Source organism: Barbus barbus, assembly GCF_936440315.1.
Source record: "Barbus barbus genome assembly, chromosome: 4".
In the NCBI taxonomy this organism is placed as follows: Eukaryota; Metazoa; Chordata; class Actinopteri; order Cypriniformes; family Cyprinidae; genus Barbus; species Barbus barbus.
In genome coordinates this window covers 13,170,985-13,315,163 of record NC_136732.1, presented here as the reverse complement: position 1 = coordinate 13,315,163, position 144,179 = coordinate 13,170,985, and the positions used below count along the sequence as shown (strand labels likewise).

The 144,179-nt window shown below is 38.2% G+C and overlaps 1 protein-coding gene across 1 annotated transcript; it reads right to left on the bottom strand.

Annotated features, from left to right (window-relative positions):
- Window positions 1-29,876: 29,876 nt before the first annotated feature.
- usp43b (ubiquitin specific peptidase 43b) lies at window positions 29,877-136,545 on the bottom strand. The gene is made up of 15 exons (XM_079407861.1): window positions 135,676-136,545; window positions 130,336-130,488; window positions 65,110-65,219; window positions 59,123-59,215; window positions 56,257-56,392; window positions 55,705-55,849; window positions 53,213-53,381; window positions 46,663-46,774; window positions 45,572-45,675; window positions 41,461-41,538; window positions 41,192-41,321; window positions 39,203-39,548; window positions 36,871-37,029; window positions 33,116-33,274; window positions 29,877-31,421 (listed from the first exon to the last, which is right to left on the bottom strand). Exons 1-15 carry the CDS (start codon window positions 136,261-136,263, stop codon window positions 30,376-30,378), a joined length of 3,528 nt encoding a protein of 1,175 aa, XP_079263987.1. The 5' UTR covers window positions 136,264-136,545; the 3' UTR covers window positions 29,877-30,375.
- Between the last annotated feature and the right edge of the window lie 7,634 nt (window positions 136,546-144,179).

The window sequence follows — 144,179 nt, the reverse complement described above, 5'->3', positions numbered from 1 at the left end:
CTTTGCGACGAGACATGCTCCTTCACACTAGAATTTACGGTACGTTAAATACAGGTGAGCTTCGCATTCAATCACATGAACTAAAAAAAACTAACAAAAAAACAAAAACAAAGCACAGATCGCTTGACGGAGAATGAAGCTCTGAAGCGCTCAGTCATAGTGTTCGGTGAGTTAAAATATATCTGTGCTAAACTTATATACTTAGCCTCCAACTAAATGAGAATTTATTAGCCAATGGCTAATATTAGTCATCATTTAGGGTGCTTTCTCACCTGCCTCATTTAGTTCGGTTGAATCGCACTAGAGTTCGTTTTCCCTCTTGGTGCGGTTTGGTGAGAATGCAGCAATCGCACTCGGGTGCGCACCAAACAAGCGTGCCGAGACCTCCTTGAAGAGGTGGTCTCGGCACGCTTTCAAACGAACCCTGGAGTGGTTCGTTTGTGGTGAGATCCAACCTCAAACAGACCCAACTGCAGAAATTTGTAATAATAATGTAATAGCAGTGTGCTGTCTGCTGCTTTTTACTCCCGTCTTTGTTTACTTCCGGGAGCACCGCTGGAATTTTCCCACACGCTCTTTCTGATCAATTGAAAAGTAGTTTAGGGAATGCGTTCAAAGACACATCTAGCCAACAAGTGAAGTGGATGTTGTCACATGACTGCATTTTGGTTTGTTTCAGCTGGTTCGGACCAGAGCAAACAGTGTGGTGTGAAAAGGAACCAAAACGGCTAAAACTAGCTACAATGTATAATTTTTTGCCTTTGGTCCGGACCAAATGAACCGAACTACAGATGTGAAAGCACCCTCGCCCAGAGTGAAGATTTAATAGCATATGCGAGTGATTTACTTGCAATGTAGAGAGTTGTCAGAGGATGGTATTGATTTTATTATTCTGGAAAACTTTAATGTAGGCTGACCAGCCCATAAGTAAGAGAACGATCTCATATCCCGAAAACTATTTAAATGCCTCTCTAGCCGCTTCACTCTCATGTCCTCTGAATGCAGTCATTTAAAATGAGAATGGGAATCATGTCAGTATGACTCTCAATGCAACTTTATTGATTATATGTCACAAACCAAGTCTGTAAAAAGAATGACTTTTACCTGTGCCTCAGGTAGCTCTTTCTGATGAATGTGGATGAATATTTCATGAATTCTTCTGTGGTTTGGAAGGACACCAAAGGAGGCAAGGGTGCCAGAGGTAAATCTCATGGGATGCTCTTGCTGATTTTTTGAGAGCACCAGTGCATTCTTCCCTTCTTCAAATCATGAGCACAATACCCAGGAGAAGCACTGTGTTTCTTACTGGATCATGATTGCTGCACTGCAAGCAATTTCCTATCAGTTGTCTTGGAGATTTGCAGACCTATATTCCCACCAGAACAAAAAACAGCACACTGAAGTGCTTTGCCATACTCACTGGTACAAACTGGAGGTTTTAGTTGTGGAAGTAACCTCGGTTTTTATGTGTGGCAAAGTTTCCATTGCAGGTCTGGAGATGACAGATGACAGTCTCACCATCTTGAAATAGACGGGTGCATAACAACAGCATTCCATTAGAAAATGGGGCCATGGAGATGGAAGAGATCTATAAATCACACAGGCAGAAAGAACACGCATGCAAGGAATGCTTTCAGAAACGATTAAATCAGATGTGAAAATATTAAAGCACTGAGTAATTGGAAATCTACGTCATCCTTGTTGACTATGGCTAAAAGTTTAATTAATCTACTGCCACACTCTTAAAAATTAAAGGTGCTTCACGATGCAATAGAAGAACCTTTTTGTCTAAATGGTTCCATAGAGAACCTTTAACATCTGAAGAACCTTTCTGTTTCACAAAAGGTTCTTTTTGGTGAAAAAAGGTTCTTCATATTATAACAAGGTAAGAAAGAGATGGTTCTTTAAAGAACCTTTGACTGAATGGTTCTTTGTGGAACTAAAAATTGTTCTTCTATGGCATCCCTGTGAAGAACCTTTTAAGCTCTTTATTTTTATGAGTGCAGTATTGTGTGCCAGGAGGAACTATTTTTGGAATTGGAAAGACTAACAGCTCATTTACACACATTCACTGCACATCACATTTCAATCACGCACTCTTTTAGGGTTTCATCAGTTGTGATGGCAGTTGAATAGGAAGGAAGCAAGGGAAGAAGTTTGAGAAATTAAAAATCATCAAAACATGGTTGGTACATCTTAAAGAAACAACCTGAGCTTAAATACCAAATGATATGGGGTTTCATGACAACTACCATTTCTCTCTAAAAATCCAAAAAGTCAATTATTTTCCTGTTAATCTCTTTGAAGCTGCTTTGACAATCTGTGTTGTATAAAGCACTTTAGAAATACAGGTGACTGGAAAATTTAAATATAGAAAACATGGAAAGAGAAACACCAGGAAAATTATTTTTGAAATAAGAATTGCACTTGATCGATTTTCATATCTTAGCTCATTTCCATAAATAAAAATAAAAAATAAAAAATTCTACACTGTAAAAAGTAAAAAAAAAAAAAATGTCAAAAAACAACATGCATGGATGTGTGGATAACATTTTGACACGTTGTGTAGATTTGTTTTAAGCAAAAAAGAAAAAATGCAACAGTGTGTCCAACACAATATGTGTTAAATATCATCCAATCACACTGCAGATTGAGTCACTCCACAAGCAGCATTACCAGTTTTTCTCTGATCGCTGCAACTATGTGCTTATTTTGTACATTTAAAGCAGCAGGAATAACCATGAGAGAAATATGATCAGATAATCATGATAGTTTTGATCAACTCAGCAAGTGTTTAATATCTTATTCTATAGTGATTTTTTTATTACTGTGATTCTACAGCACAAGATTAGCAATGCTGTTATAATCTGTAGATTTTGTAAAAAACAGTGCGCACAGGATGTTATGGTCTACAGCAGTGGTCGGCAACAAGTGGCCAGCCAGCAATAATATCTGGCCTGGGCCCGCAGGCAGATTATTTTGATAGCGGCTGGTTCTGAAATAGATCTGTCATGACAGCAACAGTTAGGCCTACTCGCAATCAGAGTATGTGAGCGGAGCGCGAGTGGAGCGGTGTGATTGTGAATGGAGCGGAGCAGATTTTATAAAAGTAGGAGCGGCGTGGTTTTCACTCGCTCCAAGAGCACTCCACCACTCCATCACGAGAACAATTCATGCCAACGACCTGGCGTAATATAACTTCATATTTAGCAAGAATTCACAAGTTTAAAATATTTAGCTAGCTTGATAGAGAAGGGTCACTCAAATCAGAAAGAATGTGAATGACGGCAATGGACATGAGCGGGAAGGTAGTTCTCAAGGAATTAGTTTGTTCCTTCTAGATACTGAATATTTTGAGCTGAAAGCATGATTTAAACAGCTACTACAACACTTATTCACACGCAATCGCTCTCTCAATAATGCATTCAAGCATCTGTAATCTTTCATCTGTATCCGATTTCGAATGAGCAGAAATCTGTAAGAAATGCATCGATCCGTGGGTAAAACAACTGACGAAAACGTACTGATATTTTCATCAAAAAATAATTTTTTTAAATTGCACTGCAAAAAGCAGCAATTATGCCTTTTAATGCTGACAACCATGTAATTAGTGTCACGTGGTAGGAAAAACGTTTGCACACTAGTGTTCCAATAAGCCACGTTGAAATAATCTTTTATTTATTTTATTTTTTAATATAGAACAGAACTGAGATACTGAAATACTTTAGCGGTGTTTCTGATTTCAGTGAGCGCGGAGTGGAGCGGGAGCGGAGTTATTAAATGCCCGGAGCGCAGAGGGGAAATTGTTGACTCTCCACTCCGCTCACATAGCCTACTCTGCCGGTCACCACCACACAAATTTGACTTTTTGTTAATGACTGTCCTACCACAGGATTTAACACAGAGTAGCAGCTCACAGTTACAAAAGACACTGTAACAGTATGGCACAGGCAATTCTAGTTGCATTTCTCATCAATTAATATCTTAAATTATCCTTTGACTATGTTCTGGCCTTCCTCCAAAATATTTTTTTTTTGGTCCGATGCCAAACTTACTTGACCCCTGGGGCCTGTACCATGATGGTAGATGAACAAATTCAGAGTTATAGGATAAGTTTTGAGTTGACAAATCCAAACCACTCCAATCTGGCTTTGTCGGTACCATGAAGCTGATCATCAACTTTCTCTGTCAACTCAGGCTTAATCCTGAGTTAATGGAGCGCGTGCACATGAATGTGTGACATCAGCGGCGAACAGCCAATCACACCACAGCGCAAGTGTGATTTACTTCTCGCGAGAGCCAGCGAGATTCAGAACTATTTTGTTAAAGGTTAAGAGATTAAAGAATATGAGGAATTTAAACGCATTTCCACTGAAGTACTTGTCCATGAAAGAGGACAAAAAAAGGAAATTATCTTGCTCTATAAGTGCAGTCACAAGTTAAACTTGTGAAGTTAGTTTATATAGTTGATAATATATAGTGATAGAGACTCAAACATGTAAGGTCACATTTTAAAGCATTATCTATTGATTCTACCACTTATTTATATTACATATGATCTGTATATATTAATATTTATTTAAAATGAATGCTTTATAATAATTGTTAAACTAAAGGTGCTTGTGTGTAATGGAGTAATAATAATATAAATCTTATAATAATTGTATAAATCATACGTAAATTGTAATTATCAGTGAAGCCAGACAATTTTGTTGTATCTTTTTTACGGTACTTCATAGTGACCTTTAATTTGTAGAAAGAGAAACTGGGGGAGTGACTTTTTTTGTGTCATACATGTGTCACTTTGCTCACATCTGATTGGTCCAATTTCAGTTTGCAATCTCTAACTCAGAACATAACCTGCCCCAGAGCAGGTTAGCCGTGGAGTGTAAGTTACTATGGCAATGAACTCAGCTAAAAGCCAAGCCACTTTCATGGTATCTAAAACCCAGGATTGGTGCAAACTAAACTGAAACTTACCTGGCTAGCCAGCTAATCCGGCTTCATGGTACAGGCCCCTGGTCTACAGTATGAAACAAACACACAAAAACATCAAGAATCAGCATTCCGCAATGCATGCATTTCGCTGGTAAAGCAGTTAAAGTGACTTACAAATGAGGACAATGGAGGCAATCAAATCCAAAAAAGAGCAATAATATGTAAGTGCTGTGACAAGCCTTGGTACACAGTAGCAAGGTTTATTTTTATTTTTATAATAAATAAAAATAAAAGTGGATAGGATAGAAAAAGAACAGAGAATGCTAGTGTTAGAGGGTCATATTTTTTATAAAAAATAATTGAATCCTGTTTAATCCTCCTTTGCTGGGATCTTCAGAGATTAAATGTCTTTTTTCTTTAGTTGATATTTTTGTACAGTGTGTCATTTATTCCAACTAAAATTTAATGTCTAACCGATCCAAGTTCTGTTCAGATTATTTAAAAATAGCATATAACACATATCTGACACATTGTAACTACAGTGGCATGCGAAAGTTTGGGAACCCCTTGCAGAATCTGTGAAAATGTGGATAATTTTACCAAAATAAGAGAGATCATACAAAATGCATGTTATTTTTTATTTAGTGCTGTCCTGAGTAAGATATTTTCCATAAAAGATGTTTACATATAGTCCACAAGACAAAAAAATAGCTGAAATGATTAAAATAACCACATTCAAAAGTTTGGGAACCCTTGGTTCTTACTACTGTGTGTGGTTACCTGGATGATCTACGACTGTTTTTTTGTTTTGTGATGGTTGTTCATGAGTCCCTTGTTTGTTCTGAACAGTTAAACTGAGCACTGTTCTTCAGAAAAATCCTCCAGGTCCTGCAGAATCTTCAGTTTTCCAGCATCTTTTGCATATTTGAACCCTTTCCAGCAGTAACTGTATGATTTTGAGATCCACCTTTTCACGCTGAGGATGATTGAGGGACTCAAACACAACAATTAAAAAAGGTTCAAACATTCACTGATGCTCCAGAAGGAAACACGATGCATTAAGAGCCGGGGGGTGAAAACTTTTGAACAGAATGAAGATGTCCAAATTTTTCTTATTTTGTTGAAATATCATATTTTTCCATTTAGTACTGCCCTTCTGACGCGACAGAAGATACTTGCATGTTTCCTGGAAGACAAATGAAGTACAATTTACCTTGATCTTCAAATTCAAAAAGTTTTCACCCCCGGCTCTAAAAAAAAGAAGAAGAAAAAAAAAAAGACGATTTCCACAAAACAATATTAAGCAGCACAACTGTTTTCAACAGTGATAATAATCAGAAATGTTTCTTGAGAATCAAATCAGAATATTAGAATGATTTCTGAAGGATCATATGACATTGAAGACTGGAGTAATGATACTGAAAATTCAGCTTCCCTGAATTGTTTTTATTTTTTATTTGTATTTTTGACCAAATAAATGCAGCCTAGCCTAAGAGACTAGTGTATATACTGTATTCAAAAGAATTTAAGTTCCAAAAAGGTTTTTTCTGCATCCAAGCAGGATATAAATGTGATGCAGAGATCAAATAGGGTTTCCTATTACAGCTAGGGAAAAATGTGCATTATACAGCTCACTTCTGTCACAGTTATTTTTACCTATAAACAGTCTTTGTATTTTGATCACAGTTTAGTAATGAGTTTTTACAGTCCTCAGTGGACTAAACACAGCAGCTGGGTGCACAGAACCGATGGTTCAATCTTCAAAATGTTCCGCAAGATTTGTCCTCCTATGGCTTCCAGTTGCATAATTCATTTCTTTCATTGTACTTTCTACGACGGGGAGCTTAAAATAATCTGATTTGAAACTATTTTGAGTTCCCTGTGGAATAAAGCAGGAGCGGAGGAACAGTTTGAAGTATACTGAAGGGAACTTTGAAAAACGATGATTGTCCTAGGGAGAGATGTGATAGAAATTTCATAAAGCGGCATGCCGGAGGGTTGGTGGTCATGTTCCCATGTGTTATAAAGATTATTACAAACCTTCAAGAGCACAGAGTCCTGCCATGAAATAAGTACAGTCTGCATTCTTAATCATAACATCTCATTAAGTACAACAAGCACAAAGCTTTTGAAAGCATATTAAAATGATTAAAATCTCACATGTGCACTGGCTTTGTTATCCGGCAAAACCTCATTAAATATGTCTGCAAACGCCTATAGACTGTGTTCAGCTTGACTGCTTCTCTTCCTTTGAGGAATCAATAAGTGTTTTTCATGTTGAGTCGCACTCGATCATGAGACCATGTGATGTGAACATTCAGGATCGATCGTGTTTTGGGTCCTCAGATTACCCCAGCTGTAGGTCTTGATCTTAAAAAGAGTCAAATACGAGTCAGTGACCATATTTAAGGCAGCATTCCTGTTTTCTTAGGGCTGTTTTTATCAAAGTCCTTATTGGAGCAGATGTGCTTGAATGAGGAGAGGCAGAAATCTGCAAAATTGTTTGCCATTCAATGTCAATTCACCTGTCTGACAACAATGGGATGAAAAATGTTCTTCTTGACAGGTTTTTGATTTTCAAACAGGTTCAGCTAATGCATTCAGGATTGAAAACAACAGATCTTTACCAGTAAAGCAGCTGTCTTCTTTAACAAGTAATGGAAGAAATGGAATCACATCTTTTGATCAATTTAATCTGTCCTTGCTGAATAAAGGTATCAATTTCTTCTCCAATTTAGATACAGTTCTGAGTTTAATTTTTTTTTCAATCTGTTTACAAGTGGTTTGTTTACAAGTTGCCCATAGACCACACAAAATCTCAACACTTTTGATAAACACCTTTGCTATTTTATTTGACATGAACTATCAAAACAGTTTTGAGGTTAATTGATCCAATTTTATGTCTCTGGAAAGTAGTGATGTATGACATTGTATGTTGATTATCAAAGTTTTTATTTATTTATGTTTGTGTGTATTCTTTAGATTTGTGTAAATATTGTATTTTTTAAAATTTGTACCAAAAAGATACAATTAGATCCTTGGGGTAAAATGAGCCCATCAGAATTGGCACAGAAAGCCCCAAGCTGCATGTTTTTATAGTGTTAATATATATATATTTCTTTTTTGTAAATAATTGGGATATTATTCAGTTTTTCCATGAATCAGACATCTTTGCTTTTAATTAAAACCCATAGGCTAACAAAAATCATTTAATTTGAATTCATAGTGTTGCTATTGTGACATATCTTCAGTTAAAATATGAACAATTCAATATTTGAATATTCATACACCTGTATATAAGTCATAATAAATATCCCTTTCAGATCAATCTCTCTTACTGCGATTCTGCTTTGTCTGTCAGTGGTGCTTCAATTGTTCAGCTAAACTGTCAAAATAGTTTTAAATAGCAGTTGATTCAGTTTTTTACATTAATGACATTTAAAAAAAAAATGTATAAATATCAATAAGAATCATATCAAAAGTCATTTATACATTCTTTTGAAGTTCAGCCAGGGGGAGATGGCTTCTGAATAATTTCTCAGTTTCCTGAAATTGAGATTTATACATCATCTGAAAACTGAATAAATAAGCTTTTGTTTGTTAGACAATATTTGGCTGAGATACAGCTATTTGAAAATCTGAAATCTGAGGGTGCAAAAAAATCTAAATATTGAGAAAATCGCCTTTAAAGTTGTCCAAATGAAGTCCTCAGCAATGCATATAACTATTCAAAAATGAAGTTTTGTTATATTTATGGTAGGAAATTGTCTTCATGGAACATGATCTTTACTTAATATCCTAAGGATTTTTGGCATAAAAGAAAAATGGATAATTTTGACATATACGATGTATTGTTGACTATTGCTACAAATATAACCGTGCTACTTATGACTGGTTTTGTGGTCCAAATTCACAATTTTCCATCTTTTTGATTTCAATCCAAAAATAGTGCGTTTCCCCCACATACACTCCCTGCAACCGAATATTCATCCTTCCCTATACAAACCAGTATGATAAATGAATAGGAGGTCAGAATCTGCGTTAGTAATGATACAGTCAGCAATGATAAAGAACACCTGGATGAATTACTGCATTTGCTAAAGCAATTTGTTTATTCTTCTGGATTTAAAGGGGTTTTTCTGGAGTATAATCTGGAGACTGGATTTAATCAGACTAAACAGTCACCAAGGTCATATTTTGGATTCTCTATTCTTTTCCCATTCTGCCCTAGAGCGATGCACTGAGCACCAGCGGATTCCTGCTGGAATTACGTGTAGGTTTTATCCATTGGAAAATTGAAAAATCAGCTCATTAAACAAATCCTAGAAGAAGAAGGTCAACTGAGAATTAATAAGAGATCTATAATGTTATATAATATTTTTATATAATGACTCCCTGCGCAGCTTCTCTTTGGGTCCCGCTGTGCTCACCAGCTGTCTTGTGCTGTTTTCGGTGTCCTCTATGACAGAGTGTGTCCTGACATCTGTACAACTCTTGTCAATCACCCATACATCTTTTTAAAGAATATTGCAGCTCATTCAGAGCAGAAGAACTGTACAGGTCCTGTAGCATGTTGAATAATCTTTAAATGCTGTTTGTATACTCTATATAATTTATTCATCTCCAAAATGTGGTTACTCCCATAGGAAAGAAAAATCAATAGTGAGATCTCTTTAACATTCTCCTAGGCAGAAATGAGGTTATTTTAAGATTCAATGGAGATTTTTGCTTGAGTCTCCTGCTTCTCAAACTTAACAAAAACTCTAACACTTTCACAATGATATCTTTTAAAGCTTTAGAAGAGATCTCAACATCATCACACGCTGTGCTCAGATTTTTCTCCATAGCGAGAGACTCTGGATCTCTCACATTTGTCTCCTCAAAAGTTTAGATTAGAGATCTCAACAGCATCACACACCGTGCTCAGATTTTTCTCCTTATAGAGACAAAGCTGATATCTAAATGAGACATAAGAGAATCAGCCCTTAGTATCCTAGGCATAGAGTAATCTCTGTCAGAGCCATAGCCTTGTGGACAGCCCATCAGCATGAAGTCACAACCTGCACCTCAGACAGCATGAGTTCACATCCCAGCTAAAGGTGCTTTCTTGCTCCTGTTCAATTCTCACCTGTACAATTGTTTACTGTCTGTCCTCCTACTGTTCTGACCACTAAAGGTGACAAACCCATTGCAATAAAAAAAGCAAAAGCTGAGCAGTAAAACATTTTTATAATGGAGTCTTGCAGGACAATAAAGAGATCTCCCTGGTTTCTCTCCCATTGTCATTTCGGATTCCGTTCTTTCAGAACTTTCTCATGTCTCAGTTGTGTCTACTTTAATTTCTCCTAAGCATTTTTAGGAGAAACATCTGAGACATCGTTGAGACTAAAATGAGAAATACATGAGAATCACAACTAAGTCTCCTGAGATTAGAAAGAGCAACAACTGAGCACTAAAATATTTCAATATTGATAGAGATTGCAGCAAGACAATAAAGAGATATTCTATGCTTTTTTTCTGCACCACATTCTCAGTTTTGACTCTTTTGTTCTCAAATATTTCTCATGTCTCATTTGTGTCTACTTCTATTTCTCCTAAGGAATTTTAGGAGAAACATATGAAATGCTGTTGATAATAAAATGAGAGTTATATGAAAATCTCATCTAAGTCTCCTGAACTTAGGAAAAGCAACCACTGAGCAATACATTTTTCCTATGGGCTTATATATAGCAGCACTAAAATGACTTATGTCACACTTAAAAATGTTTGACGATCAATACCTAAAATAATAATAATCTTTTACATACATAATTAAACAGTTAATTCTAAAAATATATACAAAACACACTTTGAACTAAAAAAATAATAATTCACAAACAGGGGCTTATGTTAATTTGTTGAAATGATAAAACATTGATATACACACTACCATTCAAATGTTTGGGGACAGTGAGATTTTTAATGTTTTTGTGACTTATGCTCAACAAGGCCGCATGTATTTGATTAAAAATAAATAAACCTGTTTATGCATGAACCAAAGATCCTACGGTGTGGATAATAAATGTAATATCTCTGTTACTTACTTACTTGAGAAGAGGAGAGAGCTGCTCACACTTACATGTTCTCTTAAACTAACAAAAGAAAGAAGACATTAGTAGGAAGTTAAAAACATTAAAAATGTATAAACGTTGTATAATATCAAAGAAATGCAATTACCCTGCCTATTTGGTTATTTAAGATGTTTTTAAACACTTTTGGAGAGTATATTAAATATAATGCATTGCTCACAATGTGTTATTTATTTTTATTTCCAAGAAATACCTTATAATGTATGGGCAGAGGTGTACAATAACTAATAGTTGTGTATGTGTTTGCTACCCATAAGAAAGAGGGTCGAATGCTACCAGTACACAGAAGTATGTGTGTTTACTAGAGTTCAATGAGAAGGCTATGCTTTCAAATAAGAGGATCTTGGAAATGTTGGGAAAATTCCAACTTATATAAAGAAGATAACCTTACTTCTGAGGTAAACAACTGGAGTATAAAAGACTGATGAGTTGATTACTGCTTCAGATTCTAATAACATAAGTACCCTGATGCCTAGAAGCCCATTATTTATTTTTATACTTCAGTGGTTGAGTATTATGTCTTCACATTTTTATAGACTCCCTCCATCTGAGCCGCTGAGGACACTGTGGTTAAGTTTCATTGTCTAAGGATATGTCCTGGAAATAGTCCCCAATACGTGTAGGGATCAATACCAACGCTTCGTGTGCGAACGTCCAGAGAAAGTATCAAGCGTTTGTTTTCCAAATTGCCCTTCTGAAAGAGCTTCTTCGCACTCTGTAAAGGCCATTGCACACAGAGTCCGAAACTTAAAAAAAAATAAATGATCTCACGCTATGTCAATCACATTTACACATTGCCTCTGAAATTTTTGTCCGTCATAAAATGTTTTGGATCGGTTTCGATTTTTTCCGTTTTTCACATCCGTAGCAAGCATTTTGAGAGGTTTTTTGACAGATCAAAAGTGAACGCCTAAAATCCAGAATAGCGATTGTAAAGTTCATCCACTTCGTCTCGCAGCACAAAGTACTGTATATAGATCTTTGCACACTGAGTTCACAGACATTTTCTTTTTAATATGTGGCTCTAGTGTTTGGAGACTCCATTTAGTAGGCTACTGTTTTGCAAACGGATTAATTAATACGCATCGGCCTCAGTGTGCAAGGTTTCTGTGCGTGACAAATTTTTAGGATTATGAATACGAAAAAACGCATTCGAAAATTTCGGACTCAGTGTGCAGAGACCTTAAGGCTAATGATGTTAAAGCTACCATTGTCTCTATCTGTTTTCAATGGTGCTGCCTTCATGAATGATCGTGAATAGGAATGTGGTGGTTGAAAGTTGCATATGAAAGCAATGTGAGTCGATTGCTTGAGTTTGTTGAACTCATAATCACGAGTAGGACTTATAAAATTTGTGATAGCATGCCATGCACCATGAGACCAGCTATGTTGTTATTTTTATCCCGCCGTACTCCCTGACTGTGTAATTCATAGACGCAAATTTATTATGCACAGTACAATCAGATGACTAACTTTTAAACAGAGTACGTTTTCTGTAAAGATAACAGGCTTGTACTAATAGTTAAATGTTTATTTGCAAAGACTAGCACCGCTAATGCCCTCTTCTCTGGGAGCAACAGCTCATTTGCATTAAAGCAACATACTCAGAGCGTTTTGGTTCACACCCTAAAAGTGGCAATTTTAACAAGCTATAAAAAATGATCTTTCGGGTATTTTGAGCTAAAACTTCACATACCATACACACTGAGGATATCAGAGACTTATTTTACATCTTGTAAAAAGGAGCATAATAGGTCCCCTTTAAGATTTTGAACAAGAACATAACCACAAAGACGTCCTCTGAGCAAGATGTAACTAATTTGAAATGCTTATAATTAAGGCCAGACTTACTTGACCAAATCTGAGAATAATAAATAATAATGTTGAAGGTGATAAGATCTAAGTACACACTGCAAAACAACATTTTAAAAATGAAATCATTTACCTGTTGAGAGTGTGCTGACAGTCTGTATAGCTGGATGGTTGAGCTCCAGATATTCAGTAATGAGGTTGATTTGACAGTTGCAGATTTAAAAACAAAAAGGCAGGAATAAAGAACTCTACACTCTTACACAAAGAAGCATTTCAGGGGAGAAAAAAGTTCTTGAGGCTAATATGGTTCTAAATAGAACTGTTACATGTAAAGAACCTTTTAAAGAACCATCTTTTTTCAGAGTGTGGAAACAACAATGTTTTCAGATTTGTGGAGTAAAAATTATATTTTTTACATAACTAAATATATATAAATATAAATATGGAGTGTGGAAACAACGTTTTTAGATTTGTGGAGTAAAAATTATATTTTTTATTTACATAACTAAAAAGACAAAATTATTTACATTTAATCAAAAATTCTGAAAAAACAGTAATATTGTAAAATATTATTAAAATTTACAATAACTGTTTTCTATTTGAATATATTTTAAAATAATTTATTCCTGTGATGCAAAGCTTCAGTGTCACATGATCCTTCAGAAATCATTCTAATTTGCTGTCGAGATGCTTAAGAAACATTTCTGATTATTATCAATGTTGAAAGCAGATGTGCCTCTTAAAATTCTTGCAGAAAATACCTTTTTCTCGGGATTCTTTGATGATAGTTCATAGTTCAGCATTCATTTTATAACATTATAAGTGTCTTTAATGTCACTTTTGACCAATTTAATGCATATTTGCTAAAAAAAAGTTCGTTATCATTATGATTAGATAAAAGTCATTGCACAAACAGCTAAAAAAGTAAAGTTAGTTTTGATATTTTGTGATCTGATTAAATAAACAGCAATATAATTCAGATACATTTATGTGTGCAAATACTTGTTCTGGGTGTATAAGTATGTAAGGGAGAAAGACAGTAATTGGAACAGTTCTCTGACCTGTCACGGATGAACTCAATTCCCTGGAACAAATGCCCTGAGTGCTAGGAATATTTCCTACTATATTATACAGCAACACAACAATTTCATGTTCTCATATGCACAATCCACTCTCAGACAGGAATTTGGTTCAAAACATGTTCCCTCTATCATCACTTCCATCGTTTTTCACATGCTTTGTGTAATACACATTTAATAAAAACTTTGTAATAGAAAAAAAAAAAAAGTTTGTAATAAAACCTTGATGCAGCGTGAAAAACTTCTACTCGAGGGCTTTACAAGAAGACAGGAGGATTATAATAATCTCTTATGGAATAGTTCCTTTTGTCTAAAAAAGAGCTGTGGATGTCTGTAATATTTTGAACACTTCAGTGGTTTGATATAATAGCTTGTAAAAAATAGCTACGTTGGGTCACGCTGAGCATTTGCTCTTGAATAATGCGAGAGGAAAATTACAACAGTTAAGGCATACGGGTGATAATGAAAGGTACCATGTGCTGTTCTACCACATCATCACTTTAATTGCTTTGATTTGCACTTTGATGAAAATGAATGGTTGTCATCAAAAGGGGGTCTGTACTTCTCCCTTTTGCTTAAAAATTATGGTGGAAGCCTACTCAATACTCATTTTATTTAAAGAATTTATAAGGCCATGTATTACTGAACAACCCTGAAATTAAAGAAAAGCCAGTAAGCTGTTTTTCAAACCATGCCTGGCCGTTTTTGGAGCAAAATAGGCTTAAGGCAAAACAAGGCTGCTTTTATCTCTGCCATAAGTTTAATTAACCAATAGATCTGGGAGCAAATGAAAGGAATAGCTCACCCGAAAAGGTTTTTTATTTTTTCTGGTGCATGGTGCTATAGCTAATAAATATAAACCGTACAAACACAGTATCAACAATGAGTAATATATCTAACCTGATTATTCCTGTGAAGTATCATTAATCACATAAACAGCAAGTCACATTTTCCTGGCAAAGTGTAAAATTAGCTTAGGTACATAAACATTAATATTTTTAAAGTCTATGTATCAGTGAATGATTCAAACTGTGTTAATGAAGAAGTCTGTTTGTAAGGGGAACATGAGGGAAGCAATGAACAGAAGTGCCAATTTAGCCTGATTCATTATCAAGATGGATTTTATAGTTATTGTGACTGATACAGCCAGTGACACTCACAAAACAATAGCATAACACTTAAAATTAATATTAGATTTACAACTTAAGTGTCTGGTTCAAGCACACTTATGCGTTGTCTTTCTGAACAGTCATTGGCTATTAATAAAAGTGTTCGGCACATGCACTCCACACCTGTTTGAAAGCTCGTATAAAAATGTGGATACCTGGAGAGCTGCTGTGTTCTGCAAATGATTTATTTTATTTCATATTTTATTTTATTTCCTAAATAATAGACATAATCAAACTGATACATTTTTGTACCAATACACAAATTAAATTAAACAGATTAAATCTGTTATCTGTCTTATAATGTTTTGGAGTAAGGAAAACCCTGTTCTTTTTGAACTAGTCATGTGGTTTTAAGGTGAGCGAAGGCGTTTCCGATGAATCAAGGTCCGATACAGTGCTTTGATATGAAATATGTTGTATTTTGGCATACGCTTCGGAGCTTCAGTGTCGAATGTCATTCATTCATTCATTGTTTATTTATAAAGCACATTTAAACACAACCCAAGGTTGACCAAAGTGCTGTACAGATCAGTAAGCTCAAATAAAAAACAGGATCTATAACAATTTATAAGACAGCATACATGAAATTTGAGTAATACATTAAAAACCCACGATCAGAAGATGTGTTTTAAGTTTAGATTTGAAAGAGGAGAGTGATGACGCCATTCGGATTGATACCGGGAGACTATTCCAGAGTTTAGGGCCCGCTATTGCAAAAGCACGGTCTCCACGATGTTTTAACCTCGATCGACGAACAGAAAGCACTCCAAGGTTGCCGGATCTAAGTACCCTGGACGAATTATGACAACGTAAAAGATCTGATAAATAAGTTGGAGCGAGGCCGCGTAATGCTTTAAAAACAAAAACTAAAATTTTAAATTGTATTCTCTGTTTAACTGGTAGCCAGTGCAGAGAAGTTAAAATGGGAGAAATTCGATCGAATTTGCGACTACCAGTCAGCAGCCTGGCTGCAGCATTTTGAACCATTTGAAGGCGTCTAATCGAAGATTGGTTAGCTCCATAATAGAGTGAATTGCAGTAGTCAAGGCGTGAAGTAATAAATGCATGGATAACCATTTCAAAATTCTTTAGAGAAAGAAAAGGTTTAACTTTTGTGAGATGTCGTAAATGATAAAAACATGACTTAACAACAGAATTAATCTGTTTATTGAACTTGAGACCAGAATCAAACAACACACCTAGATTTTTCACACATGGGGAGACATAAGAACTTAAGTCGCCAAGGTCAAGGTCACCTAAATCATAGAAATCACTTGGACCAAACAGTACTATTTCGGTTTTATTCTCATGTAGGGCCAGAAATTTTTGTGTAAGCCATAATTTCACTTCCTGTAAACAGGCCAGCAGGACCTCTATGGAGCTTGAATCATTGTGTTTAAAGGGCAGGTACAATTGGGTGTCATCAGCGTATAAGTGAAAAGATACGCCATATTTTAAAAAGATGGAGCCCAATGGCAGAAGGTATAAAGAGAACAATGTTGGAGCAAGAATAGATCCCTGCGGAACACCACAGGAGAGATGTGCTGCTGAGGAAGTGTGTTTCCCAATGCATACAGAAAACTTCCTGTTATTAAAAAGGACTGAAACCATTTTAAAACTGTGTCCTGCATGCCTACAAGATTTTCCAGTCGGGAAATAAGAATTGTATGATCAACCATATTGAAAGCTGAGCTGAGATCTAAAAGGACCAGAGCAACAGCACTCCCATTATCTGTAGCCAGCATAATGTCATTAGTAACTTTCAATAGTTACTATTTTCAACAGTTTTCTGAATCCTGACTGAAAAGTCTCATATAGTGAATTAGATTCCAGAAAATAATGTAGTTGAGTAAACACAACCTTTTCCAAAATTTTTGAAAAGAAATGGAGATTCGAAATTGGTCTGAAATTACCTAAATCAGACACATCCAGATTTGGTTTCTTCAAAAGAGGGGTGACTGAAGCATGTTTTAGGCAGTCAGGGGCCGTACCAGTACTCAAACACATGTTAATTAAAAACAGGAGATCAGGCCCTATGGTATCAACAATTTGCTTAAAAAAGTGTGATGGAATACTATCATAAGGACAAAAAGTTGGTTTCAGATGATCAATAATATCTTTGCAGGTCTGATGGCTAATTAAATCAAACATGCTCCAAATAGAAGAGCACCTAATTGTTTCAGGAAGAGCATGAGAAGTCACAAGTGATTGTGGTCTTAACCTTGTCGTCTTCTCAACAAAAAACGACAGAAAGTTTTCACATAGGAGATCAGACACATCAGGGAAAACATCAACAGCAGGATTTAAAACAGCGTCTATAGTTGAAAATAAAACTCTTGGTCTATGGTGATTTTTTGAGACAATTTCAGAAAGAAATTTAAATTTAGCAGACTTAACTGCTTTCTGGAAAACAGAGAGAGACTCCCTTAAAATGTCATAGGACACCTGCAACCTGTCCTTATGCCATTTGCGTTCTGCTTGTCTACAATTCTGTCGAAGTGAACGAAGAGAGTCATTAAACCAAGGAGCAGATTTTTTAGTAGAACGCATCATCTTCAAAGGGGCAATGTTGTTAATGATGCTCAGGCAGGTGTTACTAAACAACTTACAATATGCATCAGCGTCAAAGCTTTCTGAGAACCGGTTTATGATTGACAATTCATCAGTTGCCTTGTAGGCAGTAGCAAAGTCCTCGCAGGCTGTAGGAGAAAAGTAGCGAACCCAGCGGGCCTGAGCAGATGTAGTGACGTAACTTGATCGACGAGGAAAGGCAGTAGTAAAAGTCACAAAATTGTGATCAGAGAAACCAGTGTTTCCAATCTCCATGTCCATAATGGGAAAACCATGGGAAAATACCAGGTCCAAAATATGACAATGAATGTGCGTAGAACTATGCACCCATTGAGAAAAACTAAAGGAATCCATAAGATTACAAAAATCCTTAGATAGCGGCTTACCAGGACAACAGATGTGGATATTAAAATCACCAAGCAATAAAATTTGATCATACATTGTTACTACATTCCCCAAAAAGTCTGCAAATTCCCTCACAAAAGCATTATTAAACTGTGGGGGTCGGTAAACAACAGCACACAAAACTGGATTAGCCATATCAATTAGAGACAGTTGAACCTCAAAACTCTTATAAGCATCAGTCGACATAATGCTGCCACAGAAAGAGTTTTTAAAAACAATGGTCAGACCTCCACAACGACCAGAGGATCGTGAAGAGTTAAAAAATAAGCAGTTTTGAGGAACTAGTTCGGAAAAAGGACTCAAGTCCCCATCTTTAATCCATGTTTCCGTCATAAACAGAAAATCCAGTTTCCACAAAATAAAAAAGCGAATGTGACATTACTAGATTTGTTTATTTCAAATGGGACTTTTAAGCACATTTCCGGCTTTATCAAACACCACTCATTAACTTGAGGCTTTTCACAATGTACCTACATGCTGAGCTGTGGTGCCATAGGCTACCTCTATCTCTCTTCACAGTGTTTTGTTCCATAGCCTTTGTTCAGTAAAAAAAATTATAATAATTTTAAAAAGGAACAGGACAGAGTAATACATATTCAAATTTAAAACTGAAACATGCAGTCATGTTTAAAAAAACAACAATCATTTCTGAATACTGGTTTTGTTGGGTAACCATAGGCCATTAGTAGCGTGATTTAAGTGCTTTTTCAACAGCGGGACATAATCTGTTCATTACACAGGAGGTCTATTGAACAGATCAACATTCGGCTGCTTCCAGTGTGGAGAGGCTGGAGAAGCTGATGAGCTGCTGGGATATGTCGGATATGATTCTGACTCTCCTGACTCCAGAGTGAAATCATACCCGGCACTGTAGGGAGGCTTCCTCCTAATGATGTGGTCTTATGATGCTCTGTTTACTATCCCTTCATGATAAATGTCATGCATTATTAATGCACCAGACCTAGTTCCATAGAGTCATAAACAACAGCATGAAATCAATGGTTTGGGAATGAGACCGCAACAGTGCTTTGAGTATATATATATATATATATATAAAAAAAATCAAAACAGTAATCAGATCAAGGAATCGAGTGCTTCAGTAATGTATAGGCCAACCCAGAAGTTTGCATCACCTTGCTTCCCTGACAAAATCCCAATAGGATTTTTCAATTGACTTTTTGGATTATAGCAGAAAATAAGATCTGTGACCAAGCAAAAGTGTGTGATGGTGTAATGATGTTAAATGTCCCTGACAACCTATGTAGTCCCATTTAGCCACTTGTTAGCAACTGCCTTTTTCAAGACCAAAAAAAGGAGGCATTAAGGAGGATGTGAAAATATCTTGATCTTGTTTTCACTACAGGCATTAACACAAAAAACTCATTTAAAGACCCATTAAAGAACCCTTGGTTCTATCATTCTGAAGTCAATGGGTTTTTAAAATGCTTGAAACAAGGTCTGCTAAAAAAAAAAATTTGTTTTGGTCTACAAAAATACATCATCCCTGCAGAACTCTGGTCTATTCTAAAATGCTTAATCTACCATTATGTTATTCTCTCAAACGACGTATTGGTAACTGCAGGACATCAATGACATCAAATATCATTTGTTCATGTGCGAGCAAACATCACTGACCTCAGACCTGATGCACGTCTAACAGCGCCATATTTCATTGGAGTGCTTCAGTGGAGGAAATAGGATACAGTGCATTGGCTGTGTGTTGTATAATCATATGCAATATGCAATACCAAGGAAACATCTATGAAACATCTCAAGCAAGCTCATAATCAGCTATCAAATGACGGGAGGAGGAATTAAATGGGACACATTGAAATAAAACGGTCCAAAAGCTTGGTGTTAATCCTGTGTCTGGGCTAAATGACTCATACTGAGAGGAGGAGGAAACGTCTGAATCAATATCTTATTATAAAAGCCCAAAAACAAGGGATTATGCGAACATTTGTTTCTGAGAGCACACCTATAATTCACCTGTGAGAAACTGCTCAAGTTCTCAGAACCATCAAGACGAATGGAATAATTTAAAAGAAGAATAAAAGAAAAGAAAGAATTAGGTCTATGGCAATTTTCATGATTGGAGAAAAGGAATTTAAGGAGATTAAACTAATTTATTCCACTCAGTCATGCAATTCAATATACAGGACAATAGTGCATAATCAAATCCAAATCACGCTGTCCTTAAATTTCTTTAAATTCTTAAACTGCTCTTGTCTTATCATCATGCAAGTGCTTGCAGTCTCTAGTGATGGTAACATTTATTATTAGCACATTGTTATGTATATCTTGTATACAATGAAATTCAATAGGTAAACTTTTTTTGTCATGGTGGACAAATAAAATGTTTTATATCATATGTGTGTTATATATTTACTGTTTGCATATCTTCACTTTCAAATTAAAATGTTCTGGTAACACTTTACAACAAGGTTCCATTTGTGCACATTACTTAACTTGGTTAGTTAACATGAACTATGAACAATATTTATGCAGCATTTATTTGTCTTAATTTCAACATTTACTAATACATTTTTAAATTTAAAGTTGTATTCGTTAACATTAATGTTAACTGTGTACTAACATGAATAAACAATATTAACTAATATTGACATTGATTATTAAATGTTGTAAAAACATTGCTGTTAGTTTTCTTAAAACAAAGAAATAGTTCACCCAAAAATGAAAATTTGCTAGATTTGGAGAAATTAAGCATTAAATCACTTGCTCACCAATGGTTCCTCTGCAGTGAATGGGTGCTGTCAGAAGGAGAGTCCAAACAGCTGAAAAAAACATCACAATAATCCACACAACTTCAATCCATCAGTTAATGTCGTGTGAAGCAAAAAGCTGCAGAAACAAATCCAAGTCGTTTTTAACTTCAATGGATCAAGCACCGTTTACAAGCAAAAAAAAAATAAAAAAATAAAAAACCTACACAAATATATGGAATTTGTGTATGGTGGAATTTAATACAAGGTGATGGACTTTTTCCACTGGAGGAGGCATTATTATGGATTATGAACTTGGATTATGATTATTATTGGATTATTATGGATTATGACTGTTTAAACACTGTAATGATCTGTTGCTGACAGCACCCATTCACTGCATAACATTTATTGGTGAGCAACAGATCTAAATGTTAAAAAATGTCTCCAAATCTTCAGCAAATTATTCAGTAATTAACTGATGTTAACACATGGGAATTTAATAAAACGTTAAAAAACATAAAACAAAAGTATAATACTCATCTGTGTGTTATTGCAGTAGCACAAATGTGACAAACAGAAAATGTTGTCAGGGCAAACTGTGAGAAAACAGCCACTCTGAGTTTTGCAATCATCTAAAGCACAATAATGCTGCTCACAATAGCACCTACATAGGCCACAATGCTTTATTTGCATCTGCATATAGCTGCCATCTCTGTAACAACAAGAATCAATCAATGTCATATTCACAGCATACAGTGGTATTGACATTTACACTATATTGCGTCATATCAAAGCCATGACATGTTAGAAATGACAATCTCAGAGGCAGTGAAAAGACTTATTGTGGTGCAAATGTGTCTGTTTTAAAGCGGAACAAGCAACTCGTTAAAAACGTGTTTAGAAAAGTTGTGCCTAAGAATAAAACCAGTTGCAATGTGTTAGCACAAAGTTTTGAATGAATTGCTTAATCTCTTGCTACCTAACAAGCATCTCAGCATACATTTAATTACTCATAATACATCCAATTAAAAATGTGCAATACAAAAACTTAAATCTCTCAGGAGCAGATGAGAATAAATGTCCTCAGTAATCATCTTAATACATTGCTTTTTAAGTATTACACAAGCACGGCTCTTCAGGTTTAGTGCGCATTAGAGATAACACGGGGAGTCTAATTTCAGGTGAACGGTTCACATAAAGCATTATCATATTCAGATTGAGCAGTGATATGAGAGCACACCACTCCAGAAATCAGGAAAGTGCACTGGGATTATAATTTAATGAATTTTTTAATTTGTGAGTGGTGTAACAGAGTTAAGAAATATTACACGTCTTCTTTGCCAATTAGATGGCAGTGGCTTCTGTTACAGTGATTGAGTGATATTCATATTTAAACTTACAAAAAATAAAATAAAAGCATCATATTCTTCATCATTAACATGAATGATGCTTAATATCTAAGAAAAAGGCTAAAGAAGTTGCATCTGTGACATCTGTGTCATATTGGTGTGGCTAAAATGCTCCGGCAAGATGTTTGCAAGAGGTTTCTATGCAGTTGCTGAGCTGGATACTGGCCCAAGTCAAAAGCCTCACCTTAAAGTCTCTAATATATTGGGCTCCAGATATGGCCTTCAGTGCAAGTCTGTAGGATTTGTGTGTCAGTTTTATCAAATTCTTAAGTCCAGCCGCCTAAAATGTCAACCAGGCGTGCGTTTCCCAAAAGCATCATTAGCCAGCTATAGCCGCAAGTTGAGTTGATACCAACATAGTTCAATGTTTTGGTGTTTCCTAAAACCATATTTCAAAGGAACATTCGCAAACAGCATCATAGACTTACTACAGCTTTTGACCTGTGGCTCGATAACAAAATAGATCAGAAGTCCAATAAAGTGCATCCATCCTTCATAAATAGTACTACACACGGCTTTTGTAGAAGGAATGGTCACATGTGGCTGATTTCTTCCAGGAAGGATGAGGGGCTAGTAGAGCATGTGCAGTATGAATATCATCACTGTATCACATTCCTGATTGAAGAAATAAGCCATGTTGCAACTGCCCCTCTTTGCAACCGTCCCCACTCCCCATATCATAATAATAATAAATAAGCTGGCATGCTGTACATTGCTGTTCCCGTCCTCTGACCTAGAATTATGTGTTTCTCTCTATGGTAACTCTATCAACACTTAAACATAGACCCTAAATCAATCTGAGGCAGTACAGTGGTCATGTGGTACAAGTTGTAGACTTGGAAATTCACAGTTTACAAGTTGTAATTGCGAGTTTTACGAGGACTTGAATGCATTTTACAAGTTGGAATCTTGTAAAAACAGTAATTACGACACCACTTGTGCGTGACATCAGTAAAGACAGTCCAATATTTTGAGCCATGTTACAACGGTTTGGGGAAACAGTCGTGACTAGTTGGTTAGTTTCTCCAATGATGATCATACTATGGTTAATCAGCCTGTTACGTCATTATACGGGAAAGTTGCCCAGCTCAGCAAGCCGCATACTTTGAGGTATCATTCATTTAATTAAAAAAACAACAACTATGTAGTAGCCTAATAAGAGGACTGATGTCCGGATTCAAATTTCCTAACTTAACAATAATACACATATTACGACGCATGCGCTGATTTGTGACTGTTTTGAGTTTGAGCTCCATCAAGTTGATTCTTTATCGTCTATTTTCTATCTTAAAAATAGTTTTATACACTATCATTTTCGTTTCTATAACGTGTGAATATATCCCCTATAGCATTCTAAAACAAAAACAATCAGAGCGCCTTGTTATCACGTTTTTTTTTTTTTTTCTACAATGTCCTTACTTGTATAGCTATAGAGTTGTATGTACATATGTTTAAACCGTATTATCTGTATTTGAACGTGTTTAATGTTAACTGTTTACACCAAGGGTCTGAGAGTAACGCAATTTCAATTCTCTGTATGTATGTGCTGTACATGTGGAAGAATTGACAATAAAGCAGACTTGACTTGACTTTATTTTGATTTCTCGAGTCTGCTATTAGCTTATAGCCCGCTAGCATCGGCAGCGTGGCTGCCGCTAATCTTGCTTAAATGGCAGATTTGTGTCTACCTTTGAGTGCAGGTGAGGACATATTCAAGCTGCATTCAGTGCAGCTGGAGCTGGAGGCCGTGGAGAAGCAGATCCGCGACCTGGTGGAGAAGCAGGCCCAGCTGAGAGAGCGGAGAGCCGCGCTGGAAACATCCCGGGCTGACGCTCACAAGTCCGGGGTAAGTATACGGCATGCTGCTAACACTCCCACCACCTCTACTCTGTGTGTTTCTCTGCACAGACTCTGTGCACCCAGGACGCGATCTTCCCAGATGTCCTTCACTCTGGCGCCGGGACGCCACGGACCCTGGGTGCACCAGCAGCGGAAGACACGAGCCAGGCCCCGGGCAACGACCTCTCCGCCTCCGCCTCTTCGCTCCCCTCCGCGAGACGGAACGCGACACTGTGATCGTCGGAGACTCGTCCGGCACGTCCGTTCTACATTAGCTGAAGGTAAAGTGCACACTCACTGATGTTTCTGCGCAGATACCCACGATGGAGGGCGACGAGAGCATCGGTGCTGTCGTGCTGCACGCGGGGGTTAACGACACCAAGCTGCGGCAGACGGAGACACTGAAGAGGGACTTCAGGAGCCTGATCGAGACGGTACGAAGCACATCGCCCGCGACAACGATCATCGTGTCAGGACCGCTTCCTACGTATCGACGAGGAAACGAAAGGTTCAGTAGACTGTTTGCTTTAAACGAATGGTTATTGTCATGGTGTAAAGAACAGAAACTGCTCTTTGTTAATAATTGTGATCTTTTCTGGGAGCGTCCTAGGCTTTTCCGTGCTGATGGCCTGCACCCCAGCAGAGTCGGAGCGGAACGCTACGCTCCATCTGACTACGAAGCCAATAACTACTATGATGACTTTTGTTCTACCCACTTAAAAGATAGAAGTACTTTCATTGTCCAATCTATACAGACTGTGTCTGTTCCCCGAATAGCGAGGTCAAAATATAAATTTAATGCAGGATCTAGAAAAAATCTGATTGTGATTAAACCAGAAAAACGCAAAATAAATGAACAAAAACTATTTTTAAAGCTTGGGCTCCTAAACATTAGATCACTCGCACCCAAAGAAGTTATTGTAAATGAAATGATCACAGATAATAATTTTGATATACTCTGCCTGACTGAAACCTGGCTTAAACCAAATGAATATTTTGGTCTAAATGAGTCTACTCCACCAAGCTACTGTTATAAACATGAGCCCCGTCAGACTGGTCGTGGCGGCGGTGTGGCAACAATATATAGTGACATTCTCAGTGTTACTCAGAAAACAGGATACAGGAGGTTTAACTAATTCGAAATACTTCTGCTTAATGTTACACTGTTAGATATGCAAAAGAAATCTCTCCTGTTTCTTGCTCTGGCTACTGTGTATAGACCGCCAGGACCATATACAGATTTCCTAAAAGAATTTGCAGATTTCCTCTCAGATCTACTAGTTAATGTTGATAAAGTGCTAATTGTCGGAGATTTTAACATTCACGTTGATAATACAAATGATGCGTTAGGACTTGCGTTTACTGACCTAATAAACTCTTTTGGAGTCAAGCAAAACGTCACTGGGCCCACTCATCGTTTTAATCATACGCTAGATTTAATTATATCGCATGGAATTGATCTTACCGATATAGATATCGTACCTCAAAGTGATGATGATGTTACTGATCATTTCCTTGTATCTTGCATGCTGCGTATTCCAGCCACCAAATACGGATTCACAAATAACCTGCCTGATTTATCTCAACTGCTCTGTGTACACATAAATACACATGAACTAGACGAAATGACTAGCAACATGGGCACTATCTTCTCTAATACGTTAGAAGCTGTTGCCCCCTCAAATTGAAAAAGGTTAGAGAAAAATGTACTGTGCCATGGTACAACAGTTATACAAATTCTCTCAAGAAAGAAACTCATAATCTTGAGCGCAAATGGAGAAAAACTAACTTGGAAGTTTTGCGTGGAAAAACAGTATGTCCAGCTATAGACAGGCTATAGCCAACAACGTGTTTATTAGATCCTGTACCCACTAAACTACTGAAAGAGCTGTTACCTGCAGCAGAAGAACCACTTCTCAATATTATTAACTCATCGTTATCTTTAGGTCACGTCCCAAAACCATTCAAGCTGGTGGTTATTAAGCCTCTTATTAAGAAACCACAACTAGATTCTAATGAACTGGCAAATTACAGACCCATTTCAAATCTTCCGTTTATGTCTAAAATTTTTGAAAAAGTTGAGTCTGCTCAATTGTGTTTCTACTTGCAAAAAAATAATCTCTATGAAGAATTTCAGTCAGGTTTCAGGCCTCAAAATAGTACAGAAACTGCACTTGTTAAAATTACAAATGACTTGCTTCTTGCTTCAGACCAAGGCTGCATCTCATTGCTAGTATTACTTGATCTTAGTGCTGCGTTCGACACTATAGACCATGATATACTCATTGATCGATTACAAAACTATACTGGTATTCAAGGGCAGACTTTAAGATGGTTTAGATCCTACCTGTCCGATCGCTACCACTTTGTTCATTTAAAAGGAGAGTCATCTCAATTATCACCAGTAAAGTATGGAGTGCCACAAGGATCTGTCCGGTCCTCTGCTATTTTCAATATACATGTTGCCTCTTGGTAATATTATTAGAAAATACGGGATTAGTTTTCATTGTTATGCTGATGATTCTCAACTATATATCTCAACAAGACCAGATTCTTCTCAACTAAGCTAATAGATTGTGTAAAAAATGTAAAAGATTGGATGACCAATAATTTCCTCCTATTAAATTCAGATAAGACAGAGATATTACTTATTGGATCAAAAAACAGTACACAGAATCTCTTGGATTACAATTTGCAACTAGACAGATGTACTGTTACGTCCTCTAAAGTCAAAAATCTGGGTGTTATATTAGACAGCAACTTGTCCTTTGAAAAACATATTTCCCATGTTACAAAAACAGCATTCTTCCATCTTAGAAATATTGCCAAGCTTCGAAACATGCTACCTGTTTCTGATGCAGAAAAGCTAGTTCATGCATTCATGACCTCTAGACTGGACTATGTAATGTACTGCTAGGTGGTTGTCCTGCATCTTCAATAAACAAGCTACAGATAGTCCAAAATGCAGTGGCTAGAGTTCTTACTAGGTCAAGAAAATATGATCATATTACCCCAATTTTACAGTCTCTGCACTGGCTACCTATTAAGTTCCGTATCATTTACAAAATATTATTACTTGCTTATACGGCCCTAAATGGTTTAGCTCCTGCGTACCTAACTCGTCTTCTACCACGCTAAAATCCAACCCACTCCCTAAGGTCGCAACACTCTGGACTTTTGGTAGTACCTAGGATAGCAAAGTCCACTAAAGGAGGTAGAGCTTTTTCACATTTGGCTCCCAAACTCTGGAATAGCCTTCCTGAAAACGTTCGGGGTTCAGACACACTCTCTCTGTTTAAATCTAGATTAAAGACACATCTCTTTAGCCAAGCATACACATAATGCATTTTATAATCTTGTACTGCAGTTATATCTGATCAATTGCACATTATTATTCTTTAGCTTGGGTTGAACAAATCATTTTTGCTTAGATGGAACAGCAGCTATGCAAATTATGTCTCTATTTGTTTCTCTGTTTCTGCCACGGTACAGAAACTTCAGTCTGGATCCAACCCTTAAATGATCTGAGATGACCGAACACCTGAGAAAAGATAATGCCAACCCCTCAGAGGACCTCAGAGGATGCCAATGCTCAGACAACATACAGAATCACCAAATTTTGCCATAAGTTAAATATATTAAGGTTCTGCAATATATAAATATATTGTGGAAACTTAATTTCCTCTAGAGCTGCTTTGCAACGATTTGTATCGTAAAAAGCGCTATACAAATAAACTTGAACTTGAACATATTATCAAAACCTAAAATTTATTTTATAATTTTATTTACTATTTTTATGCTTTGTTTGATTTTGCTATAAGTTACTGTCCATTTTTTATGCCTCAGTTTACCTTCACTTTACAATGAGAATATTTCTTTGAAAAACGTTGAAGATATTGCTATTTTTCGCCATTAGTATCTTGATCCTTGAAGATCCATCATGAAGATATGGCTACTTTTCAACATCAGCCTCTTGATCCTTTGTGTAATTAAATGATTGATTTCCAGCTGATACCTAAATGTGCTCATAAAACTCATCATGTCTGATTGTACTCGCATAGTCCGTTCCTGTCAGAAAACAATCAAGTGAATCCAGCAGTGAACAAGGTGCACGTTGATGTGAAACATTTAGTGTCGTTTGTTATATTGTGGGAGTGAGATGAATAAATGTTTGCGCCATCTGTGGATTTATTTCATCTGTGGTGAGGTGTGCGCATGTATATTCATAAGTAAAAAACACTGTTCCAACGACCGCCGCTCTCCTGAGATCATTACAAAAAGGCACTTGCATACATATACATGACAGTGCACTAAACACATAAAGCCGTCGTCAATTCGGACATTTAAGCAGATCCTACTGTATCATTACTGCTAATTCCAGCCACTAGTGTGTGATGCTACATATCTGCAGGTAGGCTATAATTGTAGATTTAAGAACAGGCTTTGAGATATACAAATTAAACATAGTTTATACAAACAATAGAAAGTTATTATACAGAAAGTCAGATTTGAGAGGGGAAACGCAAGCTCTGATCCAAAACCTAGTGAGCTGCTCACTGCTTACACCCTACATAGGCAACTACCTTCTAAGACAGCTCCTACTGAATTAGAATCTCATAAGATGCTCTACATATGCAGAGGTTATCATACAAATAGGAAATTCACAATCATTTTCAATACAGATGACACAAGAGGAACGACATGCTTATATTTAAGTTTTTGTTCAGCTTCAGCATTTTTATGTCCCGGGGGGTTGATTTTCAACTAATAGCTGTCAGCTTCTTTTTCATTATATGACTTGCTAAACCGACTTGGAAGCATTTTATTTAATTTTTGTAACTGTTCAAATGTCTTATACAGTACGTCTATAGTTATTATGTGTTTTTCAAAAGTTACCACTGTCCCACAGTTGTTGTGTAATTTCCACCACATCAAACAATTTTGCCCCTAAAGTTTTTTAATCACAAGTTAGTGAACTTGGTTTGTATGGAGACAACCGTGTCAGTGAATAGTTTTTGGTGAAATGAGACGGATTACAAAATAAAGGGGAACAAAGCAAGATAAACATCACTTGTGAGAAAAATGGTTTTGTTTTTGTGCCCAATTTCCGATCAAACTGTAATTTTGTCAAATTATCCAAAAAAGTGTGAAATATTGCATCGTGTTTATCTCTGATATATAAAATGCTAGCTACAAATTTAGGCTTAGCAAAACAAAAGAGTTTTATTCCAAATGTTAAAATGTCCTTTTCATCCCAGAATATCATTCATTCATTATTTCAGATGTGCTGGAAATGACACTGTGGTGGAAATTAATTTCATTTTTCAGACAAAAAAAAGAGACATTGTAAATGGACCAATTTAGAGTTATTTTCTAAAAGTCCACAGGGTCAAAAGTGCACATAGTTAAAGAAACATCTAATACTGTACGAATGTTTGGGGCGAGTAAAATTTGTTGGCTATTGAAAGAAATTAATGCTTTTTTTCAGCAAGGATGCATTAAATGGATTAAAAGTAACATTAAAGACATGGCTAGGTCATGGCTTCCACAAGAACATTAAGCAATTTTTAGCACTGATAAGAAGAAATGCTTTATGAGCAAGGAATCAGCATATTGGAATGATTTCTGAGGGATTACTGATTACTGATTTGACCAAATAAATAAGAGATTTCTTTCAAAATAATCTTACCAACTAACCCCCCAACTTTTGAACTATAGTAATTTTTGATTATTTTTCATACTTTTCATTAATAAATAATTTTATATGCACATTTATAAAGAACATTTTCTCTTTTTTTTTCACTTGTCATCATAGATTTGTTCACTGAATTTGTTGCGAAGCATTCTCTCAATCTGTAATCTCTTTCAAGTCTACCTGGTTTTGGTGAAAACAAGCTGTTTTAAGCCTTTTCAACCAGGCTTTGTATTGGAAACGTGCATAAAACCCTTTTCAATGCTCACTAGGTTTTGGAAAAGAGAAACAGTGTGTGATATTTAAATGTTGTCATATGCATAAAACATATGAAGAGTTTACTTGCAAAAACAGATAATTTTTTATTTTAAAAATTCATGTTTGTTACTAAGTTATCATGTTTTTATTGTGTTAGTTAGCTGTATTTTTAGTTTAATTTTTAGTTTTAGTTTTTAACCTAATTAAAATAACCCAACCGCAGTTTGATTGAGATTAATTGGAATGCACAATGAAAAAACATGATTTTTGAAAATGGTTAAAAACATTATATAAACGTTATGAACTCTTCATATACAAACACTATTTCCCACAGTGAAGATGAAACCCATCAGAAGCAGGACTCAGGCACAGGTCTCTGTCTGCCAAGAGAAGTGCTGCTGTATCTGATTTTCTGTAGTGTTGCATAGGAGGATTTATCTACCGCAGGTCCTTTATGGGAGGCCGGCAACAATGGACCGTTTCTTTGGAGAGACAACGTCCTTTTCAAAGTCATATCTAGCCTGCTCTGAATATTGGATGAGCTGTGGGCGCGTTTTATATCAGTTGTGCTCGAATAAACCTGGTTTTCTCTGCTGTTAATCACATTACTGGTGCTCTTGTGAGCGGTGCCGGTTTTCCTTGCCTCAATGCCCTTTCCATTTAGAGTCCCGTTGGATAGTGACAGTTTGGTCAAGCTCTTGCTGGAAAGCGTTTTCCTGTGACCGACCTCCTTATCCTGCAATTGGGTGGTACTGATGACGGCACCGTCTTTACTCCTGCTTTCCCCCGTGGCTGTCTGCGTCTGGGTGGGATGAGTCCTGCTAGTCCCAGCCGTCTGGTTTCGTAGCCGTTTTAACGTGGAGTCTCTGGAATGAGATGCACTGTTACTATTACAATTGGAAAGCGCACTGGGGGAACCTTGAAGCGACTTGCTGGCTTGAGTCCTTTCGTGCTCCTGCCTTGTTTTTGAACTGTTTTTGGCCAACGAGCCGTCGGATGTGACGCCACTGGGGTCCACTGCTGGTCTGCTCTGGCCTTCGGGCAGTCTGGGGGAATCTGGACCTTGATAGCTACATCGCTCCACACTACTGCTACAGCTTGGGGAACTCAGAGAATCGTCCTCGCGAGGCTGGGCTTTGACCTGTGAAGGACTAGCCACGATACTTACTATGGGCTCCTTGGTGCATCGAGGTCGCCGGCCGGACTCAAGGTACTCCACCAGCTCGTCGTTTCCAGTTTGTGGAACGACGCTGGAGGGCTTTCTGCGGTCCTTGGAAGCAAATGACCAGCGTAGTGGAAGAACTTTGCTTGGGCCCGTCTTGGATTTGGAGTGGTAGCGCATACTCATACTGTGGCCCCGGACGCTTCGTACAAATGGCGTGGTCACAACTACATCTAAAAACAGAAAATGGAGGACTTAACAAAGATTAAGAAATACTCCAATTTAATATTACAGAAATATTCCAGTTTTAAATGTGCTTCTGATTACAGATAGATTGCTTTTTGGGTTAAAATAATTTCTTAATATGAAGAAATGGCATGACAATTAGAGATTTGACTTAATTGTATCATTTTCCATTCAGTGCGCGAAACAACTCGAGTCAAAATTGTTTAAAATCATGGAGCAGGTCACACCTGACTTCCATCAACTATAAAACAACTAATTATTGAGTTGTGCAGCCGTGACGTTAAAACCGTGCAACTGGTTACCTCAAGATTTTCCTATAGGATTTTTAAATGAATTTTTCAATTAATAAGTAAAGCAAGTAAAGCCTTGGGTAAATATAAATTTGATGATACTTAGATATTTGTCTTAAAGGAGACCTATTATGCAAAAATCCCTTTTATAAGGTGTTTGAACACAGTAGTGTGGCCGCAGTGTGTGAAAACAACCAGCCTATAATGTTAAAAATCCACCAACTAATTTTTTTTATAAAACCAATAAATCATAAACAATCTCTCCAAACGAGCTGTTTCAGATTTTCCCTCTGTGCACGTCACTGAGGGGAAAAAGTCCCGCCCATTTGTGACACTCTCTGCTCAATAAGCATAAACACAGCCCTGAGTGAGAAGCTGCAGTCCGCCATTACTGGAGTTATATACAATGTCAGCGCCAAAGAGGCTTTACAAGTGTTGTGTTTTGGGATGCACTAATGAACATAGGAGTCGCCATAATCTCCCCCCATCTGAGCCGAGGACAATGTGGTTAAATTTAAATTTTGAAGGAAATATCCTGGAAAAAATTGGTAACGTCCCCTATATGTTTAGGAATTAATACCAACGCTTCGTGCGCGAACGTCAGCTGCAAAGTTAGTATCACGCATTTGTTTTCCAAATTGCTTTTCTGAAAGAGTTTCTTGGCACTCTGTAAAGCTTATTGCTAAAGCTATCATTGTCTCTGTGTGTTTTCACTGATGCTGCCTTCAAGTGCTATCAGAATGATCAGGAACAGGAATGTGGTAGTTAAAAGTTGCATATGAAAGCAATGTGAGTCGATCGCTTGAACTTATCAACCTCATAATCAGAAGTGGGTCTTATAAAGTTTGTGATAGCACGAGACCAGCTATGTTGTTATTTTTATCCCGCCGTGCTCCCCATCTGTGTAATTCATAAACGCAAATTTATTATGCACAGTATAATCAGATGGCTGACTTTGAGTAGTTTTCTGTAAACAGGCTTGTACTAACAGTGGAATGTTTATTTGCAAAGGCTAGCACTGCTAATGCGGAGCTGGAACTCTTGAAGCTCCGCCCTCTTCTCCGGGAGCAACAGCTCACTCACATTTAAAGCAACATACTCAAAACAGCGAGTTTTGGCTCACACCCTAAAAGTGGCAATTTTAACAAGCTGTAAAAATTTATCTGTGGGGTATATTGAGCTAAAACTTCACATATACGCTCTGGGGACATCAGAGACTTATTTTACATCTTGTAAAAAGGGGCATAATCTTGAGGGAACCCATGATGAATTAGTCTTCTGGGTTTTGACGTCACGGCTGCAGCACTCAATTAAAACAATAATTTGTTTCTGTTATACAATTCATGGAAGTCATAGAAGTAGTGATAGATATACAGCAAGAGCATACTGACCATTATCTTTATTTTGAGGCTCATGGACAATAGGAACATGTGGTGTTTGGGGCTTAGGTGCTGAAGTTGAATTGGACAGCTTGCTGGTTGAATTTGAAATTCGGTTATCTGCGTTCAGTCGGATGAGCCAGTGGTCTGATGTAGAGGAGTTGGAGGAACCTGTGGGTCAAAAGTAGCTTACTTAGTCAACTTTGCTCCACTAATGCAAGTCAAAACGCTGTTGGGTTTTTCTGATAACAGATTGAAATGTACAGGTAGCTGAATGCTAGCTATTTGGAAATAAGTAAACAGACTTATTTTATGCTTTACGGTGAAGCATTTTGTGCTAAAGTGCATGAAAATACCAGGGACCTGTTCTCACTTTGCTCTAGCCTTTGATTCTGGGAGACTCGTCTCCATTCATGAAGATGAGATGGAATGGATCCATGGAATAGAATTATTACGGTGTGCATACAAATGATCGCAAGATGTTGGCGGACAGCTGCTGCAACAACCTTACAAAACAGACTTGAAAATGGCAGCACATGAAATGTCTCAAAAAGGTTGAAAGAAGAAGTGATGCATTGCGACATGACCTTAATCATTTAATGCATTTTTTAATCTAACCTTCATATTAATGTGACTGGCATATGTTTTGAGGTAGAAAGAGAGTGTGTTTTATGTATTTGGTCTCATTTATTTTTAAATTAGTCTCTTATGCTCACCATAATACTGTAGTAAAACAGTAATACTGAAATGACTTTAAATGTTTTCTGTTGTGTAATATATAAAAAATTTGTCACATGATCCTTCCTTCAGAAATCATTCAAATATGCTAATTTGTTGCTCAAGAAACACTTACTATTATCAATGTTGAAAACCGTTTTGCTGCTTAATATTTTGTGGAAACTGTGATACATTGTGTTTTTCAGGATCGATTTAATGTGTCCTTGAATAAAAAGGTATTCATTTCTTTTAAAAATTCTGTTATCATTTCTTCATCATGTCAATCAAACCTGTATGATTTTCGTTCTTCAAAAGAAGATATTTTGAAATGTTTCAGAGTCTCTCTCAGTCCATTCAAAGGAAGTCGGTGGGGTCCAGTGTTGTTTAGACCCCAACCTTCTTCAAAATATCTTGTTTTGTGTCCTGCAGAAAGTCCTACAGTTTTGAAAGGACATGACAGAGTTGTAATTTCCTTGGGCAAACTAACCCCCTAAAGTCAGCCATGGAAAAGGGAACAGCATGTTCTCTGGATCAGACTCAGACATACGAAAACAACAGCTCTCATATACGTGTGTGTGAGTTAAGCTGAAAGGCTTGATATCATATATAAGGATTGACAAAGGATTGAGAAATCACAATGGAATGAAAAATGTGTTGAAGCACATTACCAGCATCAAACAGATATATTTAGAATTTTTGAAGGTTCATGCATAATTGCTCTGGGGCATGTTAGTGTGAAGGTGAATTATGTGACTTTGCTCTAATCACAACAGCGAACATTGGAGGCGATCGCTTAAGTGAACGGGGTTCACAATTTATTCTGAACCATTGCTAAAAGCTGCTCACAACTTTTCAAAGAGTTCAACTCAGGGTTCGCGGAACTTGCTTCTATCGTGTGTCAGTAGGAGCTACTGATAACAGATCCATTTTAATTACTACCACAATGGAGATACCTAAGGCCTCTGCTGAATGACATTTCATGGATAATTACAGCACCTCTGATAATATCAAAATAATATAAAAAAGATTCATATATAGCCATATATTTAACAGTAAAATGCACAACTTGAAACATTAAAAAAATTACTATGTACAGAAATGTAGCAAAATATGCAAATAATTCACTATGGAATTTAATGTGTCTATCTTTCAACATCTCAAATTCATTTTAATTGCATGTACCATTTAGTGAAGTCCACTTAGTTTCTCCAACCAAAGCTGACACTCCTACCATACTGTTCAAACAGTAAATACTACTTTCATTCAGCAAGGATGCATTCATTTGTCAAATAAATTGCCTCTTGGTCAGCATCAAAAACATCAACATGTTTTATTAACGGTAGTGTTTGCATCCACTGGTGTAGAAGAAATGCTGTAAGACGTGTGTAAAATATACACATGTACACAGCTGCTTTAAGAGTGGTCTACTATTGTGCCAAAGTTTTTTAACCTTAACTACAGAGAAAGTGTGCAAAGTGCCTTGGAATCTGATTTATTCTAGTAATATGAAGAATGACATTTAAGGCAGACTTTAAAAAGCTTAGATGGTCGTCAATGCATTCATCTCACATCTATTCACTGGTGCTTTTACCTCTCATTTGCATAAAGTTGAAAATTGCTCGACTTTTTGATGTGTGAGCCTGCCGCTCACCTCACGTAGAGAATGAATCGAAAATGCCCGCTCAGCTTGCTTTAGTGGACACATACAGTCTCATAATAATTTCTTTAGACTATGTAACTTTAATCTTTTTACTTGGGATATGGATTTGATTTGTTGAAGTATTATATAATGTGACTTCAGTGGTGTGGAGAGGGAAAGAGGTTGAGCAGGAAGGCAAACAGCAGTAGAGATGCAGGAGCAGAAAGAGAAAGTGAGAAAACTTTGTCAGATTGTGTGTGTGTGAAATTTTGTGTCTCCAGCCCCTTGTGACAAGCAGCTCAAAGCCATGTCCGTGCCTAATAAACACCTTGTCCTTTCTGGGAATGTTTTGTTCTTGTTCTGGCACCAAGGTCATGTTGTGGCTATGCAGTGATCAGGCAGACTTTGGACTAGTGCTGAATACATATCATTTAATTTGTGTCTGAAGATGTGGTTCTCATAGAGAAGGTGAAGAGAGCTGTGTAGAAAAGATCTTGGAGCCACCTAGAGGTTGAATGTGACTTTGCTATTTGACACTGCTGCATGCGCACTAAAGCATTCAAAGGTACAGGGTTGGTAATATTATTTAAAAGTTTTTGTAGTTTATTATGCTCATTATTTAATCAAAAATACAGTAAAACATTCATGTTGTGAAAGATTAGCTCTAAACATAGAGAAAAAAAACAAAACAATTTGCACTTTAAAGGGTGGGGTAGATACTCACAGCCTAGAATGCACTACATTTTTTGCATAAAATAGATGGCAAAAAGTTACTCTACTAGCTATTTCTGTGTTCTGATGAGTGGAATTTTAAAAATAAAGAAATTATAAAATAAAATAACGGCATTAAATTGAAAAAAATTATTGCATGCGTTAGCGCGCTGATTTTGACAGCACTAAAATAAAGAAATAAATACAAATATAAATAAATAAAAGCAGTTAATGCTGCATTTTGAAACAAGTCAATAACATATTTTCAAAATATAGTCATACATTTCTAAATATAAAGGTAATATAAAAACCATAACGATATTTTGTGCTCTGTGGAGTGAAGCTTTTGGAAAATAAAGTCAAAATTTAAAGTCAAGATAAAGTCAAAATGTAAAATTAAAAAATGTAAACGTAATATATATTTTTTTTAAATATTAAAAAAAGCAGTCAATATTGCATTCCGAATGGCAATCATTCTAATAATGTAAGACAAACTTTAATCAGAATTTGTTTTGTATAAAATTTGTGAAAACCATAAAAAGACAGCACACCTGACAAGCTGAAATGACCTGCTAAACAAAATTACAATAGCATATTCTTGTATTCTCTTGACAATGCAAACTTTAGTATGCTTTCTGCTTGTCAGCCCTTGGTAGTGTGGGTATGGAATTAAGGCAGAGATGCAGATAAGAGCGTTCACCTTGCTGCGAGCAGCTAGCTGACCAGGATGGGATGGCATCTCGTCTCTGATAGAAGAGGATATAAGCACCACGTGTGCACACTTCTCCCTCAGGCACCGGCTCAACACTGCTGTCATCGTAGGCATACCACTGGCCATCCACTGAGTTCCTGCAGTATGCTGCTCAAAACACAGACTCATTAGCTTCACTATACTCTACACTTCATGCTCAAGAACATACTTACATATCAGGACAACAGTATTATTTTCATTATTTGTTTTACATTTATGCAGGCATACAAAAATTATTTACACTGCATATATATATATATATATATATACATACCTACACACACACACACACACACACACGCACGCATGCACGCGCACACACACACACACACACACACACACACACACACACAAACAGGGTACATACAGTAATGAATAATATTGAGTAATTGAGTTAATTGTTTTTTATTATTTTTTAACTGGGTGTATGTATTATTTTATGTGTGTATATTTTTATATTTTGTGAAAAGGCTGCATTTGGGTCAATGGATAATAAAAATTGTATTAAATTAAATTAAACTGTTAAACAATTAAATTAACTATTACAAAATTAAATAAATTTTAAACATCTTTTTTAATCATTACCATTATTTTTGACTTCTTTCCATGAAAATATCTAAACAAGATCAATTTTACGTAGCAAATTTGCATAAATGTAATTGCATAAACATGATTATAATGCTTAAAAACTAGAATAGACAGTGTGTCACTGAGGTAAGAAAAATAAACTACTCTCAGTCTTATGATGTTTTTTTCATAGTGATTAATAATTAAGAAAGAGGGTTTGCAGTGTAATTATTTAGCATGTAATTCTCACATAAAATAGTTTGTATTTCGGCTTGTACTTTGAAGTATGACGTTAATTCAGCTTCAGCAGACTTTCCTTTCCTGACAGCTGGTATATTTTGTAAATTCTGGCTGTTCTATGCATCAGCTTGTGCAGAAACGAGGCTGGAATATTTTCCTCTTTCCTCCTGGGTAAACGTCATGATCTGCCTCGTGTCGCTTGGCCACCTTTTCCCCCATCGCCTTTTAACTTTGTGCTTCGGTTACCATTGGACAGAAGTGACCAGAGCATTGCCTTACACAATCTGATGCAAGCTTCTTGCTTGAAATAGCTGCTGCAGAACTCTGAGAAATATTTGGGGTCAATATTTCACTCAAATCCACACTGGATCTAGAAGGGATGGTGTATTTCTTGAGGATTTTCAAGTGTTCTTTCTTCATTATAATCCTATAAATCCAGCCGAGATCCCACCATGTGCAACACCCTCATCATATAGGATGCATGAGATCTGTGGAGGGGCTCAAAGGGATTTTTTCTAAAAGATGCATTATATATCAGTACCCTTACAGATATCAGTGATATGAATTTATAAATATCAGCTGATATTGGACATTTATTGTACATGCTCATTGTTATATTTAATTTTGCAATCCTCTAATTCTCACTTAAATTTGATCTTTAAAAACATTAATAACGCTGTTAAATGTAATCATTAACATATCTCAAAATGAATATGCTTTTTTCATATAGTAAATTGTACATTATTTGCACTAATTTAACTTATATTATTTAAAAAAATGAAACCATTTAAAACATTTTCTTAATTTATAGTTTAATTGATTTTGTAATTAATTAGACATTAGAATAAACAAATAATCATATGAAAATAATTAAAAAAATGTATCAACCACAATTTTAGTATCAATGCAATTGATAATTTTTGGTGTTGTTTTTTTAGTCCTCATTTATCTTTCAGTTAAGCATCAGTTTTTCTGTTTCTCCTAAAGGGCACAAATTAGATCACTGTTAACATATTTGCATTTACATATATGCATTTGGCAAATGCTTTTTTCAAAATTAACCTCTATTGCATTAAACATACTACTTTATTGTTTAATAGGACAGTTCACCCAAAAATGAAAAAATAGCTTTTAATTGTTGTGGATTTCAGGTAATAATGTTATAAATAATTCTTGCACAGACCAATCGTTTCGCTTCATAAGACCTCAGTTTATTGCCAGGAGCCACGGGTATTAATCTTATGTTGCGTGTATATGTTTTTTGATTCTCAAATTGATGGTAGCCATTGTCTTGCACCTTATGAAACACCAAGGACCACAGTTTCAGCTAAAAACTGTTCTGCTGAAGAAAAAAGACACCTACCTCTTGGGTGGCCTGAGAGTGAGTAAATTTATAGCAAATTTTCATTTCTGAGTGATCTATCCCTTTAAACTACAGGAAGGCTGTACGTAATTTCTCTTTTTGCTCACACACCTGTGTAATGACCTCCATGCATGCCTCCATGATGGTTACACACGGCGTACAGGTCGTATAGGAAGGTCAGCGTGTGTCGGCTAGCTTCAGGCCGGTGATGGGCCTGTTGTTTCCAGCCAGGCGGCGGTCGGGCACAGTTGCTCCTCTTGACCATGTGGCGGCCCATATCGAGGCCAGTGAGGGGGAAGTGGACCAGCGTGGAGAGCTTGTTACGGCGCTCTCCCACCTGTCGAAAGCGCTTGAGGTGAAGGATGAGGATGTCTGGGAGAGTCCACAGGCTCATCTGCACCGTGCCCTGCTGCAGCTGCTTACAGTGAGGACACTTCCATGCATCGTCAGGGGCCAGCTAAGTAAACACGATTGAAAAATTAGGATATATCAACTTTATGTAAAAGGAAACTTTATGGAAATTTATGTAAGTGCTTTTCGGTCTGAATAAATGGTCCGGACAGATTTGAATTGATCACATAGCATTTTTTTTAACAACTTGCATTTAGTTGAATGAAAGGAAATAAACAGAAAAGAGCTTCATGACTTTCAAAAAGAGATTTTATTTTTTTAAATATAAAATAAATTATATTATCCAAATCTCTTTTGTATTTAAACTGCAATTCAAAAGAAGTCTCACCAAGGCTGCAATTAGTCAAAAATATAGTAATTTATTAAAAAGAGTAATAATGTGATATATTCTTTTTCAATATATTTTAAAGTGTAATTTATTCCTGTGATGCAAAGCTGAATTTTCAGCACCATTACTCCAGCCTTCAGTGTCACTAACTTGCCAAACAAATGAAAGAAAATCAAATTGGAAAGCAATATTTTAATTGAATAATGACTTAAATTTAGTTTTTCACACAAAGTTATTGTAAGACTGTAGAAGGCTTAAATGTAGTACACAATGGACAAATTTTATGGTGCTTTAAGGGAGAGTTTTTGTAGTTTTGGAGCTTGACAGCCAGTGGTCACAATATGTTTTAATGGAGGAGAACAGGACACATCACTTCCTCTTGTGTTCCACAGAAGGAGGAAAGAATCATTTGCTTGTATATTCTTACATGTTGATTCCATTCCATTCTACTATAAACAGCATATTTTTTCTGCCATTGTTAATGTTTTCCCGTATTTGTGCTCTTTCAAATAGAAACACCTGCTGCACTAGAGCGACTGTTGCAGAATGATAGGGGAATGTCACAATATTGTGTTTCAGACAATCTCGCAGGTCTCAGCTGTTATGCATGTTTATCTGAAATAAGGAAAGTTGGTCGACTTTACATGAAAGTTTTACACAGTTAACGTTTATGAACAAAGAGAAGGAGAACAATGCTTGTATTTCCTGATTTCCAAGACATTTCACATAATTTTTGTAAAATGCATATAGGAAAAGGCCACTATGCTAAAGCAATCTCTAAAGCAATTAGTAAATAACTAAAGTAAATTGGTAAAATGATTTTTAAAGCAATTTAGTAAAACAAAAAAACTAAAAAAATGCTAATGGACTAGCTGCTAACTGCTATTTATTTTTTATTACATTTTATTATTTATTATGCTATTTTTTTTATTAAATAGAAAATGTAGTATTATTAAAATAACTTAAATTATTAAAATAATACAAATTATTATATTTTTTATAATAGTAAAATAGAATTAATGATATAATTATAATATATTAAAATGAATAATAATACAAATCTTAACAAAAATAACAGTATCTTTTATTTATGATAATATTGTTCAATTAATTATAATCATATTTAATTAATGAACATTTCAGAATGTATAAATTACAGCGTATAAAAAAATCATTTTGACATTTCTTATAACTGCACAATTTCACTGCAATGTTTCACTATTCGTAGGTATTTTTTATTGTATGCCAGTATATAAAAGCAATATTGCCCTCGCACTCACATTGGCTTTAAACTGGGTTGTGATTTTCTGTGGCATTCAGCTTCTAATATTCAGCACGATATGTGTTTTTGTGTGAGTTACTTGTTCTTCTTTGGTGTAGAGCTCAAAACACTCATCCAGGGTGCAGCTGTGCTGTTGAACGTAATGTTGTTGTTGAGCACGAACACTTTCTGAGTCTTTCACCACCTCCTCTTGGATGTTACCAAAGAGGCTGCACACAGACACGCAGTAACACCAGGTCACTGGACCGTCATGCTTGTTCTATTGGCTTGACGTGCTTTAAAAGCAAGTGCAAATAGAATGTTCTGTATTTTCACATGTACTCAAAAGGAAGCGAAAGATTGCATTACCAGTCTTTGATTCTGTGCTCCCACTCAACAATGAGCTTCACATGCGGCGGTCCACCTGAGCCGCACAGCTTTAGAGCTCTGAGGAGATCAAGACCAAGCCAAAGGGATTGTGTTAAAAGAGCTTCTCATACATACACAAATACACACACGCACACACACACACACACAAATACACAAATACACACACCCATTTAGAGGTTTTACAAAATACTCAATACATATACAGGTGCTGGTCATAAAATTAGAATATCATGAAAAAGTTGATTTATTTCAGTAATACCATTCAAAAAGTGAAACTTGTATATTAGATTCATTCATTACACACAGACTGATATATTTCAAATGTTTATTTCCTTTCATTTTGACGATTATAACTGAAAACTAATGAAAGTCCCAAATTCAGTATCTCAGAAAATTAGAATATTGTGAAAATGTTCAATATTGAAGACACCTGGTGCCACACTCTAATCAGCTAATTAACTCAAAACACCTGCAAAAGCCTTTAAATGGTCTCTCAGTCTAGTTCTGTAGGCTACACAATCATGGGGAAGACTGCTGACTTGACAGTTGTCCAAAAGACGACCATTGACGCCTTGCACAAGGAGGGCAACACACAAAAGGTCATTGCTAAAGAGGCTGGCTGTTCACAGAGCTCTGTGTCCAAGCATATTAATAGAGGGGCGAAGGGAAGGACAAGATGTGGTAGAAAAAAGTGTACAAGCAATAAGGATAACCGCACCCTGGAGAGGATTGTGGAAAAAAAACCATTCAAAAATGTGGGGGAGATTCACAAAGAGTGGACTGCAGCTGGAGTCAGTGCTTCAAGAACCACCACGCACAGACATATGCAAGACATGGGTTTCAGCTGTCGCATTCCTTGTGTCAAGCCACTCTTGAACAAGAGACAGCATCAGAAGCGTCTTGACTGGACTGCTGCTGAGTGGTCCAAAGTTATGTTCTCTGATGAAAGTAAATTTTGCATTTCCTTTGGAAATCAAGGTCCCAGAGTCTGGAGGAAGAGAGGAGAGGCACATAATCCACGTTGCTTGAGGTCCAGTGTAAAGTTTCCACAGTCATTGATGGTTTGGGGTGCCATATCATCTGCTGGTGTTGGTCCATTGTGTTTTCTGAGGTCTAAGGTCAACGCAGCCGTCTACCAGGAAGTTTTAGAGCACTTCATGCTTCCTACTGCTGACCAACTTTATGGAGATGCAGATTTCATTTTCCAACAGGACTTGGCACCTGCACACACTGCCAAAGCTACCAGTACCTGGTTTAAGGACCATGGTATCCCTGTTCTTGATTGGCCAGCAAACTCGCCTGACCTTAACCCCATAGAAAACCTATGGGGTATTGTGAAGAGGAAGATTCAATACGCCAGACCCAACAATTCAGAAGAGCTGAAGGCCACTATCAGAGCAACATGGGCTCTCATAACACCTGAGCAGTGCCACAGACTGATCGACTCCATGCCACGCCGCATTGCTGCAGTAATCCAGGCCAAAGGAGCCCCAACTAAATATTGAGTGCTGTACGTGCTCATACTATTCATGTGCATACTTTTCAGTTGGCCAACATTTCTAAAAATAATTTTTTTTGCATTGGTCTTAATTGATATTCTAATTTTCTGAGATACTGAATTTGGGACTTTCATTAGTTGTCAGTTATAATCATCAAAATTAAAGGAAATCAACATTTAAAATATATCAGTCTGTGTGTGATGAATGAATCTAATATACAAGTTTCACTTTTTGAATGGTATTACTGAAATAAATAAACTTTTTCATGATATTCTAATTTTATGACCAGCACCTGTATTCTCAGTAAAAGTTACAAAGCCACTGCATAACCCTGATTGAATAATATTTGATTTCATATTTGATTTGAGTTTGTATTCTGTTACAATAACTGGCTGGATGTATGGCTGGCTACTTGCCACATAAGTAAATAATTAGACACAAAATATTGATTTGAGTTACAGTTTTTTACAATCACTTTGCTACTATTTTCAGAACCTTGATGTCATTTTTCACAGCTCTAGACACAAAACGGTTATCACTTGTAACACAGGCTGTCTAATGTTCAAAACATTGCATTGTGCATTCACATCTTTAAAGAAATCTTACACTTGCACAATCATTGGTTCAAAAAACTAATTTATTGTGAAATACCATTGAAACATAACTATAGATCACCCACACACAAGCAACCGATAGTTTCACGGTGTCATTGTTCGTACAATCATTAAATATTGTAGAACAAAATAGGTGATACAAGTTTCATTATAGTACTACATGTATAGTAAATACATCTCTGTAAAAGTACTGCAGTAGTAGAGAGAATACTACAGACACAGTGGAATCATTGAACAAAATTTGTAATATATTGATGCAAAACTGTAATATATTTAATTAGCTCTGTAAACACAAAGCTTCTGCAAGGAAAAACAGTTCCTAGCAAACAGCTTTGCATAGATTAAGTTCAGAGAAGACAGACAATCCTATTACTAATTAAACAGCTTCTAACCACAGAAATAATGAGGACATGAAATATTATTTGAGAAGAAACTTCTTTTACCTTCACAATTTTACCTGTTTATTTTCTTAAATGCATTACAGTGCACAAAACTGTAATGTAACTCTTGTTGACTGTTAAAATGTTAACCCAAAAATGAAAATTCTGTCATTAATTGCTCACCCTCATGTCGTCCAAACCCGCAAATCTCGAAAGTGAAAGTAAAGCAAGCGCGCATTCAAAAGCGATTTCAATGCCCCGCATATTAATAATGTCTCCCTGATGCCCACAATTTATACACAGATTAAATACCCAACTATATAATTGCGAGAGAAAGCATTAAAATATAGTTTTCCCTCTCATCTCGTATTTATTCCCTTATGGGGTTCTGTAGTAAACGGCATTTCCTTTCCGAACACTGTATTCGGTTTCAGGCACATCCCTAATGGGAAGAGTAAACTATTTGAAGAGTCAGGACTACCTTGAGTCCATACTATAGACTGGTGTGTCTTTGTATCAGATTAATGATGCGTTTGACGTCAAGTGTGCACAAAAAATTTGATGAAAAATCGTGAATTGTGATTAAAAATCGTGAATAAATTTTTAATTGAATCATGACCCCAAGAATCTATATGAATCTAATTTTGAGGCACCGAAAGATTCCCACCCTTAGTAATTAATGACAATATTTTTATTTTTGGGTGAACTATCCATTTAATACTGAAGTCCTCCAGTTTCATTTTACAGTGAATACAGTCGATAACTGAGGCACAAGATAGCAATTGTGATAGAAAACGCAGTGATTTGAAATGAGAGATAACGTCGAGAAGCATCGGCCTTAAATACCCCAATAAACGGTGTGTTAATAACACATTTAATAACGCAATAGCACATCATGGAATGTTGCGACTGACCAATCAGAATCGAGTATTCTAGAGAGCCGTGTAATGAGCTGCCTTAGCAAAAACCACTGTTGTGAGATTATTAAGTACAAACCTACTACTATTGCTATTGAAATTTACAATATGACATTAAAACTTAAGGATAATTCTCTCCAATCCTGAACAACCTGTAACTGCAGCACATCTAGAATATGAACAAGAGAATCTTGAAGAGAATGTCAGCAGGAAGATGTGCAAGAAGACGTTAAGATGATTATGAGATTAATGTCATCTTTGAAGACACAGCTGGCAATATTTGAAGGTTTGGAAGGCTGAGGACATCATTTAACCGTCTGTGATTTAAAACTCTCCTCGAGGGCTATAGAAATTTATGAGGGTGATAAACGTTGGCGGCAGCTCAGAGGTTTCTTTTGATGTTTAGGATAATTTTTTTTTAATCAAATTCAGTAGCTTCCCTGATGCATCTACCTGTAAATACAGTATGCATTATCTAGTGGTGCTATGAATAATGAATAAAGTTAAAATTAATGTTTGTTTAATGTGATATCAAAGTATGAACTGTTTATTTTAGAGCCTCTTTTGTTAGAAAACATCTTCTGAACTGGATTGCTGTTACTGGCACCTCTGAGAAAGATCCAATTTATTTTCTGTTCTGATCCATGTCTGTATGAACACACACACACACACGATATTACCTGTCCACAGCACGGTGATAAAGCGGCCGTCCGTCTTGAGGATTTAAGTAGCTATAAGCTGCAGATCCCCCAACAACACGGATCTTGAACAACACCCTGAAATTCTAATGAAAAAGATAGAGACATTAGAACAAAAAGGCCAAAGAGGCATAAAACAGCTGCTTTTGATTCATGCCATCATGAAGGTGCAATTACACTAATGCTTCAATATTGGCATTGTGATATTGTGAACTAGTTATAAACATCAAGACAGAGAAGTGAAGTCAGATTATATTAAAAATTACATATTTAAAACTATAAGCAACAATAAAATAATAATAGTGATGCTTACCTTAGCAAACACTACTAATATAAAGCTAAATAATGGCTATATATAAATGTTTGTTTGTGTGTCTGTGTTGTATTCTATTTTCACGTTTTGAAGTAAGTCTCTTTTTCTATATAAGAATTTTACAGCAAATAAAACAGCAATATTGTGAAATATTTTTACACTCTAAAATTTTGTCTTCCATTGAAATATATTTTAAAATGTAATTTATTCCTGTGATATTAAAGCTGAATTTTCAGCATCATTACTCCAGTCTTCAGTGTCACATGATCCTTCAGAAATAACAGATAACATTTCATAATTATCAATGTTGAAAACAGTCATGCTGTTTAATGTTTTTGTGGAAACCGTGAAACTTTGTTGAATAAGCAGTTCAAACGTTGATTTATTTGAATTTTTTTGTCTGAATGAATGAATATCTGTTCGCTGACCCCCTGTAGCACCTTCTTGGAACTACAGGGGTCCATAGACGCCTACTGAAAGGCCCTGGATGTGCACTGACACGGTTTTATTCTGTCTGGTGTGTCTGAAAACACCCAGCAGGGGGAACCAATCAACTGCGGAAAAGTAACAAGAATGTAAGAGGAGAAGAAAGTGTTATAGACGAAGTGACGGAATCTTGTGAGAGACTTTACTTTGAAACCTTAAGATCTTGAATTGTGATGGTTTTAGTGGTGCTGACTGTTGAAAGTTTTCACAGGTTTTGTATTTTCTTGCATCTATAGCTCAGATCAGCTACATGAGTAAAGGCAGTTGATCTTACGTGTGCCTGTGATCCATTGATCATTAGATAGTAGAGTTTACTGAGGATGCTCTGCTGTAGCTGGTCCCACGACACTGACCTGCCTTCTCTCATCAGAAATGGAGGACCGAATCTGCAGGTGAACAGATATCAGATTAGTATGCGTTTATACAGCCAAACAGATGCAATTACTTAGCTAACACATTCATCATCTTCACAAGTTATGAATGACAATATTTTAGTTAACATGCTCATTTTAAATATGTTTCTCTAAAAGATACACTGGTAGAAACAGTCTTTAAGTTGAAACATATTTCTTTAGGAAAGCTTTTATGATGATTTATTTATTATCTTTTTTTTTGCATGCTTATATATTGTTTAATGCATTGTGTTTCAACATTTATATTAAGCACCTTGAGAGGTCCTTTTAAAGGTGCTATATAAAATAAACTTTATTATTATTTAAATATATGCATGTGATACAGAGGAGACCGGGGCTAGTTGTCACTAGTTTTTTTTTTTTTTTGGACAGCCAGATTTCTATATGTGACCCTGAACCACAAAGAGACAGTCTTAAGTCGCTGGGGTATAGCAATAGCCAACGATACATTGTATGGGTCAAAATGATCGATTTTTCTTTTATGCCAAAGATCATTAGGACATTAAGTAAAGGTCATGCTCCATGAAGATATTTTGTAAATTTCCTACTATAGATATATCAAAACTTAATTTTTGAATAGTAATATGCATTGCAAAGAACTTCATTTGGACAACTTTAAAGGTGAATTTCTCAATATTTAGATTTTTTTTGCACCCTCAGATTTCAGATTTTCATAAAGCTGCATCTCGGCCAAATATTTTCTAAACAAAACATACATCAATGGAAGTCTTATTTATTTAAATTACCTTTATGAGTGGTTTTGTGGTCCAGGGTCACATACAGATACATACCTTCAAATTTTGATGACAAAATGCCATTTCCATTATTGCATAAGAAAAAACTATACCGTTTATTGAACACATGTTGACCTAAAAATCAAAATATAATTTAATAAATATTATTTTAGTATCACTGCGATTCTCTAATAGTTTTAATTAATATTTTGAAGAAGTTTTTATTTTTGTATTTTTATATTTTCATTTTGAATTAAAGTTTGTTATTTTCATTAGTTTTGTTTTTCAAAATGTTCATACAGTTTTTTATTAATTTTTATTTTATTTTTTTAGTACATCAAGTTAAACTAAATACAAATCAGATATGTTGTCTGAAATAAAGTGTTTTTTTGTTTCAGTTAACATTTATTAATTCATTCATTTTATTGTATTTTAGTATTCCCATTTTAGTTAACTAATAACCCTGTACTGAGTTAACTTCAACCAATGTTAAAAAAAGCTAAAGTTCAGCTAAATGTTTCATTGTATGTCCCACATTAAAATACATAAAACAGCTTTGCAATGCTAGCATCAAAGTATGCAGATAAATGTTATGGAACTCATGTTACTAATGACAAGATTTAAAAAACAACAATCAGTTTTATATAATACGTAACAGAGGCTCTTGCACAATCTCTATTTTCCTTGGCCTAAAAAGATTAAAGATACACTACTGCAGAGATGTTAACCACTACCTGAAATCACATGAGATTTCTATGTAAACATTAGGTCACATTTTGATTTTGATGTGCATGTTTGTCAGATAAATTACTGCCTGTGTTTGGACACTATGTTCCAGTGTCCTCAGCAGTGACCTTGAAATCCACCCCACCCTTATAGTGTAGTATTTTTTTAGTTTTTTGTTTTTTTGCAGTAGCAGCAGGAGGCTAGTGATTAAGTTTCAAGCCAGATTTCTGCTACAGGACCCGTACAGCATGAATACAGGAGACAAAACAAACAAAAGTGAGCTGAGGGAAAGCGAGCCTTTCAGAAAGTGATAAACACGTAATTGTGTTGGGTTTCGCCTCAGCCAAAAACAACGGTGGAGTTTTCCCTGACAGGAGGCAGAGACAGAACTGAGATCTGAACAAACATGCTTTGATGCTGTTAACGTCACAGCTCGCCCCGGGCAACAACACGGGAGGTTTTCACCAAATTATACAGCAATAAAGTGTCTGTCTGTCCATCTATCTAACTATCCGTCCACTATGCTTGACGCCACACAGTTTAAATGCATCTTGAACATCAAAAATAGATAGAAGTTATAATAAAACAGCATTTGAAAAAGTTTCGAGAGGTCAAATTCACCTTTGAGAACATTTGGTCTCAAGTGAATGCTTCTTTTTCAAATCTATCACTATTTGCTATTATTGCATTATATGGTAATTGTTATTAAATTACTGCATTACATATAGGCAAGATTTTAATAGCCCAAAACAATGTCTAAATAGCTATTTTGCTCTTGGTGAACATTATTTAACCCCTTTTGGCCTAAGTTAAGTCAGAAATGGAAGTAGGGGAAAAATATATCAATATATCACATAAACATTACAAAAAGACAAATGTTTTTTTTTATATATATTCTTTGGAATAACATACACTGAAAAATCATGCATGATAAAATCAGGAAATGTATTCAATCAATTTAATAGGATAAATTTAGATTTTATGTTGACTTTAAAGATGGACATGCTGAAATTGCTACTATAAGCCTACAACCAGGAACTTGCAGCAAACTAAAATGAGCGTGGACACAATTGAGAAACACTTTGCTGACTTTCTGAACTTTTCCACTATGCTTGATGTTGCAAGCTCTGAACATCAAAAGATGTTCTCCTGCAATACACCTGCTCCTGTGATGATCTTAAAATGACAGCAAAGTCCTTTGGGGTAGAAAACTCCATAGGGAACCTGCGATTCTTTCTATAATCCTTTTTTTATGTGAACTCTACAGTGCTTCCTGTCTATGCAAGTGCCCAACTATAAATTGCATTGATAAGTAAAATAGTTTATTCATCTTAATGATCTTAATACTTTCAAAACGTTTTTATTTTTAATATTATTTATATACTATTATATTTATTCATTTTTTGAATTCGTTTTATATTTATTTTTATTATTTTTATATTTTCAGTTTTCATTTTCATTTTAGTAATGAAAATGAATGTTTTGTAATTTTTATTTGTATTTAGTTAGTTTTTGTGTTTTGCTTTTCAGTTTAACTTATTCTATTGCAGCTAATTGCCATGACACCATTTCTAATTGAAAAAACCCTTCATCATTTACATGATTCATTCACAGTGCCGTGAAAAGATTTTTGCCCCTTCCTGTTTTTAATTTTTTTTGCATATTTGTCACACTTAAAAGATTCAGATCATCAAACTAATTTTAATATTACACAAAGATAATGCAAGTAAATACAAAATGCAGTTTTTAAATGATGATTTCATTTATTAAGGGAAAAAAGCTGTCCAAACCTACCTGGCCCTATGTTAAAAATGAATTGCCCCTCCTGTTAAACCATGAAAGAATTGTGATTAACCACATTATTTTAGAAAGCTGAGTTAAATTTCACTAGCCAAACCCAAGCCTGATTACTGCCAGACCTGTTGAATCAAGAAATCACTTGTGAAGCATGCTTAAAGAGCAACACATCATGCCATGATCTAAAGAAATTCAAGAACAGATGACAAACAAAATAGTTTACATGTATCAGTCTGGAAAGGGTTATAAAGCTATTTCTAAGGCTTTGGGACTCCAGTGAATCACGGTCAGAGCCATTATCCACAAATGGAGAAAACTTGGAACAGTGGTGAACCTTCTCAGGAGTGGCTGGCCTACCAAAATTACTCCAAGAGTGCAACGACGACTCATCCAGGAGGTCATAAAAGAACCCAGAACAACATCTAAAGAACTGCAGGCCTCACTTGCCTCAATTAAGGTCAGTGTTCATGATTCAACAATCAGAAAGAGACTGGGCAAAAACGGCATCCATGGGAGAGTTCCAAGACAAAAGCCATCGCTGACCAAAAAGAGCACAAAGGCTCGTCTCACATTTGCCAAAAAAAATAAATAAATCTTGATTATCCCAGAGACTTTTGGGCAAATTCTGTAGACTGATGAGACAAAAGTTTAACTATTTGGAAGGTGCGTGTCCTGTTACATCTGGCATAAAACCAACACAGCATTTCATAAAAAGAACATCATACCAACAGTCAAACATGGTGGTGGTAGTGCAATGGCTGCTTTGTAGCTTCATGACCTGGACGACTTGCCATAATTGATGGAACCATGAATTCTGCAATCTATCAAAACAATCCTGAAGGAAAATGTCCGGCCATGAGTTTGTGACCTCAACCTCAAGCGCACTTGGGTTATGCAGTAGGACAATGATCTCAAACACACCAGCAAGTCCACCTCTGAATGTCCACAGTGATGTGAAAGACTCATTGCAGTTATCGCAAACACTTGATTGCAGTTGTTGCTGCAAAGGGTGGTACAACTAGTTATTAGATAAAGGGGCCAATTAATTTTATCAGGTTGGGCCAGGCAGGTTTGGACAGCTTTTTTCCCCTTAATGAATGAAATCATTATTTCAAAACTGCATTTTGTATTTACTCGGGTTATCTTTGTGTAGTATTAAAATTTGGTTGATGATCTGAATCATTCAAGTGTGACAAATATGCAAAAAAAAAAAAAAGCAAAAACTTTTTCCCACCACTGTAATGTTTTTTGTAACTGTATTTTGTGTATGTGGCAAGACAAGAAACGTTAACAGAAATATTTCCGGCATGTTAGGCATACGATTAAGAGTAAATGTGTGCATATTTTAAAATGAAAATAATATTTGCAAATAGTTCAAATGCATTACAATAAATTGTAGTTATTTTACCATTTTTATTTATTTAATTTTAATTAATCTCATTTAGTTATTCCCTTAAATCTCTTTAGCCCGCTCCCCCAATGTTTAAGATATGGTTACGCTCGTATTATGACATCTGCCTAGTTTCAGTGTAAGTTTCTATATTCAAACATTCCCAGTTAATGAACTCATGACTACAGCTGTACATCAAATCTAGTCCTTTCCACACTCTAACTCTGTGATGGGAATATCACTTTCTCATTTTCTGGGGAAAATCAATCAAAATATCACTGCTTTCAAAATGACATGTACACTAGCTCATCTGTAAGAGATGAACGTATGTTTTGAGCTTCACTCTCTCTCCTTCTCTCTTTCACTTCCATTAAAGTGAGGGAGAAACTCACATTAGATTTCTGGAGGCATTCACACTTAAGAGAGTATTGATCTCTGTGCGACTGTCACTGTGTGTCTGCAGGATCGCTCTGACGTGACAAACGTCAAAGAATCTGTGAGAAGCTTTTAGAGCAAAAGAGAAAAGGTGAGGTAAAGTTGCCATGATTGATATCTGCCAGCTTTACGAAGCATAAAGAGGCATGTTTTTGTCCTCTGAAGTCCATTTATAATGCTAGTTCTGACCATTTGAACCCTCTGTGACCCTTGGAATTAAACCTTTAAGACTTTTTTGTAAATAAATTTATGATTGGCTAATCTCCATATACTAGTGTTAATCTAGTCCGTTTTTTTCCTCCTGTTTTGCTTCCTGTTTATTCAGCAAGGATTCATTAAAATGATCAAAACTGACAGTACATACTTTAATAATGTTATAAAAATGTATATTTCAAATAATTCAATTTTTTTTAAACTTTGTTTTTCAAAATATCCTGATTAAAAAATGCATTACAGTTTCCACAAAAATATTAAGCAGCACAACTGCTCGACATTGATAATAATAATAATAATAATAATAATAAATGTTCTTGAACTTCAAATCATCATTTTAGAATGATTTCTGAAGGATCATGTGACACTGAAGACTGGAGTAATGATGCTGAAAATTCAGCTTTGAATCACACGAATAAATTATATTTAAATATTTATTCAAATAGAAAACTATGATTTTACATTGTATTAACATTTCACAATATTACTGTTTTTACTGTATGTTTGATCAAATAAATACAGCTTTGGTGAGCATAAGACACTTGTAAAAAAAAAAAAACTAGTGCTGTCTAACGATTAATCATGATGAATCGCATCGCAAGAATACGTCCTCTACGTTTGTTTATGCTTTGATTTGAAACAGCGTATCAGTGTGTGGCTGACACAGAAGAGAATACGCTGCTTTCGTCCAGCAGATATTCTCCAAAATGGCACTACGCTGACACAGAGAAGACGAATTGTTGAATTAAGTTGTTGTTTTGTTTTCTTTGTGCAGAAAAAGTGTTCTCGTTGCTTCATTAAATTCAGATCGAACCACTGATGGCAGATGGACTATTTTGTCGATGCTTTTCTTACTTTTCTGTGCCTTGACAGTGCTATTTACTTGGCAGTCAATGGGACAGTCACAAACCTCCCGGTTTTCATCCAAAATATCTTAAATTGTGTTCCGAAGACGAACTAAGCTTTTACGGGTTTGGAACGACATGGGGGTAAGTGATTAATGACAAAATTTTCATTTTGGGGTGGAGTAACCCTTTAACTCCGAAGACCCCTAAATGAGGCTCAAACCTACAGCTGTTGTTTACCAGTCAAAAAAGTCATTATTTTTAAGGCTACCTCACTGCCTGCTGTCCTGCTCCGGCTGCATTACACACCAGCAGCAAGATCTTCACCATCCCATCGGCCTGGTTCAGGAACTCGGAGGACAGCGCTCCAGATGCAGCCAGTCTGTGACCCTCCGGCCCAGACGAGGTGTACGGAGAGGACGGAAGACTGTGGTGCAACCCTGGGATGAGAGGGAGAACCAAGGAGAGGTAGAGGTCACCTCCTAACACGCATAATCTGCAGGCAGATTTAATGGCTGTGCCTCCATATATTCGAATAATGTCAAATTTTATTGTATGACAAAACAAGGTGACATACGCACGGATAAAGAGAGCAAGAGAGTGACAGAGAGAGAGAGAGACAGATGGAGACATGCAAACAGAGCACAGCGGACAGCAGACTGAACACAGTAGGGTGTATTATCTGACGCCAGCCTTCACACGTATATACATACATACTAAATGGACGTCAAGCTTTCAGATGTTTTCTTCCAAATAAAGTGTGAATGGGCAGCAGCCATTAATTAAGCACCCAGAACAAACTACCTAAAAAAAGGCCAAAGACTGCTATATAATTTATTTTCCAAAAGTCACCCAGTTGAATTTATCAGGGACAGAAGAGCCTCGTATCTTCAAGGTGACAGCATTAAAAGGGTGTTATTTCTGCACTTTGAACATCAACACACACAACTGGAACTTTGAAATGGTTTAAAAGATGCTCCTTATAGGACAAACAAATAGTCCCGCCTCAGACCCTTATCGCTACTGGTTGAGCCAATGTCGTTGTGTCAGGCTGGTCTGGATAGAGGCATAATAATGATATTTCAGGAAAATGTACTTATACTTAAAGTTTTCTCGGCACATTAAATTGAAACAGTTCATAAAGTTAAAGTTAATGTAGCACTTTACAGCTTTAATAATTTAAATTAAAAGCACTATTAAACCAAAACATCTACTAACAAAAAGTACCCAAAACTACCATGCATTTGTGTACCATATTGTTGAATCAGGACCATGATGTATGTCATAGTCTGTCTAGTCCTTTCAATCGTTCACTCTCATTTGCATAAACACTGGCCTATTACTTCACGTTTAATGGTAAATCAGCTTGACGATGACGATCAGCAAGACCGTTACACGTTATGAACACATTAAAACTGGAAGGTCACATGTGCCATCAGGGACAGATGGAGGACTGGTTGGCTTTTTAATCAAGAAGGGACGTTTTTATGGCTGAACATCAAGACAGCTGTGCTTCCTAGCATTCCGTCTGAAGGTCTCAAAATGAAGAATGGGAAGGTGTGACCTGTGCTGACTTTAAGTGTCTATGCTCACGCAGTCTGTCTTCTTTCCTGTCACTTGATGAACCCCACTGAATCCGTTTGAGGTTATCACTCAAAAGTAACACTGTGAGATTGTTAATTAAACACCTCTCCTCTCCACAGATCTCCACTGTGGAGACTGTAATTCAGCCCTACCGTATGTAATCCAATGGAAGAAGTCACAATCGGTGCTTATGAAAGCAGGTCAGAGTGCAAACAAAATAATTGATAATGACCATAATTGATGATTAATCATAACAGTCAATTAATAGCCAGTTCATCATTGTAATAATCATTAGATAAACCGATTATCAAAATATTAATTTGTAGCAGCCCTAAATACATTTATAAAGCGCCCTGTTAAAGTATTGCTTCATTTAAAGAGCGTGCTATCAGAGCTGTAGTACTGACTGTATTGTGAAGTTCATAGCTGTTGTGCTTCATTCAGAATTAAAGGGATAGTTTACCCAAAAATGTAAATTTTGTCAAATTCGATGCTCTAATTTTGCCCAAATTGTAGGTTTTTGTAGTTATATTGAAAAATGTGTTGGGCATTTTATGACACTATATAGTACAATTTACATTTTTATGTCTGTGTTGATTGTTTTCAGTCAAGAAAAATATGTTTAATCAGAAATATATTACAATTATAAAAAATTCAACAAATTATAGAAATAATAGAAAAATATTTAGGAGATCAAAATTGCATCATTAGTCATAACTATTTATTTAAATAGCTATGCCATGTTGCAAAACATTTGCAAGACTGTGTAGAATTTTGTTACATATATTTGTAACTCTGTAAGATTTCTCTTCCTATCTTGTGATGCCAAGTTTCTACAGCAATATTTCTGGCAGCACAACAGTTTTCAACATTGATAATAATGTTTCTTGAGCAGCACATTACAATTACATTTCACATAGTCAAAAACTGAAAAAGTATGCCTGTTATTCATTTGGCCCAACCCTAGAGAATACATGCTTGGCCACACTTCAGAAATCATGGCCTATATTCAAGCCGACCATCAGGGCATAATGGACCAAAAATAAAATAATTGAGGAACTTACTGTATACAGTGATTTAAACCATTTTAAATCTCTACCCCCCCATTTCAGTCAGAAACACAACTCTTATATTTGGATAGGGATGATATTAACATCCTCTACAGCTGGCTACATTTACCTGAGATTCGTGCAGATCCACCCCTGATGTAAAGGGGCGGAGCTTGGAAGGCATAGATGATGTCACTCTCTGCTATGCTGGTCAAGTCATCGTCATCAAAGAACGAGCGCTGGAAACCTGTTGTGTAGATCTCTGTCAATATTACCTAGAAGAACAGAGAATTATAAACGGAATAAAATCACTTAATTGTTGCAGCTATTATAATTATTAAAGACAGAGATAAAACTCAATTTTTATATTTGAAACACCTCACATTTGATTTAATCAAGCTTATAAATCAATTCACATTTATTACCGGCGATACCAATAATATCGGTTACATTTTAGGCATTAAAATAATAACTAACTATAAAATAATCCTCTGATGCTTCCACATACCATGCAAAAACCATAGCATATGATTATGATAATCTTTCAGTATTATGGCATATATCAGAGTCCCACAATATTACCATCTGACACGATCACTGTAGCAATGCAGGAGATTTGGTCAGGTGATATATTGTGTGCAGGCATGAGATCTGTCTGTGTGATACTGTGTGCACCTGTCACCTGATCAGGAGAGATCTTGCCCTCATCTGCCACCATCCGGCGCAGACATGCCAAAGAGCCGATGAGAGGCACAGCAAGCCCCACTCTCAGATACCGCTGCCCTTTACTGCTAAACACCAAAGTCACACACACTGGTCTGCAGAGAGAGAAGAAAACGCATCCTTTATGATCTAAAAGCAGCTTTTAGATTTAAAATGTTACTGATAGCAATAAAAGGGCATCTTGAAATCTCTGTAAAGGCTACAAAAGTGAGTGGGTGTGGCATAAGAATGAATCTGTTTGGTCACTAAGGCCGTGTTCACACTTGGCGTCTTTTTCGAAGCTGCCGGCGTCTGTTTTACATTATAATCCTATGGAGTAAACCGTGTTTTCAAAAAAGTCCTGAGCGCTTTTTAAAACGCCACCGCCGGCGTATTTTTCTGCAGCTCAGAGCATTTTTTCGAGTTGAAAAAAGTTCAACTTTTCTGAAAAAAACGCCCTACGTCAAGCGCCTTTTTGACAGCTGACCAATGACAAGCGAGTAGCGAGATCTGTCGTTTCCATAACAACAAGAAGACTATACCGCAAACCGTGCATCATCCAACCGGAGCTCCTGGACTAAATTGTTGTAAGCGCCATATTGGTTCCTTCCCCGTATAATGTCGGTGCACCCACAAACGTCGTTGTGAATCGACATTTTCTTTCCCGTTAACTTCAAAAGCCAACGCAAGAGCCAACTTTTTACTCTTTCTTGACATTTCTGCAGTACACAGCGCTAGGCTACTGTTACAGCTGTTGCAATGGCAACAAAAGACGCTCTCGGCTGCTATTTGTAACAGACGCTGCCAGCTTTGTTTTTCATTAAAAAAACGCTCTTGTCAACTTTTTCTAGTCAAAAAAGACGCCAAGTGTGAACACGGCCTAAGGGTGTATTCACACCTGTCTTGTTTGGTTCGATTGAATCGAAATCAAGTTCGTTACCCCTCTTGGTGCGGATCTTTTGGGCAGGTGTGAATACAACAATTGCACTTGGGTGCGCACCAAACAACCGTACTGAGACCCAGCTGAAGAGGTGGTCTCGGTCCACTTCCAAATGAACTCTGGTATGGTTGAATGGATGAACCAATGAATGGATAACCTTAAGCACACGTGTGGTTTTGTTTACAGTTTCTGGTTCACTTGCAAAAAGGGCAGTGTGAAAGCAAACCACACCAAAAAAAAAAAAAAAAAAAAATCTACATTGCATTTGGTCCGGACCAAAGCAAGTGAACCAGCGGACTTTCCTGGTGTGAAAGCACCCTTAGTTACGTATCGGTGTACTCTGACCATACAATATACACTACCATTCAAAGGTTTGGGGTCTGTACAATTTTTTTAAATGCATCTCTTATACTGCTTTCTAACTTATTTCTATTTCTATATGTTAAAATGTAGTTTGTTGCTGTGATGCAAAGCTGAATTTTCAGTATCATTACTCCAGTCTTCAGTGTCACATGATCCTTCAGAAATCATTTGAATATGCTGATTTGCTGCTCAAGAAACATTTCTTATTATCAATGTTGAAAACTTTTTTTTAACTTTTTTCATGACTCAAAAGAACCGCATTTACTTGAAACAGAACCCGTTTGAAACAATATAAAGTCTTTCCTGTCACATTTGATTCATTAAAGCCTTTTTGCTGAATAAAAGTACTAATTTCTTAAAAAAAAAAAAAATACTACTGACCCCAAACAAATGTACTCTTATAGCTCTTGCTAAAGTGATGTCATCTCCTCCTAAGTGACATCATCTACTTCTGTACCATTATTTATATGGTCATCTAGTTTTCCTCCACTATTACAACCTTATGATATATGACCTTAAGCCTGAAAACGCCCTTCTCAGACATAAACTACTGTGAGTAAGGGTGGCGTTGGGATAAACGCTGAATGAATTGCCGGAAGCAGTAAGGCATTCGGTCACGTAAAAAGTGCCACACCTCAAAGAATTCACTTCCCTTTTAACTGGTCATGTGTTCTGCCCTAAAGGAATAGTTCAACCAAAAATGAAGATTGTGTCATTATGAAACCTGTATGAGACTCCCTTTATTTCTTGGAACACAAAAGTGAAAAATATATCAGAAAGTTCAAACTGAAGCTTATATTCATTGAAGAAGACTTCAGTGTCCATCTGTTTCTCACACAAATTTATCATATGGACTGTAGTGCATAAGTCTAATGAACTATTTTAAGATGATTTACAGTGTTTTTTGGAGCTTGACAAACCCTGGTTTGCATCTACTTCTACTGTAAGGAAGAGAGCAGCTCATATATTTGTGTTGAATAAATGAAGTCATTAGAAAAACAAGTAAATTATGACAAAATAAAATTTGGGGTTAACTTTTCTGATTTTGGGTAAATGTTTAGGTTTATATTGCCATATAAGATGCTCTTTAGGTGCCCTTTATTATTTAAGCCTATTGTATTAATTTAGGATATTGATATAAGAACTGTTTTTGTCAACCAAGCTTCAAACTTCCTTTAAACCAGTATAGAATTTCATACCGGTTTCATCCCTCATAACCAGTATAACTGGTATTACCATATATCATTGCAAAGCTGTTTTATATAAACATGTATATACAGAAACATTATACATTATAGCATGTGTGGGACAAAAGTTGTGCATTTGTGAACGTGAGGGTGTTCATTTCCTCCTCCTCCTCCTTCTTTAAAAAAAATAAAGGATTTCCCTGGCAATCCACCTGCTGCTGTTGGTTCGAATGCTTCATTGTTTTTGTGTACAGAGAGGCAAAAATGTTAAACTACAACCACAGCAAGAAAAACAATTACATTTTTGCATGAATCGACGACTTCAAAAGGCTTCAGTTTTGTACGATTGTACTCACCTCGTCTGTCTTAGAGGAATAGGAAGGGAAATGCACAGAAAAGGATCAAATGTGTTGCTCTGCTTAAGACAATGTGGACATGTCAGAGATGACCTGGAAAAAAAGCGCAGGGAAAAAGATGGTTAAACAGCAACAAAAGAGTAGCAGACACAAATATTATATAACAAACACACACAAGCAATCAAGCTATTAGAACATTGTGCTGCAAGAATGAGCCTCAAGGGAAGTTCACTGGAAGAGGAAGTGATGTCACAGGGAAGAGGAAGCACAGAACGTCTCTTGGGAAGAATTATTGTTGTAGCTACGAAAACTGATGCTCACAAAATTACAATTGCAGTTTTTTGCATCATCTTTGCCACTCATTTACAGAATGATTTCAAACTCACTTCATAGACTTATTCAGAATGGCTTTGATGATGAAGCATCCATCTATCTATCTATCTATCTATCTATCTATCTATCTATCTATCTATCTATCTATCTATCTGTCTATCTGTCTATCTGTCTGTCTATCTGTCTATCTGTCTATCTGTCTGTCTGTCTGTCTGTCTGTCTATCTATTCGTCTGTCTATCTATATGTCTGTATATCTGTCTGTCTGTCTTTCTATCCATCCATCCATCCGTCTGTCTGTCTATCTGTCTGTCTTTCTATCTATGCTTTCTAGAGCATCTCAAACACACATAAATACTAATGCCTTTTTATTTTAAACAATACTTCTTCTCCCTGCTAGCACTTACCAGCTCAGTGTTGTGGAGAAACAAATAAAGAGAGGTGGCTAGAGATATTTTTAGAGTATTAAGGAAAGCCGTGTTCATCTCCGGCAGCTGTCAGAGTGTTATGTGGAGACTTCAGCATTTTAACTCTGAGCTCTTCAGCTGCAGTTCGCCCACATATGTGACCCTGGTCCACAAAACCAGTCTTAAGTGTCAATTTTTCAAAATTAAGATTATTTACATAATATGAAAGCTGAATAAATAAGGTTTCCATTGATGTATGGTTTGTTAGGATCGGACAATATTTGGCTGAGATACAACTATTTGAATATCTGGAATCTGAGGGAGCAAAAAAATCTAAATACAGAGAAAATCGCCTTTAAAGTTGTCCAAATGAAGTCCTTAGCAATGCATATTACTAATCAAAACTGAAGTTTTGACATATGTATGGTAAGAAATTTACAAAATATCTTCATGGAACATGATCTATACTTAATATCCTAATGATTTTTGGCATAAAAGAAAAATCGAAAAATAATAAAGAACAGAACTGTCTCCACCTTCTTGCAAAACAACCACCTCTTTGTATTCTGTTTGCAATAACATAACTTTATTTTAGTTCAATTTAAAGTATCACATTATAACCATGTGTTGCTGTTTTATCTTAAATTGACTTAAATACTATAGATTTAACAAAACTATGTTCTCTAAATGGTCTAAATGTCAAAATTAGTACAATAATAATTACATGATGACAATATATCTTATAGAAAAATCCTATTACTGAACATGTTATTGTATTATCATGAGTCATTTTTTTCTCTTACCAAAATTAACCATGGTTTATTACAGTAAAAGTATAGTAACCATGTTTTTTGGCAGATTGATTACAATCTACATATTTCATGGATAGATTATGGTTAGTGTAGCAAAAGCATGGTTCATTTTATAGAGTTGTAACTTTTAGTTTTAGTTACTTTTTCTTATTTGTAAATCGCTTTGGACAAAATTACAAAAGTAAAGTAAGTAAGTAAAAGTAATTTGTGGTAATTTTCGTAAGGGTTGTGCTGTTATCTGCCCTATCTCCCTCTAAACGTATTATAAAATTATTTTAATATATGTTTGCTAAATTACTAATGTAACTTTACAGTAGATAATAATGTCATTTAGAATACTGTATTTTGAGTGAAGATAGCAGTTTAGTTTAGTTTAGTTTACAGTTTTATTTTATTATTTAGCTTAGTTTACAGTACTTTTAATCCTCTGGCTGCTACTGCTAAGAGTTGCTAGCAGTTTAATCCTTAACTATATACTGTAAGTAAACAACGACAAAACTACAGTAGCCAATTTACAAATGAAACTGACCTGCACTTGAAGTCCTGTACAGGTCAGTAGTTTTGCTTCTCTGATCCACTACATTCTCGAGTCACTTACATTGATTATTCTGATAGAAACCTTTTGGCGGAGACTCAGAGCGCACATGAGCTGAATCGTGCTGCCAGTAAAGACTAACCTATTCATGATTTATTAGAGATTTGTTATCGAATGGTGATCCACCATGTGCAGAGTAAATCTAAAGTAAAGAGCCTGGTTTGAAAATGCAAGAAGTAAAAAGTACAGATATTTGTATAAAAATGTAAGGAGTGAAAGTAAAAAGTATTCAGAAAAATAAATAGTGAAGTAAAGTACTGATACCAGAAAAATCTACTTAAGTGCAGTAACGAAGTACTTTGTTATATATAGTATTGTTTTGACAAATTAGGATCACATTATTAGTGCAAACAAACAAGCAAATACACCCTTCTGAAATAATCAGTCTTCCTCATATAGCTCAATATTTATTGGTATCCTGACAACAGAAGGAGCTAGCTAAATATTTGGAAGACGCTGATGTGAATTACATTCGCGCCATGATCTGCATTAGTATGAAGGCCACTTGAGTGGGAGTCATTTAAATTCCACACAGAGCCGTTGCTGTATACAGTGCAATGAATCTGTGGCTTTTAAAGCTTCTCTCTCTCCTCCTATGCTGCAGCTGAATCCATCCAATCTATCTATAACTGTTGCACTGTACTGATGGAATCCAAATGGTCTGCAAGTTGATTGGCTGATTACGGTGTTTTTTTTTTTTCAATGGCCACTGAGCAACACTTTGATGAAATGGCAGATGAAAGTACAGCAAAAACATGAGTTACTTTCTTTAGGAGCAGATGGCTAGTATGCTGTAATTTTCAAAGCTACTAATTACAGTTCTCACGAACGAGAGGTTCAGTCTACGTCACACATTTAATCAGTGTTTCATGTCAACGTCGCGTGTTCAGGCTTGTTGATGTCTGGACTGCAGGCCAGGTGTTTGCGCAGAACTTTTTTGTCAGCAGTTGGCTGATAACAGTAATTTTCGACTGTTGTCAGTGATTCATAAAATTTACGTAAAATGGACAAATTAACCAGCTAGCAGCAGATGGAGGGTGGGAAAAACAAAGATGCGGATGCCAAAAGAGAAGGATAAAGTAATGTAATGATGTCTCAGAATGACAGTGAGAACACAGGTAACAGCTTAAACGAGGCAAGATGAGTGACAAACTGTTCAGATGCATCTCAGTCCAGAACTGCAGTGAAAGCAGTGGGCAAAACTGCATCTGCTTAAACTGCTCATAAATGTTTTACTGGAGCGAGAAGAAGATTTAGAGGAAATATGTGTGTTAGGATGAGGTGGTCGATCTTTTTTAATGTTCAAATACTTTCTCATCACAGCTGAAAGGGATAGTTCACATCATTAACTTGCCCACAAGTTGTTTCGTTCTTCTATGAGCATGCATGTGTGTGTGCGCGCGTGTCATTGTGTCTAGAAACAATTGATGGTAACTATTAACTTCTATAGTAAGGAAAAAAATACTATGGGAGTCAATGGCTACCGTCAACTGTTTGGTTGCCAACATTCTTCAAAATATCTTCTTGTGTGTTCAGCAGAAGAAAGAAACTGATACAGGTTTAGAACAACTTGAGGGTAAGTAAATGATGACAAAACTTTCATTTTTGAGTAACCTTTAATATGTAGAAGCAATTTTAAAGGGGTCATATGATGTTTTATTAAATATCATTATTTTGTGTATTTGGTGTAACAGAATATGTTGACATGCTTTAATGTTCAAAAACATTATTTTTCAAATACTGTACATTATTGTAGGTCCTCTGTGCGCCGCCTCTCTCAAACGCTTAGTTTTTCTACAAAGTCCCTCCTTCTGACAAGCACAGTCTGCTCTGATTGGCCAACTGGCACAGTGCATTGTGATTGGTTGAACACCACAAGCACTCGTCGGAAATTTAACGCCCCTTTCCATAATCGTGAGCTTCAGCTTTCAAAATAAATGTAAAGACAGTTAATAATGTCCTTAGTTTTACCATCAGTTCAAACCCGAAAGGGGAACAGAGTCGCGTGACAGACACAGTGATGACGCTCCTATGTGTTTGCAGTACACAAGCCGCGGTTAAGATAGCTGACTCCACTGTGATGTGACCCGGTCTCTCTCTCTCTCTCTCTCTCTCTCACACACACGATGTGCAAAACTCCGCATTTGAACAGTCAATAGCAAATACTTAAACTAATAACAAAACATACTTACAGTCGCTGATTCAGAAGTGTCAGATTGTCATAGCAAAGTCAGAATTACCTCCTCTCCTAGGTTCACGAAACGGTCGTCCATAAAATGCGTTGCTGTTCTGTTGTAAGTAATCTTAGTGATGTCATGGCTGTATCAACACTAACTGCGGTTACAGAAACCACGCCTTCTTTCTTTGCGTAAATATAAGTTACAAAAGTATTTTAGTGAAGAGCAGTGAGAAATTTTCTCTCTTTTGTTGTTTGATTAATATGAATAGACTGCTGTCACTTTAAGAGCTGCCCGGATCCAATATACTGTGTTTACATCTGTTTCCTTTCTCAGTTGTTTGCTTTCAGTTAAGACCTAAATTACTGTGTTTCTGAGGAAACTTACAAAGATGGACATTTTAACACATATCAGTGTGTGTATTTAACTTTTCAAGTCCTATAAAGCTGCAAAAATAACTATTCAAAATTCCCACACTCTATGAGCACCATCAACACGTGCACATACTGTATAGCCAAATGAGTTCTCTTTTGCTGCTGACTGTGTTTCAATGCCTTAAAATCACCTGTTTTTAAACCACAATACTTAAAAACATGTGTAAACGATAAGTTTTCATGACCATGTGGCACAGCAAAGTCATGTGAGCATGTAACAACAATAGAGATGATAGTCAAAAATCTCTAGCGGTTGACAAAGTTCTACCAGTTAATTGTGTCCACCGGTATATCGCCCATCCCTAGCGCTAGCAACACCGATGTAATGGGTTTGATGCCCATGCATGAACTGATAAACTGTATATGCATCCTTGAATGCAATGCGATATTGGATAAAAGCATCTGCCAAACGCATAATTGTAAAACAACCATTTTAGTGCCTTGGCCTTTTGTTTTTAAAGATGCATAAATTAAATCTGTATTATATATGTTTAGTTACATGTTGAGTCAAAAAGTCTGCTTCAATATGAGCCTACAGTACATGGTGTCCTAAAAAGTGTTGGTTTTTAGATAAAGTTTGTTATTACATAAAGAAATATGCCCTGAGTTGTCTTTACAGTCAGTCTGAAGGTGAGGTTTGTTTTAGTAGAAATCGACTGGAGGTATGCGTCTTAGAACTTTAAATGGACCACTAAATCAAAGACTTTGCTTCTTTGATGGAGACTTCAAATGGAGATCCCTAGTGGACAACCAAACCATCTGGCCTGATTGGAGTTGCTTGATGGTGATGGTTTGTTTGTATCTTCTGACCGAGAACAGCTTGCTGCAGTTGGACATATGCTGCCTCCCAAATCTGTTGGCTTTATCAATATTCGTTAACACAGATGATTAGCTGGACTGGGTGAAAAGAGGGGACCGTATCCCAGGAGTTAACATAAACTGATTCATCTCGTGTCATAGCAAGTGTCAGATTTGGAAAGTTGGTGCTGGGAAGAGTTTTTTTCCCCCCGCATTGCTAGTCAAAGTTGGTTTATACTAATCTACCAGATGGACCAGCACAACCATAATGTAAAATTAATCAAATATACAGTATATTTCACAATATTGCTGTTTTACTATATTTGGATCAAATAAATGCAGTCTTGGCCAGCATAAAAGACTTCTTTCAATAACATTTAAAAATCTTTCAGACCCCAAATGTTGTGTGTAGTGTGTTCAGAATTCACTTACTTATATTGTGCCTGGAAGTGCTCTTGTACAAAGCTGTGACACACACCAGGCTGTGTCTGTGGCGGGGTCAGGGTATCAGAGACAGGCTTTTCATCATCTCCTTCTTGACCCTGAAACAAAAAGAAAAAGGTCATGTAGACATTTAGATAGACCTGGCCTTACTGGACACACTTTCCAGGTGTTAATGAGAATATCGATCTGATTTCTGCCTCACTCAGCGAGCCAATATTGCCCTCTCATTCTTACAGTTTGTTTGAAGTTTTACACTGGCAGTAGTGAACTTGACAACAGCTAAAAGAAAACCAGGAGGATAAAACCCACAGGGAAAGGCGATACAAACTTCTCAAGGTCAAAAAACAAGATGGTACAGATCCTATACTATGACTTAGGATTTTATGTCAGACAGAGAGAGAGAAAGAGGAAGATGTATAAACTACAACTGATTGAAAAGTTTCAACCGGTTTCATCATCAGATGAAAGCAGAGTGGCGGCCACCGAGACCTAAATGAATTAACAATTCTACACACCTTGTATCATCTGTTTTAGAGTATGATAATCTAATATAACCAAAATCTGAGGACTTTTCACCACAGTCAGACAACAACTTGGATGCATTATTGATACACCCATTGCAATGCTGACTACAAAAACAATACATTCTTCATTTAAACTTTTATTCTTCTATGATGGAAATCTAATAAATTAATACATTTAAGTAATAAATAACATTATCTAATTAATTACACAATGTGATGATTAATTGATCTAATCGAACTCCAGAAATGTTGGGACGTTTTTTTAAATTTGAATAAAACTAAAAGAGTTTCAAATCACATGAGCCAACATTTTATTGACAATAGAACATAGATAACATCATAAATGTTTAAACTGAGAAATTGTAAAATGTTATGCACAAAATGAGCTCATTTCAAATTTGATGCCTGCTACAGGTCTAAAAATAGTTGGGACGGGAGCATGTTTACCATGGTGTAGCATCTCCTCTTCTTTTCAAGACGTCTGGGCATCGAGGTTATGAGTTTCTGGAGTTTTGGTGTTGGAATTTGGTTCTTGTCTGATATAGGTTTCCAGCTGCTGAAGAGTTCGTGGTCATCTTTGACGTATTTTTCGCTTAATGATGCACCAAATGTTCTCTATAAGTGAAATATCTGGACTGCAGGCAGACCAATTCAGCACCCGGACTCTTCTACTACGAAGGGGTTGCTCTACAACCTTTATATCCCTTTCAGCATTCATAGTGCCTTCCAAAACATGCAAGCTGCCCATACCGAATGCACTTATGCACCCCCATACCATCAGAGATGCTGGCTTTTGAACTGAACGCAGATAACACGCTGGAAGGTCTCCCTCCTCTTTAGCCCGGAGGACACAGCGTCCGTGATTTCCAACAAGAATGTCAAATTTGGACTCGTCTGATCATAGAACACTTTTCCACTTTGAATAAATATTTTATTCTTTAAATAAGCCTTGGCCCACAGGACACAATGGCACTTCTGGACCATGTTCACATATGGCTTCCTTTTTGCATGATAGAGCTTTAGTTGGCATCTGCAGATGGCATGGCGGATTGTGTTTACCGACAGTTGTATCTGGAAGTATTCCTGGGCCCATTTAGTAAGGGCCCGAAGACCACGGGCATCCAACAAAGGTCTTCGGCCTTGTCCCTTACGCACAGAGATTTCTCCAATTTCTCTGAATCTTTTGATGATGTTATGCATTGTAGATGATGAAATATACAAAGCCTTTGCAATTTGACATTGAGGAACGTTGTTTTTAAAGTATTCCACAATCTTTTTACGTACTCTTTCACAGATTTTTTGAGACCTGTAGCAGGTATCAAATTTGAAATGACCTCATTTAGTGGATAAAAGTGTAAAATTTCTCCGTTTAAACATTTGTTATGTTATCTATGTTCTATTGTGAAAAAAAAAATTGGCTCATGTGATTTGAAAGTCTTTTAGTTTTCATTTTATTCAAATTTAAAAAATCCCGACATTTCCAGAATTCGGGTTGTAATTAATTGCAAATTCACACATCAAAAAGATATTACAAAAAACAGTTTTATGAGAGAAATATTTTATTTGCTTGAACATAGAATTTATTACTGTATTACTTATTTTAGATATATTTACAGACCGTTTATTGCAGCTCAGAGGTAGCCTAAATGCATTTACACTGAAATTACAATTGCATAAATATAATAACTATATTGTGTCTAAAATATAACAATATTAACTTTTTATTTATTGAATTATTGCATAAAATCAATATCACATTAACATAAAATCAATAATGCTATTCAGGACAAACACAACACTTGTTGTGTTTTGTGAGACAAAAACTCATAAAGGGGCATTTTTGCCTGAATCTCTTGAATATGAGTGGTATATAACTGAATTCTACTGGCTAAATCGTTCATCACCAATCAACTGTATAAAATGTGAGATGACCTACGTAGATCAAATAGGTTAGGTTTCTTACAATTATATTTACATTTCTGACTTGTTTTTTTATGGCCATAGGATTAGATTTTAATAATTTAACATAAAAATATGTCAAGGCTCTGTCAAATCTGTTAAATCTGTAAATATTCCCTTAAACGGAGATCACACAACTCAGACTTTTACTAGCAGCTTAAGCAAAATACTTTGAAGCGATTTGTCCTTATCAAAGCTTTGCAGTTCGATTCAGTCGGTTGGCTCTTTTCAAAGGAGTCTGACAAAGCAAAGTGTTTTGAGAAAGACACTCCCCACGATTCCTCGCTGTCAGCTGAGTCACGTCTGCCCCCTCACTGACAGTCTGAAAGCGTTTGGAAATTTATGGTTGAAAAGTTGTTTTACATGCCAAAAATTAGAGACACAGCAAACTCCCGACTATAAAGTCAATTTTCTTCCAGTGTATAATGGAAACTTTACCTTTGATAATACACCACCCAAGAGTTTTAATAAAAGGGAGAGTTCATTCACCTCCTTTCTTTGACCCAAGAACATGCTGTCTTTATTTTCTCCCTTTTCTCTGTTTCTTAAACAGCCACTCTTGTTTTTAATACCACTACCTGTTTCCCTCTTTCCTTCTTTTTTATGTTCTAGTCTACTTAATACTCCTTAGCTAATAATTAGGGCCTTGAGTTTTATGCAGAATGGTACTCCAGAGCACAAGGAGGAACAAATCCTCTTTTCTCTTTCTAAAGGCTTGAGATTCAGTGGCGTCATTGGAGTGGTTGAAGAACTTTGAGTCCAGTAGTTGTTAGAGTTAAAAAAAGAGCAATGTAGTGCTGCTACACACTCAGAAAAAAGGTACAAAAGCTGTAACTGGGGTGGTACCTTTTCAAAAGGTACACATTTTTACATTTGTAACTTTAGATATGAGCTAAGTAAAGTAATATTCAGTGTTGGGGATAACGTAATACAAGTAATGTGAGTTTTGTAATCAGATTACTTTTTTCAAGTAACTAGTACATTACTTTTTAATTTACAAGTAAAGATTTGAGTTTTCAAATAAGTAACATGAGTTTGTTTTCCCATTTATTGACTGACAGTTCTCCTATCCCCATGTTAAGAGAAATCATAAGTGCAGAGGCATGTGTGCTGTGTAAACAGGATGGTTATTGTAGTCCTAAAAATGGGAACATGCATTTACTTATTTGATTCATTATATTATTCTTATTATTATTCATCCTTGTGAAATGGTTCATCCTTAATGCTTAGATTAATTAATTTTAGTGAATCTATAATCATCCTAAATGATCTGATTCATTCTGTTCTGGTGAACTGTACTGTGGTGAATCATATCAGCCTAAATGATCTGATTCATTCTGTTCTGATTAATTGCAGTGAATTGTATCATTCTAAATGATCTGATTCATTATAGTCTCATTGATTCTAGTGAATCTGTTTGTCATTTTTCATCTGCAGCATTGAAAAATCAGATGTGTTCCAGTAAATCAGTTCAAAAACACTCAATATTTCTGTGGCAAAAAAAAGAAAAAAGGATTCTTATTGAATTTGCTTTATATCTTTTGGTATAGCTATTTTGTTGTTTAGCTATATCTTGTATTGTAGCAAAATACTTTTTCAAACAATCAGTTTGACTGTAGTTTAACTATTTTGAAGCTGTAGTTCGTCAAGCTACAAGCTAATCATAACTCATAAGCAAATTCATTATCATTTTACTGCAGGATGTAGGTCTCTAATGGAATTTTAATTATCCTGATTTTGCAAATAATAAATTAGTAGTGCATTGGGAGTTTTGCAGCATCAAATTTATGGCTGCTGTCTAAGAAGTGAAGTTTTTTCCCCCTAGTAGTCCTGTAATCTCCACTGAGAGCCCAGTACTTAGTAAGTCCCACAGGCAACACCATGAAATGCAGTGCTGTATACGGATACACATTCCATTGTTATCTGTTTAGGGAAAAAAGGAGGAAAAGACTTCAGGCCATTATTCAACAAGTGGGCTTATCACTTCCCTAAATTCTTCTGCCTGCTCCAGCGTGTTTAATGAGTGTCAAGGTCTTAGAAGATAAATGCTCCCATATCCTTAGTAGGGAATGTGTCTTTTGATAGTACTGCTGGAAAGACAGAAACTGTGGTCCAAGGACACGTGTGAATTGATTTAACTGAATTATAACAATTACGTGATCAAATTAATCACCAATAATCACTAAATATTTACTGATCTTTCACAGATTATAAACGCGACATGACACTGTTAAAGGAATAGTTCACTCAAAATTTAGAAAATTTGCTGTAAATTCACTCTCAGGTTATGCAATGTCATGCACCAATGTCACATATATTAAAAACATATATCAAAACCTATATTAAAACATATATGTTTATATAGGTTATTTCCGTGTGGGTGAGAAAGAATTTCAGGTAAATTTTGAAATGTACCAGGTTTATATATATATATATATATATATATATATATATATATAGATATATATATATATATACACACCTTTACATAAGTTGATAAGCAGTTAAATGTGTTGGTTTACACACAGAGAAAAGTGTAAGCTTTTAAGAAGTCCAAGAATAAAATTATTAATTTACTTAACATGTTAAAATTGATTTACAGAAGTTTTTTTTGCTGTTTTCTAACAGTTTGGACTTGAATAAAGAAAGAAAACTTGCACTTAACCTTTTCACAGGCATTTTGTTATCATAGTTAGACAGATATCGTGATGTATCATTATATGATTGTCTAGCAATATACTGATTAATCGCAGAATAGCTGTATCGTGATATTATCGTTATTGTGAGCCATGTGTCCGTGATATCGTATCGTGAGGTACCCTGCGATTCCCACCCCTAGTTTAGAACTGTTTGTTTTCGCTTGTAAATAGTGCTTGATCTGTGCATATTTCTCTCCTGATCCAGACAAGATTACTTTTTTCACTGAAGAAAGCTAATGGATAGAGGACTCATATTTTAGCCAGAAATTATTCATTTGTTTATTACAAACATGCAGCTGTTCACTTCACAAGAGTTGTGTGGATTATTGTTATGTTTTTAATCAGTCGTTTAGACTCTCATTCTGACGGCACCCATTCACTGATCCACTGGCAAGCAAGTGATGTAATGATATATTTTTCAACAGTACGTTTTCAGCAAATTTCATTTTTGGTTAAGATATTCCTTTGATCTGTGTGCAAGTTTGTTTGTTTTTTTCTTTACATGCTTTTAACTTTTAAATCTGTGGATTTACTGCTTTCTCTGACACAATGTGTAAGTCACAGTGCATTTTAACAAACCTACCACTGAGGCTGCTCTGTGAGTTTAATAAACATACCTTAGCCTTGATGGCACACACAAACACACTGTGATTAAATTAAAGGACATTATGGATAAATTAAAAGCCTGGTTGATCTTAATCTTGTCAGCACTGTATATTGTTTATGCTTCAGAAAGAATGAGACTGACATCAAAGTCTTTGGTGGACCCACAATGTGTACCTTGTTTTGAATAGAGATGGTTGTGGGTGAGTGAACTTGCCCAGTCAAAGTAGGAGAGCCCAGGCTGCTTGAAACATGGCCAAATGTACCCAGTGCCAAAGGTGTCGTTTGAAAATGGCAGGTTGGGCAGCACTTTGATGTCCTGCATCTGGAGCCTTTAAGTGTTTTTAATGACAGCATCATCTTTAACCGTGTCCTGGCCAGGAAGAGGGTTCTCACTTCTCCTGACACCTTAATACTGTCACAATTGATAAAGATCAATGATCAATCTCTCTCCACCCTCAATACCACGACTGAGGTGCCCTTGAGCAAGGCACCGAAACCCCAACTGCTCTCCGGGCGCCGCAGCATAAATGGCTGCCCACTGCTCCAGGTGTGTGTTCACGGTGTGTGTGTGTGTTCACTGCTGTGTGTGTGCACTTTGGATGGGTTAAATGTAGAGCACGAATTCAGAGTATGGGTCACCATACTTGGCCGTATGTCACGTCACGTCACTTTACAACTAGCTGAATGTATAAAAACAACATGTAGTCCATCTCGGCAATGGTCACCTATAAAATGGTATAACTGTTCACTTGTCATCATTTTGTTTTATACAAATTAAAAACAAAGAAACAGGGAATCCATGCGATTTGGAATTTCACATGAGGAAGATTTAATTTGTTTTGTTAATTTGTATTAATCAAAAAGCATGTCTAATCAATTTAATTCATAAAAATGTAACAATTTAATATTTATTTATTTTACAATAATAGGGCCTACAATAATACAATAATATTATTAAAATAATAATATGAAATGTTTTTTCATTTTTCTTTTCATTTTATTATTATTATTATTATTATTATTTTCAGAAATTCTGTGTTGTCCATTTTAAAATTTTCTGGATTTCTAATTTACTAAAAATGTATTATTATTATTATTAAAAAAAATCTGTGGTACTTAAATAAAACCATGAAACATTAACAATTTGTTTTGATATTTTAAAATGTAATCAAATGAAAATTTGACAATTCCTTTTATTTTTGGCAAAATACTGCCCAACAGATGTTTACTGTTAAAATTAAAACATGAAAGAAAAATTGCTATATGTTTTAAAAATAATTGTAATTATTTTATTATTAATAATATTCTTATTATTACTTTAAGAATTACATTTGATTAAATGTACAAACCACCAGGTGGAAAACTCAGAATCATAAAATCCAGTCATAAGAATGGAATTTAAAGTATGAAGAGGAATGTCATATGAAATTTGGTAAATTCCTTTTTTTTTTTTTTTTTACTGTAATTCCGAGTTTTTCGCATTGCAAAAAGCATATGTTATTGGCAATAGACAATGGATCTTTTTTTTTGTCTACAAAATTTCATTGCAATTTCATCAGTTATTTTTTTTATTCTCTTCAGAAGAATTGGAATAAGTCATATGGACTGCTTTTATTGTGTTTTGCTTCATGATAAATGTTAACATACATGTACATTTTTGGGTCAACTATTCCTTTAAAGTTCTGTTGCAAGGGAGATTCAGTTCACGAGGGGAAAAAGGACTGGTCTAAGAAACTGAAGTAAGGTCAGTATATAGATTTGTTCTGCAATCATTAGCATATACAGTACATATATTTCTGCAAGCTTGCACAGATCTCCTTTTAATTAAAGCACTGCGACATTAAAAATGAATAGGAGAAATTATATTTTAAATTAGCAAATAGGTGAAGCAGGCAGTTTTTACTCTGATCATTTGTTCTCACAGTCGTTACTTTCTATTCTCTGCCAGTGTAATTCTGGCTGAGCTTCCTAAATCAGCCCGTGTGAGACGTTTTCAGTGGTATTTATGTCCAGTCTTTCATCCTTCTGCAGTCTTGAGTGTCAGCAGGCATAACTGTCAAATATATGTAGAATAAACTGCACTTTTCTGGGAAGATATATGTTTGAAAACTATCTGAAAAGTCTAGTCAGGCAATACATGCTGTCACAGCAATGGCGTTACGATGAATAATTCACAACCCTGATCAGACAGATGGATGCGTACCTTGTGAAGTGATAGATTCATTGCATCTGTTGTAGCGGTCGCAACACAGCGTGGCCCAGATAAGCAAAAAGAACCTTTTACAACACTTAAACGTAGACACACACATGCCCATATGTACACCGGAAGCATTAATGAATAATGGACATCCCACTCCTCAGAGAATGACTACCTGCTGGGCTCTAAACTATAAATACCCCCCCCCCCCCCCTTTTTAAAGGATGGAGAAAAATAGGGATGAACAATTGCACCTCTACTTACGGCCTAGAGGAGATCTTGCTCACAGACTCTATCGTCGCACTAATCTTTCAATAGAAAGCTTGTAAAATAGTAGTCTAAGCAACTCTACAAGGAGTAACTAATGAGTAATGCAGTAAATGTACTGCAGTGTCCCTAAAACTGTTTGAACAGTAAATAAATATGCAAAGACACTTTACAAGCTAAACATTTAACAAAAATAAATAAATACATACATTTTAAAACCAACATATTGGTTATTGTCACGAATGGGACTAGAGACACGGAGGAGTTGGATCAGTACAAGGTTTATTGGAATAACAGGGAGAGATACTGTGTCAAGGAGCGGGGCCGGATCCAGGAGGGAAGGATGGTGGTGCAGGTAGGTGGGTCCTTGGAGCGGTGGAGAACAGGAGTGGTGGAGATCGTCAGAGTACTGTAGGTGAGTAAACACAAGGTTAGGGGTCTGGTTTAGGTTCGGTTGTGAACGGTAGACCGGATGAGGATGGAGTGCTGGCAGCGAGTAGATATAGTGCTGGTGATTAGGCGGTGACAGGTGCAGGGAATCAGAACTCAGGTGACTGTGATCTGGGTAACGAGGGTGCAGGTGCCTGTGATTCTCCGATATTACCCCCCCCCCCTCCAGGGGCGGCTCCTGACGCCCTACTGCGGCGACGAGGACGGCCTCGGCCTCTGGGTGCGGGACGATTGGATGGAATTCCTGGTCCCTGGCCACCCAGGATCTTTCCTCTGGGCTGTACCCCTCCCAGTCAACCAGGTACTCGAGCCGGGCGCCCCGTCACCGCGAGTCCGGGATGTTGTGGACTCGGTAGACCTCTGCTCCGTCGATCATCTCTGGAGCAGGGGGGGAAAAGGGTTTGAGAAGGGAGACGTGGAATGTAGGGTGGATGCGGTACCTGGGGGGGAGCTGGAGCTCCTAGGTGACGTCGTTCACCTGCCTCCGGACGGGGAAAGGACCAATGAAGCGGGGACTCAGCTTCTTGCAAGGCAGACGGAGGCAGAGGTCTCGGGTCGACAGCCAGACTCGATCCCCAGGTTGGTATTGGGGGGGGCTCAGACCTCCGGGCATCTGCGAAGCGTTTGTGCCTCCGAACTGCCTGCTGAAGATGGATATGAGCTGAGTCCCAGACCCTCTCACTTTCTCTGATCCAGTAGTCCACAGCTGGAACCTCCGCTGGTTCTTCCGTCCACGGGAACAGAGGGGGTTGGAAGCTGAGCATGCACTGGAACGGAGTGAGGCCGGTGGTGGACTGACGGAGAGAGTTCTGTGCATACTCGGCCCACGGGAGGAAACGGCTCCAGCTGTGCTGGTCTGGGGAGCAGTATGACCGGAGGTAGCGTCCGAGTTCCTGGATCTTACGCTCAGTCTGGCCGTTGGTTTGGGGATGGTAGCCCGAAGACAAACTGACGGTGACCCCGAGGAGGCGGAAGAAGGATCTCCAGACCCGGGACATGAACTGAGGGCCTCGGTCTGACACTGTAATTGAGGTTTTAAAGTTTAACACTGATTCAGGTGGATTCGAATCCCTGCAGACAGTCGGTCAGAACTGTATAACGACATCTAATTTGAAGAATTCACCCCAGACTCCAGAATCTCATTAAAGCCTTTACTGATGGCAAAGTTGTGGTTCTGCTCCACTTCCTCCACTTCCTGACCGCACGTGATGCTCATGATGGTGACGTTGCAAACGTTCATTGGTCACATGCAGAAAGTTCAAGAAGCCTTTCAACAGCCGCCCCCGAATTCAATGATTGAATTCGCACATCTTGACGAAGGGCTTTCCTTCAAAGTGGATTACTCCTAATCAGATAGGGCTGGTAGCTTGACAAGACGAGCTACAGGTCGAGTATATGTTCGTCTCTCAACTTGCACAGTAGCTGACCTTACTCTGTCATCTGCTCCTGGATGCACTACATCTCCGATTTGTAGATTTCCCTTGTCCGATTTCCATTTCTGTCGAACTTGGAGGCTGGGCAGGTAGTACTTAATGAAATGCCTCCAGAAGTGGTCGGCCAACAGTTGGCTGTGTCTCCAACGGCGTCGACTTAGCACTCCCGAGTCTTGATACACTACCTGGGGCAAGGAGGCATCTCTGCGTCCAATGAGGAAGCAGTTGGGGGTGATTGGGTCAATATCAGAAATGTCAGAGGATGTGTAGCCAAGAGGCTTTGAGTTAAGGATCCCCTCAATTTCGATTAACACTGTTCTCAAAACTTCTTCTGTAACAGTCTGCGCCCCTAAGGTAACCTGGAGAGCCGTTTTAATTGAACGTATCTCCCTCTCCCAGCATCCACCAAAGTGGGGTGCTCCTGGTGGATTGAAGACAAATTTGATTTGCTGGGAAGCAAGGTGGCCTTGTATCTCCTCATACAAAGCAGCAAAGGATTCCTTCAGCTCTCGTTCTCCACCCTTGAAGTTAGTGCCTTGATCACTTAACAACTCATACGGTTTCCCACGTCGAGCAATAAAGCGTCTCAGGGACATCAGGAAAGATTCTGAATCTATGCTCGCCAACAGATCTATATGCACTGCCCTGGTTGTAAGGCATTTGAATAATATGCCCCACCTCTTCTCATTTCGGCGTCCAATCCTAATCATGTAGGGTCCGAAACAGTCCATGCCAGTTGAGAAGAAGGCAGGCTTAAAGAGCTGTTGTCTTGCAAGTGGCAAGTCGGCCATACGAGGAACTTCTGGTTGTCCCTTCCATTTTCGACACTCTCCACATTTACGTTGGTGTCGCCGTACTGCTTCACGGCCTCGCAATACCCAGTAAGTCCTTCTTAACTCTGCAAACACTCGCTCTGGCCCAGGGTGGTGCAGCTTCTCATCATAATCCTTGATAATGAGTTGGGTCACAGGATGTTGAGGAGCAAGGACTATGGGATGGATAAAATCCAGTTCTGCCTCACTGCAGCGTCTCAAACGGCCACCCACACGAATGAGTTCAGTGGTAGGGTCAAACTCAGGAGAGAGAGAGGCCAGCCTGCTTGTACCGGATATTGGTTTCCCGGACTTCAGATGGACCATCTCGGTAGGGAAGGACTCGGTCTGCATTTGACGAAGCACTATTTGTTCTACCTCTCTCTGTTTGTCAATGTATGCCGCCCCGTGAAGCTGCTGACTGCATGCCTTTAAGTACTCGGCCAGTGTGTCATACTGCTGTGGATTTGGCAAGGAGATAATTGTAGTCGATCCACAAAATGCGGTCTGCCTTAACTCGTTGCTTTGTTCTTCAGCAGGCAAGGAAGGTTGCTTGGGCCAATTCGCTGTTGGCAGTTTGAGAAATGAAGGACCTTGATTCCACTGGCTTCCTTTTTCTAGGTCACACAGGCGTTTACCTCTTGTGATGCTGTCCGCAGGGTTGTCTTCAGATCGTATGTAACGCCAGGTTGCAGATGCGGTGAGTTCTTGTATCTCCGCCACCCGAGTTCCCACGAATACCTTGTAACGACAAGAGCTTGACAATAGCCAGATAAGCACAGTCATAGAACCTGACCAAAGTGTTAAGGAACTAATGGGAATGGTGAGTTCTGCGACAAGGACCTTGGAGAGCTGGGCCCCGCTCAGAGCTGCGCATAGTTCAAGGCGAGGTATAGACTGCTGCTTTCGGGGGGCAACCCGGGATCTGGCTGCTAGAAATGCCACTTCAACTTGTCCTTCTGTATTTTCTGTCCGCAAATAGGCCACGGATCCATAGGCCTGCTCCGATGCATCACAGAATACGTGTATATCACGTATGCTAGTTGGTAGATCCACGTCTGGACTGGAATAGCATCTTGGTAGTGATATCTTATCCAGATCACTCAGTTCTTTCTCCCATGAACTCCATAAGCTGAGCAGATCTTCTGGCAGTTGTGGGTCATCCCAGTCACGCTTTTTATCCCATAGGCGCTGCACCAGTATTTTCGCTCGAGTGGTGTACGGGATAATATAACCCAGGGGATCGTATTGGCTGGCTAGTACACGATAAATGCTGCGCATGGTTACTTTAGGGCAATTCACTATCCTGTGCTTGTAGTGCAAAGTGTGCGACTGACAATGCCAGTGCAGCCCAAGGGTAGACTCATGGGTATCTTGTAGTCCCTGACTAAGCCAGAGCTCACAGCTGTTCGATCTAGTCTCGGAGGGAAGATGAGAAATCACTGCCGGGCAATTGCTGGCCCACTGTCGCAATTTGAAGCCTCCCTCATTCAGCAGAGCACAGAGTTGATCAACAAGATCTTTGGCGGCATCTTTGGAGGTGAGACTGTGTAGACAATTATCAACATAGAAGGACTTTTCTATCACCTCCCTCACCTGTTCTCCTGGTTGACTGTGGTCCAGCACATGCTTTTGCAGGGCGAACGTGGCACAACAGGGACTGCAAGTAGTCCCAAAGGGAAGTACCTGCCACTGATACACATCTGGTGCTTGTTCTAAAGTTATGTCTCTCCACAGGAACCGGAGTAAAGGTTTGTCATCAGGGAGCAGCCTCACCTGATGAAACATCCCACGGATGTCACTGCTTAAGGCTGTGGAATGTTCGCGGAAGCGTAGTAACACTGCCAACAGGGTGGGACTTAAGGTGGGACCTGGAAGAAGCAGCTCGTTCAAGTTTTGGCCCTCATACTGGAATGAGCAGTTGTAAACGACCCGATTCTTGCCGTTGTGTGTAACCATATGGTGAGGGATGTACCATGATTCTTGTGATCTCTCAGCCTCGCATGTATGAAGTTTCTCCACATAGCCAGCATTTCTGAGTCTTTCCATCTCAGTTTTGTAGGCACAGGCCTGATCAGAGTTCTTCATCAGCTTTCGCTCAATGCTTCTTAGCTGCGGCAGAACAGCTTCTTTTGGCATGTGCAGAGTTGGCATGTGTTGTCTGCGAAGGAGCGGTGTCGCATAACGCATGACACCATCCACATTAACTTTCACCGTTTTCTCTTGTAAGAGGCTGATGGCCTCGTTATCAAGTTTCGACCGCATCACTACTTTCTCACTGCGGTACGGAATTACATCCATCTGCCACAGCTTTTCCACTTGGGCGAACAGATCAGCATTGGGAGAGATGGCAGTAAAGAGGCACTGGTGAGTGTTGAGTCCGTGCTTGATCTCGTGTGTAGGGCCTTGTAGAGTCCAGCCTAGTCGAGTTCGAACTGCAGCAGGTCCACCTGGCGGGCCTAGGTGAACAGGCTCAATTGGGGTAACAAGGTGTGGACAATCTGAGCCAATGAGCAGTACAGGCTGTACTCTGTCTATTTGCTGCAAGGGCAATCCAGCTAAATGTTTGTACATCTTCTGGAGGGATGCAACAGGGTGAGTTTGCTCAGCGAGACCAAGCCTTTCGGTCGTGAAGGCACCTTGAATGGGGAATTACTTGTGTCGGTTAGTGACGGGAGACACAGTGAATGAGACTGCCGCCCCATGAAGAACCTGTTGGTCCTGCCTAACCGTCCGCAGTATTAGGTCCTCAGGCTGCCCCTTCAAATGTAACTGCTGTGCTGCTGTGTGAAGCAGTATGGTCCTCTCCGACCCATCGTCTAACACAGCATATGCCTCAATAGATTGGTCACCGTTGGTGATGATGACTTTGCTCACCTTTAGAAGAACCTTGCGGCTGCAGACAGGACGGTCCACATAAAGGACATCTTTGGTAGTGTTAACAAGACAGGAGTTCTCTCTAGTGTCCGTTTCGTTAGCTACAGTCCGTTCATTTACATCATGCAGTATAAGGAGGTGTTTCCTATGGCATGTCTTACAGGGGGATTTCAGGTTGCATTTTGAGGCATGATGGCTACGTCCACAGCACCAGCATCAATTGTTCTTAAGGATCCAGAATTCTTTTTGTTCCTTTGTGAGCTCTTTGAAATTGGCACACCCATTCAAAAAGTGATTAGCATTATCACAGTAGGGGCAATATGCACGCAATCTTCCTTTGTATCTGGCAGATTTAAATGTTATCTCTGGAGCGAGTGCTTGGGTTTCACCTCCAGTGATGGGTTTCTCTGTGCCTAGCAAGATGGAGGTTGGTTTCCTTGAAGTCCTTGGTTCACGGTGGTCCTGCCTTCTCTTACTGCTAGGTTCTGGTGGGAGACTTGTCATCCTGGAGCCATCATCTTGTACTTGGAGCTCGTACTCCAACCAGTTGGAGAAATCAAGGAGAGTTGGTATAGTTACCCTCAGTGGGTGGATGTATCTCTTGAAGCTAGTTCTCAGCTCATGAGGGAGTTTACTTTGAAGTCGTGACACATGCGACCCACAGTCTAGTTCGACAATTCCCTCAGGTCCCAGTTGTTCCAGCATGCTCACTAAGGAACGCACATGTAGCGCAAACAGCTTAAAAGCCTTCACATCTCCAGTTCTGATGCTTGGGCCATCCATAACTTCAGCAATGTTCTGCAGGACCAGCTTGTGCGGTTGCCCATACATCTTGAAGAGAGCCTGCATAGTGTCGTTATAAGGGTGTGTTGAATTGCAATAGGAATCTGCCACTAGCAGTGCCTCTTCTAACTGCAGATGATCTGTAAGTATCTGATACTTGAAACATTCGGTGGCGTCAGCAGGGAGGAGGTTCTCCAATGCCATGCGCAATCTTGAAAACTCTCTTGGATCTGGTGTTGTCAAGGAGGGTATTGAAGGCTTAGGTCCTCTGTACATCCTCTCCTGAAAGCATGGTGCTGTGGCTTGGGGAACGTCCTCAGATCGTCGTGTAGGATAGGACTTTTTGACATCCAAGTATGAATAATAGTTGTCTCGGGACAGCTTTTCATCATAATGGATGGGTTCAGCATATGGACGAGGCTGAGCATGAGGAGGAGTATCCAATCTCTGAGCAGGGGTACAATACCTCGGCGTAGCTTGGGGCTTATCCTCGGGTGTATGTGAAATAGTGCAGTCCCTCACCTGTTCTGTTATCTGCCTGATCTGTATAGAGGGGTACTGGTGGAGGTCTCTGCTTCGTGTGGTGGGCACTGGCTGGCTAAGACATGTTTCTGGATCATGGAATTGTGGAGCTGGTACGGGAGACACTGATTTGTGTGGAATGGCCACAGTTGTGGCGAAATGCTGGATCTCTCGTTTCATGAAGGCATTCTCTGCTTTAAGGTCTTGCAACGCACTTAAAATCTCTGGCAGTTGTCGAATGCAGCTCCGTAGCTCATCATTCTCCCTCTGCATCTCCTCCCAGGTAGACTGTTGAACCTGAGGATGCAGCTCTTCCTCCTCTCTCTGCCAGTTTCCCCTTGTATTTTTCCATTCATCCAGTAGCACCAGATCACTGGTGGGTGAACACTGACTTATGGGTGTAGAGACACGGGGCTCACGCTCCAAAGACAGTGGAGGATCTTCAGCCTTAGCTTCATCATCACTAGAACATACAGGTTGCTGGGATCTCCTCTCAGATCCAGACCTTTGTACTTGGAAGTCTGCTAAATATGCAGGTGGCTTTACATGTCGTCAGGGGCGGACAACTGGAGGCTCTGGCTCTGAATGGGATGTCATTTCTCTGCAGTAATTCGAGGATCCGGCTCGAAGGACCACTTGTAATTGAGGTTTTAAAGTTTAACACTGATTCAGGTGGATTCGAATCCCTGCAGACAGTCGGTCAGAACTGTATAACGACATCTAATTTGAAGAATTCACCCCAGACTCCAGAATCTCATTAAAGCCTTTACTGATGGCAAAGTTGTGGTTCTGCTCCTTCAAACTCTGCTTCGTGACCGCACGTGATGCTCATGATGGTGACGTTGCAAACGTTCATTGGTCACATGCAGAAAGTTCAAGAAGCCTTTTCAACAGACACTATATCCTCTGGCAGGCCATAGTTGCGAAACACATGGTGGAAAAGGCATTCGGCGGCCTCCAAAGCCGTGGGTAGGCCCTTGAGGGGGATGAGCTTGCAGGCTTTGGAGAACCGATCTACGACGACCAGGACACAAGTGTGACCTTCCGACTCCGGGAGGTCGGTGATGAAATCCACACCGATGTAGGACCAGGGTCTCCGAGGAACGGGCAGGGGAACCAGCTTGCCTGCGGGGAGATGACGGGGAGATTGGGACATGGCACAGACTGAGCATCCTCGGACGTACCTGATGACGTCCCTGGCCATACCGGGCCACCAGAACCGAGCTTGGAGAAGTGAGAGGGTTCGCTGGCTGCCTGGGTGTCCAGAGCCCGGTACTTCGTGAGCTGAGCCCAGAAGGGTGAGGCGTTGGGAGCGGGGCACATAGGTTTTCCCGCTCCGCGTCTCACTAGTACCCTCCTGTGCCTGCTCCTCGCAAGTGCCCTCCAATTCCAGCTCCTCGCATAAGCCCCCCTATGAATCCACTGGTCCCGTCCAGCTCTCCTTTGTATCCGCTGGTCCCGTCCAGCCCTCCTGCGTCTCCGCTGGTCATGTCGAGCCCTCCTGCGTCTCCTACGTTTCCGCTGGTCCCGTCCAGATCCGCGCCTCCAGAGCACCCTCAAGTGTCCGCGCCTCCAGAGCGCCCCCTATATCTCCGCTGGTCCCGTCCAGCTCCGCGCTGTCCGAGCGGCCCCAAGAGTCCGTGCTTCCAGAGTGCCCCCAAGAGCCCGCTTCTCCTAAATTATTCCCAAAGGGGAACCTCCCCAATAAATTTTTTTTGGAGGGGGGGCCATATAGTCACGGCCTGTGTGGCCAGGCCAAGGGCCAAGGCCACGGAGCTCCCTGATCCGCCATGGCCCCCTGAAAAAATAATATGACCATGGCCTCCCGAGTCTCCCCCAATCCGCCATGGCCTCCCGAGTCCCGGATCCGCCCTGGCCTCCCGAGTCTCCTGATCCGCCCTGGAGGCTTCCCTTGTCTCCTCCCTGTCCTGGCTCTGCTCCAGCCTGCAGGGCGTCTGCTTCCGGGAGGGGGGCGATATCTGTCACGGTTTGGTTCCTGTTTGCCCTTATTTGTTTTTTCCTGTTCTAGTTTAGTTAATCATCGTTTATTCCATTCACCTGTTTTGTATTAATCATCTTGTTTGCTCTTTTGTTCCTGTCCCTTTAAGTCCTCAGTTCTCCCCTTGTCTTTGTCCCAGTTTAATGTTTATTAAAGGTTTAAAGTGTGTTGATGCTACTTCGTTCTCATGATCCTTTATTTTATTTGTCTACAACCACGAATACCGTAACATTTAATGTATTATATTTACTAATTTGTGGTTATAGCTTTTAAGAGTATGATTATTTATAACACACAGTGAACATGTTGCATCCACTTAAATTACAATGGATTATATTTGTCATATATGTTATAATGTATCATAAGTCTCATATCTTGCCATCTTTCTTATGCTACTTAAAGCGATCAAAGACCACTTATAAGTATAGTAAAAATAATAGTAATATTTTTTTTCTCAAACAGCCATAAGATCAGATATCAGATCAGATGAATGTGTAATGTGACACATTTGCTTTGAACTATTTTTACTGTAATATCGATTAAACTAACATAAACATTGCATTTATTTGTTTTTCAGTTTAAATAATTAACTAGCTCACATCAAAATTAATATTAGCATCACAGGGAACACTCAAATAACTCTTTACACCTAACCACTTACAAAATGTACTAAGATCCTGTGCAGATCTTAAGTAAACAATGTCAAGATATATAGTCCATTATAAATGTAAAAGTAGATTTAATATGGTGTTCATTATAATCATAATCTTAAAAGTTATATCCACAAATGCGTAAGCATTATAATGTATTATAATTGTTGTTATGATTATTTATAAGATATAACATATTATTAGGTTATTTATAAGATATAACATATAATAAGGTTTTTTATAATGCATTATGCATTCATTATAATGCCTTAAAAATACCCTTATAATGTATTATAAATATGGGCTTCATAGAAAGTGTTACCAAGTTATCTTTTAAAACATGAATAATTTAATGACACTGTGAAATGTAATCTTTAGCAAATCTCAAAATTAATTGTAATTTTTCACACTTTTTATCAGCATCATGTAATTGTCACGAATCCGGTCCGTGGTCTTCCGTCTGCTCGCCATCAGAGGTCGCCTTCTGATTATATTGACTCTCACACTACACAGACTTCCACGTCACCACAGACTACATTTCCCATGCTCCATTTCACTGATTATGTTTACACCTGCAGCCAATTACACACACTATAAAAATCAGTCTCAAATAACCATTCAATGCTGAGTATTCTAGCCTGGTTTACCTTTTTCTGTCTGATCTCTGCCTGCCCTGAAGCTTATAGCCCGTCTTGGATTTACCCTTTGCCTTGTTGTTTCGGACTGTGTTTGCACCTCGCCTGGACTATTTCCCATTTGTGGATTCCCTGTTTGTCTCGCCCTCAGGATTTAGTTCTCCGTCGACTGACTCAAGCCTGTCTTTGGAATACTCTTTTGTCTAGCCCTGTTCGACCTTGTTTGCCAGTGTTGATCTTAGCCTGTTATGACCACGTCTCTGTTTAATAAAAGCTTGCATATGGATCCGCATGCCTCTCGTTTCGTTTGCCCCGTTACAGTAATGCTTAAATTCACTTGTAGCATTTTTTTTTTTTTTTACAATTTTTAAAATAAATTAGTTAAGAATTTCAATATCTGCAATTTATTGTTTTTGGCCATAATTAATATTTTTTTTTTATAATAAATAATAAAAAATAAGCCAATAAAGTGTTTTTACTAATGCATGATAGATTTTTTTGTATTTATCAATATACTAGTATTGTTATTGGAAATTTAATTGTAAAGGATCTTTTCCCCCTATTTTAACTTTTAATGACATTATTTTGTTTTTATTAAAGTTATAAAGTAAAAAACATTAATTTAAGAACACTGTGAAAAGTTATCAGTAGAAATCATTAAAAAAAATATTAATTTGCCACACTTATAATGATGTGATGCTTAAATTTACTTGTAGCATAAATTCACTTTGATTTTATATTTTCTTATTTAATGCTATGACATTCATACATTAAAAGACATTAACTATTAACTATAGGGAAGTCGTGGCCTAATGGTTAGAGAGTCGGACTTGTAATCCAAAGGTTGCGGGTTCGAGTCTCGGGCCGGCAGGGATTGTAGGTGGGGGGAGTGAATGTCCAGTGCTCTCTCCACCCTCAATACCACGACTGAGGTGCCCTTGAGCAAGGCACCGAACCCCCAACTGCTCCCCGGGCGCTGCAGCATAAAATGGCTGCCCACTGCTCCGAGTGTATGTTCACGGTGTGTGTGTGTTCACTGCTGTGTGTGTGCACGTTGGATGGGTTAAATGCAGAGCACGAATTCCGAATATGGGCCACCATACTTGGATGAATGTCACTTCACTTCACTATTCGTCTGAAAGAAGAAAGTCATATACACTCCAGTGTTGTTTTTTTTTTGGCCGAAATCTGTCAGTTACAGTAAAAAAATATAGTACAGATCACAGCGTGCCCACCTTAATTGAATAAAAACCCAAAATGTAGTTTTTTGTTATTATATTGAACTGAATGTCAGCTTTGCACAGTGTGCATTGCACACATTAAATTCATGTAAATCATCCATGCTAAACACACACGTTTTCTATTCGAATTTTTTTTTTCATTTGAAAGTATATATTTCACTCTCTCTAGATATATTTTTCAAAGACGGAGTTTCGAAGTTTCTCGCTCAAGTTCACAGAGACCTAAAGCGCATCCTGTTTGCTTTAAAGTACAACGTTTCGTTGTTATTCTGAGTGCACACAAATAAACGTAGAGTCTTTACAGATTCGAAAGATGTATTAGGCTACTTTTATCTGTATGACCAAAAATAACGGCGATTTTAAGAGCAAGTGAGCGCACCGGCGCCTGTCCTGCAGCGAGCGCGCTATTCAGCTTCCACTCTCCACACAAACACTTCAATAGCGCACATTTCTCTAGGTTAACATCATATTGAGCGGCCATGTAAAGTTGCTACTACATACATCTTTCAGATGAAAAGCCATATTTGAGGTCGATGAATGATAGGTGAGCGTTTGGATGTCCTGCCCGAGTGCATTACCACAGACCAGCCGTTAACAATCTGTCCATCACGGACTGCACCATTCACTTAACCAACCACAACAAAGCAAACAGGAGGAGAGCATAAAGAGACAGGGCAACTAGAATTGAGTTCAAAATTAAAATATACAGTTTATAGTTTATTTATATAAAAGGTATATGTGTGTATAAAGTTGGATATCATTACTATTCCCGGTCCCGCCCACTCCCGCTGATATTTTTTCCTATCCCGTCCCAATCACGTGATTCGTAGAGATTTTGTTTCCCATCCCACGGGATTCCCGAAAAATGGACAGCCTCTACTCCACATGGCTCTGAAGCAATGTGTTTGAATAAGAAGAATATCCATATTTAAAACTTTATACAACCCGAATTCCGGAAATGTTGGGACGCTTTTTAAATTTGAATAAAATTAAAACAAAGACTTTCAAATCACATGAGCCAATGTTTTATTCACAATAGAACATAAAGAATATAACAAATGATTAAACTGAGAAATTTTACACTTTTATCCACTAAATTAGCTCATTTCAAATTTGATGCCTGCTACAGGTCTCAAAAAAGTTGGCATTGATTAGAACTGGACAGGCTGACATGTCACACTCAGGCTCATTAGTAGAAACTGGACAGATGGCTAGTTCAACATCAGACTCGATGATTAAATCAGGACCGACAGATAGTTCAAATTCAGACTCAACAAACAGTGTTGGGACAGACAGACAGCTCAGTTTTAGATTCCCTGACGGAAACAGGCAAGACAGACAGTTTGAAATCAGACACATTAGTAGAGACTAGATGGACAGACAGCTCACAAACAGCCACCATGGCTGGTTCAGAACAGGACGAGAGTTCAGAGATGGCCTCCTCGGCCGGTTCAGAGCAGGAAAAAAGTTCATAAATGGCCTCCGTAGCCGTGACAGAACAGGCAAAGAGTTTACAGACGGCCTCCATAGCCGTGACAGGACAGGCTGAGAGTTCACAAACAGCCTCCATAGCCGTGATAGGACAGGCAGAGACTTTACAGACACCCTCCATAGCCGTGACAGGACAGGCAGAGAGTTCACGGACGGCCTCCATAGCCGTGACAGGACAGGCAGATGGTTCACAGATGAGAACATATAGAAAACATTTGCTGCATCATTAAACTCTTCAGCAGCTGGAAACCTATATCAGGCAAGAATGGGACCAAATTCCAACACCAAAACTCCAGAAACTCTCAACCTCGATGCCCAGACGTCTTCAAACTGTTTGAGACCTGTAGCAGGCATCAAATTTTAAAGCTAATTTTGTGCATAAAAGTGTAAAATTTCTCAGTTTAAAGTTGCCATAGAATACATTGATACAATATTTTATTTTTTTCTCTGATATCTACATAGAAGGTTTGTGGCTTAGGTAAGGGCAAAAAATCTCCAGAAACTGATTTACATGTGCATTTACAACCATAGGATTTCTGCCTAGAATGAAATGGTCTGTTATTGGCTTATTTGGAAGGGTCATGAATAATAATGTTGAGCTCTGCTTTGATTGGCTGTTTCACAGCACGGCTCATTTCAGTAGCTCACACAGCAGGAAGGAAACACAGGGAAAATATGTATTTCAATACTTTCTCTCACAGTTATGTCATCAGGTAATTATACTGTATATAAAATGCAGACATCAGGGAGCCGCTATTTATATGCGAGGTGCTGAAACTGCTTTCAAATGCACGATCACTTTTTACTTTCACTTTCAAGATTCGCGATCGCATGTACTTCGTTATACTATGAAGCGGCAATACTTACCACACATTTTACAAGATCAGATGCTTGTCAGTGGTGCTCAGGATCTGTAAATCATTTGCCTCATCCTCAGTCATCTCTCCTTACTCTGTTTATGTGGTAAGTGAAATCTTATGTAGGCTACCGCTAGCAAGGAGCAAACCATGTCCCTTTAGTGTCTCACGTTATTTTATTAGAACGCGTTATTTGCTTTCCGTGCCTTTCTGAATACAGACACCAACCCATCCCTGCACATCACATCCCCTGCACAGCCTGGAACATAGCATTTATTTCCATTATCTGCCATTTTCGCCTGTTATCTGCCTGTTGTCCTCACTTGTTTCTTCACAATACCTGCAGAACTTCTGATGGTTCGGTTGGCGGCTGGCGTAACTTGGTTGGGGGCGTAACTATTAGTGATCCCAACTGTAACGTAACAGTCGGTGTTATGTTCTGATTCGCCTATTTTTCATTGGCCTTTTGCATTCACAAGATTTACATGTAGAAAAATGAATCCTACATATATATATTTATTTTATTATTTAGCTTTTAGGGAATCACTCTTAAGAGTTGATCTTCATATGATTAATTGTTATCAATCATAATGTACAACTTATGCCTTGTTAACGACTTGTCCAGCAAGCATTAATTACAGCAAGTTATCTCTTTAACAATTTTGTTTATTTCACTCGCGGCCAACGATAAAAATAAACAACATGTTAACTCAGTTTTAAGCTAGCTCTCAGGTTTATGAGCTTTAGGTAACGCAATCTTTTTGGCAAATAGTTACGACATGTTAAATCACATAACACAGACAAAGATTTCTTAATAAGGTCAAAGTTTTATTCACTATTCTAACACAACATTAACAGACAATTTAACATACACACAAATGGGAGCGAGTTGTTTATATCTGAAGAGAGAGAGAGACTTAGGTTTGAATGCTAGCTTTTCGACCTGAGGAAACTCATAGACAAAGAAGTATTTTATCTTTACCCTCAGCGGAGCGATATCCCGGTTTCAGTCAATAAAGAGATTTGCCTTACTTGGTCTTTCAGTTGTTTTGATCGAACTCAGTCTTTCCTTTGGTTCAAAGAGACTCTTTTCCTCAGGTGAATTCAGTTCTTTGCGGGCCATGTTCGGATTGGCTGTTCGGTCGGTCGTGTGACTAGCGCACTCTTCAGTGGTTGGTTGTCTCGTTCTGACGTAATGAAGTTTAGGATTAAAGTTCTTTGAAAGTTTAACTGAGTCTTTGTGTTAGTTGCTTTGCTTCGCCGTGATGTTATGGCCTGAAGCGCTTGCCGCGTGAGCAGAACGAGAGACTCGCTGGCGTGCGTGTCCTCCTGTTGTTTTCAAACTCTCCAACACGCGCAAACTTACATGGTTGAGTATCCGTTTTTAACGGGACGATTTGGGGTCCACCCCCTTTTGGCGCGTAGTCCAATCGAAAGAGTCTCTGTGGGCAGAGCCCCGCCCTGCGTAGCTGCGTGTTTTGCATACATTATCTGGTCAGTTATTCATCACATAAAACAAATTATTGCAAGCAAGTTTCTATCCGTTATTGTAACCACGGGTTGATAAAACGGATCATTTTCATTCAACCATAATATTCTTCATAAGGTTAGCTTTCTAAAGAAACCAAACACTTATATTTTGATATGCACCAAAAATACACGTGACCACAGAGGATATTACTGGGTTAGATACATTGATAACAGATCCTCAAATTCTAAACGACACAAATAGCAGGTGAGCTAAACATCTAGTAATCAGGTAACTTATACATTCTGGATTTACCATGGATTAAAAATAATGCAACAGCTTATAAATGTCACAAACAAAACATCCTTTAATATATATATATAGGTTGTTAATATGGTATATAGTGTTTTTGTTTGAGTATATTTTGCTTCACATAGCAGAAACCAGTATAACTTTTGTTCCCCTTTTAAACATTCGTTTCTAGTTCAAAGGTGTGGCTCTCTTTGTTTGTTTCACTAGCAACATGGTCCAGCTGAATTCCTTTGTCTGTTTAGGGAGCGCAACAGAGAAAAGGGCGCGAGTTTTCTTGGAATGTGCGTGATACGCAGGGTCGTAAAAGTCTTTGGTTTGGAAAGTCTGGAAATTGTCTATTTCGAGTCGACCGTAAACACGTCATCCTTTACTGCGACTTAATGGATAGAGATTTATGAATATGGCGCCAGTAAAGTTTAGGCTCCGGGAAGGGGAGTTCTGTTTTCTTTCGAAATGACAAAACGTGAATTTCCTGAGCTGGAATGCAAGCTTTGATTCATCCTTGCATCAGGAATGTGTTGAACCTAGATGTGTGGTATCCTGATCAGGCATTACATATTCCCCCTTTGCTCGGTGAGGTCCCCGTTTGTGGACGTCGGCGGGCACTGGAACAAGAATCAGGGAGAACAGGCACACACAAGGCACAAACAACATCTCCATCACTGACTGAATCCTGGTGCAGGGTAATTTTGGAATGTACAGGTTAGAAACTTGAGAAGACAACTGGATTACTAGAAGTGGGGTTATTTTGATTGGTTTAGTTGTCCGGGGTTCGACGAGGCGGTACAGGCGTGATCTCAATCAGGTTAAGTGAGTTCTCCGGTTCGGGTTCTTGGTCAGTTTTATCACGTCGGAAAATGCGGGGGACGCCTGACGTGCATTTGTTGCAAGACCCTTGAACGGCGTTCACTCGTTTGTGTAGGAGGAAGGCCAGGGTCAAAGTCACAACATATCCTCCAATAGTAGAGATGCAAAGCGCTGTGTCAGCGGCAGACCAAGACCGAATAATCGACGCGCCAGCGGGCGGAAGGCGAGCGATAGCTTCTAAAGCTGTATCAACGGGAGTTAAATCAATCAGTTGTGTTCCTTCCTCCCTGATCCTTTCTTCCAATTCTGGATCAAGGGTGAAGGAGTGCTGTTTGAAAAAAGGTGAGATTTCGATTTCAGCCTGATACTCGTCGTCGGTAAGGTGGTACAACGCCAAATCGTCAATATGGAGGATCGAGCCCTTAGGGACCGTGATCCATAGAGTTTGGTTAGGTAGGATAATGCGTGTGGCGGTGTCGTGTTGATCGTATGTGAGGGTAGCCGTTCGCGCTGGGGTGTTGACCAGCCATCGGTTTCCGATAATTTCGGCTTGCGTTACCTCAACTTGAGAACGTGGTGTCGCTTCGGCGGGGCAGCTAGTGTTGGGCCTTATGGATTCTAGGCCGCAGATGCCCTCAGTATTATCGCGGATAAAAGGCTTACTCGGGCAAAGGAAGTGAATGTCCTTCGTGAGCGTACACATCTTTAGGTTTGGGGCCAGATACAACTGTTCGTTGTTATCGTGATACGCAACGATTTCAGGAGTGTGGATTTTGACATAGGTGTTCCCTTGCCAAAATCCCACATTCACCACATCTTTGAGCCGGTAAATGTTATTAGCGTCGATAATGGTTAAACTGAGGAGAATGGCCCGGTCACCTGGATCGGTTGACCACGGTTCTCGCAACGAGTTACAACGACTTATTAAAGGGAGTCAATCTCAATTTCGGGACCTGGATTTAAGGAATTTGTAAAGGGAGTTTCCTGATGAGGGGACTAGAGGAGAAGAGAGATTGGATTGAGAAAAGGAAAATGGGAAAAACATAAAAGAGACACGACAAACAAAAAGATACACAAAGAGACATAAGGACACCGAATGAGGTGAGGCCGCAAACGAGTGTCACATGTGTAGAGTAACTCCTCTCTACTAGAGGTTGGCCCTAGTAGTGCAGCTGAGGAGAGAGTGTATGTGTTATGTTTAACGAGGTCGCTATATGTTTCCTAAACAACAGAGATTATGTTAGTGTGATGTAGAGCGTATGGGTGTCGGTCTGTGTCAGTGGGCTTGATCTTCCCCTTTTGCCAGTCGGCTGGAGCTCTGGTGCCTCTTTATCTGGTTTCGATGGACCCATCGAAGTATTGGCTCGCTGCGCCCTTGGCTGATTTTGATTCGGTAGGCGACAGGTGAGAGCTTGTCTACTATCTCATGGGGTCCCGTCCAGCGAGGTAAGAACTTCTTTGCCAGGCGATGGGAAGTGTTCTGCTTTGGTTGGGCAAAGCGGTAGTACCACACTTTGTCTCCGACACTGAGCTCATGGTGAGAGGCCTTTTGGTCGTAGTAGGCTTTACGACCTTCTGCGCTTCGCTGCAGTTGCTGTTGCGCGAAGGCGAAAGTCGCTCTCAAGTGCTGATGCAACTCTTCCAGGTACTGGTGAGTGGTGTAGGCAGTGACAAGGTTCAGGTCACCGGGTTGGTACAGCAGATGCAGTGGTAGCGTCATGTTTCTCCCTGTCATCAATGTGAACGGGCTCGAGCGGCCATCAATACCAGTGGAAGTTTGATATCCCAATCCTTTTGATTAGCGGACACATACTTCTTTAACATGCTGACCACTGTGCGGTTACCACGTTCGACTTGCCCTGAGGACATGGGTTGGAAACTTATGTGGAGCTTGGCCTGTATGCCCAGGAGTTTCCACACTTCCTGCATGATTGCAGCGGTGAAGTGGGTTCCACGGTCAGAGTTGACCCTTAAAGGCAGTCCAAATCTTGAGAAGATGTGGTTCATTAACAGGCAGGCTGTTGTTTCTGCTGTATCGTTGGGAGCTGGGAGACATTCTATCCACTTTGTGAATTCGCAGACCACGGTGAGGAAGTATTTGTTACCCCGTGTTGACCGTGGCAGGGGTCCTACCCAGTCTATTTGGAGGTCCGACCATGGGAAGGTCATTCCCTTTCTTTGCAGTGGGGCTCGGTGGTTTGGGTTTGCCGGTTGGAACTGGCAACACACCAGGCATCCTTTTACGTATTCCGCTACGTCCTGCTGCATGCCGGGCCAGTATGCTACTTGCTTGAGGGTTTCGTATGTGGCCTTGGCACCGTGGTGTCCAGCGCATGGTGCATCGTGTGCGTGTGTCAGCAAAATCCCCCTTTGGCCGTGAGGCACTACGAGCTTTGGCGCAGTGAGAGGCTCAGGGACATATGTGAGAACACCGTCTCTCAGATGCAGCATGTGCTTGATTGAGTGGAGCGTGCGGAGCTCAGAGGAAGCAGTTAGGTCGGAAGTGGAAATAGGATGAGATAATGGGTCGGCTATGTGAGCCGCAATAGTTCGTAGAGTGGGATCCGCTGTTTGGAGGGTGAGCAGATCGTCAGTAGCGAACTGAGGTGATAGGGTAACGAGGGAGGAGGCGGGGGCATGAACGCCAGTGGCGTGCTGGCGGCGGGTTATGGCTACCACCGTTGGGTTGGGTGGGAGGGATTGAAATGTCCAGGACTCTCCGTGTAATGCTCCTGCTTTGGCGAGGGCATCGGCTTGGTCATTGAAGTCTTTGTCTTGTCCTGGTTGACGTGAATGACCTCGAACCTTTTTCCAATACACGATAATGTCGTGTTCAGTGACAATGTCATCGCTTGCTTGGAAGAGTTCCTGGTGCTTGACAGATTTGTTGTTAGCTGTCTTGAATCCATTCTGTTTCCATCCAGCTAAATGGCAGGTGAAGCTGAGACGGGCGTAGTTTGAATCGGTACAAATGAGGAATTCTTTGATGTTGTGGGATGCGGCCATTTGCAGTGTAATGAGGATGGCTGCTATTTCAGCATATTGTGATGAGCGAGGGCCTAAGTTGAATTGTTGCGGTGGGCAAGGGTCGTTGTTGAGCCAGACCACTCCCGCTCCAGCTTGTAAGTTGCCCTTGTGGTTGTAGGAGCATCCATCGACATATGCTGTGGGCATTCCTTCACACACATTCTCCTCGAAGTACCTGTGATTCGTCATTTGAGGTTGTGGTGGTTCTTTGGGTTCCGCTGGTGTGTGCAGCGTGTCCGTTGAACAGTTTTGGCAGGCTGCTAGCCCGTTGCCCAATGATGATTTGTAGTTTTGGGCGTATCGTGCCTCCACATCCCGTCCTTGGAGTGTCATTAGCCAGGTAGCTATGCGTGCGTTGGTCACCACGCCATCTCTGATGCGTTGACTGTTGAGGAAGGTGACAGGTTGGTGACAAGTCTCGATGATGACTTTCTGTGCACCGATGTAATTGGAGAAACGCTGGATAGCCCACACAGTGCAAAGTAAAGCTTTTTCGCAGTCTGAGTACTTGCATTCTGGGGAAAGCAGCGTTTTGCTGGCATAAGCGACCACTCGCTTGTCTTTGTCATGGAGCTGGTATAGGCCTGCGCTGAGGCAATGATTGGAGAATCCAGCATCCAAGTAAAATTCTTTTCCGGGGTCTGGGTAAGCTAGACACGGGGCAGAGCACAGGCGCTGTTTGAGCTGGCTCATCGCGGTGTCCTGGGCTTCCGTCCAGACGAAGGTTTCATCCTTTTTCAGGAGGGAGGTTAGTGGTCGGGCAATGTCAGCGTAGTCTTCGATGAACTGTCGCGAGTAATTGCACACTCCCAGAAAGCTCCGCAGTTCAGAGATGTTAGTCGGCGCTTTTATGCTCTGGATGGCTTGAGTGCGGTTAGACTGTGGCTCGATGCCGTTTCTTCCGACAAGCAGTCCGACATAGTTCACCTTGGTTTTGCACCACTGTCCTTTGTGAAGAGCGATTTTGGCTCCTGCCGTTGTCAGCTGGTTTAGGACGTGATCAATTTCCTTGAAGTGGTCTTCCACACTTGAGCTTTGCATCAAAACATCTTCGTAAACGAGGTTGCCTCTAGCTCTGGCGTCAGGGCATGCTTTGTTTAGAAAGGTGTTGAATTCAGCTGGTGAGTTGGCATAGCCGAAGGGGCACCGTGTGAAGGTGTACTGTCGATTGCCAAAGGTGAATGCTAACTTGTGTTGGTCATCGGGGTGGACAGGGATCGTCCAGAACCCGGAGGCGACGTCCAGTGTTGACAGGATCGTCGAGCCTTTGATCTTTGGGATTTCTTGATCCAATTGGGTCATAGGCCATCGCAACAGTGGTACTTGTTGATTCAACTTGCGATAGTCGATGGTGGGCCGCCATTTGCCGTTAGGTTTTAGGACTGGCCATATCGGGGCAGAGTATGTGCTGTTGCAGGGCCTGATGACCCCCTTTTCCAGCATGGAGTCAACAATCTCTTGCACTGGCTCATATGACGCTATTGGAATCTTGTATTGTCGCACAAATGTGGGTGGCGCATTCGGGTTTGTCGGGATGCGCACCGTGTGGATGTTGGTCAGTCCACAATCCAGAGAATCCTTTGCGAAAGAGTCTCGGTATTTGTGCAGAATGTCTTTGAGTCCTTGGCGATCCACTTCGTTGTGAAGGGCATCCGCCTCACTCAGGATCTGCTGAATTTGTGCGTTGAACCTATGGGGTTCTTCTGCAGTTAAGTCATGTGAGGGGCGTTGGACCCCGATGTTCACCTGTGGAGGTGATTCCGTTGCAGGCTGTGTTGAGACAGCATAGACAGCGAGATGAGTGTCATCTGTTAGTTCTGATCGACAGACGCTTTCTCTGGACACCGGCAGAATGGAAGTGATGGCAATGATTCCATGAGGTTTTGTGAACATTACGGTGTCGTCGTATTCGTGTTCGTCTGGCATTAGATGTGCTGGTATAGGGCCTATGACAGGTACCATCAGTTCAAAGTCATGGAATGTCTGGCTGATGAGCCATCCCAGGTGATTGGCTTTGGGAACGTGGATGTCTTGGGCCGTACAGTTGTTGAATAACACATACACAGCACGAGATGACACTTCGATGAGAGGTGTGGCTTCCAGGGTCAGTCCTAGTTTCAGGCAGGTCCTGGAAGGTTGGAAGAAGCTTAGCTTACTGTTGAGAGTTTGGCCAGGTCGCATGTTGAGGCGGACGCTGACACTCTTGCTGTAGGCAGGTATTATGGCTTCTTGCTCCGTGATCATAGCGCATGCATCGGGCATGGTTTGACCAGATTGGAGGTTCTTGAGGTTGACTGCAGTTGTCAGTTGGTGTGACAGAGGAGCCCATATGACGTCGTTCACAGTGTCAATGTAAGCATTGAGCCGGACCATGATATCCGCTCCAATATAGATGTCGTGCGGTAGATCTGGAATGACGAGGAAGTAGTGACTCAGCTGTCTGTTGTTCCATCGTATGTCCAGAGCGCAGATGATCTTGGAGGTGGCCATGGTTGTTGCCCAGGGACTGAGAGGGAAGCGGCTGTGCTTAGCGACATGTGGTAGGCTCTGATGTCTTTGCTTCACTGTGCTGAATAGCTTCAGGCTGATGGCTGAGTTCTCTGCCCACAGGGCTAGTGCTGCGTCGGACACTGATGTGCCTTGAACGTCTATTGCAGTCATGACTCGATGGGGGCCTGTGTTTGATCCAGGCTCTTGCAGTGAGCATAGGAGTGGGTCCTGGTCTTTGTTGCTTGTGCTTGATCCAGGTACAGGCTTTGCTACTGCATTATCAGTCGCTGGATTGAGGGTGGTGTCTGTGACTTGACACTGCGACTCGTTGGAGTCTAATGACTGGCAGGGCAGAGGCTCGCGGACTTGTGTCCACATCTTAAGGTGCTTGAAGTCTATCAGCGGTTTGAAGCGATTAAGCAGATCTTTCCCAATGAGAAGTGGATACGTCTTGAGTGGTGAGACGTATACTGGATGGACGAGGTCCATTGATCCAACCGTTAGGTGGATTGGGGCCACATGTTTCAGTTGTAGGCCCGTGTGGGAATATGCTTGGAGGTCCAGCTCACATCTGTGGAGTCTGAGAGTTCTGTTAGTCCCCTTTGTTCTTTTTTGGACCTTTTCGAGGAGCTCGGTGGACATTAGAGTGATGTCGGCTCCCGTGTCAAGAAGGGCTTCGACTCTGATGTGTCGTTCAATGATGATGGAGAGGTAAAACTTTTTCGCTATACCTTTCTCAATGAGATCGCCTAGGAGTTGAGGGACTGGATTTTGGGAGGAAACGGTTAGGATATCAGGGCTGATGTGGTGTTCTTCGGAGGAGTGGCAGACGACCAAGACAGCACTTTCAGGAACTTGAGTGGTTTCATCAGCAGGTGTTTGCTGGACGCTGCTGTGATCTAGAGGTTTGAGTGTTGAGTTAATGTCTAACTCTGTTGCTGGGTTTTCAGATGGGGTTTTGTGTCCATCTGAAGTTACTGTGATTGCAGTTCTCTGAGAGTGAGATGAAGGAGTGCTGTTCTCCATGGCTGGTTGGGCCAGCGGGTCGCTGCCTTCTCGTCCGGCCGCTAGTCAGGCTGAATCTGGTTTCTCTTTCTTTTCCCATCTCCGATCTTCCTCTTTCCGTTGGAAGAATTCTTTCATCATCATTTCCATCAGTTTTTGTGAGTCGAAACACGGTGGTGACTTTTGTTCTTGCGTGGATTCAGTTTGAGCTCGGTCAGCTTGGAATCGTTGTGAATTCTTTCGTCGATTCCTTGGGCTAGTCGCTCCAGGGTGACTTTGTCGTTTTCCCTTGGCGTTTCCGTTGGATTCCCATGAGTTTTTTCCTCTCGAGTTTCCAAACGAGCTTGGCTGGTTCCACGATCTTTCCCATTGACTCTCATGAGGCCTTGGCTGGTCCCATGTCTTTTCCCAATGCCGTCCAGGTGAGCGTTGACGTCCACGCGGTTCATCCCAGCGTTCATATCTCTGTTTAGATCTGGTACTGGCGTGGGAGTCTCGTTCTTTGTTGGACGAGGGTGCATTCCACTCTCTGGGTGGCGGCTTGGCACTGTCTTGGCGTTGGGCGCCCTCTAGAGCCAGGCCTTGACTGTTAGTGTTGAAGTCAAGAACTGCTGGGCTTTTGCCGCTCTTTTCCGAGGCCATTTTCTGTTTGCCGTAGGCTTTCTGCGCCAAGTCTCGCAACTGTTGAGCAGTCATTGTTCGTGGACATGCGAGAACGCCAAGATGGTGGCTTACGCCGGGGTGAAGGTTCCTTAGGAAGAGAGTTTTGAAGTTTAGTTCATCTTCCATGTCAGGTTCGTTACGAGTTCCAAAGTATGCTCGTCTGAGTCGGCTGTAGTAGGCTTGAGGAAGTTCGTGACGTCCTTGTCTTGTCTCCAGGGCAGCCACTAGGCCTTGATCGGACTCAGGGTCGGAGAACTCTTTAATGAGGGCTTCTCGGAGCAGTTGGTAATCAGTCTTTGTGTAAGCAGGATGCCTGTCCAGGAAGCTGCGAACTTCAGAGCTGGATGTTGTTCGGAGCAAATAGAGTCTATCTTTGTCCGTAACGTTAGGTCGCATTTCCAGATGGAAATCGATGTCTTGGAGATACGCTTGGACATTTTGGCTGTTTGGCACACTCGGAGTGAATTTGCCAATGTTCCTGGCGAGCTTGTCGAGGTCTTTTAGGTCCAAGCCGTGCGATGATCTGTGGCTGGCTGCCGCAGATTCTTTTGGCTGAGGTAGAGTGAGGTAAAGTTCTCTAGAGGCAGGTGGTGAAGGTTTCCGTTCCACGCCCTCCATCCTTTTCTCACGTGTCAGTCCAGGAACAGGTGACCCAGTCCTGCTTGGCAGGGGTGAGGTCGGTGCGTCTCGTGTCCTTGATGGCTCACGGCGCAGTTCATAAGCATGCTTGAGTTCCTCTTGGAAACTATCAGCTTCTTCTTTGACATAGTCTAGCTGATATGTTAGACGGCTAACCTCGTTTCTTGACTCATCCAGGTGAGCTTCAAGGGCTTTGATTCTGCCGTTCTTGTCCCTGAAGTCGGCCTTTGCTTTCGCCAGCAGCTGTTCCGCGTACTGTAGCTTTTCGGACCGATCAGCGTAGTCTGCCTTGACTTGTTGCATTTCTTTGTTAGTAGCTGCTAGGGTTTCTTTTAGCCTTTTGATTTCCTCCTCAGCGCCTTGGTTCACCTCATCGGGTTTTTCCCGTCGTTCCTGAGCTTCCAGTTGTAGCTGCTCGATGCGCCGTTGTGCGCGTGTCAACTCCTGCTGGAGCTGTGCAGCGTTCTTGTCGCTCAACTTGAGGGTCGCGATGAGTGTGTGACTTAAGGAGCCGGTAATCTTGGCTAATTCTTTGTGACTGTAGCTTTGACTTGGGTCTTGTGCCATGAGACTTGTGATGTTTTCATCTAGCTGGTCTTGTGTCTGGTGTTTCAGTGTTTCAGCGGCTTTAGGCAGGAGGCTGTCGGTTGCAGCACTTAGCCATGTTTCCAGATCCTCCCAGTGACCGACATGTTCCGTTGCGCGAGACATGTTCTGACGGGTGAGGGAAGTTTTCCAACCGCAACTGACACAGACCTTGAAGAGAAAACGAAACAAACCAAAACAAAAGAAACCAAACAAAACAAATCACAAACAAAGGAGTGTAGATATGCACTGTTGAGTGTATACTAGTGTGTACTAGTGTTGAGTGTGTACTAGTGTTGAGTGTGGTTCTCTGTGACTGTGATCCTCTGGGGGGGGTGTGTGCTTCTAATTTGTTGCCTCTGTGGGAGAAATTGAACACACACACACACACACAGGTAGAACAGCTAGCCTGTTAGAGATCCAGCGTCCCGCCGGCGGCACACGGCCCCCCCCGGGGGTAAACTTTCTCAGACACAAAAACCCAAAAAAAAAAAAGCTGAACATGTCATATATCTATGAAAAGCTGAGATTCTTCTGATTCGAACGATGTAAGGCATTTTAAGATACAATCAACACAGCAGGTACAATCAGTGTCTTTGTCAGACCACCAGCACCCAAATAAAAAATCAACAAAACTCATGAACTCACCTATGAAGCCTCCTGAAAGCTCACTGATCCATGATATTCCAACAAAAACGGTGCTGTTACACTGTAAAGAGTCCAGACTATCCAATTCAGTGCAATATTTAGTCCATAGCACATGTATATCTTGATAAACATCCACGGAATGTAGTACTAGCATTTCCCATTAGCCGACGGAGCAATGTAATCTTCTGTGTTTTCTGCAATGCAGCGTCTATTCTCATGCACAAACAGAGGATTTTTTTATGTCAAAATGGCCGCTGAGAGCTGACCTTTTGATTGACATCTCATTTGAACCAATAGGTTCATCTTAGAGGGGTCAACAAGCCTCTACAGCCAAAGAGCGTCCAGCATGGGAGATGGGTCAACCCCTATTTGATGGACAGTAGATCGGTCCAGTGGCATTATAGTTTGGAAATGACTGTCGTTTCTGATAGCCAATGAGCTTCTGAACAGACTGATATGATGTTTTAGGGGGTCGGTTCATGTTACATTGGTCAAAACACAGTGCGCACATCTTGTGCGCATGTTGGCGAAGCGCGTTCGTGTGTGTGCGTGTGCGCTCAATGGAGAAAGACGCGCTCGGCTGTGTGCGAAAGGTTTGGAGAGCGTTGAAAGTGTTTGAATGGTGAAAAATGGCGAAGAGATTGATGAAAACAAACTTTTCCCTTGAAGAGGTTATAATGCAAGAGCACAGTGATGAGTTGGAGGATGATATTAGAGAGTTTCTTCAGTTGACTCCATAGCGGAGGAGATGGGGAGACGCAACTTTGCACAAGTGAGTTTTTTTATTGTATTTTATAACATTTTTACTGTACTTTTACTCATATGCAGTACCTCACGTACTGAGGTATGTGTTTTGAGGTGTTCCTGCTAACTTTTGTCGGGTGTGTATGTATGTGTATATTTATATTTGTGTGTGTGTACGTACATATGTATGTATATATACACACACACACACACACATATATATATATTTGTATGTGTATATTTGTGTGTGTGTACGTACATATGTATATACACACACACACACACACACACACACACACACACTCATATATATATATATATATATATTTGTATGTGTATATTTATATTTGTGTGTGTGTACGTACATATGTATGTATATACACACACACACACACACACACATATATATATATTTGTATGTGTATATTTATATTTGTGTGTGTGTACGTACATATGTATGTATATATACACACACACACACATACACACATACATATATATATTTGTATATGTATATATATATATGTGTGTGTGTGTGTGTGTGTGTGTGTGTGTATATATACAAACACACATACATATGTACATATTACACTCACAAAATATAAATAGTGTTTGTGTGTGTACTCATGCATCTGTCTGGTTGTGTGTGTGCATGTGTTTATATACATTTGAGCATGTAAAAATAATAGTTGAATACAGAAAAGATGTAAATGTTTTATAAAATATTTATTTTGTTGTGCTTTGTATCACAGACAATCAGATGACGACTGGGAGCCAGTCACATACTGCCACAAGCCACATACTGAGGGACATAAGAGGAGCCATTTCACACGTCTGCCAGGAGAACGGGGGAAGGGATAGTCAGAGGAAGAGAGAATCAGAGGAAGAGAGGGTCAGAGGGAGGGGTGACAGAGAGAGTGTTGACTCAGAGGGGGATCCCTACCCCCCTCTGAGCCAGCAACAGTAAAGCAGATGTCAGCAAGCACATCTGAAGAGAGATGGAATGGTGTTGATGTTCCAGATAAAAAAAATGAGTAACATTTTTAAATAGTTATACAGTGTGAGATATATACAGTGTGAGATATATATATATATATATATATATATTAGTGTTTTAATTAAAAAAAAATTATACCATAGCACTTGTTTTGTTTCTTTATTTTCACATTTAGTTTCAAGAATTGAAAAACACTATAATGTGTTTGTTTCAGTTATGTGTCAACAATTATTGGCAGTGAATCTGGATAAGGAATAGAATAGCTCTAAGTGTAACCTTTCATTTGACACCAAAATTATAACTGTATGTTGCAGCATTCAAGAATTACAGCATTTTATGTGTCAATGGTTACAGAGGGCCATTTGGAGTCTCCAGGTGTCCTTTTTTGGGAAGCGCCTAGACATAAACTTAGAAAATTAGTGTTTTACACATGTTTATCTAAGGTATTGTTATCAAGTTTATCAAATTTAGCTTGGTAAGGCTTCATTCTGTGATCCCATTGTATTTTCCAGCTCATACCTCCCAGCTATAGTCATCTGCAGGCTTCTATTTACAAAAAAAGTGTTGGCGGAATTTTTTTTTTCTCTTTTTCAGTGTTTTCAAAGTTCTATTACTCAATATCAGTAAGACTTACAGTGATTCTGACTGTTGAGGTACAAACCTCAGAGTGTCACCTTTCAAAAGAGACCAACACCATGCACATAATCCAAATGGTTCAAGAACAGAATGCAATTTACTTTGGGTATGCCTTTTTTAGGCGTTTTAAGCAAATTTTACAGGATCTGGAAAGGGCTAGAGAACAGATAAAGAAAATGAAAAATCCCAGAAGAGCGAGGAACAGGGTGATAATCGGATGCTTCACCGTTTTCTGTAAAAGAAGGCCCTTCTCTCTTTTTTTTTTTCCAAGGGCGAAGGTTAAGCTAAGCCAAAATGAGGGAGAGGGACTCAAACAAAATATATCTTTCTGATATTAGATTTCCCTTTTTTTTTTTTTTGTTAAGTCTGATATCAGAAGGTTGCTTCTTAGTCAGAGGATCGTGAAAGGAAAATGTTTTTTTTTTGTAAGTCTGTGATTGCTAATATTTTTCTCCGGGGTGAAGGAAAATAATAACAGTTACAGCCCTGGTCCCGTAATGGCAAGATTGACACCGCAACGCCTGTTAGCGTGTTCCTCGTGTGTGTTGGAAATCTCGCTGACGGCTACCTTTTCGTTGACCTGCTTCAGCCTAGTGGGGTAGGATTTCACAAAGAGGAAGGTAAAAATGAAAACAATGTGAAATGCCGTTCTCAAGTTTCCAAATACCTGCTTGATAGCTTTATAGTTCTGTCTATGATTTCCCTCAGGCAAAATCCTAGCAACTAGTAGCAGTAGTCAAATCAGAAGATAGTGACAGGGAGGAAAGAGAAAAGAGCTTTAGAATTTACTCCCAATATCAAGATTAATAACAAGTATGGCCACACGGTGGTGCTGTTGAGTCGATACACCTAAGGGTTTGGCTAATTAGAAGTCTAAGTTCTTATTTGATCTAAGCAAAAGTATATTTAAATTAACTCCCATGTTAATTAAGTAACTAAAGGATTGAGAATAAGGTAGACAGAACAAACTTAATTGCCATTTGAATTTAGAATTTCAAATTATAAATAGGGATTCCTAATTAAATTTTTCATGATGTCATCATTAAAATTGATAGGATCGATTCAGATTAATTTTTCAGAGGGATATATATTTGATTATAATATTAAAATATTATAATAGTCTTCCTAGTTGCAGTTAAGTATCAAGATCTTAATGAGGTTTGTCATTAAAATTACAAGCACTATTGCAACTGAAACCAATATGAAACAGGAACTGTAATCAATTATTAAATTAAATTAGAATTTTCAAATTCGTAATTAATTATGAAATTAATTTACAACTTCCACATCCCTAAATCTGACAGGTTACTAATTCCTTGTGTCATCAGAACCTTCAGAACAAATTAATCTCAATTTATAAAAGGAAATTTAAAATTTTCAGGGCCTGAAAATCAAACACATTGATAGTTAATAACTACGATCTTAATGTTATTGTTAAATTATCAGAGCACACATAATTATCTCAATCAGTCTATATGGAATCCGGAGCTGAAATTATTTTCAAATGAGTTTAATTTCAAATCTGGGATGAAATTAAATTATCAGTTTCAAATATTTCATAGCGATTCATCCACTGATTATCCCAAAATCATGAGCACAATTATAATTGAATTAATTATCCTTTTATCAAGGTGAATGAAGTTAAGGTCTGATATTAACTGTGTCTAACCTCAAAGGGAGGAAACCAATCCTGAATAAAACGCCTTTATTCCTATAAAATTAACTGCCTTGGAATATAACTATTCCTATAGAATTAACAATAGTTTATCGACATCTGTATTTGTTAAAATCTTTTCAAAAGGGAGAAGAGATAGCATGAGTAATGCACAAGAGAGGGAGGATAGTTAGAGTGTGAGTTAGAGTTCAGCAGACTTTTAACTGTAACACACACACACACACACTGCATTCAAACCCACAAGATGCTAGGTGCTAATCGCTAGCCTTCAATGCTACCAGCTCGGCTAAGCTTTAATGCTACCTACTAGCTTCAAATGCTATGCTATTTGTTTACAATAGCTTCAAAATGGCGCTCGCGGCTGCGCGTGCGCACTAGAACCTTTCCGGGCAAGTCTTCTGACTACCTCCGGTTCAGGCCGTTACCACGACACCCCTAGTTTCAGGGTTCAGGTTTCAACAGCCACACAGTACTGTTTTAGATTAGTTTCTTTCTAGTACTGCAATCTCAATTTATTTAGACCTAATCAAATTAACCCACAGATTAATTATCAATCTAATAGTTTGACCACGGCGGGCCGATTCTCTGTGTCACTTCACGTGACTTCACAGGAAAAACACAGTGGATTATTTTATCACACTATCAAAATCAGATCCAATAAAATACTCCCTCACAGACGCGATCTGGCCACTCCTTCTGAGTGCCACGCGCTGACTTCACTTCCTTAGTGAACTACAAGTGGCCGAAAATGCATTAGGTAGCTAAGTTAATGTTTTCGCCAAGGGAGATTCATTAATCATAGGTTAATCGAATAGTGGGACACGCACTACTTATCAACACTATGAACAAGGCCTTATGAGGGAGAATAAAAGGAACACGCTTAGATTCTCTCCTTTCCTTTTCTGCGCTATGAGCGACTTACATGTCTCACGGACATCTTTTAATCTTACTGCAGTTTTAAGCTCTTTAAACAACACAAATACACATTGCACTTTCATTCCACAAACACATTGCCACAAGTAAGTACAGAATAGTGAAACCAACTTTGACTCTCTGTGTCTCTATTTCTTTCCGGTTAAAAATAGAAAAACACAACTTTTTTAATATGTTATGAATTTTTCAAATCAAACTAATGCCAGCTGAAAATCCTCCACCATTAATATGTAGAAAAATGAATCCTACATATATATATTTATTTTATTATTTAGCTTTTAGGGAATCACTCTTAAGAGTTGATCTTCATATGATTAATTGTTATCAATCATAATGTACAACTTATGCCTTGTTAACGACTTGTCCAGCAAGCATTAATAACAGCAAGTTATCTCTTTAACAATTTTGTTTATTTCACTCGCGGCCAACGATAAAAATAAACAACATGTTAACTCAGTTTTAAGCTAGCTCTCAGGTTTATGAGCTTTAGGTAACGCAATCTTTTTGGCAAATAGTTACGACATGTTAAATCACATAACACAGACAAAGATTTCTTAATAAGGTCAAAGTTTTATTCACTATTCTAACACAACATTAACAGACAATTTAACATACACACAAATGGGAGCGAGTTGTTTATATCTGAAGAGAGAGAGAGACTTAGGTTTGAATGCTAGCTTTTCGACCTGAGGAAACTCATAGACAAAGAAGTATTTTATCTTTACCCTCAGCGGAGAGATATCCCGGTTTCAGTCAATAAAGAGATTTGCCTTACTTGGTCTTTCAGTTGTTTTGATCGAACTCAGTCTTTCCTTTGGTTCAAAGAGACTCTTTTCCTCAGGTGAATTCAGTTCTTTGCGGGCCGTGTTCGGATTGGCTGTTCGGTCGGTCGTGTGACTAGCGCACTCTTCAGTGGTTGGTTGTCTCGTTCTGACGTAATGAAGTTTAGGATTAAAGTTCTTTGAAAGTTTAACTGAGTCTTTGTGTTAGTTGCTTTGCTTCGCCGTGATGTTATGGCCTGAAGCGCTTGCCGCGTGAGCAGAACGAGAGACTCGCTGGCGTGCGTGTCCTCCTGTTGTTTTCAAACTCTCCAACACGCGCAAACTTACATGGTTGAGTATCCGTTTTTAACGGGACGATTTGGGGTCCACCCCCTTTTGGCGCGTAGTCCAATCGAAAGAGTCTCTGTGGGCAGAGCCCCGCCCTGCGTAGCTGCGTGTTTTGCATACATTATCTGGTCAGTTATTCATCACATAAAACAAATTATTGCAAGCAAGTTTCTATCCGTTATTGTAACCACGGGTTGATAAAACGGATCATTTTCATTCAACCATAATATTCTTCATAAGGTTAGCTTTCTAAAGAAACCAAACACTTATATTTTGATATGCACCAAAAATACACGTGACCACAGAGGATATTACTGGGTTAGATACATTGATAACAGATCCTCAAATTCTAAACGACACAAATAGCAGGTGAGCTAAACATCTAGTAATCAGGTAACTTATACATTCTGGATTTACCATGGATTAAAAATAATGCAACAGCTTATAAATGTCACAAACAAAACATCCTTTAATATATATATATAGGTTGTTAATATGGTATATAGTGTTTTTGTTTGAGTATATTTTGCTTCACATAGCAGAAACCAGTATAACTTTTGTTCCCCTTTTAAACATTCGTTTCTAGTTCAAAGGTGTGGCTCTCTTTGTTTGTTTCACTAGCAACATGGTCCAGCTGAATTCCTTTGTCTGTTTAGGGAGCGCAACAGAGAAAAGGGCGCGAGTTTTCTTGGAATGTGCGTGATACGCAGGGTCGTAAAAGTCTTTGGTTTGGAAAGTCTGGAAATTGTCTATTTCGAGTCGACCGTAAACACGTCATCCTTTACTGCGACTTAATGGATAGAGATTTATGAATATGGCGCCAGTAAAGTTTAGGCTCCGGGAAGGGGAGTTCTGTTTTCTTTCGAAATGACAAAACGTGAATTTCCTGAGCTGGAATGCAAGCTTTGATTCATCCTTGCATCAGGAATGTGTTGAACCTAGATGTGTGGTATCCTGATCAGGCATTACATACATAAGGAGGAAACAATGGTGTTTGAGGCTCACGGTGTGTCATTTCAATGTACAGAACTGTTATTATTCAACTATGCCAAGGTAAACAGTTTTACATTCTATGGCTCTTTTAAACATTTGTTATGTTATCTATGTTCTATAGTGAATAAAATATTGGCTCATGTGATTTGAAATTCTTTTAGTTTTCATTTTATTCAAATTCAAAAAACTTCCCAACATTTCCGGAATTCGGGTTGTAAGCAGTAATCTCTAGCTTCTGCTAACTGTCTTACACGTGTTCAGGAGAGAGTGGTGCTCCAGCGGATGACGTAGGATGTAGGCGCAGCGTAAGCTCCAGTGAGAAGAGACGAATGAGGAAACGCAGAGGAGAGAGAGCAGAGCAGAACAAGAACTTGTAACGAATTAGAAGTACAAAACGAGGATTTGTAAAGAAAAATGTGGGAGGATTTCGATATAAGCCAAGAGTGGACTGGTTTTCCTTTGTTGTAAACAAAACTTGGTTCCCGTGAGACTAGCATATTCTCACTGGAGCTTACGCTACACCTACATCATCCACTTGAATGACACTCTCTCGTGAACTCATGGTTTACAAAGTTTTAAATATAGATATTTTTCTTATACAAATGCATTGATGCGCCTCAGAAAGTCTTTATTAACCCCCCGGAGCCGTGTGGAGTACTGTTTATGATAGATGGATGTACTTTTTTTGGGCTTCAAAATCTCGACCCCCATTCACTACCATTATAAGCAGTGGAAGAGCCAGGACATTTTTAATATAACTCCGATTGTATTCGTCTGAAAGAAGAAAGTCATATATACCTAGGATGGCTTGAGGGTGATAAAAATGATAGGGTAATTTTCAGTTTTGTAAGTCTCCAAATCAATGGGGGGGCGCCATGTGTGCCCTCTCACTGTTGTCTGCATTACTTCCACATTTCTTACAGTAAATAGAATAACGAATGAGATAATCTTGGTGCATGTCAGCTGCATGGTTCTGTTTGCATTCCTTCCTTTTAGGCAATTAAGCATTGACCATGTAAATATACTGTGGTAAAACAGGGCAGGCGTTTAATTAAAAATAATTATGTCCAGTCAGTCTGTCAGAGACAGTTGTTAAATTATATGTCTGGAGCTGTGGATGTTTGCCTTGCTAATGTTAGCATTGCTCAGTCAGAATGTAAACAAGAGAGCGATGGAAAGACTAGCATTAGAGAATATGTGCTGACTGAGCAGAGTCAGTTTATACTAATTCAACTGTGTTTTCATGTGCATCAGTCCAGTGTAATTACAAGATCTAAACACATTTAAACCATAGAAGATTTCCACCTTTCTCCCCTGGTAAAGATCTGGTATTTTTGTTTGAAGGATGATGCAGTATCACTCTACACGTAGTTCAAGACTTGTGAGACAATGTTCAAAAAGGGTCTTTTATATTGATGATTGAAAGGTGTTATGTGGTCCACTCTTAAATACTGTATGTACAATATATACCGTTCTTTAGAAGTTTCTTACTTGCGCAACCAGATACATTTTAGGACAATGTGAATCTTTGATATCTCCTAGAATAGTTAGTAAATATGGGTTTTGTTGACGTTGATCAAATTTTATTGGTAAGAGTAAGAGACTACAGTATTCTGACTGATTGAATTATTTGAACAAATTCACAATTTTGACATTGAACATTTCTCATAAAGAAATTTTAACTGGCCTTAAAAAAAAACTTCCACAGGAAAAAAACGCCCCTTAATAGAAACGTTTCCCTGGTTGTCATGCATTACTACTAGAAAAATGAATTTGACAAACATTGGCCTGTTGTTATTATTTGTTTTATAAATATAAGTAAATGTGACAATTTCTTTACAACATTGTGTTTATTTATTGTCAAAAATTCTGCAGTTTTTTTAATACATATTTCTTATGATAAATAGTAATATATTAGTCATAATTCAAGTGAAATCAAACTTTTATTTTGGCGTTTTTGGTGAAGACCTTTAGAGTTTCAGTTCATATTTGACACTCATTTTCTCCATGACGCATGCAGACTACTAACTGAAATTTTTAAGCTTTAAAAATATTCTATTTTTTGTTTTTTTTTATGTACTCAAATGTAACAATTACTTTACATTGCATTACATTATTTATTTATTCATTTGTCAAATAAAGTTCTGCACAATAGTGTTTAATATATTTTTTACATTTTTTAATATTTAAAATGTTTGGGAAATGTTAACTAATTATGTAGCTGTTTTAGTCCTATATGACTACACAGAAAACACAGAGAAACTAGTGGACTTTGAGATCATAATTTCAGTTGAGAAACGAGCCCCATTTGCTGGAATGATCCTGTGCCTGTATGTTTGTTTGGTTTGTGTTGAGATGAAATGCTGCAAATGAATATTTTAGGTGTTTAGATGCAGGGAAATCTCATTAGTGTGACTGATCAATAACATTGTGCAAACAGCCAATCCATCTGTTTAGGAAGAGGAAGTGAAGCTCTGCTAAGCGAGAGCTAAGAATAGAAAGAGTCCAATAAGGACGTGTACCCCCAAAAAAAAAAAAAAAAAAAAAGTGTCTCTTTCAAAGTTCTCTCTCCCTCAGTGTCTTTCCCTAGAGGTGGGCAACAATTCATCCAGCAATGCTGTGAGACTCTGGCTTCCTACCTTGTGCTGGTTTCTATGGAGATGCCAGTGGGCAAATACACAAAGAGACACAGAGAGACGGAGATAAAGAGAGCAGGGGAAAGAAAAGCTAGTCCTCCGTGGAGAAGAGCTCTTGGCAAGCTTTCAGAACTGGATGCAGAGCAGCATTTATTTCCTTTCAGACATCAACGGGGAGAACCGAGAGTATGCGAAATGAATAATAATGAGGGGCACTTCATGATGATTATTTACCTCTGTCAGGCACATGTGACGGAATGAAAGGGAAATGAGCTCTAATGCAAGGAAGGGCGCTGATTTCGCTTCTCGATCTCACTTGTCACGATTCTGAGATTTTATTGGGACCTCAGAGCATTATTAAATTAGGAAAAATCCTATAACTTTTATTCAATATTCTTGAGTACATACCTAACTAACTGTAATACTGTATAAAGTTTCCATTGAAATTGAAAGCATAAATCTAAGCTATGTGCTGCTAGTTTCAGAGCAAATACACAAAACTGTGACATTTCATCTCACTGACGTGCTTCACTCGAGCTTCGCTAAATGAGATATTTGAAAAAGAACTCTGACCATAATTAGAGAACACTTTCAGATACCTCCCAGTTATTGGTGTTAATCTGGCACCTCATGATAATTTCTCTAATTATATGACAAACCCTATTTAACTGGTAGCCTAACTTTCCAGCTTTCACTAGCCGCTTTTCCACTACCGAAAGGTTCCAGTTGTATTTCCACGTGAGCCTGGTACAGCGCGGCACGACTGCAAACTGTTCTCAGCACGGAATTCTCAGCATGGTTAGACAACCATGCTGAGCCGTGCTGGTAGAGTGCTTGTGCGGACGTCACCACTCAGTCAGATCTGTCACTTGTCTGTTGTCTGGCTGCTAGTTTCTCCGGAGCTTGCTAAGTGCACTATTCTGAGCAATGTAAACACAAATTAGTAATAAAATCTAAAGAAATTTCTGATCATCCTCCATAACACGGTGGTCATTTACACCTCATTTCATATGTAAACACTTGTGTTACCACGGCAACGACTGACACATTTGAATTGCATTCCAAAGAGATCCGTTATCGGCCCCGCAGTGGAAAGCGTAACTGTACCGGTCTGCTCGGATCGCGCGGAATGGAACGGTTATGAAAAGAACCATTCAGCGCAATGGTGGAAAAGCACATATTGACTCTGCAAGATGGTGAGCCATTCTAAAGTGATCAGATGAAGGTTAATAGCAGCCGTAGCAAGAGATGTTGGTCATTTCAAATCCGTGATTTCTAGAATATTGCATCTTTACAATGACACTAATTCATTCAAGTCCCCCAAAAAGGCTGGTCATCCATGTAAGACAAATGTATGAGAAGACAGGATAATGCAGACTCTCAATAAGGAATCGGTTCAACACTGCAGCTGGAATTGCTTGCCAGTTCAGTGCTGAACAGGGTATGGATCCGTCTCTGCATACAGTATCTCAATGTTTAAGAGAAGTGGGACTGAAAGCGCACTCTGCAGTGACAAAGCCTCTCGTCAGCAGAAAGAATCAAAAGGCTAGACTCACCTTTGCTGAGGAGCATGTTGTGTGAAGAGAACTGGTCTAAAGTTCACTTTAGTGATGAGAGCAAGTTTACATTTTTTGGGTCTGATGGGAAACATGTTCATCATCAAACTGGGGAAAGACTGAACCCAAAGTTTGGAGGAAGTGTCATAGTTTGGAGGATGTTAACTGGTACCTAATTATCTATCAGAGCTTTTAACTGTCTACACTCCTAGGCGTGATCTCCGTTCCTCTGATTCGGGCTTCTTGACTGTTCCCTCAACTCGTCTACGCACTATGGTTGACCAGGCTTTTCTTCCCTTGCTCCAAAACTCTGGATCCCTCTTCCCTGTGATATTAGAAATGCAAAATATTTTAATGTCTTTAAATGCTATCTTAAAACTCACTTTTTTTAAGACTTGCTTTGGTTTGTTTTGCTAGTTTTTTTGCTTTTTTTGGGAGGGGGGCATAGTTTCTCTTATATTGTTTTTGATGCGTTTTTATTTTTATTGTTGCCACTGTACTTTTTTTAAAACTTTGTATTCTTTTTATTGTAAAGCACGTAAAGCGCTTTGAGAAGTAACTTTTAAAGGTGTTATATAAAATAAAATGTATTATTATTATTATTATTATTATAATAAAGTGGTTCCTTAAATCTGAAGACTTTGAAATAATGAAACGTCCAGGCCAGAATCCTGATCTAAACCCGACTGAAAATCTCTGGAAAATCCTCGGTGAAAAAGGTATGGCTAAGAAACCCACTACAGTCACCGAACTATGCAAGAGACTGGAAAAAAAGAGTGGGCCAAGATTACACCAGAGCATTGTGAGAAACTAGTGATATCCTGCGGCCACAGATATGCTGAAGTCATACAAAGATTATATCTAACAAATACATATATACATAATATTATTCTAAATATATTCTGTGTGTGCCTAGTTATCGGATATTACCCTAGTGTAATCCTCTGAGCTGGTGTTGCTCTCCAAACTGATGGAAAAACCCTTGAGCCACTAGCAGAACATCTCTAGTAGTGTGCTGCCAAGTCGAAAGGCTCACCTCACAATATTAAAAATAAAGATTCCAAAAGAGTGTTTTCTCAACGACGTCATAGAAGAACCATTTTTAGTTTTACTGTAATATATATATTTTTTTAATTACATTACAGTAATTAAAAAATTACTGTAATGGTCTCCTCACCGGCCTTCCCAAGAAGACCATTAGACAACTGCAGCTCATCCAGAATGCTGCTGCCAGGATTCTGACTAGAACCAGAAAATCTGAGCATATCACACCAGTCCTCAGGTCCTTACACTGGCTTCCAGTTACATTTAGGATTGATTTTAAAGTACTTTTACTTGTTTATAAGTCACTCAATGGCCCAGGACCTAAATATATTGCTGATATGCTCACTGAACATAAACCGAACAGACCACTCAGATCATTAGGATCGAGTCAGTTAGAAATACCAAGGGTTCACACAAAACAAGGGGAGTCTGCTTTTAGCTATTATGCGGCCTGCAGTTGGAACCAGCTTCCAGAAGAGATCAGATGTGCTAAAACATTAGCCACATTTAAATCAAGACTCAAAACTCATCTGTTTAAATGTGCATTTAAATGAGCACTGTGCTATATGTCCGAACTGACTGCAATGAATTTTATGTATAATCATTTTCTTTAAATTCATTTTAAATCAATTTCTATATCATTTTAAAATTCATTGTTTTTATTATTTTTATTTCCATGTTTTTATTGATTTTTAATGTCTATTTCACTTTATTTTATGTAAAGCACTTTGAATTACCACTGTGTATGAAATGTGCTATATAAATAAACTTGCCTTACCTTGCCTTAGTTTCCCAAAGAACCTTTCAGTAAACAGTTCTTAAAAGAACCTTTTTTTGTGAAGAACATTTAAATAATCTAAAGAGCATTTTTAAACTAAAAAAACTGTGAAATGGAAAGATTCAATAGATTCTTCGTGGAACCATCAATGCCAATAAAGAAGTGCCGGAGTGCAGACTGTACAACTCGCTCTGCCGTTTCTCTGCTCAGGTAGTTTGGATTGCCCTTCTTCTATACTGTCTCCCTGGGTAGTTTCAGAAATTCAGAGCAGTCACGTAACGTGCTCATAAACCTAGTCGCACTTGAGTAGAGGTCCATACGCTTGGCTTATTTTTGCAGATTTTTTTCGTTTTGTTTTAAGTTTTATGCATTGGTGGTGCTTTACCTGATGGCATGCAGTCGTAAACAGCAGGAGTTGTTTCCATCGGCTTCTCCGATTAAGAAGAACTTCAAGTCACAGAACTCAAGCGATATGATGGACAAGATGGCGAACACTGTTACACAATTTGGGGACATTCTAAGAACTGAGTTGATGGCGATGAGGAATGAGTTCGCTTTTCACATGTCAGTTGTTCAGTCGCTATGCTCTAAACTGGATCTTCTTACAGGGGAGATGAGAGAACAAAAAAAGTCGTCACAGATCACGATAGACGTGTTGCCGCGCTCGAGCAACAGGTTGTGGACTTGCAGGATCGCAATAGGCGCAGCAATCGGCATCTGGTCGGATTACCTAAAGGTTCCGAAAAGGACAACCCTATGGGCTTTTTGAAAAGATCGCTACCGACGTGGCTCCCGTCTCAGTTGGCGTTTATTAAACCCTTCTGCAAAGTCTTTCACTTTCTTTTCTGCAACTCATAAATCCTATTTGCGAATTGACTATATTTTCATTTCTACTTATTTATCTTTAGCTGTTCGTGATGCCGATATCTGTTCCTTATCTTTGTCGGATCATGATGGAAATTTGTGCAGATTATCTTTGATCCCTCTGCCATCTCGTGCCACTAGATGGCGATTTAACCCTAAATTGTTACAGGATGAAAATTTTTGCAGTCATTTCAGAAATAAATTTGCTGAGTTTATTGAAATTAACCAAGGTTCAGTGGATGATCCTCGAACACTTTGGAATGCAGTTAAAGGATTTATAAGGAATAACTCAATTTCATATGCCTCTTTCCTTCAGAAAAACCGACACAAAAAGATAGTTGAACTGGAATCACAGCTCCAGAATCTGACTAGAGATAATCAGCGTTGTTTCTCAGACAATACACTCAGTAAAATCATGGCGGTTAGGTCCGAACTCAATTCATTACTGAGATCCAGGGCAGAATTCCTGATCCAAAGATCCAGGCAGAATTACTATTTTCAAGGGAGTAGACCAAGCCACCTTTTAGCACTAAGATTACGCAACAGTGAAAAGTTTGCTAATATTTCAGCAGTGAAATCCCAATCTGGGCTCATTATGACAGACCCAAAAGACATTAATATCGCCTTTCAGTCTTTTTACTCTAACCTCTATACTTCTTCTGCTGATGGTGACCCTGACTCTTTTGCATCTTTACTGTCCAACCTTGATTTACCTAGGCTGTCAGATTCAGATTCGGAATACCTGGCTGAACCGATCTCTCTTCAGGAGCTGGAGTCAGCAATTCGATCGATGAACAAGGGGAAATCCCCAGGCATAGATGGCATTCCAATCAAATTGTATACTACTTTTTAGTCGGATTTAGGCCCCCTCATGTTAGATATGATACATTTTTCAGTTATTCAAGGCTCATTTCACCCATCTATTAATATATCTGTTATTTCTCTCTTGTTAAAAAAAGATAAAGATCCAAATTCCTGTTCTAGTTACCAGCCACTTTCTTTGATAGGTACTGATGTTAAATTATATGCTAAAGTACTATCTCGTCGTCTAGAGAAATTTATGAATAGGCTATTTCATCATGACCAAACAGGATTCATTAAATCTGGCTCAGCTTCGGATAACTTACGCAGGTTATATCATATTTTTAATTTAACAAATAGTTCATCCTCCCCTTGCGCAGTATTATCTCTAGATGCGATGAAAGCTTTCGACCAGAATGGAACAATTTATGGGCGGTCCTACAGCATCTGGTCTAGGATCGAGTTTCATAAATATGATAAAAGTTCTGTATGCCAATCCAGCAGCCACTGTTCTCACAGGTGCTGTTCGCTCTAACCCATTCTTTATACATCGAGGTACTCGTCAGGGTTGCCCGCTTTCTCCTCTGTTATTTGCCCTATCCTTGGAACCCTTAGCTCAAGCGGTCCGACAATCTGAAACTATTTCTCCCATAAATATATGGAATACTCATCATCATATTTCTTTGTTTGCTGATGATATCTTACTGTTTTTGGAGAAGCCGTCACATTCTATTCCTCGTGTGTTGAATTTATTTGACCATTTTGGATCTCTGGGCGGTCCTACAGCATCTGGTCTAGGATCGAGTTTCATAAATATGATAAAAGTTCTGTATGCCAATCCAGCAGCCACTGTTCTCACAGGTGCTGTTCGCTCTAACCCATTCTTTATACATCGAGGTACTCGTCAGGGTTGCCCGCTTTCTCCTCTGTTATTTGCCCTATCCTTGGAACCCTTAGCTCAAGCGGTCCGACAATCTGAAACTATTTCTCCCATAAATATATGGAATACTCATCATCATATTTCTTTGTTTGCTGATGATATCTTACTGTTTTTGGAGAAGCCGTCACATTCTATTCCTCGTGTGTTGAATTTATTTGACCATTTTGGATCTCTGGGTTTAAAATTAATTGGAGTAAGTCGTGTTTACTTCCTCACGACTAACATTGATTCCATGTCCCTTTCTATATCTATTCCATTGGTTCAAAACTTTAAGTACTTGGGGATAGATGTTTTTCCTTCCCTGCATGAAATAGTCTCAAAAAACTATAATAGTATTCTAGCCAAAGTATCCTCAGATTTGGAAAATTTTTCTCGTCTTCCTACTTCTTTTCAGGCCCGTATATCGGTGATTAAAATGAATGTTCTCCCACTTATTAACCCTCTGGGGTCGACGGTATTGCCGGCGATACCAGTTTGTTTTTTTAAGATCAGTGCAAAAGACACTAAAAATACTCTGTTGATTTTGGTCACACAAATAAGTGTTATACATCAATCGAAACTGTTAAGTGTCTATTTTTTTGTGTACACTCACGATTATAACAAAACTTTGTGGTTTTGGGAAAAAAATAAAACAAACTGGGTGCGCTCTCAGTCTTCTCCATCGCCGCGATCTGCTTTTTGAAACACATCACTAAAATGAAGTGTAACTCAGCAAATACTCAACACAGAAACATGGGGGTTATCTATATAGAAAGCTTGAAGTGTCTACTTTCAAATGAAGTAAAACAAACATTCTGTGATAAAATAATCCGTATGAAACCAACACGATGTTCAGTCTGTCTCGTCTAACTCATTATTTTTAATGCGATCCCACCCCCTCGAATTCACATGTAAATAACCACGTGAGCCGCGCGCGCATGGAGATGCCAAACATAAACAAAGAGTCAGGAGGACGCCCATCGTGGCTATACTGTTCGTTACTGGAAGACGACGCGCTGAGTAAAGGCTGGATTTCCCTCAAAATAAGAACAAGAGTTCATCCAGAAGAGGAGATCGATCTGATGAGTAAGTAATGCTTCTTTTTTTGCATTAGTTAACGTGTTAACTTGACGTGACAACGTGACAAACTTGAACACGTTTAGTTGGGTTTTTCCCAAACGATAATATGATGAACGCTGCCATCTAAGAATGTTTAGAAGAATGTTTAATGTTCACAAATAGATTTAATATCATGCTAAACAATAACAATTAGTTTCTCAGAAATAAAATATTCTTTTTTTAATAGTACAAATTACATCCTTTTGTAGTTCACAGCATGCGTGAGTCTATGGCTGCAGAATCATAACAGCTTCTATAAAATCATACATACTAGGCTATTGTCAGTCCTCTGTCGTGGGTGTCATGTGTTCCTGCCTCTTGTGTCCATATTTGGTTTGTTTCCTGTCCTTGTTAAATGTAAACATTAGTTAATTTTTGTCCAGCTGTGTTTGTCTAATTATCTATGATTAACCTGTGTATTTATAGTCCTGTCTGTTCAGTTTGATTGCGTCTGGTCTACTCGTTACTCCCTGGTGTTCCTGTCTGTGTCTTGCCCTGCCTTGATGTCATCAGTAAAGACTATTATTTGAAGTTATATCCTCGTCTGCGTGCTCCTGTGTCCTCCTTGTGTGTGCACCGTGACAGCTCAATGACTACAAAATCATAGTCGTTTTTCCCAAACTGTAATTCCAGACTACAATGTTTGAAATTGATGGGCAATTCATTGTATTTAAATTTCTTACGGTGCGATCTTTTCATGCTCTATATAAAACAAAAGTAATATGAGAGTACATTGTAACATGATCAATGCTACGAGTCTAAGTATGTTTAGAACATGTTTATTATTAATAGCCTACTCTGTTCAAAAATAGATTTTAATAACGGACTAAACAATAATTAGTTTCTCAGATATAAAATGTATTTTTGTTTATGATAGTACAAAGCATGCGTGAGTCTATAAAACCTACACACACACACACACACACACACACATATATATATATATATATAGATAGATGCTCCTGATATTAACATGCTCACAAATGTTTTTAATTTTTTTTTGGTTGTTTGTATTTTATTGAATCAGGTACCTGAACTACAGATGAATCCTGATGACTTTCTTCAAAATGGTTTCCTCTGAGAGCACTGTACCGACATTTTTTTATTCTTCTTGAATCCATGGACATAAGTAAATATCAGGTACTTGTTGAACAGAGTCTGTTGCAGGAATGAGTCAAAGTCTGTTCACATCTCTGTGGTTAGATCAGTGTGCACAATAATGTGTCTTTGAACTTCATTATGTATGTTTTGATTATACTGTGCTGTAAATAAAATACAAATAATTAAAAAAAAAATTTTTTTTCAATCTCCTCACACTCTGTCTTACCTGCCTCAGTCACAGTCACACTGATGGCCCATTAGCAGCCTTTAGGGGAGGGCCCTTTGTCTCTCAGGTGAAAATCACTTAATATTCAAGGCCATTACCCCTCCCTCGCATATTGGCTTTTGATCACAAAACATGTCTTTAAAAATTCTATTGATTATCCGTATAAATTGAAGCATCTTTTTTTTCTGGGAGTTCCGCTTAGGCAGTGTAAATCTTGGCTTGGCCCCATTGTAACCCACCTCCTCTCCACATGGAGGGATGTTGAAAGACGTTCACAACTAGTTTCAAAATGGCATAGGAATTTGCCTATTTTCCACAATAATAACCTTTTGTCAGGCAGTACTCCATTTCATTGTCCGCAATGGACTCATAATAAAGTAAACACTCTGGGAGATATCTATGATGATAGTGGTTTAAAATCCCTCCAGAATCTTAAAACTCAATATAATCTGCCAGGCACATCATTTTTTATGTATTTGCGCATTAGATCGGCCCTACGGGCGTATGGGGTGCCTTGGAACTCTCAACTGCCTGTTCACCCTTTGCGCAAACTAATTCTTCCTTCTGAGGAATCTCCCTCCTCTGCTTCAGTCATCTATCTCTTTCTTCTTGAGCATTCATACAAACCTTTATCTATTACTACTGTTTGGGCTAAGGATCTTAATGAGGATGTGCATGTTTTATTTTACGATCAGGTATGGGGTATGTTTAAATTGTCTTCTAAAACCCCTAATCACCAAATGATTCATTGGAAATTGCTACATAGGGTTTACTTGACTCTCTCACCTTTTTGGACTCGGCTCTCACAGGATTTATCATATTTGTTGGGCACTGACTCCACGCCATTTTTTCATGAATGACTTTTGGGACTTCACCTTGTCCGTCCAACAAAGATCTTTACTGTTAGCTGCTCTCACAGCAGCAAAAAAATTGCTAGTCATCCGCTGGAATCCTCCTCACACAATGGACAGACGAACCTGGACGGTGTATTTGTTGGACATTATCTCGATGGAACTCTCTACTTCTCGTATACATGGATCTAACGTCAAAACTGTAAATTCATGGCATTCAGCTTTTAATGTTGTGTCTTTTCTAAAATCTTTGTAAAAATTATTTTATTGTTATTTGTTTATCTATTAATATTAATTAATATATGTTTATTATTATTATTTATTTTAAAAAAAAATTAAGTCTACCAAGGGGTGGGATGGGTTCGGGTGGGTTTTAAATTTGTACAGCTGCTTTTTGTTTTGTACTACTGTTCCACAAAATAAAATTCAATAAACAGTTATAAAAAAAAATAAAAAAATTCCCTGATATGCCGGACATCCAACACCAACCCCTTTGTCTTGCAGATGTTCAGCAGCAGGTGGTTTTCCACACACCAGAAGTCCTCCAGCAGCTTCCTCTACTCTGACTCATCTCCATTACTGATGTGTATAGTCCAATGACGAGTCCACAGAAAACATCTGCAGGTGGCACGACCTAGTGTTACACTGCTAGACTGGGACTGAAAAAAAGAGACTCTCAGAGCCATGGCCTCAAAAACTCCTGCAGAGACGATAACGGTCTTGCCTTGAAAAGCTTCATTAGAAACAAACTTCTTCAGACATTTATATACAAGTTTGCAATTACGCAAGACTGTTTTGCTACTTCACTGTCCATTAGCAGGTGTTCACTTTCAACCTGCGTTTAAGGCTAGTGAAGCCATATGTGGTCCATCATTGATTAATTTGTGTGTGTTGCATTGTAATGTACAGCCATCATTTATCAGTTACTGTGATAAACAGCCAAACAAATTAAAGAGAAAGTGTAACATTGTAAGAATTTTTGACCCAATCATGATTATGTCACTGTAAATTAATTTAAACCCTGCATGAGGGGTTTTGCACCTCTCTCTATCGCTCTCCTTCAGTCCATATGTCCGGAATAAGCGCCTCTTTCATCCACTTGTTCACAAAAGTGTCCTTTCATTTCGTTGAGAGATGGCTTCATACCAGCTCTGTTTCCAGAGTGATATCCAGTAAACACAGCGAAGGGAATGCCAAAAATCAGTGGCTTAGGGTCAAAGAGAGAAAGGGAAAGAGAGAAAGTGAAATAAATAGATCTAACTGTTTGTTTACAGGCATGCAATTGTCAACCTCCATTAGAACATGTATAATGTATGTCTTTAAAAGTGAGTCTGAAAATGTCCGCTGGGCTGTGTCTTCACACTCTGGAGGAGTTTTGGCATGGTCACGCTCATTCTAGGATGTGTACTGACTCATAAATGAGACATTTTGAGGCACCCACCATCCCTGTGACCTGAGCCTGACTCCAAATACATTGAATACGAGACGGAAACAGAGAACTCTGGGTGGGTGGCCAAAGTGGAGATCAGAATTATTTTTGTTGCATTTTGGCATCTTGTCTGTATGTGTGTGCATTTTCATATAAATTCTGCAAAAAATAAACATCCTCTCACTTTGCTGCTTTTTCCAGCAAATTTCTTAATGTTTATGACAATATAAATATTTTTAAGGATAATAAAATTAATTGTTTTTATATTTATAAAATAAATGTTTGGGTCCATGTGTGTATAGAATTTAAAACTGGATTTTGTTTTCTTACAATTCATTGTACAACTAATTACTTAATTAAAAAAATGTATTACATAATTTTAAATGTTTTTAATTACACATTTTAATTTGTTTTGTTAATCGTGAATTAAAATGGATTTTAACTGTTTATTTGTCTTATTGTTTCGCATTTGAAGTGACTTATTTAAATTTTTTAATTAATGGTTGATTTTTTATCAAAATAGCAAATTAAATGGCCTGAACTACCTTTGAAAGTAAAATACATACAGTCCGGTTTGCTGAGATTTCTGAGGTATTTGTACTTGGATAGAAAGGGGTTACAGAGATTCCTAACATTAAAAAAATGGTACGTCCACAGTACGTTTTCTGAAGGCTAGTATCATTGTTGCTCAGATCTTTGCCTGCAGGAGAAAAACAGATCTCTAGCAGCTTGCGTGTATCAACACCAACGGTCAATTCGAATAGTTTGTTCTTTTACTGACCTTGCTATGGCTTTTGAGACTTGTATATCCCATGTTCTTACAGCATTATACCACAACACTTTATCTGTGTGCCTGTATAGGAACATATCTTAAAAGAAAAAAGAACTGGCTTTTAATAATAGATCAAGTTCAGTCAAAAAGGGCACCAACAGAGAGTAGATGAAAGTACTGCTCAGAGATAATAAGCTGGGCTGTAGCCACAGGCATAGCCAGAAGTGCTTAATCGCTTTGTGACACAAACACACACATAAACACAAAGATCATCAATTGGAGACAGTACGGCACTGCGCAACCAGACTGTTGATTACAAGAGTTGTTTTACAGAAAATCAAAGTCTCTTCACTAAGCAGTGGTTCAAATTTGTGTCTCTAACCAAATTATTAATTAGCGAACAAAACCAACAACATCAAACCACATCTGATAACCATTCCAGCGCTGTTGAGTTCAAAAAGAGACAATCAGCATAATGCCAACAGCAGAAACATTTGTGTTCTAAAAGCCATTTAACTAGTAAAAGCCAATGAGATGTCACACTTCTAAGTGTTACGTTAGTGTGCACACCATACATATCACCAGCATTTCAATATGAATTCTGTAATGTCATTTCATCATCGTGTCATGAACCCTTAAATGCATGAATGTTTCGCCAATCATTATACATATTCGGGTCTTTAGCGACCCGGACCTATATATCCGGCACGAATGGATCTGTAACTGCTGCAATAGCAAAAAAGTCTCTTGATGTTTTAAGAACAATTACAGAAGAACAATATAAGAAAGCATAATTCGGTACCTTTTGAAACTTAGAAGGGTTCAATTTGAGCAGATGATTGTACCATCGCCATCATCGTCAGAGCGTACTTCCACAGTACATTCAGCATCTGGCTCATATTCGCGATCTCAAACATATTCGCAAAACCATTTTCAGTGACTTCAAAATCAATAGTTTAATCGCTGGCAGCTTATTCACCATATCCACCATCAAATGACACTTACACTTGTATTTTATGGCATACAGTAATTGCTCTGCAGTATAGCCATTCAAACCAGTTCAGTTTTTGCTTATGATATTCTTTTGTTTTATGCCTGCGGTGATTATGAGCAAAACGGAAAACAGATATTCTTTTAAATTTTATTTTATTTTTCTTGTTATATAGTTTATAATGAATAGATTGAGGAATACTAAGAAAGTTGATGTCTAACTTTAAAAAATAAAGGAGGGACAGGGTAGTGAATGACGTCCCGGGTCGCTAAAGACCCGAGGTATGCATTTAAGGGTTAATCATCCATGTCAGCAATTTTTTTTTAAACTTTGGGTGACTTTTCCTTCGCCATTTTTCTGAATTACTTGGTTTGTAACATTTTATGATAGTTTTAGGGCACTATGAAATCTTTTTTTTTTAATGGTTAAATTATGTCAAAAGCATGTCTATAATCTAATCATTAACAATACCATGTCAATAATTTATAAAATCTTTGGTACCACTTTAGTATAGGGACTAATTCTCACTTTTAACTAGTTTAGCATGCCTATTATTAACATATTGGTTGTTTATTAGTACTTATAAAGCATATATTCTGCATGACCATATTCTACATCCCTAATCCTACACAATACCTAAATTTAGCAACTACCTTACTAACTATTATTAAGCAGCAAATTCTTAGTTTATTGCAAAAGTTGTAGTTAATGGTTTGTTAACAGTGAGAATTGGGCCTTAAAATAAAGGTGTGACCAAATTTGTTTAACTAAAAAATGTAGGGCCTTGTGAATTCAGTTTTATTTTTTCTGGATTTTCCTTTATTGGTTTAATTAAATTTTAATAATTAGATCTAATGCATAATTGTATCTAATAATAATTAGATTTCATGGAACTTAGAATAGGGACCTATGAAATGTTTCATAGTAATGTATAACTTCTGATTTGTGACTTGGTGATACAAAGAGGTGCATAAAGTCATGACGAAAATTCAGGGACACTGATCAGAGAGGGGTCCCAGCAGGGGTTAAAAGTTTAACTTCTTGTCATGCAGTATTATAAATGCAGCACTCATAAGCAAAGCAATGATGTGTTACGACATCAAAGATATCCGTCTTGTACTTATATAGAAAAACTATTTAAAATCATATGCTACATATAAAGGTTACTCGCCTTTATTTTACACTGAATGTTTGTAATGTTCTCCATATTCACTCTGGTGATGTCTAACCTCGTTATTTTACATCCCAAAAAGCATTTTGGTCTGATGTGAAGAGTTGCAGATATACAGCAGGGTCACCAAATCCGAAAAGACGACATTAAAGGTTACCGAAATCGGTTACTCCCACTTTATTTTACACAAGATGGCTTTGATGTTATCAAATTCACTTTGATTATGTCTAACCTCCTCCAATTTATATTCTTGAAAGCATTTTGGTCTGATGTGAAAAGTTACAGATACAGCAGGGTCAACAAATCCAACAAGGCAGCATAACAGGTTACCAAAATCTGTTACCAAAATTCACTTTGGTGACATCTAAACTCCAATGTTTCATACACCAAAAAGCATTTTGTTCTCAGTAACAGATAAACAGCAGGGTCACCAAATTAGCAGAGGCAGCATTTGAGGTTACTGTAATCTGTTACGCCCCTTTTAACAAATAGTGCAGGTGATTTGTGCAAACTTTGAGGTGATATGTTCACTTTTTCATAAAAGCATGAAACATGGTACAATTGTACAGGTTCGGGCCCTGAACATTTTCAGAAATGGAGCCATCGCAAAAACACCTTGTGCTTGCTATGACGACCATTTTACTTTCCGCCATAACCAAATTATGTATTTTGTGTCATATCTCCTGAACCAAACATGATAACACAGAAAAGGTGATGTCTACCCCTATGTTTTGATGGTCAAGGATTACAATATATGCCATATATTGTATATGATACCATATACAAAAACATAAACTGTTCAGATGAAGAAGAATGTGAGAAGGAAATCACAGTATCTGAGCATTACAAAAGTCCATATTATGGCTATCAATTTTTTCTTTAATGATAATTAACTAATATTTTATTCAATAGCACAATAAAAGATTGATTTAATTAATTAATTATTAATGCGTTACATTTATATAGTGCTTTTATGGGTACTCAAAGCACTTTACATGGAAGGGGGAATCTCCTCAACCACCACTAATGTGCAGCATCCACCTGGATGATGCGACAGCAGCCATATTGCACCAGAATACCCATCACACACCGGCTTAACTAATATTTTATTCAATAGTACAGTTTTCAAGAATACAATCATTTATTTCAGAGATATGAAGAAAATATAATCTCATATAAGTGTATTTTTCCTTACCTCTCAGGCAGAGTCAGGTAGGCGGTAGTATGTTTCAATACATTCTTGTTCTCTCTCAACAATGCTTTAACATCACATGCAGACGACAACGCAATCTTGCTACGCTGCGTCCTATCTGCAACTCCTCTGCTGCACCTCTGTCATTTTCTGTGGGTCTCTGGAATTGTCAGCCAGCTGTTAACAAACTTCATTCTGGCCATTGCTTCTCAGTCTACTCTTAGTATCTTGGGCTTGACTGAGACCTGGATCCGTCCAGAAGACTTCGCAACCCCTGCTGTTCTCTCTAACAACTTCCCTTTCTCTCACACCCCCCATCAGGATGGAAGGGTACTGGTCTTCTCATTTCTAATAATTGGAAATACTCAACCCACTCTTCCTTATGCAATAAAAATTATTTTGAGTTTCATGCTATTATGGTAACAGCTCCTGTTAAACTCCATATTTTAATGATTTATCGCCTACCTGGTCAACTGGGCACCTTTATATAGGAGCTGGATGGGCTGCTATCCTCATTCTCTGTGGATGGCAGTCCCCTTGTAGTCTTTGGTTACTTTGAAATCCAAATGCAGACTTCCACTTCCACTCCTAGCTTCATTCGATCTCAAAGGGCTTACCACCCACTAATAAATCAGGCAACCAGCTTGACTTAATTTACACATGCAATTGTATCACAGACAACATTTGATAAAACCTCTAGACATCTCTGCTCATTTCTTTATTACATTTAACCTACATATTTGTTAACCTACACACCTGTGTGCCACTAATTCCTCTACCAGTTACTTTTAGGCAAAACCTACGCTCATTTTCACCCATCATCTTTCCTCTGTAGTGTCATCCCCTCACCCACCAATTTCTCATCTCTGAATGTAAATACAGCAACTGACACTTTCTTTGATCCACTTTCTTGTCAAGACAATATCTGTCTAGACTGGCCAGTGCATACTACTCCTTTTAACCTAAAAAGTTGCCCCATGCCCCATCTTTACTGTATTTTTGCTGAGCAGTCTTTTGGGTGGCTCACCAATGTACTAGATTTCTCTAATATAAAAAGTTAAGTAGGCTTGATCAAAATTTTTGTGGGGAGAATTTATTGAAGATGGTAGTATAGCAATTCTTCAATAGCGATGTTAGCATGTCTTCCTTCAAACAATCTTAACCCTTGTATCATATGAATCCTAGCTTCTCCCAAAGTTCTGTCTGTGGAATATCATTTTATACTTGAAGACAAAAGGCCTAGAAACAACACTGTTAGGAACTTCCCACTGGAGATCCTGCTATCTACAAGATGTTCCTGAGGAATGCTGTTCCTTTGCTATTCTAATGGAATCAAGGTTCACACCTTTATAGACACGGTTACATTATTTCTTTCACAGAATGACCAACTGATCTTTAACCACTCAGGTTTCAGCAGCTGCCATTCAACTAAGACTGCTTTGCTGTCGGTCACTTTAGCCCTGCAGATAGTGAAAGCTAATTCCAAATCATCAGTTCTTATTCTGCTGGATCTATCTGCCACTTTTGACTCTGTGAATCATCAGATTATCCTGTCTACCATCACTGGATCTGCACTCCCCTGGTTTGAATCCTTTCTCACTGGTAGGTCTTTCAGAGTTTCCTGGGGAGGAGAGGTATCCAAAGAACACCAACTGGCCACAGGGTTTTCTCAGGGATCAGTTCTTGGACCCCTCCTCTTCACCATATACTCTCCATCACTGGGACCCATTATACAAGCACATGGTTTCTCCTACCATTGCTATGCTGATGACACACAGCACTATTATTCATTTCAACCAGACAATCCAATAGTAGCTGCATGGATCTCAGGCTGCCTGGCAAACATCTCGGCATGGATGAAAGAACATCACCTGCAGTTCAACCTGGCAAAGACTGAGCTTCTCGTTTTCCCTGCCACTCCAACTCTACAGCATGATTTCATCATCCTGCTAGGTTTATCAAAAATTATTCTTTGGTGACCAGCTGACCCTCAAGGACCATATTGTAAAGACAGCTCAAGCATGCAGGTTTGCATTGTGCTACATCAGGAGGATCAGGCCCTTCCAAACAGAGCATGCTACACAACTTCTTGCCCAGGCCCTTGTCACTTCTAGGCTGGACTATTGCAATGCTCTTCTAGCTGGACTTCCATCATGCGCAAAAAAACCGACAAATGTTTCAGAATGCGGCGGCATGACTGGTCTTCCATGAGACCAAAAGGGCCCACTTCACCCCTCTCTTTATCTCCCTGCACTGGCTACCAGTTGCGGCTCGCATCAAGTTCAAGGTATTGATGTTTGTGTCCAGAACACTCTCATACTTTAGAGCACCCTCGTACTTCCTCCTCACTCTTACGAATCTACATCCCCTCCAGAAGCCTGAGATCTGTAAGTAAGCGATGCCTTGTGGTAACATCATAGAGAGGCATTTTCATTCACCTTTCCTGGCTGGTGAAATTATCTTCCCACAATTGCATTAATTGACAGAACACCCGACACACTATCTGACAGCAACACTAATTTAATCCCATACCCGAACCATTTGGCATAAAAACTGGGACCTGAACCTGCACCTGCATTAAATTATTTAACGCACCTGCATTAAATCTCCTACATGAGGTAGACAATTCTCATTTATTAAAACTTTTATTCAAATTGTGAATAAATTAAATACAGAAAGCAAGCAAAGAGTGCTTCCTTTGATATACTCACTACAGCTGTCATTCAGTGGCAGCGCGATTGGCTACATTGTGTACTGACCGAGTCGAAATAGTCTTGGTTAATGGACCCGCAACCCGCCCGTGCTTGTCACTGTCCAGCCCGCACCCACACCACACCCTACACATAAATATTATTCCACCATCATAAATTAGTGATTCACCTGCGTGTACCCGCCTGCATACAGGACTCTGGCTTCCCCCTTGTGGACAACATAATAGACAACTCTGACCCCAGAGAGTGATTGTAAATTAAGTTTACATGAAATATGTTTGAAATGTCATTCTGAACCTTCTGAAATTTCATTGGAATCCTTCTCATAAAGTCACTGAATTAACCATTAACTGTTCACCTGATTGCGTTGCCGTCTGCGTGTGATGTTAAAGCATTGTTGAGAGAGAACAAGAATGTATTGGAAACACCTAATACATGACTCTGCCCGAGAGGTAAGGACAAATACACTTACCTGAGATTATTTTTTATATATATATATCTCTGAAATATATGATAGTATTCTTGAAAACAATCTTTTAATGTATTATTGAATAAAATATTAGTTATAAATAATAGCCATAATAAGGACTTTTGTAAATGCTGTGGTACTGTGATACTCAGATAATGTGATTTCTAGGGCTGGTCCGAATACCATTTTTTGAGCTTCGAGTATTCGGTAGTGATCAACATCGAATATTCGAAGCTTCGGTGGGAGGGGGCTGAATATATTCTTATCTCTAATAAAGTGTGTGTGTCTGTCTGTTGCATTTTTATGTCGAGAACCGTTCATCCAACTGCTGGGGACGCAAGGGAGTGCAAAGTCGCATTTTTGTGTAATATGGATACAGGCAAGTCGCGACACTTTCAGAATGAATAAAACTTTAATAAATGACAGAACAGCACAAGCCGAAAGCCGGGCGCTACATGCGGCCCGGGCAGGGTTTATATTATTTAAGAACGAACACTGCACTATAATACAAAACAATAACAGGTCTGTTAGAGCAATACTTTAAATAAGGTATAGCCCAACATTTATCAAACAAACAAATAACTCCCAAATTAGCAGCACAGTAAGGCGCCATAAAGGGTAGGCTATTTAAATAAAAGAACGAAAAATGAATTAACGAAGTTCAACGAATTGTAATAAATAAAGAACACGGCAGTAAAATCACACATTTTAATTAACGAACAGTTTAAATAAAATTAAATGAATTCCCTTATAGAATAAAAACATTTTAATAGTCTAAATAAAATAAACAAAATATTCTTTACAAAGTAAAACTTTTAAATAAATCACTCCTAAATCGGATATTAGCAGCACATTTTTTAAAATAAGGTAGCCTAATATTTTTCCAACAAAATCACTCTTAAATCAGAAATTAGCAGCAGAGTAACACCGACACCATAAAAGGTGTGCTAGTTAAATAAAAGAACAACAAATAAATTAACAAAGTTCAACAAACTGTAATAAATAAATGACAAGGTAGCATTATTTAGTGTTTAAATAAAATAAAATAAAAATCCCTTATACAATAAAACAAAATGTAATGGGCTAAATAAAATAAGCTAACGTTAGTTCACATTTCAATAAACAATTTTACAAATCAAACTTTCAAATAAATAAAATCAGGTTGCAAGCTGAAGCTAGTAAAGCTACCTATTTAGCTACACTCTTTTCAAGTTGTGTGCAAGAAAGATGAGCTTGTCTACATTTTCGGGCAAAAGCGAACTTCGGGTCTTGTTAACGATGTAGCCAGCTTTTGAAAAAATGCGCTCTGACGGAGTTGAAGTGGCCGGAACGCAAAGGAGGTGTTTGGCTGCAAATGCCAGTTTAGGGTAGCGGTCACTATTTTGCTTCCACCATGCAAGCGGGCCCGACTGTACTTTTGTAGCGTCTTTTAAATATTGCTCCATCTCTTTTTTTGCGCCGTCTCCATGTTCTTCTTCCTCTTCGTCATCGGACTCCATCAGCATTAAAATCTCCTGATTTTTTTTTTTTTTTTTTTGTTGGTGGTAGCGCCGCAGTCTCCTCTTCTCTATGGCTTGCAGACAGCTCTTCCACATTTCGATCGGTCTGTTGCTGGTGCAGATGTTCAGCCAGGCTGACAACCTATTAATTAGCATTTTCTTAGTCAAATTATGCATTGTGCACGAGATGAAGTAGTGTAGCAAAATCATATTAAATTACATTTAAATTATTTACTAATAATTTAATATAAAATATTAGTCTAACCTCAATGTAGACCAGGTCCTTCTTCTCTTTAATCACGATGTTGGCGTTGCTGCAAGGGCTAGTCATTAAAGCGCGAATGAGAACCGTTTCGCAGGGATCGATGTCACGTGTTATTTTTATTTTTTTTCTTCGAATATTCGAATCTCAAATTGAAAAATCGAATGCCATCCCTCCAAACGAATATTCGAATATTCTGGTCCAGCCCTAGTGATTTCCCTCTCACATTGCTGATTTCACCATTAACTCTTCACCTGAACAGTTTATGTTGCTGTATATGATATCATTGTATTCCTTGACCATCAAAACATAAGAGTAGACATCACCTTTTCTGTGATATCATGTTTGGTTCAGGAGATATGACACAAAATACATAATTTGGTTATGGTGGAAAGTAAAATGGTCACCGTGGCAACCACAAAGTGTTTTTGCAATGGCTCCATTTCTGAAAATGTTTAGGGCCGCAAACTATACAAGCATACCAAGTTTCATGCTTTTATGAAAAAGTGAACATTATTTTTACATATCACCTGGACTAAAAGCCTGATTATAGCCATTACATGTCCACAAGCAACACACAGTAGTGGTGTTTCGTACAGTAGTGAATTTGCTATTTTTAACACATCAATTCAGTGAATGAGTCAGTGATTCACCCACAAAAATGGTAACTTGGTTGGTTTCTGAATGTATAAGTGCTGAATATGTCGTTTAAGTGAATGATTCAATGACTCTCTTGTTAATACAGTCGCTTGTTGCCACTGGCTCAAAGATGTAATTTGCTTTGGATTGAAATAAACACAAATTAATATATAATTAATGTATAAACTTTTTTTAAAGCTTTTAAAATTATTAACCTTGTGTGTTTTCTTAATTTAAATTACAAACTGTATAAATTCAGATAATTCACTTTTTTGTTCTTTCGGATATATATTGTGATATTATGTTTATTTATTTGATTTTGGTAGACAACAACTCCATACTTTATAGTGGTGATTAGCTTAATTTCAGTCCCTGATGTTTGTTGACAAAAGACCTCATCTGACCTCAGAAGCCATCACTAATCAAAGCTTCTGTAATGTTCAGTAAAATTCAGCTGCTTACATTTGTGATTTTAAAAATAGCACAGGCTTTCTTCAGACAAGAAGAGCTCTGATGTTGGCATGAAAGCAGATTTTTTTAAATGTTCAGCCTTAGCACAGTGCATGGAGAAAAATATTCCTTTGTCCTCCAGTCGTTTGAATCAAAAGGTTTCTAAATAAGGCAGTGGCTTTATTAAAGAAAATAGTCTTCTCCATTATTGGGGCTCTGCTGTGTTTAAACACTAACAGTGGAGATAAGGTGCAGTAATAACGGATAATGTCCCTTCTTGCCCTAATTTGAAAGAGTAAATAGATGTTTTTTCCTAACAATTTGATATTACAAAATTAGATTTCTCGTTTATATGCAGTGTAAAGTTAATGTAATAAACAACAAATGCATGTTTCTCCTGGAGTGGCAATAATTGCGGCGGTTTCTGCAACTTGCTGCCATGGTGATGTGGCTCCATTTGAGGTCCAAGATGAATGGAAACCTTTGCACTCATGTAGACCTGCGAAACGCTATGGGTTTCGAATCAATTTCAGCCCCAATCCCCATGAATCTCGCCTTGTGAAGATCACAACCACTGTGTAAAGCTATTCATCTGGGCAATTCCAAGGTTACGTACAAGAAGACCACTGTAGCTCAATGCACGCTATGGCGCTTGGCATGAATCTCCATATTTCATAAACAGATGTGTTGTTTACGGGTGGCAGGGGTGTGTAGATGAGACTCTCTGACCTTGCCAAGTCACTGTAATGGTGAAGGTAACATCTGTTTTGGCCATATGGGGGTTTAGAAGAGCCGTTGGTAACTCATACTAACTTATTATTCTGCAAAATAATTGTGAGTCCTCGTATTGCAGATATTTCAGGTGATGATTTGTGGTTTGGGGTTTAATAATATATCATAATGTCAGGAAAAAATCTAATTTTGAGCCAATTTTTGAGATTGAATGTTGCATCATTTCTGTTTCAAGCTCAGGGCGGGTTCTGAGACACGCTTGTTCTTACCTTGCCACTTGATTTTCCTCTGTTATTCCCATTGGGGAGGTTTGAAGATGAGCTGACGTCCTCATGGAGGCGGTCCAGAAGCCAGAGCAGGAATTCAAGAGCGTCATGCTGGGAATTCCCACGGAACTGTGCACCGTATTTGGATACCGTCATCTGGACAAGAAACAAGATAAAGGACACACAAATAGTAGTAGTATCAGATTTTCTATAAATATAGAGAACACAAAAAGTTAAACATGATCCTAAACATGATCCTGTTTATTCACTCCATGTGTACGATGCTGAGTTATCTAGTGAATTTCTAGAAAAACCAATCCTGGAGTGGTTGAATAATAACCACAGTTCGTTAGATACTGAGATGCGATAGGGAGCAGATGGAGGATGTAAATTGCATTCTGCTATACAGTGAATGATGCTCCTCACTGCTGATCATGACAACAACTGTGTAAATGAATAAATGAAGAATCCTCTTCACATCTGTGATCACAAAAAAAGTTCTTATGAAATGCATTGGCAGATCCCAGCAGCAGTTTTTTGGTTTGCTTTACAGTAGTAATATTATTTGCACATTTATTTTCATCCAGTATGTTTCCGCTCAAAAGTTTGGGGTCAGTAAGATTATTTTTTTTTTTTAAAGAAATTAATCCTTTAATTCAAAAGTGACAAAGATAATCGCTGTTTGAATTTTTATATTTATCAAGTAATCCTTAAAATGTAACATGGTTTTCACAAAAATATTAAGCAGCACAACTGTTTCCAACATTGACAATAATTAGAAATGTTTCTTGAGCAGCAAATCAGCATGTCTGAATGATTTCCGAAGGATCATGTGACACTGAAGACTGGAGTAATGATACTGAAAATTCAGCTTTACATCACAGGAATAAATTACATTAGAAAATATATTCTTCTAAAAAAATATATATTTTTAAATTGCAATAATATTTCACAATATTACCGTTTTTGTTGTATTTTTGATCAAATAAACGCAGCCTTGCTGAGCAAAAGAGACTTATTTGATTGCAACGACTTGGAAGCCACATCATTTAAAGACATCTTGAATGTCAGGTGAATTTAAAATCATAACTTTAATGCTGAGTGACATAAACATTAATTACAGCGGCATTAACCATACAAACTCAATCTAGCAGCTGGGAGCAAATTGCAGATAATAATATGAAGCCGTTGGCCTTAATAATCTTAATATTAGTCATATAGTGAGAAAGTGGGTCATGTGGTCACAGGGTTTAAACCCATCTTCAAAAGAATAAAAGCCTAGTTTTTGGAATAGTTACCTCCGCTAAACGCTTCGCTCTCAAAGGAGTTATTCAGAGGAACAACAATTTATTCAAAGCACCTTCTAATTAAACACATGTGACAGAGAAACTGCTATATACTCCTCAAAGAGGTCAAAGGTCACAAGCCGTGCAGTGAGAATGAAAATGTAGCCCAATGTTTAATTTATAATATATAGTCAACAGTCACTGGAGAATATTTGAATTCTGGTCCTGTGAAATGTCTTTGGCGCATGTAAAAGCTTTGAGAAATGTAGGCCTCCACTTATCTGTGGTATTAAAGAGAGGATTCCTGTCAGTTTTATATGAAAAGAAAGGCTTCCTTTTCATCAATGAGTATTTAGCCTGAAGAGGTTTGATTTGAATGGTACTTTTGTGCAGAAACGGATGAACTAGTAGCATGGAAGAAGGTTCTTTAAGGAGAGACTAACCATGAATTTTATTTCTTTTTTGCTTTTTGATTAATAAACACTAGTTTATTGACATTGACCGACACTTTTGATCCCCCCCCCCCCCCCCCCAGCCATATTCTAACAAAAATGTTTTGTATTGCATATACACAGAAATATCCCAGTGTTTATATAGAGATATAGATATATATAAGAACAGGAGTAGAAGAAGGAAAAGCACCACCATCCATTAAATAATTTAAAAAATTAAAATAAAATAAAAAAGTATTAAAGAAGTTGGACAGTTAAAATATCAATGCTTTGATCTTCAAAGGCCTTTCTTTCTTCTTTTTTTTTTTTTTGCTCAGCATCTCGTCAGTGAACCCAAATATAAGGATAAGATAATTAATTGTGTTAGACCTCATGAAATTATTTGGCAATGCAATTTTCTGTCTATTTCATAATAAAACTCGAATTTCCATGCAGTTAAGACATTGCATGCTCAATGAGTAATTTCTAATCATGAGTTTAACTAGGAAAACAAATATAATTGTACTATTATATAATATTATATTATATTATATTACTTTATTTATTTTTTAAACACTTCCAGGTTTTCCATGATAACTTTTTTCTTTTTTTGCAGGTTGTACATATCATTTAGACGTTCTTATCTCAGACAGCATTTTATTACAGATTTCTATACTCCCTTCCTGACAAGATAAGCCACCAATTTTGGTTTCCTGTAAAAGAAAGAATGTATATATATATATATATTTTATTATTATTATTTTTTTTTTTTAAAGGCATATATCTTCTAGTTTCCTCGACTTTTAGAAGTACATTGTGGAGTACAAAATTTTGAATTCCATTTTGTTTCATTCCCAATACTGACACAGCAGACTTGATGACTTAATATATACTCAACCATTAACTACATTCCCCTTTGAGTTGACTAGACATCAGTCAGGAACTATACACAACACGACCTTGCGATCTGTGAAATACCAGCCTGACATCCATCAACCGCATGCCAGCTCTACCAACAAGCTCCTTTCCCCTTTAACAACTCATTGATTTGAGTTCCAGCTCACAAGTTACACAAGATTTTGGTCTTCGGTTGCATTATAAATGGCATAATTGAACCAGTCACCACTTGTAATGCTTTCACTGTGTAATTCAGGTCCATTTTAGTCTAATTAGAAATAGATTGCACTTTACTGGAGCTGATATTAAGCAAATGAAGTTAAGCGCAGTGGGAGGCATAAATTATAGGGTAGAGCTCTTGATTGTTTATAGATGGCTCCCCGTATCTGTGGTTAGGCACTCATTAACTCTCGCAGACGTCTGAGAGTTTATTTATGTCGTCTCTAGACAAGATACTCTGGGCTCTGTCAACAGGAAAAAGCAAATCATGCCTCAGACGGCCTAATGTAAATTTATGACATGCAAGTCATTATAGACTCAGAATTAGATGAAGCTGATAATGTTGTCTTGTGTAGACACCCCAAAAAACAGTATACAGTAGATGATCTTTGATTCAGATGTATGCATAAATGTGACCCTGGACCACAAAACCAGTCTTAAGTCGCTGGGGTATATTTGTAGCAATAGCCAAAAATACACTGTATGGGTCAAAATTATACATTTTTATTTTATGCCAAAAATCATTAGGATATTAAGTAAAGATCATGTTCCATGAAGATATTTTGTAAATTTCTAACCGTAAATATATCAAAACTTAATTTTTGATTAGTAATATGCATTGCTAAGAGCTTCATTTGGACAACTTTAAAGGCGATTTTCTCAATATTTAGATTTTTTTGCACCCTCAGTTTTCTAGATTTTCAAATAGTTGTATCTCAGCCAAATATTGTCTGATCCGAACAACCCATACATCAATGGAAAGCATATTTATTCAGCTTTAAGATGATGTAGAAATCTCAATTTCGAAAAATTGACACTTAAGACTGGTTTTGTGGTCCAAGGTCACAAATGTGTTTTTGAGTGGGCACAGCCTTATATTTTGCCTTCAGTATTCTTTTAATTCTCCATTCGTCTAACAGTCAACCCAGACTGGGGGCCTTCCAGGCAATCACTTCAGTCTTTTGATAGTCGGGTGTGAATAGAACTGGGCCTCTGTTTCCCATCAGAGCATATGGCTACACTCCCACCTCTTCTCCATGATGCTTTTCCACTGAAATCTTTTCTGGATTTCTCCCACCTGCTAGTTTCTTTAGCTACTCCTACCTCAAGATAAATGGCTTAACCCTGTGAGGAGCTTAAAGAAGCAGATGATATCATAACAGAACTTTTTTCTTAGTGTAAAGAATGTTTTAATAATCTAAAGAACCTTTTTCAACTATAAAGAATCCTTTGTGGAATGGAAGGATTCCAAAGGTTCTTAATGGATCCATACATGCCTTTAAGAGTGTTGCTGGATGAATTTTTTGGCTATATTGACTATATCTTTTATGTAGACGACAAAGCCTGAACTAATAATCCGTATGTAACTATCATTGTGAAACATTCATACTACCATTGTAAACCTTCATCTTTTTGCCATCTGTCCCCTCTGTCTTAAAGACTGTAGCAGCCATCTCTTTTGTCAATTCTTCTAGTAAATGTGTTACGCTAGTAGTAGATTTCTGAGAAAGCAAAGTGTTTCATAATACTTGCATTCCAGATCGTACTCGTTTTTGTTGTCGGTATCCAGTGTGGTGATGTCTTATCTGAGAGTGCACTCTAGTTTTTAAGTTTACACTCGGTTGATAATGTTATCTTTGGAAAGTTTCTTGTCCTGATCTATTTTTTGCTGAGAAGAGATCATCCTGTGGGAACACATTTGCTCACATACAGAACAAACTGGCCAGAAAAATCTCCATGAGCTGATTTTAAGTTATATGTAAAGTTGACACCACACATGTCCATGAGTTTCTGTGTCAACATCAAGATTTTAAGTTAATATATATATATATATATGTATATATACATATATATATGGGAGTATGTGCATTTTAGGTGCTGTCTGTTTACCATTTCCAAGTTTTTCACCATTTTAATCACAGTTAATTTTAATCTTGCATGGCATTTTTGAAAGTACATTTTCTCAATAAATACAGTATTTTGTCATAAAATGCATGCATAATAATTATAAAGGATTTTGCATGCTCTTTGAAGGCCTTAAAAAGTTCTTGTAATGTATCAGGCTGTAAAAACCTATCTTTAATTGGAACCCACAAGTTCCTGCTAGAACTTGTAGATGCTCGTTCCTCCATTAACCCCATAATAACGTTAAGAGCATTTGAGCAGCTTGAAATATGAGGTCCTTAAAATAAGATATTTGAGGAACCTTCACAGGATGCCTAGATGATCCTGTACCATTTCCAAGTGTTTCACTATTCACTATGTATCGGGCTGTAAAACCAATTTTAAATGGAACCTTTATAGACACTCATAGTTTCCTCCATTGACCCCATAATAACGTGAAGAACATTCGAGCAGCTTGAAATGTGTAAGTTCCTTAAATACTAGCTACTATGGGATATTTGAGGCACTTTCACAGAATGCCTAGATGATCCTGTACCTGTAACCTGCAATAACTGGATAAAAGCGTCAGTGACAAAATAATAAAGTAACAGTTTACTTGAGTCTACCTTAAACTCAGCCGAGAGTTGAGGAGTGTACTTAAAAGTCCAAAGCGCTCGGACCAAAGTCGCGAGCCGCTCCGTAACCTCTCCTTTCTCCTGCTGACCGTTCTCATTCTTTATAAACCCGTTCATCCCCCTGTGACACAGATCCCGTTTATATCGCTCCAGACACAGATACTCAGCGAGCAGATCCGTGTTGCTCAAGCACTGCACGACGGCGTTCATGAAGCAGGTGTTCCCGTGGTTCTTCAGACCCAGCACGCCTGGCGTTTTATCCCCGTACAGCGAGAACAGTCGCTCTCTCGCGGAGGAACGGCAGGGAAGCGAGCAACTTTTCCTCACCTGGCTGCTGTCAACTATTCTCACATGTCCCGAGTTTGCCGCGCAAGGTGCGCTTTGTCCAAAGCCACCATCATCATCCTCAGCATCCGAGCGTTCGGTTGTTTCTCCGCCGTTAGCCAAGCTCCCCAAACTTTTCAACATCTTACTCACCAAACTTTCCACTGATTTGAACGATTTCCTCCGGAACAGCTTGCCTGTGCGTTTCGTAGACTTCCCTGAATCCTTTTTCGCTTTCTTGTCGCGCTTATCCATACTTCTTGCTTATTTCCCTCCTGATTGCTAAACCGTTGAAGCACGCGGAGGGCTGTTATCCTCACCTGATGCTGCGTCGGTATACGGCATTGTGCACAGTAGTGGTTTCACGCGCAGAGATTTTCCTCACGCTCGCAGTGAAGGAGTGACTGACAGGTCGCTCGGTCAGAACGGCAACTCCCGTGACGTCATAGCGGCAGGCGGTGTGGAACGAGTGATTGACAGTTCTCCGGTAACGGCGGTCAGCACGAGCGCTCCTGGAACTTCATACTGGCGGGAAGCAGAGAGCAATGGGGTGATTGACAGGCAGAGCTGTCAGTACGGCAAGCCTAGTGATCAGTGTACAAATTATACAATGACTTTCAGGGGGTCGACTATTTTTATTTACAGGAATTTCAGTTTTTCTCTGTCAACACATGTAATTTCCGGGATGCAATCTGACGAGTTTTGTCTTGCTTTAAAGCAAATTGTACCCTTAAGAAAAATCACCATGGTTTTACTACAAAAAAAAATGGTTATGTTATGTTTTTGGTTATGTTGCACTGTAGCTCCAGTGGCCAGTCACTGACCTGATATAATGGAAAGACCGCAAAGACAAAAGTTTTACAAATTTGAAGAAAAAACAGGGTGTTTTGTTAATATACTATCTGACATTGTATATACTATCTCACATTGAATTGATGTGGATGTTGTTATCACCTTTGATTATTAAATATCGCTCCATCACCTCCATGTTGGCACTGGGTCCTGTTGCCATATGTCTTTAGCTGGCCTCTGAGTAACCCCACACCTTCATTGGTTTATCATCACCTCTTGTGGACAGAGAACAGACGCTCAGTCAGAGCAGAAGTCACATCAATGCTGTTTCCCGGTTATCTCTTCACTGCCACAGCGAAAGAATTTTGTCACAAAACCAGACCACCTACAGTTTTCCTATTTCTCCAGAATTCAACCTGCCAAACCAGTAACGCGGTTTTAAACTCATTCTGTCCTCTTTACATTTGAACAATCAGAGGAGATAAATGTCTTGGATAATGGCCAAAATTATCTTATTTTTAGATTTCCATTTCTTTGCGCTTTATTCTACTGAGAGCTTATATGCAAAATGAGTTCAAAGTACTGAACATGCAGAGCTTAAAGACGCTTTGTGTGGATACATGTCTCTAGGTTGGCAGCTATCTCTTTCAGTGTGCCATTCCTTTGCAAAAGAGCATACCCGAAGATATTTTTATCTTCTGAGGTACATTTACTTCCTTCCTTCCTTTCTTTTTGTTACTTATATGCGATCAAAAACACAGAACGATGCATAAAAGCATTACATAACCGCTAACCGGACTGTTTGCATGTGGACTGGACTGGAAAATGAGAAAAGAAGTTATAAGTCTGGTTTTAATTTACCCGAGTAATTCTCTCTAGTCGTGTTTGCCAAGCCACAGCGTCATGGTTCTCTAAATATTTTACTAAATGTTTAACATTAACCTCAACTGTTTTGAAAGGATCAAGAGAGACCTTGGGGATAAATAATCAACATGATGATAGGGTCTGCTGAATCAAAAAACAATCATTATCTCTAAACAGCCATGATAACATGCTGTTAAGACAGCACAGCGAATGCAACTCTATAGCAAGCCGTGCAGACCAAATAGATTTACACCAAATACTGATAATGAAGGAGCTTTATTTCCTACTGAAAGGAAAAATCCCTTTATGGAATAAAAGAAAAAAAGAAAATTACTAATTTTTCTTTGTCATTTACAGAGAGAAATTCAACATGAATCCTAGAAACAACAATAATAATAAATAAAAAAATCCCAGGGAAAAAGAGGTGATAAAAAATATTGTTTTAGATTTTTTTTTTTCAAATATTATATTGAAAAACTACAGAAAAGAAAACAAATCCAGCAACATTTCCACACACTCAAATAAAAGGTTCCAATATGTACAGTGCCTTTAGGGACAAAGATGTACCTTTTGAGAAGGTACTGCCCCAGTGACAGTGTAGAAAGAATTTTTTTTTTTTTTTTTTTAATAGTACTGAAGGTACGTATCTAACATTTCTGATTATATGGACTCTAAGGTTTGATGTTACAGTTGTTTGACTTGCACTTGATGTTGCAGACTGAAGCTTTGGACTCTATTGTGGTTATGCATTCATTGGTTCTGGGAAAGATGCCTGTCCATACTGTGAATGTTTACTGTCAATATCAGCATATTTCACAGATGCAGTATGCTAACCTGCAATCTAATCTTTTTTCAGGCTGAAAGATCTGAACACTTCGCACAGATTTCTCTGTCATGACATCCAAATAACTAATTTTAGATCACGGATATCACTGTCATTGAACCTTTTGCAGATTATTAGCTGATTATGGCTGTCTCTTTATACAGTATGCTGCTGAATCCTTAGTCAGTGCAATCAGACTCAGGTAAGCTCAGATCCGGATACCTGTTTGGCTGAGCAATGGAAGACAAGGGAAGTGCGTCAGAAACCTGTTTGAATACAGTCATTATTTTTGAAGTTTGTAAGCTTTCAGAAGCTGTCATTTCATCAAAATTAATTTAAATATAGTGATGAGTGAGGTGCACATCAACATGGTTTAGTTTATGGCGCCCTCTAGTGGTAAATCAACAGAGCGTAAGCAAGAAAGAGACGTTGCTATGGCTATAACATCTGTTTTTGTTGAATGACTGCTCTTTTGTGGCAAGTGTAAGTAAAAAAAAATGGCATCAATCTCTCTTCCCATGGTGGCCTTAAAATTCCTTGTAAAATGAAATGGGAATGCATTATGCCATCTCAAGTCCTCAGTGTTTTTTGGTCCCATGCAGTGAACATAACTTGAAATGACTCATTTAAGAGAAAATGACTCACTGAAAGAAGAAAGTGAACTACACATGGTTGACGAATATATTTGTTGTTTAGCACAATGCGTTGGTTAATTCAGTCTAAAACATTTGTTTATCAATTTTCTTATTGTTAACTAAAACTATTGAAAATAATTTGTTAATTAATAAGAAGCTAAAATGAAATAAATTAGAGTGAATAGAGTGAAAAACATAAAATGTTTAATTGTTGCTTTGAACTCTAACTAAATCTGGAATAGTAAAATTAATAAAAATGAACCTAAAATAACAAATACAGCTACATTAAATTTATATACAGGTGCATGTCAATAAATTAGAATGTTGTGGAAAAGTTTATTTCAGTAATTCAACTCAAATTGTGAAACTCGTGTATTAAATAAATTCAATGCACACAGACTGAAGTAGTCTTTGGTTCTTTTAATTGTGATGATTTAGGCTCACATTTAACAAAAAACCACCAATTCACTATCTCAACAAATTAGAATACTTTATAAGACCAATAAAAAGTTTTTTTTTGTGAATTGTTGGCCTTCTGGAAAGTATGTTCATTTACTGTATATGTACTCAATACTTGGTAGGGGCTCCTTTTGCTTTAATTACTGTCTCAATGCGGCGTGGCATGGAGGCAATCAGCCTGTGGCACTGCTCAGGTGGTATGGAAGCCCAGGTTGCTTTAATAGCGGCCTTCAGGTCATCTGCATTATTGGGTCTGGTGTCTCTCATCTTCCTCTTGACAATACTCCATAGATTCTCTATGGGGTTCAGGTCAGGCGAGTTTGTGGGCCAATCAAGCACAGTAACACCATGGTCATTGAACAAGCTTTTGGTACCTTTGGCAGTGTGGGCAGGTGTCAAGTCCTGCTGGAAAATGAAATCAGCATCTCCATAAAGCTTGTCAGCAGAAGGAAGCATGAAGTGCTCTAAAATTTCCTGGTAGATGGCTGCGTTGACTGTGGACTTCAGAAAACACAGTGGACCAACACCAGCAGATGACATGGCAGCCCAAATCATCACTGACTGTGGAAACTTCGCACTGGACTTCAAGCAACATGGATTCTGAGCCACTGGACTCTTCCTCCAGACTCTGGGACCTTGATTTCCAAATTAAATGCAAAATTTACTTTCATCTGAAAAGAGGACTTTGGACCACTGAGCAACAGTCCAGTTCTTTTTCTCCACAGCCCAGGTAAGATGCTTCTGACGTTGTCTCTGGTTCAGAAGTGGCTTGTTAGCCCTTTTCCTGAAGACGTCTGAGCGTGGTGACTCTTGATGCACTGACTCCAGCTTCAGTCCACTCCTTGTGAAGCTCTCCCAAGTGTTTGAATCAGCTTTGCTTGACAGTATTCTCAAGCTTGCAGTCATCCCTGTTTCTTGTGCACCTTTTCCTACCCAAATTCTTCTTTCCAGTCAACTTTGCATTTAATATGCTTTGATACAGCACTCCTTGAACAGCCACACCTTTCAGTAATGACCCTCTGTGACTTACCCTCTTTGTGGAGGGCGTCAATGTTCGTCTTCTGGATCATTGTCAAGTCAGCAGTGTTCCCCATTATTGTGGTTTCAAAGAACAAGAGATACCCAGAATTTATACTGTAGGGATGGTCATTAATTGAAACTCAAATGTAAATATTCTAATATTTTGAGATACTGATTTTTGACTTTCATCAGCTGTAAGCTCTAATCATCAAAATTAAAAAAAAAAAAAAAACTTTTTAAATGTTTTACTTTACATGCAATGAATCTAAAATATATGAAAGTTTCACTTTTTGAAATAACTTACAAGAAAAAAACTTTCACGACATTCTAATTTATTGAGATGCACCTGTATATATATATATATATATAATAAAAACTAGTAAAAATGACAAAAGCACAACAAAATTACAAAAATTTAAGCTAAAATTTAAATGAAAGCAAACAAAAGCTAATTCAAAATATTATGCGTTAGTATCTGTATTATATTAAAATAACATAGTTGTTTACAGGCTCAAAGCAATTGACACCAGTGTATTTTAGTATCACTGAGATACTTTTATAGTTTGAATTAATAGTTTGAATCACTTTGTTTAATTTCTTAAAAAAAAAGATTAGTGTCATTTTCGTGTGTTTTGTCAGTTTTTTAATATGTCTGTGTAGCTTTTAATATTATTATTATTATTATTTATATTTCTTTTTCAGTTTTAGTTATTTTAGTAGGCTACATCAAGTTAATCTAAATGAAAATGAAAAAAGTTTCCTCAGGAACTAGATTAATTAAAATAAGTTAAAGTTGTATTTTATATTTTATTTCAGTTCACATTTTTATTTCAATTAGCTTGTATTATTATTTTTATTTTGAGTTATTTTAGTACATAAAGTGAAAATGTCATCTCGGGAACTAGCTGAATTAAAGTAGGGTGAAGTCAGCAAAATTGGGACACTTTTTTGGTAAACTGTGTATTAAATACAAATACATCTATTCTACCAACATTACTTATGCTTTAAACAAATTATCCAAGTCTCTTGTATCTCCCACTACATTTTTTGAAAGAATATTGGTTGTTGTTTTAAAAAATTGTAAGCACCCATTTTTTTTTTCCTCTGGCTTTTTCAGGTAAATTGGGACACTGCGTCTGGTAAAGTGGGACACATTTCTGCACTTACAAAATACTATTTCCTACAGCAGGACATTGTAGAAATAATCTTTTGCAATAAAAAATCTTCAGAATTTAAAAGAATAACTTCATTAAAAATAAACATACTAGTGGATTGTGCTATTGACTGTGAACTCATAACTACCTAATGCTTATTGATTTAAAACACTTCAACAGAAGCATAAATTAAAAAATATATATATATTAAAATACTCCAACAGAAGTCCAGAATATGCAGAAGCATAGAGGTGTTATAGAGAAATGTACTGTATATGCGATGGACAGTTATGCATAATGTGTATTGATCATTTGCCCCTGACACCTCTGTCCACTTCATATTGCTTAGAAATGGACAATTTAGGGGTCAAACTGGGGTCGTATCCGCCATGGACCACCCATCCGTATGCACAAAATCCATTAGTCAACACGTTTGAAAGAAGACCCCAATACGCATGTGCGATAAATGACCATAAAAAGAGTCATAAAATAGACTCAAACAAAGCAAGCGCTTTGCTGTCCTGTTGAAAGAAGGTTTTTTTTGTTGCTGACCTTTTGCAGCGTAGGAATCAGTTTAACAGTAAACGGCTCTCGTACACAAAGAATCACTTTCAGCTGAGAGAGAACCTTATGCTTCGAGATTCCCCTACATGTGGGAGAGCAAAGGACGAGCCAGACTTTTAGACTTCATCAAACAGATCTCTATTCAACTGTGTCGGTCATAACTGGAATGCTTTGACCCCAATAAATCATGTGGAAATATTTGTTCTTCTTTTACACATGTTTCAAAATAGATTGATTCTGAGGTGTAGATCAGAATTGATGCATATACTTTGGATAAAATTTGAAAGCCAACCAAAGATATGATTTTACAGTGATCTAAATGATTTGCAAATGGTATTTTCACCAAAAGAGGGCACTGTTCTGAAAGAAATGGCAGTGGCATTCAGGGTTTTCATTTTGTTTTAGAATTATTTATACTATTATAGAATTTGTTAATAGCTTTGATTTTTTATTTTCATTTTTCATGTAAGTTTATTAACATTGAGTTTTAGATCATTTAGTTTTGTGTTTTTGTCATTTTATAGGTTTCTCTATTTATTTGTATTTTCTGTTTTACTTTTAATTTTAGTTATGGTATAATTTGATTATGTGCGTTTCTCATTTTTATTATTATTTGTATTTATTTATTTTTTTTTTTTTGGGGGGGGGGGGGGGGGGGGGTATGTTTCTGTTATTTCAATTACTGAAAAAATGTTTATTGTTTTAGTTTCACAATAACAACACTGGTGGCATTTTATGTAAACACAGCTAACTTTCTTCATCTTGGTCAGTCTGTATCACATCCAAACTTACAGTTGTTTTGATGACCTTGTTTGTTTCTGCACTGGAACATTTTGCATTGTATATAACACTATACAAATCAGTAGAAGTGAAATTATGTCTACTAATTCAACACTTCACACACATAAAAGAAAATAAACAAGTGTGTTTATTCCAATGCCAATCAGTCCAATTTGTCCTTTTCTTGTATAATTCATTGCAGCTTGTGCATTTCAACATTTTGCGAGAATCTCAATGAGCGTATATTATTAGAAACAAAAAGTTGTGTTTTTTTATATTCCACATTAAACATAAATATATTAAACCCTTATCTAATCCATATCATCTCCTTATTATGCATAAACACATCATAAACATAAATGATTTGATCCAGTGGTTCATGTTGGGTTTAGTCCATGAGCTGTAAAGAAAGATCTGTGTGTGGGCACCATCAATATTCACACGCAAATAATCAAAGTGTTTAATCTGACCCGTTTCAGAAAGACAAGCCAGAAGATAAAAGCATATTGAATTGAACTTCCCCACTGGCTTCTTTCCTGCAACTCTATTGTAAAAGACCAAAGTAAGCCGGCCCTAATTAGCTAGACTCTGGTGTTAGTGGAGGCTTAGATGCACTCGATTGGTTCAGTGAATATCCGCAGGTACTCTTTTAAATTAGCATTCGGCTTATATAACATGGGAACAGAGGGTCAATGTGAAGTCAAAAGCATCTATATTAAGTGCCAAATAGGTATAGTTGTTGGTGGATGGGTGTAATTCTCCTATTGTATAAGACAGGTCTTTGGGTTTAGACATACGTGGAACCATAATCATTGGTCATGTTGACGCCCACATGAGCTCTTGCTGCTAAAAACGTCATTACTCTGTATATTGAGTTCCACCAGTCGTCAAAGACACATGAGTGCAGCATATGTGAAATTGAGCCACGCTGCAGTGACAAATGTTAATGTAGCAAATTAACAGTTCCAATCATTCGATCATTTTAGCATTAGGTCATTGTAATATCATTCTTCAACGATGCCCAGATGTTCAGAGTTAGCCTTCAGAATCCCATGAGGAGATATAGCATGCATGTTTGCT

Excerpts from the sequence above, each read along its gene's own strand:
- usp43b (XM_079407861.1), bottom strand. The coding sequence starts at position 136,263 with ATGGATAAGCGCGACAAGAAAGCGAAAAAGGATTCAGGGAAGTCTACG. Across the intron at positions 65,220-130,335 it reads GAGGAAAATCAAGTGGCAAG|GGTCAAGAAGGAGATGATGA; the intron begins GTAAGAACAAGC and ends TTTTTGTTTCAG. Across the intron at positions 39,549-41,191 it reads TCTACACCAAAGAAGAACAA|CTGGCCCCTGACGATGCATG; the intron begins GTAACTCACACA and ends GTGTTTACTTAG.